Source organism: Emys orbicularis, chromosome 18 (assembly GCF_028017835.1).
Source record: "Emys orbicularis isolate rEmyOrb1 chromosome 18, rEmyOrb1.hap1, whole genome shotgun sequence".
Lineage (NCBI taxonomy): Eukaryota > Metazoa > Chordata > Testudines > Emydidae > Emys > Emys orbicularis.
In genome coordinates this window covers 22,510,233-22,654,411 of record NC_088700.1, presented here as the reverse complement: position 1 = coordinate 22,654,411, position 144,179 = coordinate 22,510,233, and the positions used below count along the sequence as shown (strand labels likewise).

Below are 144,179 nucleotides of genomic sequence, written 5' to 3'. Positions count from 1 at the left end.
TTTTATTTCCAATAGATCTAATTATTATGCTAATCACAGGGATGATCTGTTAGTTAGCCGTGGGTTAGAGGGAGGACTGTGAGTGGATAGCAGCGTGAGTTTATTTCTACACAGTAGTTTTCCATTAGGAGGTGCTATAGATTTCCTTACCTCCACGCCTGAAATTGTGATGGCCCAATTCTGCCGTTGGATGGGGTTTCATGGCTTCTGTTTTTCCCTAATATTTTTCTGATGTGTACCTTCGCCATCATTGCCAAGTGTTCATTCCTCCCTTGTTCTGAAAGCTTGTCCCTGGATTAGAATGGGGCTCTGCCCCCTTCCTTGGCAGAGATGAGATTCGGGTCTTCTTTTTTCAGTCCCTTTTATTTTCATCATGGTGGGTTATTTTTTAATGTAGAGTTTTTCTCATTGCCTCAGAAAGCAGCAGCGATCTCACTGCCTGAAACATTCTCTGTTTGTTTCAGTGGCAAGAGAACAAGTTTAGTAGAGAGGACGGATTCCCCATATATTCACATTGACTTTGTAATTAATATTTGAAAGGCTGCCCACTAGAATCCTCCAACTGCCTCTTGTCAATGTGCCCCCATAAGGGAGAGGTCATCACTAACTTATCTTAATGGCAGAATGATCACAAGCAAGGATTGTAATAACATTATGAGCAGTTACTGCATGATTAGTGGACTGGCATGTATACTGAGGGGAATTTTAAAGGAGCCCTTGTGAGTGTAAAATGAAAAGGGATGACACTGGTTCCAGAGGCTGCTTGGCTGTCCTGAGGGTCACACAGGAGCTGGAATCTCTCAGGGAATATCTAAGGCAGTGGTCTCACGTTTTAGATTTCCCTTTTCTATGGTATTTTTTTGACCCTAAGGTGGGGGAAGAATTGCAGACCTCGTATGAAAGATATTTATACTTATATCAAGGGAAATCCATGTGAGGTGTTCACAGGCTTGTTGAGGCTGCAGTTCACAGCTGAAGTTCTGGTATAAGGTTTAAGGGAAGGAGAATGAAGAGACTCAGCTGTGATCATTTATCTTATGTACATTGTGCACTTGGCCCATCGGAGCTGGATGACACTGGCATACTGAATGACGCTGATGGCCAATACATCACTGGAGCTCCATTGAAGCCTGTGGAGCTGTATGGGTTTAAACCAGCTCAAGACCCACACAGAACATTCCTGTAATTTCCTTCTCTAGTGAGTGATGGATAGGGGGGCTGGGATAACAATACGGCAGTTGCATTTGCACAGGTGATTTAGGCGATGCTTGTGACATGCAGCGTTTGAGAGAGTTGGGAGTGTTCTCCTTGATAGGTGTTCTGTCTCCATGGCTGACAGAAGGGGAACGAGGGCCGAAAGAGGGGCATGGGTGCAGATATGAATTCTTACGTTCTGGAGATGCTTTTTAATGCTGGGGGTTGTTTGGATGTGGTTTTGTTTTTTAGTGAAAATGAATTGGGAAACTGTCAGTGTCTTTAAACAAGAGTACTTTCTGCAATTTCTTGTTGCCCTGAAGTTATTAATTACAAGTGGCTCAGGTAGGAATGATTATAGTTCAGGTTGCTTGACATTTTCCATTTAAGACCCTGTTTTCAGTTGCTGTGGAAAAATAGTATGTGATTGTGTAATTACAGACTGTACCATAATGCCTATGGATGGGGGCAAATAAAGTCTGCCTGAGCAAGCTTGAGTCTAGTATTTCTAACTTTTGAGTGCTTGACTTTGCAACCGTAACATTCTTTAATGTAGTTTTTTTTTTTTAGATGTAATAGATAAATAGTTTCCAGCCTCCTGTTAGCCTCTGCATAGCTTCACCCCAATGAGGCATTCATGGTGGGACCCAGTGTCCCTGACACCTAGTGCTGGAGTTGTAATAGAACGCATGGGAGTGAATCTGACACCCCTATAGGAGTTCTGCCATCAGCTTTCATTCTGTCCAGTAATGGTTCATCTTTGGTTACAGCTTCCCATCCCTGGTTCTCTACCTTGCCCATCCTCTGACTGTGGCGGGAGGCATGGGATGCCTTAGCATGAGAGATGGAACTCTGACACCTGCTGTCTGTCCTGGGCCCGCTCCCTCTCTGTGTGAGCCTCATCTTCTGTGAGTCTCCTCAGACACGCTCAGAGGAACAGAAGAAGGACCCTCAGTAATAAATAGGTCACTGGGGGGAAAAGGCTGAAGGAAAAGGACAGGCAGCTCCAGAGAACAGGAGAGGACAGTCCCCTGTCCCCAGTAGTTAGGCCAATGTGGGGCAGCAGAGAGCCACTCAGTAGTAGACTGACTCCTCTTAACAACCTTCGGCCTCACAACAGTCAGTCATAGGTTTATTTCCTTTCTACCGCTGCTGACGCCCTGATTTGGTCATCTGGATGAAGGAATAAAACCCACAGCAAGATGCAGAGGCAGCCCCTTTAGAGAGATTAGTAATAAATTAAAGTGAAAAGGTGGCACAAAATGCCCTGGGGAGTGCTGGATGATGTCAACCCCCCGCCCCCACTTCATAATGTTGAAAACTGTTAGACCTGGCCCGTTACTTCAGAGTCTCTTGTTGGGGGTTCTGATGGGGAATTGTGTTTTTTAAAAACTTCTCCTGATATTTTTCAGAATAATAGAGCAATGTTTGTAGATGCAGGTTGATGTGCAGTGAGACACTGATACATTGAGGGTGTACATTGCGTATGTGATGTTCAGAATTGTTCTTTTCTGTCTAATGGGGCATGAATGAAACACAAGTGGCTCTCGCTTTAGTCCTTTCCCCATGTGTTGTGTAGCAGGCCCCGTTTGTACTAACTAGAGCCATGAGATAAGATGTTCAGTGCCAAATTTCACGGGTGGTTTTTAGTGAGACTAAGGGTATGTCGACACTGCAAAGAAAAACTCGCGGTGCTGAGTCTCAGAGCCTGGGTCAACTGGCTTGGGCGACAGGGCTAAAAATGCCAGTGTAGACATTCCAGCTCAGGCTGGAGCCCCCACTCTGAACCCAGCAAGGGGGCGGGAAGGGACCTTGTCATCCAGGCTCCAGCCTGCGCCTGAGTGTCTATGCTGCTATTTTTGTCCCCGCAGACCAAGCCCCATGAGCCCGAGTCAGTTGTCCCAGACTCTGAGACTCAGTGCTGCGGGTTTTTCTTTGCAGTGTGGACGTACCCGTAGAGTCCTAGTGCCTAAGTCACTTCTGAAAATGGAACTTCGGTTCTGATGTCATTTAGGGCCAGATTTTCAAAGGTATTTAGATGCCCAACTGCCACTGATTTCAATGGGAGTTAGGTGCCTAAATGCCTTTAAAATCTGGCCCTTAGTTACTTCTGAAAATTTTACCCCAGATTGCAAAAGATACCTGCTATTTCCTCCTGTGTTTATTATTTGTATTACCATTGTGCTTAGAAGCCATAGTCCTTGACCCAGGCCCCAAGCAAAAGATGGCCCTACTAGAGCCCTGCAAATCTGCGGATATCCATGGACCACGTTTGGATCATGGATGGATGCAGATCCAAATTTTATATCTAGAGCCCTGCAGATCTGAGGATATCTGCTTTATATCTGCATCCGTGGACCATGTTTGCAGATAGTGGATTGGATGCGGATACAAATTTTGTATCCGCTCAGGGCTCTAGCCCCCTACCCAGGAAGGGTGCAAGGATGTTTCACGCCCTAGGCGAAACTTCCACCTTGTGCCTCCCCCCCCACCCCCAAGCCCTGTGACAGCTCTCCGCCCTAAGGCGCCCCCCCGCCTGGCAGCTCCCCCCCTGCCCTGAGGCACCCCCCCACCCGCGGCAGCTCCCCCCTCCGCCCTGAGGCGCCCCCCCCCCCCCGCGACAGCTCCCCCCGGCCCGGGGAGCCATGCGGCAGCTCCCCGCCCCAGCTCACCTCTGCTCCACCTCCTCGCCGAGCACGCCGTCGCTGCTCCACTTCTCCCGTCTCCCAGGCTTGTGGCGCCAATCAGCTGTTTGGCGCCGCAAGCCTGGGAGGGAGAGAAGCAGAGCGGGGCAGCGTGCTCAGGGGAGGAGGCAGAGCAGAGGTGAGCTGGGGTGGGGAGCGGTTCCCCTGCGTGCCGCCCCCCCCTTACTTGCTGCAGGCGGCCCTCCCCGCGCCCCCCTGCCCCAGCTCCCTCTGCCTAAATGCCGACGACGACCGGGGCGGCCGAAGATCCGGCTGCCGCCGAAGGACCCGAAATGCTGCCTCCCAAATGCTAGCGCCCTAGGCAACCGCCTAGGTCGCCTAATGGTTGCACCGGCCCTGCCCCACCCCAAAGAATTTACAATCTAAGTAAAGCCAAGCTGTGGAAAACTTTTGTCCAATAATTACAAGTGTTTGAAAATGTATCACCAGGCATACTGAGTTGAAGATTTCTGATTTATTGTTGTAAAGCAAGATACCTTTCATGATAAAGTGCTAATTTAAACTGTCATAAATTTAAAACTCCAAGATTGATATTCTTCAGACTTGGCTTAGTGTTTAGGTCAGAATGGAATCTCAGTAAAGAAGTCCAGTTGGGGGGTTTTCATCAGCAGCAGCTTGTCAGTGAGTTGTAATATGCCATTAGGGCAATTTTCTCCATATTAAACAAAGTGGATCACCTGAGAGACACTGTCTTAAGTAGGAACTCATCTCCAGGTAGCATCTTTGTTTGAGAAGAACCAGTAAACTTTCTAGATTAAAGCCCTTGCTTTCTGGTTTTGCTTTTTTGAAAAATCCATTTTAGTTCATCAGTTGTGTTTCTTTTTTTAAAAAAAGAGAAGCGATTCTAAAATTCCATAGAAACCCTTGAGAACATTAGAGCCCCACTAGCGCAGGGGTGGGCTACTGTGCCCATAGTGGGGCCCCATTGACGTTAGTGGGACTCTGTGCGGGTACACAGTCTGCTTGCAGGCTACACAACGAAGGATTGGGGTGTAAGGCTCTGCAGTGAGGCCCTCAAAAGACAGGAAATGCTAAAGTTAAGGTTGCATGGTACAGTAGAACCTCAGAGGTATGAACACCAGAGTTACGAACTGACCAGTCAATCACACGCCTCATTTGGAACTGGAAATACACAATCAGGCAGCAGCAGAGACCAAAAAAAAAAAGCAAGTAGAGTACAGTACTGTGCTAAACGTAAACTACTAAAAAAATTGAGGGAAAGAAGCAATTTTCTTCTGCATAGTAAAGTTTCAAAGCTGCATTAAGTCAATGTTCAGTTGTAAACTTTTGAAAGAACAACTATTTTGTTCAGAGTTACGAATAACCTCCATTCCCGAGGTGTTCGTAATTCTCAGGTTCTACTCTACATATGTGATTATGATAGACTTTGAGTGCATGGTCGTGTACTATTTCTCAGATTACACAGAGATCTTTCTATAACCTTAGATATCTGTCTTGTGTTTTGTTAGTGTGCACCAGTGAGGTCAGGGAAGAAAGGAGAGTCCATGAATATTAGTCATGAAAAGGACACAAAAAGTAAAACAGTTAGGATTAAAAAAAGCCTCTGTAAGGGTTAAAGTACAAAATACACGAGTAGGCAAGGTTTAAACCACACAAACAGAAAAGGAATATAAATAAAATTAAATGAATAAATAATTAATACAATTGTATTGTGCAACAGTCCTTCCTCCTTTTTCTCTCTTGTCTGTATGCGATATAGGCCCAAGCACTTATGAATGTGTTTAACTTTAGGTATACAAGTAGTTCCACTGAAATATCTGTGAAGATTGAATTTTAAATTTGCACGCAAGCATATTCTGGCCAGAAGTGCCTCTGCGTTCTTGCAGCACCAGAAACAGAAAGGTTAAAGTAATCAAGTAATGTATTTATTGTGAATTATTCACTCAGTTCTAAATACAAATATAAAAAGGATTGTAAATGAATTACATGCATGATTCTTTGCAAAGTAATGTCTGCATTAAGTTTGAAGATGAGAGAGAAAGTAACACATGGGCACAACAAAAAAAACCATGAAATATTAGATTATCCACATTCCTAGTACAACTCTATAAGGGTATTTCCCTTAGCAACAGCTTCTTGAAAGGTGTATTGGTGTCCAAAGGGGGTAAATACCTGCTTATGTGTAGTGGCAAAATAATTATAATGCATACTGTTTAACGGGAAAATCTATTTTTTATAAAAGAAGTATATCACTAAAGCTATATTATGGCATTATGATGATGAGCTCTCTAGTGTAAGTGTTTAAGAAAAACAATAGATATTACTATACATGTACCTATTTTCTTACATACTATATATATACATAGGGCACCAGTCCTGAAGAGATTTGTGCATGTACTTGACATTACACATTAATCCCTTCATTTCAGTGAGAGAACTTGCAGTGCATAAACTGAAGCATATGTGTACAGTTTTGCAGATTTGGGGCCTAAAATAATGATTTTGTTTTTTAATCCTTTGTTGGGCCCCAAACCTGCAAACGCTTATGCCCACTTTATACACGTGACCAGTCACAGTGAGTGCAGTGGGACTTCGGTTTGCTTAAAGTTACTGATAGAATCATAGGGTTAGAAGGAACCGCAAAGGTCACCTAGTCTAACCCCCTACCAAGAGGCAGGATTTGTTGTGTTTAAACCACTAAAGGCAGATGGCTCTCCAGCCTCCTTTTGAAAACCTCCTGTGAAGGAGCTTCCATAACCTTGCCAGTGTGTTCCATTGTCCTACTGTTCTTACAGCTAGAAAGTTTTTCCTGAGATTTCATCTACATCTGCTGTGCTGTAGTTTGAACCCACTGCCTCTTGTTCTGCCCTCTGTGGCAAGAGAGAACAACTTTTCTCCATCTTTTTTTATGGCAGCCTTTCAAGTATTTGAAGACTGCTCTCATGTCCCCCCTTATGTGTAAGTGTTTCCAGGATCAGTGCCTTTTAATTTTTTAACAGTAGTTACATTGGTACAAGTAGGTACTGTAATACATATGCCCAAGGGGGCAGAGTTAAGGTTGTGTGGTCAGCTATAGCTTTTGCATTTCTTGACTTTTGAGTGCTTGTCCAGGCAAACTTTACCTTCAGTAAACAGTTTTTAATATGGACTTTTAATTAAAGGTACGCCTGACACCTCTCTTTGATCCAGGACTGGAGAGTATAGTGTCCTTTGTGAGGACATGTTTTAAATTAAGCTTTTCAGACAAATGGAAATATGTATTGTCCCCTCTCTATTGGGTGCTTTAGATGGCTGCAATGCCCTAGCACCTCACACAGTTCCCTGCTGCATATTAAGACTCCTTTTTAGGCATGGATGTAATCTTCTAGAAAATGCCCTGAAGGTTTGAGCAATCTACCAGTTGCAAGCTCCCATGCAGCCTTTTTTTCCATTGTGTAAGCATGACAAATCATTAATTTTTGATTGATTGCTTTGAATTATGGGAGCTCTGACAGCCTTTCTGTAGCTGAACAGCTGTATAACAAATGAACATATCAGTGTTCACAAAAGATTGGAGATCTAACAGAAGCAATAACATTGTCAACTCCTCCCTTCTGGCTTTTCCCAGGCAATGGAGGGAGGAAATTTTTTACCAGAAATTCCTCAAGTGACTTAAAAAAAAAGCTGGTTTATAATTGAATTAAATCTTTATCACTTCATTTCTAGTAGACTGCTCCAGCCATCAGAACCCCAGAAATGCCTCTGCTTTTAATAACTGAGATAAATCTCCACTAACAAAATTTCACATTAAGAATTTAAAAATAAATAAAATTGCAATTTTTGTTTGCTATTCCTTTAAGAGTTCAGAATTGCACCAGTGCACTAAATGTGACCTCTTCAACTTTTAAATGAAGAATTTATGCTGGGTTGAAATTTATGAAATATTTCAGCATTAAAGAAAGCCCTTTTCCCTCAGGAAAATTGAGCAATAAATCACAGCACTTCGATTTACAGCCCTACAGCCGGCCACGGATAGGATTTTTTCCACCCTTCGTTCTGGAAAGAAAAAAAAAAATGTAATCATATGAGACAGCTTAGCTGCTATCCTCCCACTCTCTAGAATTTTTAATTTCAGCTGTTTCTGCTTGGATTTATTTCCAATATTCCTGCTCGGCTTTTCAATTTCCTCAGTTATTAAATTTTAATTCAGTGCATTAGCATTTAAATTAAAAAAGGGTTTATTTTATCAAAATCCTTGGCTAGCCCCCATCTTGCTGCACATGAATTGCCTGTTTCTGCCATTTGCACAAAATGTGAAATGCAGTTAATGTCTTATAACTTATATTTGCACAAATTCAGAAATAAAATTTCTGAGATTGGAATAATATTGTCTTTCCAAGGAAACCTCTCATCAGCGGAGGGGGGAAAAGGCACCGTGCCTAGCAGCTTTAAGAGTTAAAAAGAGTAGCGGCTTCCTGAGAACACAGTTCTAGCAATGAAAAGGTCACGCATTAGACAATTCAGAAATGAGTGAGGGGAGGGAGCTTGACCCTTTCCAATTACCGAGTGAGCCAGGTTTGTTTAGAAAACAACAAAACCAGTCTTCTAACTGAATCTGGGGATCCAGAGGTCACACTTTCTACAGACTAACTGGTAGAGGATGGTTTGTCCGGGGGCGGGGGGCTCGAGTGGTCTAAGCACAGGACCGAGACTCATGTCTCCCAGGTTCTAACTCAGCTCTGGCGCTGTGACTGCCTCTGTGGCTTTGGCCAGGTCACTTATACTCGTGGTCTCAGCGTCCTCATCTGTGAATGGGGCTCATAGAGTGCCTGATGCACAGGAGAGTTGTGCAGATTGATTGACAGGGAGACAGGAGAGTTGGCTCTGCCACAGACATCTTGTGTGTCTTGGACAAGTCACAATCTCTCTGTGACTGTTAGTTCCTCATCTGTACAAGAGGGATACTACTACTTCTCACCTGTGCAGTGGTAGGGTGAGGATGAGACTCATTAGTGTCTTCAAGTGCTCAGATGCTATATAATAAATAAATGACACAAAATGTCCCTAGTCAAACGCTACAGTGAGTGCTGTTTTCAGAGCCCATGGCTGTGCCGTCCCGTGGGAGCTTTGACCAATGTGTACGTCTTCAGGTCTCTCCCATAGTGTGTTAAAGGGACATGGTCCTGCTGAGGCCCAAATTTTCACCTACTTGGACAGTTGCAATGTAGAAACGTGCTGTACCACCCTCCATCTGGAGGATCTCTTGTCCCCCTTCACACAGAAGGCCACTGAATTATGTGCTGCCAGGCAAATCCCACCGGTGCAAAGGCTATGGTGGTGCTGGTCTTGGGACCCTGCATCACCCCCACACTGGGCAATCGCCCACCTGCCAGCGGCTGCAGTTCTCAGTGCAGGGAGAGCACAGGAAAGACCGAACGAGTCACCAAACCAAAGGATCTGCTGAAGTGATCCTCTCGCTCTGTTTGGGAACTCTGGCATTCTCATCGCCCCGACAACGAAGCTTTATTTTCTTGGGCAGAACCTTCAGCTGGTCCCAGTTACAGGAAAGGAAACCAGCCTTTACCTTTGCTCCACTCTGAGAAATGGGCTTTGCAGGAGAGATGAACACAGCTTTAAAATGATCCAAAGAAGCTCTGGTGCTGATAACTGGGAGGGGGCTGATCTCCTCACTGCTTATCACCATAGGGTTCGATGCTCAGCTCATGACTTACCGCAGTTTAGGGCCCAAACCTCCTTTTCATGTGTTATCCTGTTTGGCCGTTCCTCCAACGACCACCTCTGCACTTCCTCCATGCTGACCCTCACACATGGAGTGCCTCCCTGAACTGATCCCACAAAACTGCTTCCCTCTCCTCCCCATCCCTTCTTGGAAGCCACCTCTGCTGTGATGGGCTGCAAGAAATCAGCCAACTCGTGAGAGCTGGCTTGGGGAGCAGTTGGAGATAACGTTTTTTTAAAGCCCCCTCCCCAACACTTTTCAGCGGTTAGGAATCAGTGAGTTGTATGCAGAGCTCGCCCACGTTACTGCACGGCCTTATTGCCATAACCCTCGGCTTCACCACCATCTTATCTCACTTGTTGAGCTCTGCCATAAATTAGGCCTTGATCTGACAAAGACTTACGCACACGGTTAGCTTTAAGCTCACAAGCAGTCCCACCAAATTCAAAAGTTAAGCATGTACATACGTTTTTGCAGGATTGGGGCCTAAAACTATAGACATTTCAGTGGCCAGGACTGTGGTGTCCTAATGACAATGGTTATTATTTATCATCATCCTAGCACTTATGAGCCAAGTCATGGGCCAGGACCCCAGTGTGCTAGGTTCTGTACGAATGCCGGATAGAGAGACGGTCCCTGCCCCAGTGAACTGGCAATCTAATGTGTCTACACAGCACCCAGCAGGAGGGGGAACTGCTTTCTGATTGTGGCCGTTGGCATTTCCAAAGTACAAATAATAATTTCTATCATCCATTGCCCCTCACTCAACTCCCGTTTTCATCCAGAAGAAAGGGGACTGAAAAGTTGGGGGTGGGAGTGCGGCCTGCAGGATGGACAAAGCGAGAGACTATCAGTGCAAAATATTATCTTGTTATTATTGGGAAAAGTTACAAAGTGTGAATCTCTGCTCAGTCTGACCCTAACCAGCTCTTCTTTGTCTCTTGTTCTCTAGGCTGATGAGAGCAGCAGTACTGGGAAGAGAAGCTCTTCAAGCAGGTATGTGGCCGTATTTCTCTCACCTCTGGCTGTGATGTGAATAGTCTTGGCAATTCTGTCTTTGTGCAGTGCCAATCTCTGGAGTAGGAGCCAGAGATGATAGCCACAGAGCAAGGTATGGGGCAGGAGCCTGATTAAGGCATAGGAACCATAGGCCTGTTTCTAGGGCCCTGGCTCCTAGAGTCACACAAAGTTTCTAGTCTTCATGTCTGTAAAGAAAAGCTTGCCCTGAGTGTAACCAGTGCAGGGGCGTCTGCCTGAGTCTGCAGGCAGTCTCCTGCAGAGGTAGTAAGTTGGTGGCCCCATGTCTGCTATGAGAGGAGACTAGGCCCTTTCTTGTTTTGGGCAGGGGAGGGCTCCCACTGCCATGACTCTGGGCTGCAAGCCACCCTGCTGCTACTCAGGAAGAGAGTGGCCACCACCACAGGGTCCTGTGCTAGGTGTCCCTTCCAAAAGTGAGGCAACCCAGCTGCTGGCTCCAGTGCATCCCAGGTGGCAGGAGACAAGGAGGTGACTGCCACTGCAGCCTCTCAGTGGTCAGGACAAGGGGAAGCCCAGCCTCTGCAGCTCCTGGCACACACAAACAATCCTCTGCTCAGGTGGGTGGGGGCTGAGTACTTTCTCCTGTGCAGACAGAAGCAGTGTTAGGCCCCCCACGGCAAGGCTCTTGTGTTGGCGATCGCTGCTGCTCCAAGCAGAGTTGGAATTGTGGCATTGTGGGTTTGTGCCTAGAGCCAGTACTGCCCTCTATGGTTCAAGGACTAAATTCTGCCTCTGTGGTGAGAGCCAGGGGTGGGGGCAGTGGGGGTAGCAGTGAGAGCCAGGGGTGGGGGCAATGGGGGTAGCAGTGAGAGCCAGGGGTGGGGGCAGTGGAGGTAGCAGTGAGAGCCAGGGGTGGGGGCAGTGGAGGTAGCAGTGAGAGCCAGGGGTGGGGGCAGTGGGAACAGGAAAATGTATCACTTTCTTTTCTAATCTATAAAGTGTCTATGTGAAAACTGGGAGTTCCTGACTCAGCCCCATTCCAAGCAGAGAAACCCCCTAGGAAGCAGAAGGAGCAGTGTGTGTGTGTGTGTGTGTTGGTGAGGTGGGGAGAGGCTGTACAGAATAAATGAGGGACATGATTGGGGCGAGGGACAGACTAAAGGAATCTGACATGAAGGGGTGGGCTCCATCTTCTGTCTAGTTTGTGCTTTTGGGGAGTCTCGTGTTCACTGGTGTTTCTGAGGCCCCATTAGGACCAGTGATGCACCGTGTGGCTAGGATCATGGGGTGATTTGCCCCATGGTGTGTCTGTATCAGGATTTTTTTATTTTTATTGATGAACATTTCTATAAAGTGAGAACGATAAGTCTTGGAATTGAATAGTGTGACGGGGTTCGACTCACCATGCTGGCCATCTTGGGGATTAGCTCTGCAGGTTAGTACACCCCCTCCTGATGGTGCCTCGCCCGCCATCACATCTGCTCTCTGACCTGCGTCACTCCAGGGACCACAGCATCTGCTTCATGACACGGCCCTCCGGGTGTGTCACCATCTGTGCTTCCCCCCTTTCAGGGATGAGTATTGCAGTCCAAGTGTCCAGCCACTTCTCTAGTGGTGAGTAGGGAGAGGGACCCAGGCCCACCCACTACTCCGGGTACCGACCCAGGGACTCTGTAGATGGTAGCCACATGCTTTGTCCCCTCCTACTTCTCAATACATTTCCCTGAACCACTTCCCCCCCTTCTTCACCCTTACCTCAGGGCTTCAGCAGGTCAGTCCTAGCAGCCACCCAGGAGCTCCCTCTCACTCTCCCGCTCCCTTCCAGCACTGCTCTGTCCAGGGTGCTAGCTTCCATCCATCTGCTAGGAACCCAGTTCTCCCTCCTTGAGCTCCAGGCAGCGACTGACCCTGCGGCTCTTCTTATATGGGCGTGCTGGGCCCCGATTGGCTGCTCCTCGCAGTCTCTCTCCTATTGGCTGTTTCCTATGCAGCCTTCCTTACGGCTCTAATAGCCCCTTACATGCCAGTGTGGGGCAGATGCCCCAGCACAATAGCAATTGCTTCCCCCCACAGTTGCCAGCCCTTGACATTTTTCTCAAGGGACAGTTTTTCAAACATGCAGAAGGGGAGCTGTTCAGTCTCCAGCCACCAGAGAAGTTGGGTAAATTCTGGTCAATTTTAAGGTATCTGCTTCTATGATGAGTAGTAGGAAAAGGCAGGGGAAATCATCAGAATGTTGCCAGAATGTGACCTACCCTGCTGGGGGCTTGACCCCACGCTTGCTTCAGAAATTTTCCCTCGTCCATCCCATCCCTGCCCTTAAGCTCCAGATCTGACTTCACCCATCCTTCCTTCCTTTCCAATTGTCTCATCTCAGGAGCTGCAGCTGAGACATTCAGCCATCAGGGAGTGAGAGTGGGGGAGATGAGCCCTGGAATCTGTGCTCTTAAGCTGTAGGAGTGCACAGCAGTGCTGCAGCTGCCTCTTGCTTCCCCAAAGTCCTGGGAAACAGGCCAGGGCAGAAATGACCTAGAACGGATTTACAGAACCTGAGGCAGTCCCATGAGCGTGCAATTTACCCTAGAGTTGACTGCATTTCACTGTTGGGTGAACTGATACTTATCTACCCAGAGAGTAGTTCTTAAAGAGCTGTGGGAACCTGCAGGGTGAACGGCAATCTGGAAATATATGCTGTCACTGGCGGAGTGGTCAGCCACAAAGCCTTGGCAGTGTGGAAGAATGGCAAGTTTGCTGTCTTTGTTGATCAGACACAAACGTGCCATAACCAGCCTCCCATTCCACAGTTTAGCTGCACGTGCCAAAGAGCTCTGGGTGAGATGGTGTGAGCATGGAGCAGGAAGTGGCTTTTTCATAGAATTAACTTTGCTCAATAATAATCAAATTATTTAGCCGGTCCTGAATGTACTGTAAGAGGCAGCCTCCCGCCTGTTCCTTATTGAAATGCTGACATTCAGCCAGCTCGTAAAGGAGCAAGCAAGATCAGGACAAAGCCAGCTACTAGCAAAGTGACAAACTCAGGGGTTCTCAAACTTCATTGCACCGTAACCTCCTTCTGACAACAAAAATTATTGCACAACCCTAGGAATGGAGACCAAAGCCCGAGCCCGCCTGAGCTCTGCCGCCCTGAACAGGGATCCAAAGCCAAAGCCTGAGCCACACCACTCTGGGTGGGGAGGCCAAAGCAAAGCCCAAGGGCTTTAGCCTGTAATCTGAGCCCTGCTACTTTGGCTTCAGCCCCGGGCAGTGGGGCTCGGGCTTCTGCTTCGTCCCCGGGTGGTGGGGCTCGGGCTTCGGCTTTGCATCTGGCCGCAGCAAGTCTAACACCAGCCGTGGCAACCCCATTAAAACAGGGTCGTGACCCACTTTGGGGTCCCAACCCACAGTTTGAGAACCGCTGAACTCATCTACCAGGAGAAAACATTCCATGGGAAAAACGAGAGAGAGAGAGAGAGGAGGAATGTTGGAGTGGAGAGGGGGCCGCTTGGTACCAGTGGGAGGTGGAGGAGCACAGATCAAAATGCAGAGGGAGTTCTGTGTCATATGCAAGACAATGGGGCAGAGCAAAAAGGGGGCTTCATGGTTCGTGCAGGGGTGGCCATGGCGGGGAAAAGAGAGACATGACACGCAGGGAATACATCGGCACAGAGGGGGCCATATGGCACATATGGAGGGGGAAGTGCCGTGCAGAGGAGGGATATGGCACACCTGTGAGTGGGTGGTGCATTTAAATGGGATGGGGGGATGGGGAGAGGGAGTGGGCTGGGGCACATCAGAGTAGAGAGAGGGGTATGTGACTGGTATTATAAGAAGGAAACTAATGTGTGGAATGAAACCATTTCCACTGCAGTGATTACTGAGATGTAGGCCACTGTTAGCAAATACAGATTCATGTAATGGAATGTCTTTCAACTACCACAGCCTGCGACTGACCGCCAAAGCCATTGCCACCTGGCGGCGAGATCTCAAAGAACTCTCCACCAGCATCTGTGTATTGGCGGTTGTCAGCACCTCGGCCTGGAACACTGCTCCATCCGTGATCGCAGACAGAAGAGTGTTGGTTGTAGGGAATGGCGCGAGCTCACTCACAAGAGATGAATCACAGGAGGCAGGAGAGGAATCACAGAAGTTGTTGAGTTTGATCCCAAAACCCACAGGTCCACGAGCTTCTAGCTAACTTCCCCTATGTATCTCACAATACACAATGAGAGAACTCCCAGAATTCATAGAGTCCAGCCGTGAAGCAAAGCATCATGAGATACCCATCTAGAATGCCATGCACGAAATCTTCCCAAAGTCCCTGCGGTGTATACACACCAATCCGTACTGGGGTAGAAACCATTTTATAGAGTGTACGCAGTTATTGCGGACTGCCTAATACGCACCAGTTAGTGCACAGAAATTCAGTGTTCATAGAATCATAGAATATCAGGGTTGGAAGGAACCTCAGGAGGGCATCTAGTCCAACCCCCTGCTCAAAGCAGGACCAATTCCCAACTAAATCATCGCAGCCAGGGCTTTGCCAAGCCTGACCTTAAAAACCTCTAAGGAAGGAGATTCCACCACCTCCCTAGGTAATCCATTCCAGTGCAATCTTAGAATCATGTTCGTTAATACCCTCTCTCCTGCCCCCCATGTAGATAAGGCCTGAGTCTGTTGTCAGTGTGGCTTTCTCATCTGGCTTCAGGGGGTGCACAGAAGCACTGCAGTATAATGGATCTTCTCTGGACATGATGCTTTTATCCTGGCACCTGAAGCTCCTTGACGCTGGGCACCTAAAATCACTCCCCAGCATCACTGCTCAGTCCCTCTTTTAAAGCTTTATATTGTGCTTTTGTTTTCCCCCCATTTGCTCGGACGTGCAATTCTGTCTGTCTGCTAATAAACGATCTGCTGAAGTTTAATCCATCAGGTGGGGCACATCCTACCATGGCACAACCAAGCTCTTGTCTCCCAGCTGCTCTCTCATATCTTTCAGCCGCCACTATTAAAGCAGTATCGTTTGGTTATCCAAAGAGTGCCATCTTCCTTTCCCTGTATTCACTTCCCACACATCCCAATTGCCTATTACTTTGTTGCTCTCACTTGCTGAGGACTTCTGGATGCTTAAAAATGATAAATAATGGCAATATTTACTTCTGGACTATGCCACATTGCATGTCCAGATGGTCTTCAGGAATGCTAGGTGGCCGGCACAGCTTAGGAAGCCTCCTGGGCATCCGGTAGACCATATGTTAAGCAGGCCTTTTATTATACCCCCAAAATGTCCCTACTGAAGTGTCACTAGTACGAGACTTACATATTGTTAGGCTCAGCAGAGTTCAATTTTATTTTTTTATAATTTTGACGGATAATATCGATGTTTATTTTTAAACATTTTTTTCCACTTTGTATCAATTTAAATTTTCTCAAGCTGCGAAAGTATGGGGAAAGGGTTCAGACAATTATTTAATAACAGTAGACATTGAGATTCCAAAAGTTAAAGCTTTATAACCATTAAAACACAAATTGTCAACAGCACTTGTCAAAATAGACAAAGTAAATATCCTTAAATCAAACTCTAATAAAAGGTCTCAAGCAGCCATCATTCTTTCTCTGCCTATTTGTAAATTTCGATTATTATCAATGGAAATATTTTTTCATTGGTTTGTGTGTGTACAGTGAAATCGTTTACTAACGTTTACTGATAACAATGTAATCCTTCCAAGCCCACATCCTGTACATGCAGAAGATATTTGATGTGGTGCAGAGAAAAAACAAAATAATACAGGGTTTGGAAAGCCTGATGGGCCAGAGACAATGGAAGTAGCAGAGTCTTTGAAAGCTAGCCTGGACAAAGCACTGGAGGGAACAGCTTTGTATTGGCCACCAGAAGGTGGATGGATACAGTGACTGAGTAATTCTTTCCCTTTTCTAATGTCTCTAGTCCTGCCAACATCTAGTTCAATTTCCTTAGTTTTCAATACGATTTTTTTAGCATAGGAATTACTGGGTGTATCGCGGTGTAGCGGGTGCCTCTAATGGTGGCACAATTGTGTCCTTCAGTTTTTCTGTAGTCACCTCCCTTCTGAATGTGCAAAAGTTGCACCTGTGTTGTTTTGTGCCTGCAATTCCTTGTTGGCATAAACCGTACCACTTAAACAGGCGAGTACCCAGTTTGTGCCCACAAAGAGACACTTAGCTGTCTAAGTGCCAGAATTTATTCCCATAAACTTGTGTGCACAAAGAATGAGGGTTGAAGCTTCCCAGGTGTGATTTTTTCACAATCTTTACTTTTTTTGGAAAACGTGAGCAAAGTCTTTTTAGCCATTTTATTTTATTTATGTGAAGGTGAAAAAAACCTTTACTAATTAAAAAAAAAATCTAGGCATGCTTTTAGATAAGCTGCAAAAATGGCTGAAGTTTGACTTTTGTCTTTGACAGAGTCCTCAACGAGGCCTTTGTTTTGTTGGAGATATTTGTTATTGCTTTTATAAAGTTATGACCATTTGAAACTGTCCCTTGTTAGTTGTAAGCCATAATTTAAGCTCTTCACTATTATTGGATATCATAAAATATACAGGCAGGTTAGGGTTGCCAGAGCAACCTTATCTTTTTAGAGTTTCTGAATTTGGTGTGCTTGATCTCACAACCTTCTTGTAGCAGTCCTCCTTTATAGTCATTTATTCATTGCATTTAATTGATTTTATACAATTTAAAAGTCTTGGCTTCTGCTGTTTCAACCTGAAGTGTCTAGCGCTTGCTGCCTTTGAAATAGCTACAGTTCACTCTGCAGATGTTTTAAACTGAGAATTAGTGATGTTAGACGGGAAACCCCAACTCCTTCCTAACCTCTTCACTTGCCTGTGATCCCCACATATCAGTGCATGTTCATTAATGTCAAATTTCGATAACTTGACAATAGTGATTAAGGGCATGGAAAAAACTTTGTTATGAAGGGTGACTGAAAAAAGAGGACTGTTCACCTTAGAGAGGAGACAAATGAGAAGGGGGTGTTGGGGTGACAATGTAATGAATGGTCTAGAGAAGGTAGATTAGAATCTTCTATTTTCCCTGTCTTAGAATGCAAGAAAAAGCGGATATTCAATGAAATTAAAAGGTAGCAAATTCAAAATCAATAAAAGGAAATACATTTTTACTTAAAACCCTCTTAGCAGTTAGAACTCATTGCCACAAGATATTGTTGAGGCCAAGAGCTTAGCAGGATTCAGAAAGAGATTAGACATTTATATGGATATTGAGACCATCCAGAGCTATAAGAATGAATATTAAAAGAAGAAACACGTGTTTTGGAAGAGTTGTGAACCGTTCCATTTCAGGGCAAAGCCCCGCCTGAATTCAGGTTAAGAGGGAAAATCCCCAAGGGCAAGTTATCCCACAACTGCCTGCTGCAGCGTTTCATGCACATCCCTCTGAAATATCTGGTACTGGACTAAATACACCACTGGTCTGATCCAGCGTGACAATCCGTGTGTTCCCTATGCACCTATGGTAGAAATCCTTTTGAGGGGGTGGGAATTGTTCAGAAATACACTGTTTTCACTTGTTAAGTGTTGGGGACCTCACTAATACTGTGGTGAAGCTAATTACTTCCAAACAGTAAATGTCAGCATTCAAATGGTGGGCTTTGGATCTTACAACACAGAACAAAAACAAATATGCAATTATGTCTGACAAACCACTTAGCTCTTGTACTTTCTTGTGTCACTAGGGTCCCATGCAGCCTCATGCAAGATGCGGTTTTGTATAATTATTGTTATTACCTGGTGTGTGGCTGAGGAAGGAAGGATAATTCCTCTGTTGGCTGTTTATTTTAAAGAATTGTTAGAGTTGTTTTCATCCTTAACTATACTTTAAAAGATGTGAGGCTCCTGGTGAATAGATCAGCCCTGACCTAGGAACTGGCTCGGCTTGGGGGCGGGAATGGAGCTGGACGGAAGCTTGGACCTAGCTATGATATGACCTAGCTATGATACGGCTGTCACTACAGCCCAGTTAGATGTTGTGCAGAAGTGACTTAATCGCTTTCCCTTAACTGAGCTAAACCCTGGACCTCCCCGGGTTAGAACCTAGGTGTGAGGACGCAGCTGGATCCGTATTACAATGTTTAACTATGTTGTAACCAAGGTCCCTAAAGCAGCCTAGCCCTGCCGGAATGCAGGTGGCCAGTTTGCAGCTGGGTTCCTGAGTAGCTTGAGCTGTAGCTTAGAGAGGATGTGGCTTTAATGGCTGTGGGTGGAGAGGATGAGGAAGCAGTAGCCCCTCCTCTGGCTCTCTCCTGGTCAGCCTCAGCAGCAGCTCCCTCCCTTGCCCCCTGGCAGCCATTCCCTGCTCCGATTTGGGACCCTCCCGCTAAGGTCCATACGTCATAGAAAGGGGGTCCGAGCACTGCCAGGGGACTTCCTCCTGGTCACTGTGGGAAAATCTCACAGCACCTCTGCTGCCATCATGAGGGGCAGCGCTAAACTGCTGACTCCCTCTTTCGCCTCCATGCAGTTCTGGCTTCTCTGTCAGGGATCTGCCATCAAGCAGTGATGTCCCTGGTGGCAAAAATGCATAAAGAGGTACACCTCTCCCCGGATAGAACGCAACCCGATATAACACGAATTCGGATATAACGCAGCAAAGCAGTGCTCCGGGGGGGCGGGGGGGCGCACTCCGGCGGATCAAAGCAAGTTCGATATAACGCGGTTTCACCTATAACGCGGTAAGATTTTTTGGCTCCCAAGGACAGCGTTATATCGGGGTAGAGGTGTATAAAAACCCAAATGACGATTTTAGTTACGAGAAGCCTCTCAAACTGTATAAGCCAACCTCCTGAACCCCCCCATCTTGGAACAGGATCCCACAGCCTGAGGGGAGGAGACACAGTTTGGGAATTCTGTGTGTTGAGTTGTTCAAAGAAACAGAACTGCAGGTAAGTAATTTTCTCCTCTGGAAAGAAGTTATATGCAAAGGATTCCCAGCCCTGGAGAGTAAAAAATCTCGAGATTCATCACACATCAGAACCAGTTGGGCAAGAAATTACAGAAGTTCTTCTGTCATAATGAAACTTGATGCAGTCTTACAAGGTCTCACAAGCCATGCCCCAAAACACCAACCAACTTAAGAGGGGGAGGAAAAGATTGGGTCTCCCCAGGTGAAATACTGGGACTGAAGCTAAAGGAACGCCAAACAGTGAGTCTTTCCTTAAGGCTAAAACAAAGCAATAATGCCAGAAATGTGTATGCAGGAGAAATGATGACAACTCACGGAGACATCCAGTTTCCAGTGGTGTGATCAGCATGTGATCTTAGGCAGCAGACCATCCTTCCCAAATGTCAGTGCTTCAGAGGGTTAAAAATTCCATGTGTTAGAGGAATTTGAACCTATCTCACCCTAAGAAGCTCACACCCAATGGTAATAACATTATGAAAGAGGAATTCCAAGTCAATAATTTTTCCTTGGATCATCTAATTCCACTCTAAAGTCTGGCCATTGTGGGGGTTGTTCCCATATTGGTGTATTCTCTACTGCTTTGTATAGTTCAACTGTAAATGTCACCAGTGAAGGGGCTGCCAACCCTTTATTTGCACCGGTCCTCAGCCCAACAGCTCTTGCTATCATGCAATTTTGTTTACTATTCTGTCCACATTTCCCTTTGCTTATTTTCGTCCCACTCATCCTGCAGTTCTCATCTCCTGGATCAGCACAGTATCTGTCTAATCTAATCCATTTTAAGCATTTATACCATGTTTGTCTCTGTAGTGTCTGAGGACCTACAAATATCTGTGGGCAGTTATCATATCGTCCCCACCAGTCATCTCTTAGACAAGCAATATAGACTGGATTTTTCATTTTTTCCTTATATGTAAATCCTTAATCATTTCTGTGTTTAAAAATTTAAAGATGCCGGCAACCATTTTATTATAGACTTAAATTTAGTTTTTAACCTCAGTTGTTTGCAAGAATTACATTTTTCCCCTCACTGGTTACATTCTTTCCCATTTGGCAAACACTGAGCTTTTCCTATTTCTTACGATGGATAAGGCAATAAGTGCTTTGTTAAACTTTCTTCTTTGAACCATCCTCAAGGTGTCCTTAATAAGAACAGCATAGTTCTTGGGATTAATTTTGTGAATACCATATGAATTCACCGTGGCTCTCAATTTCTGTTCTGTTTTGAATTTTAACTTTTGTTTGCTAGAATTCGGTCAACCTGATAAAGTTATATACTTTACCTATTTTAAAAAGAGCTGAAACAATGCAGCTTCCCTGGAGGATGGGCACACAATTAAAATACTATATTTAGATTGCCAAGAAGATTTTTCAGCAGGTATGACAATTGAAGTCCAGTTTGGAGTGTCTGCTTCTTAATTTCATATAATGATCCCATTCTCATACTGCCATTGGTTTATATAACATAGTTAGTTAATTTATAGCATTTCTTTCACTAACCAAAGTTTAGGATGTAAAGGCTCTAACAGGCAGCGTTATGTGACCCGGATATGTAGCCAGTCATGAATGTGGTGGAGTGAACTATATTTGGCTTTTCTTTGAGATGTTGCTGTTGTGTATTTCAGGACTCTAAAGCCCCAGTGAATATTACACCATGTATAATTGTGTCCACTTCCTGCCCTGTGGTGTTGCGTAACATTGCTCTGGGCTCTCCAACAGCTGTTGCATTTTGCTCCAGAGTTGGCAGCATCTCAGTGGTGGGTGAAATGGTTCTGTACACTGTGTAATTTCTAAAGCACTTTTAGATTCTTCTGACTTAAAGCACTATATCATGACACTTTGCATTTATTTAGCACCTTTCATCCAGGGAACCCTAAATCTTGGTCTTTGTGCCTACATAATGGTGTCTTGCCAAGCTACTTTTCAGCCCATGTTTTGGGGGAAGTGTTCTGCTTTGGAGGCAAGAGCAAGGAAGGGTGCTGTGGGCTCATTCTTCCTTCAGAAGGGCAGTACGCCAATTTACTTCACATTTCTTCCTCCTTCCCTCGAGAGCACAAGGCACTTGCCAGAATCAGTCCATGCGCTTGCATGTGGCTTGTGGCCCAGCAGCTGGTTGGTGGGATGCCTTTGCCTCCTCTGTGGCAGTGGGGATGGAGGAGTTTTAGTTTCATCATCCACTGAGCCGCAGTCTTGCCAGCGTGTGCCTGTTTCTAGAGTGCCAGGAGGGGGTTGAGGCTAATCAAACCGACCCTGAATTGGCTACAAGTTGCTGAGGTTGATTTAAATCAAAGCACAGGGTGTTGTAAATATCCATTGTTGACTTGATCTACGAACGGAATGGCAGAGAAACCCCAGCTCCCTGAACATGCTGACCTACAGAGCATGGGACATAAACTGTTTCCCACTTTAAATATAACACACAGCAGTCACTTCTGCCATCCAAAATGCGGACCAGGCATTGCCTTTCACCCCAAATAATCAACCAAAGGTGAGAAAAATAATCATACCGCAAACTGCAAATGCCAGCGAATGCTGAGTGAAAATGGGAGTGACTTGTTCTGCATAAGCAGGCTCCTTCTCCAGCACTGGCCATATCCGTCTCAGGCATGCTGGGATATCTCATCACCAACAAGAATTCAGCAGTTGTGGTTCAGCAACAGGGCCTAACGCAATGGGATCATGCTGCTACAATACAAATAAATTGTAGTTGTTGGGTTTTAAGATTAAAAGAGTACATCTCTACTGGACGAATGACCCATTACTAATTGAGCCATTAATCATTAACTCATCTGACCAGATCCCTATAACTGGTGTTGGAATATGACTTTTATCTGCTAGTGTAGATGAAACAAAACTGTTTTAAAATTCTTACAGAAAGCATGATAGAGACCTGGTTGAGCGTGGTATCCATCACACTTCTATAACAATGTTGAAAATGACTGGATCTTTCCATGTACGTTAGCTGCTAAGTCACTCTCAACATGACTTGACGGTTAGTCCAGAGAAGACCTACTGTAGAGAACATTGTCAGCTGGGGTCATCTTCCGTGTGTAGGTGGACATGAAATGAAAGAGCTAAACTACTTTAGAATTATTTTGCTCAGCTGTCTCTAATGGCGTGTGTTGGACAAGTAGAAGTGTAGAGAACAGCTGGAAAATTCTGTTCATCTTTGAAGTTAAGACATTAAAAAAATTCTAAACAATAATCTACCTCCACCAAATGTCATGGGAAGAGCTGCAGTTTATAAACGGACTTTTTCAGTACAGCTGTATCAGAATAAAATGCTAGGTCACCTGATAAAATTCCATCTTCATTACTCTCTTGATTTCCCACACCCACCCACTCACTATTATTTCTGCAGCTGTAATGGGTTTTTATCACTTATGGAGAAGTCCAGCTTTGAGTTGTGCAACTTCTAAGAATTTGAGAAATAGTAAAGATGCATTTATATGTATCTTACACTGAGACCAAATTAGTGTGAGTTCTGGGTCTCCACTTTCTCAAAGCACCAAAATCCTATACACTTTTATTTTCTGGGGACATATCAAGCTAGCTTGCTTCCAAGAGCCTGCCAGGAGAAGTGCAGTGCAGCTCTTCTGGACAATTGTGGGGCAGATAAAGTGATCAGAAATCTGGCAGTGGCAGTACCAGTCTCTTCTGAATTTCTCCTGCATGGCATGATGACTTTTCTGTCCCTTGTTTTAACATACACTGTTCAGGCCTGTGTTGGAATATGTTTGTAGCAAAGCCTGTTTCCAGAGTATGTGCATTTCATTTTTTCTTCATTGTCTCTTGTCAAAGATTCCCTTCTCATATCCTCATTCCAGTTATGGCATTTCCTCCTCGTTGATTATTAGCTTGTCAAAACTATTTTGCTGCCGTGTTTAACACTTGAAGCATATTTTTAAGGTACAGTCCTCCAAATGAGCGCTACTGAGGCCCGGCCACTGGAGAGTTGCATGTGTGTCCTGGTTAATTTTAGGTTATTGTAATTAGTATATTAATGATAAGGATCTTTATTAAATTTCTGTATAACAAAGAGCTAGCACACCAGCATTGTAACAAACATGTATATAAGACCATACACAAAACCAGCACTGACATTGCAAATAACACACAAAAATTGACAATGGGAGAACCTCTAAAGGATTAGGGTTCTAGCAGGGTCCTGCAGAGATCGGTTCTTGGCATTACACTATTTAAAATTTTTATTAGTGACCTGGAAGAAAATATAAAATCATCACTGATAACGTTTGTAGGTAACACAAAAATTGGGGGAGTGGTAAGTAATGAACAGGACAAGTCACTGACACTGAGTGATCTGAATTTCTAGGTAAACTTGGGCACAAGCAGTATGGCTAAATGTAATCATTTACATCTAGGAACGAAGAATGTAGGCCAGGGGTCTCAAACTCAAATGACCACGAGGGCCACATGAGGACTAGTGCATTGGCCCGAGGGCCGCATCACTGACATCCCCCCTCACTGCCCCCGGCCCCGCCCCCACTCCACACCTTCCATGAGGCCCTGCCCCTGCCCCGTCTCTTCTCCACCTCCTCCTCCAAGCGGTTTTAATAAAATATATACACTCAGTAAAGCCCCACCACTGCACTGGGCTGCACCACTACTCCACCCCTGCTCTGCCTCTTCCAGGGGTGGCAGGTTTGTAGAAATTTTGGTGGTGCCCAGAACCTGCCCCCCCCCAAACTCCGCCCCCACCTGCCTAAGGCTCTGGGAGGGAGTTTGGATGGGGGAGGGGGTCTGAGGTGCAGACTCTGGGATGGAGTTTGGGTGCTGGGTGCAGGCTCCGGGCTGGGGCAGGGGGTGGGAGTGCAGGCTCTGGGATGGAGTTTGGGGATAGGAGGGGGTGCAGGGGTGAGGGCTGTGGGGCTGGGGATGAGGGGTTTGGGGCATTGGAGAGGCTCGGGGCATTGGAGAGGCTCAGGACTAGGGCGGAAGGGCAGCCTGCCCTGGCCCTAGTGGAGCGGGGCACTAGGACCCTGCGGCAGCAGGTGATGCTGGAAGCCGGCAGAGCCGAGCGGAGTCAGCATGAGCTGCAGGCTCCGGGCGGTGAGGGGGCAGCAAGTGATGCTGGGGGACACTCGGGGGAGGTGCGTGGGGGCGGCAGGCAGGGCCGGCGGAGAGACCCGGCCCCAAACATTGGGGAGCAGCGCCTGGGGAGCTTAGCTGTCACATAAAATAACTCGGGGGGGGGGGGCGGGGGTGAGGGGAGTTTGGCGGCGACAGGAAGTAACTGGAGCGGGGGCGCGGGGAGCTTGGCGGGCCACAAGGAAGAGCTCCGCGGGCCGTGTGTTTGAGACCCCTGATGTAGGCCATACTTATAGGATGGGAATTCTATTCTGGGAAGCAGTGACTGAAAAATCAGACTTTGGACGTCATGGTGGATAATCAACTGAACATGAGTTCAAATTGCAGCGCTGTGGCCAAAGGAGCTACTGCGATCGATCCCTGGATGAATAAACAGGGGAATCTCGAGTAGGAGTAGAGGGTTTATTGATGGTGATAAATTGGAGAGTGTTCAGAGTAGAGCCATGAGAATGATAAGAGGAATGGAAAACATGACTCAAGAAGCCCAGTCTCTTTAGCTTAACAACGAGAAGGTTAAGGGATGACTTATAGACTAGAGTACCCACATAGGGAACAAATATTTGATAATGAGCTCTTCAATCTAGCAGACAAAGGTACAGGACATAAAAATGGCCATACTGGGTCGGACCAATAATCCGTTTACCCATCTTCTGACGGTGGCTAATGCTCGGTGCTTCAGAGGGAATGAACAGAACAGGGCAATCATTGAGTGACCCATCCCCTGTTGTCCACTCCCAGCTTCTGCAGTCAGACGTTAGGGACACCCAGAGCGTGGGTTTGCATCCAAGACCAATAGCCAGTGATAGACCTATCCTCCATGAACTTACCGAATTCTTTTTTGAAACCAGTTATAGTTTCAGCCTTCACAACATCCCTTAGCAGTGAGTTCCACAGGTTGACTGTATGCTGTGTGAAGAAGTACTTCATTTTGTTAGTTTTAAACCTGCTGCCTATTAATTTCATTGGGTGACCTCTGGTTCTTGTGTTATGTGAAGAAGTATTTCCTTATTCACTTTCTCTACACCATTCATGATTTTATAGACCTTTATCGTATCCCTCATTAGTTGTCTTTTCCAAGCTGAAAAGTCACAGTCTTTTTAAGCTCTTCTCATATGGAAACTGTTCCATACCCCTATTCATTTTTCTTGTCCATCTCTGTACCAATTCTAGTTTTTGTTTGTTTGTTTTGAGATGAGTCAACCAGAACTACATGCAGTATTCAAGGTGGGCCTACCATGGATTTATATAGTGGTATTATGATATTTACTGTCTTTTTATCTATCCCTTTCCTAATAGTTCCTAACATTCTGTTATCTTTGTTGACTGCCGCTGCATATTGAGCAGATGTTTTGAGAGAACTATCCATGATGACTCCGAGATCTCTTTCTTGAGTAGTAACAGCTAATTTAGACGCCATCATTTTGTGGGTATAGTTGGGATTATGTTTTCCAATGTGCATTACTTTGCATTTATCAACAATGAATTTCACCTGCCATTTTCCTGCCCAGTCACCCAGTTTTGTGAGATCCCTTTATGACTCTCTGCAGTGTACTTTGGACTTAACTATCTGGAATAATTTTGTATCATCTGAAAATTTTGCCATCTCGCTGTTTATCCCTTTTTCCAGATCATTTGTGAATATGTTGAAGAGCGCTGGTCCCAGTAAAGATCCCTGGAGGGCACCACTATTTACCTTGCTCCATTCTGAAAGCTGACCATTTATTCCTACCCTTTGTTTCCTGGCTTTTAATGAGTTACTGATCCATGAGAAGACCTTCCCTTTTATCCCATGACTGCTTAGAACTATCAGGATGTTGAAATTAGACAAATTCAGACTGAAAATAAGGTGCAAATTTTTAACAGGGAGAGTAATTAATCATTGAACATTTTATCAAGGGCTGTGGTGCATTCTGTGTCACTGTTAATTTTTAAGTTAAGATTGACTGTTTTTCTAAAAGGTCTGCTCTAGTTCAAAGAGGAATTATTTTGTAGAAGTTCTGTGGCTTGTGTTAGACAGGTCAGATTAGATGATCGTGATGGCCTCTTCTGGCCTTAAAATGTATACATCTTTGAGATCAAATGTCTGGAAGCTGAAGCTAGATAAACTAAAACTAGAAATAAAGTGCTAACTTTCCCTGGACTCCTACATTTCTCACCCCTTTGAGGTCTGAGAGAGAGCGTGTCCTGAGGGACTACATGAGGAAAGGTGGGCACCACGCTTCCAAATCATATTCAAGCTCTCTCCTCTGCAGCATTAAGCAGTGCCTGTGTGAAGTAATGTTGTTCCATGGGCAACACAAAGTGGCTGTGGAGGCCACAGTGGCCAGCCCTAATCATACACACAAGAAGCCTCTTTAATGGTTTACTTCTTTGTGATTTTATATATAATTGTATTTTAGTATTTCATTTAATTCTAGATCCAGGCGTCTTTTATACCCTCACCTCTGTTCTGTCCATTCAGTTTCCTTAGCTGGAGCTTGAGAAGTTGTTTTGCCCCTTTTAAAATTGTGACTAATATATCTAAGTTCCGTCCATCTCAAGGAGTGCATAGCCCTGTCCTCCGATGCCATCTACAGCAGTGGGTCTCAACCGGGGGTATGCAGAGGTCTAACAGGGGGTACATCAACTCATCTAGATGTGTGCCTAGTTTTACAACAGGCTGCATAAACAGCACTAGCAAAGTCAGTACAAACTAAAATTTCATACGGACAATGACTTGTTTATACTTTTCTATATACTACACATTGAAATGTAAGTACAATATTGATATTCCAATGGATTTATTTTATAATTAAAATATAATTATGGTAAAAATGAGAAAGTAAGTAATTTTTCAGTAACAGTGTGCTGTGACACTTATGTATTTTAGGTCTGATTTTGTAAGCAAGTAGTTTTAAGTGAGGTGAACCTTGGGGGTACACAACAAATCAGACTCCTGAAAGGGGGACAGTAGTCTGGAAAGGTTGAGAGCCACTGATCTACAGTGTCCTAGTAACAACCTCTCGCTATCAGCAGCATCTCTTGCTTCCTTTCCATACAGTCGCTGTCCAAGTTGGCAGGCCTGGCATTTCTGATGGATGGTGCCAGTGTTAGGGAGGCATGTATGCCTGCTGTGGCCTCCATTCCACCTGCTCCTCGAATCTTATGTTCCGTTATCATATAGAAGAAGCTACTATCTTTGCGTTCTACAAACCTCTACCTCATTAGTGACCTTGTTTGAGCTGGGCGTTGACCTTGCAGCCCTTTAGCCCAGCGAAACACTCTGCCCGTGCAGGGTCAGGCTTGCCTTTCTGACTGCAGTGCAATGGTTTTCTGCCATTTGGTGTTCGGGCACAGCACATGATCTGCCGTGGAGGACTTGGTGGTATGTCTGTTCCTGCACTGAAGACTAAAGGCCTCACATGGGTGTTAGGTATGTATTCTTCGGTACCCTCACCACCATCAGTCATTTCAGGGAAAGAAACCAGGATGCGCCACATCCAATGTCAGTGAAAAGCTGAAATATCAGTAGTCAGTTAAGGGTCATGCCCCCTCTTCGCACCCACACCCACACCCACTGTCTTCCCAGCTCCTCTTGAGAAGAACGTGAGAGAAACTGACAGTTGAAGGCTGGGTCTCAGCTGATCTCTCTCTCTCTATCCCCTGAGATGCTCAGCAGGATGTGTGCTGTAAAAATCCCTCATTAGATGCCTCTGAATACATATGCAATCACAAATCACTCAGAAGGGAGCGTAGTGCACGTATGCTGCTGTTGCTGTCTTCAGAGAATTACATGACAAATTATTCCTAGCTGGAAGAAATGTCCTTTTATAATTGGGGTTTTTTCTCATTCTTTCATAAGGGAGGAGTGTGTGTATTTTCAAGTAGCTTTTAGTTACTTTCATTATTTATGAGCATGATGCTCCAGATCAGAAAAAGCAAACTGAAAATCCTAGTTTCTTCTGGCTGCAGCAGCTGATGTATCTTATTTGCTTTAAGTCATTGCTGGTTTCAGTTGTCACAGCCAGAAGGATTGCTCTCCAAAGATGCAGTCTGCTGTAGATGGGGCCATGCTTGGGTCTGTGCCCCTTGTGGGAGACCAGGTGGGGAATGAACCATTAGCTTCATCAGGGGTGTAAGCTTTGCAGTGGAGTCTGTGCCCTGTCGTGAGGCCAACGGTCAGCCACTTCCTGCCTGTCCTCCAGTTTGGAGGAGCCCCTTGCGCTGCTGGGGCTGGTCTGCATTGGCTGTGTGGTAATTCCCAGTTTATGCAGCAACTGCAAACTAAAACTTAATTCCTTAAATATTCTGTGGGCCAGGTTCTCTGCTGTGTCCAGTTTGTATGGTTCACAGATTCTCTCCCCAGCCTGGCCCCAGGCCCAGAGCAGCTTGGGGGAGCTCTAGGGACCACCTACCAGCCGGAATGTATTGTGCTTGAACCACTCCCCTCTACCTGCCCCAACACATCCCTTGCATCGGGGACCTCTGCCACCTCTGTGCCTGCTATGGACTCCCCCACACGGGGCATATCTCCAGCAGGGGAGTCGAAGGATGTTTCTGCTCCATTTTTGCAACCCAGGTAGAGCACACCGGGCCAGAATGGGCCAAGAATTGGACCCACAGTCTTTATCTAGTGCCTCTTGACTAGGAAATTAGCCTGTGGAATTGATTGCCATGGGATGATGTGAAGGCCAAAAGTCTAACAGTTAAAAAGAGAACTAGATAAATTCCTAGAGGATAGGTCCATCAATGGCTATTAGCCAAGATGGTCAGGAACAGAATCCCATGCTCCAGATGTCCCTAATCCTCCAAAAGCTGGGACTGGATGACAGAGGACGGATCACTTGAAATTGCCCTATTCTGTTCTCTGAAGCATCTGGCACTAGCCACTGTCAGAGACAGGATACTGGGCTAGATGGACCGTTGATCTGACCTAGTATGGCCTTTCTTATGTTCTTATGAGTAAAGTAATATTAACATGCATTTTTAGAGAAAAATATATTTTATATGCAGTTGCTTTTTATGTAGTTATTGGATTTCTAAATAAAGTAATTAAATAATGGTACATAGTATTAATTACAGAGGAATAAAGGAGAGGTATTAAGACATATGTAATCATTCATTCTTAGAAAAAATAATTTTATGCAATTAGTACAATTCTAAATAAAGTTGATTAAACAAATGCACAAAGGTCATATAATATTAGTGATAGAGACTGAGAATAGTACCATAGAGTTAGTTATATTGTACAGGGTACAGTTATTCTACAACCACTTTTCAAAATGACCAAGAAAGTTTTAATAAAGCAAGAAAGGAAAAAAGGCAGAGAGGAGAAAAGCATCTCACACCACAGACTGTTACTTGCTAAATGCAGAAACCCCTGTCTAGGAGCTTGCCACTAATCACACCTCACTGGCTGAGTCAGTCAGAAGGAACTCTTTAACAATGGTACCTTTTGCAGAATCGCACATCATAGAATATTAAATTGCATCACATTTTCCTGAGTCACTTTGCAGGTTTTTCTAAACCCATGGCTTTGTATAGAAGCATTCACTGTATCATATTAAAATAGAAATTAGGGCTAAAATACCAGCCAAAAGGGGCATGCATGTGAATATTTTTATTAAACTTTTTACAAAACCTGTGTAAATATAGCAATCAGCCTTACTTGGAAATTAGCACCTATTGGCATTAGCTGTAAGGAGGCCTCTTAATCTTAGTAAAGCTTTATCTAAGTGAATAGCCCAGCCAAACAAAACCTGTAAAGAGAGTTTACATGTGTATACCGTTATAAAGTCTGAAGAAAGTTTTCAATTCCATGGGACAGTATACAATCCCCTGTCATTTACAAGGGGCTTTACAATAAAAACCTACATTTTAAAAGAGAAGCCAAGGCTTTATAATTTTTGAAAGCACAGAGATAAGATTGCTGGCATGTGCCGCCCTCTCATCCCCCCACATGCATACTTTTTTGTGTTTTAGCTTTTATGCAAAGTAACACGACCCACCCTTCAACAGAGCATGCATGCAGATTTCATTATCAGACGTTTCACAAAACCTATGTAAATTTAGCAGCTTAGCTTATATCTGTTGAATTCTGAACCAGGAATAAAATCCCCTCTTTCTATATAATTCCTTTACCATTTGTCTTTAAAAAATGGTAGGCAGACCCTAATGAAAAACATATCTAACCTTTATGCCCATTTCCTTTATTCCATTTATACAAAGGAATGTGTTTCTTCATAGGCCTGGTCTACACTACCCCCCAAATTCGAACTAAGGTACGCAACTTCAGCTACGTGAATCGCCGGCAGCGTGCAGGGATCTTTTCCGAGCCCAGCCATGTGGTGGGGGCGGGGAGGCGAACCGTTCCTGCATCCGGGAAGCTTTGAAAGCTAGGTTCCAGAGTGAGCAGGGTAATCTGTGTCTATTCAAGTGACATCATCATAGGATCTAATCACATCAGCCATACCATCAGGGGCTCGTTCACCTGCACATCTACCAATATGATATATGCCATCATGTGCCAGCAATGCCCCTCTGCCATGTACATTGGCCAAACCGGACAGTCTCTACGCAAAAGAATTAATGGACACAAATCTGACATCAGGAATCATAATACTCAAAAACCAGTGGGAGAACACTTTAACCTGTCTGGCCATTCAATGACAGACCTGCGGGTGGCTATCTTACAACAGAAAAACTTCAAAAACAGACTCCAACGAGAGACTGCTGAGCTGGAATTGATATGCAAACTAGATACGATCAATTTAGGATTGAATAAGGACTGAGCCATTACAAACATTGAATCTATCTCCCCTTGTAAGTATTCTCACACTTCTTATCAAACTGTCTGTACTGGGCTATCTTGATTATCACTTCAAACGTTTTTTTTCACTTACTTAATTGGCCTCTCAGAGTTGGTAAGACAACTCCCACCTGTTCATGCTCTCTGTATGTGTGTATATTTATCTCCTCAATATATGTTCCATCCTATATGCATCCGAAGAAGTGGGCTGTAGCCCACGAAAGCTTATGCTCTAATAAATTTGTTAGTCTCTAAGGTGCCACAAGTACTCCTGTTCTTTTTGCGGATACAGACTAACACGGCTGCTACTCTGAAACCTGTGACTATTACGTTTGTTTAAACAGGAGCTGAACCTGCCCCCGTTTCTTTACCCAGTTAATGTTGACTATCCTCTCCAGTTACCAACCACCTTCCCCCCCTTCCAACACACCTTTAAAAATAAAATAAATGAAACTTTGTTCATTAGCACCGTTTTCTTTATTACGGATTTCACGGTAAAATGTTGAAACTGGGACACAGACTGTGGTTGGGAGCGGGTGTAGTGATGGAAAGGACGCTTCTAAACTTGAGGAATGACAGGTTCCTGCTCCTAGAGCGGTCCGCAGTGGTGGACTGGTTGTTTCAACGGAGCCTGCCACCCCTCCTTTTCGGGACTCTGTGTGTGGTGGCTATGTGACTTTGTGGCATCATATAATATATAATAGGCATCATAGAAACTCAGTGGAATGATGACAATCAGTGGGACAGGGTATGACCTGGGTACAAAATATACAGGAGTGACAGAGTAGGTCGTGCTGATGGGGGAGTGATATTATATGTGAAAAAAGCATATAGTCAAATATATTAAAAATCTTAAATGAATCAAACTGTACCATAGAATCTCTATGGATAGAAATTCCTTGCTTGAATAATAAGAATATAGGAGTAGGAATATTTTACCGACCACCTGACCAGGATGGTGATGGTGACTGTGAAATATGCAGGGAGATTAGAGAGGCTATAAAAATAGAAAACAGTAATAATGGGGGATTTCAATTATTCCCATATTCCCATATTGACTGGGAACATGTCACCTCAGGATGGGATACAAAGATAAAGATTGTAGACACTATTAAGACTACTTCTTGGAGCAGCTAGTCCTGGAACCCCTCCTCCCCCCAAGAGGAGAGAGAATTCTTGATTTAGTCCTAAGTGGAGTACAGGATCTGGTCAAAGAGGTAGTATAGCTGAACCGCTTGCTAATAGCAAACATTATATAATTAAATGTAATATCTTTGTGGCGGGTGAAATACCAATGAAGCCCACCACAGTAGCATTTAACTGCAGAAAGGGGAACTACACAAATATAAGAAAGCTAGTTAAATGAAAATTAAAAGGATGGAAAGGTTTTAAAACATGATAATAGAAGCTCAAATGGAATAGTAAGATGATCCAAAAAATGCCATCATGGCCAAAAAACAGAGTAGAAGAGGTAGTTAGAAGCAAAAAATCAACCTTTAAAAATTAGAAGTCAAATCCTACTGAGGAAAGTTAAAAGGAGCATAAACTCTGGCAAGTCAAGTGTAAAAGTATAATCAGGCAGCCCCCCGAAAAATTTGAAGAGCAACTGACAAAAGACTCAAAAACTAACAGCATTTTTTTTTTTAAAGTACGTTAGAAGCAGGGAGCCTGTGAAATAGTCAGCAGGGCCACTGGACGATCAAGGTGCTATAGGAGCACTCAAGAAAAACAAGGCCATTGTGGAGAAGATAAATGAATTCTTTGTATGACTATTCACTGTAGAGGATGTGAGGGAGATTCCCACATCTAAGCTATTCTTTTTAGGTGACAAATCTGAGGAGCTGTCCCAGATTGAGGTGTCAATAGAGGATGTTTTGGAACAAATTGATAAACAGTAATACATCACCAGGACCCAAAGGTATTCACCCAAGAGTTCTGAAGGAACTAAAATATGAAATTGCAGAACTGTGGTATGTAAGCTATTGCTTAAATCAGCCTCTGTACCAGATGACTAGAGTATAGCTAATGTGATGCCAATTTTTTTAAAAGGCTCCAGGAGCGATCCTGGCAATTACAGCCCAGTAAGGGTAATGCGGCATACAACAGAAGACATGCCAAGATCATAGAATCATAGAATATCAGGGTTGGAAGGGACCTCAGGAGGTCATCTAGTCCAACCCCCTGCTCAAAGCAGGACCAATTCCCAACTAAATCATCCCAGCCAGGGCTTTGTCAAGCCGGGCCTTAAAAACCTCCAAGGAAGGAGACTCCACCACCTCCCTAGGTAACGCATTCCAGTGCTTCACCACCCTCCTAGTGAAATAGTGTTTCCTAATATCCAACCTAGACCTCCCCCGCTGCAACTTGAGACCATTGCTCCTTGTTCTGTCAGATGCTTTAAATGGATACTCTTCTCATCCCTTCAAGACCTGGACTTCGCAGATGATCTCACTCTCCTATCACATACCCAACACCATATACAAGAAAAAACAACTTGACTCAATGCATTCAGCCAGCAAAATGGACTGAAAATCAACCGCAATAAGACAGATATCATGAACTTTAATATTGCCTCACCATCACCAGTATGGATAGAGGATCATGTTCTCACCAGTGTAGAAACATTCTCATACTTGGGCAGCACCATCAGCCAGGACGGTGGAACAAGCCAGGACATCCGGAACAAAATCGGTAAAGCCAGGAACACCTTCAGTAGCTTAAATACAGTCTGGAAATCATCAAAATACAACACCAAAACCAAACTCAAGATTTATCAGAGCTGCGTACTTTCAACACTACTTTATAGTGCAGGATGCTGGGGAATGAGAAAGTCTGACATGACCAAACTGTCTTCATTCCATAAAACCTGCCTCAGAAAAATCCTCCGTATCTTTTGGCCCAGGACAATCTCAAACCAAGATCTGTTGACACAGTACAGCCAAGAGGATCTGAGCACCATCATTGCCAGGAGGTGTTGGAGATGGATCGGTCATGTGCTTCGGATGGAAACTGATTCCATCACCAGAGTAGCAATAAGATGAAAACCTGAAGGCAAGCGAAAACAAGGCTGCCCGAAAACAACATGGCGAAGAGCTGTGGAAGCTGAGCTGAAAAACCTGGGGCACAGCTGGGGAACCATTGAAAGACTTGCCAGAAACAGACAGGAGTGGAGGAGCTTCGTCACTGCCCTAGAAGCCAGAGGCGTAATAGAAACATGATGATGATGATGATGATGAAGGCTAACTTCAGTACTAGTCAGATTGTTTCCAACTACAGTAAAGAAGAGAATTATCAGATACATAGATGAACACAGTTTGTTGGGGAAGAGTCAACATGGTTTTTGTAAATGGAAATCATGCCTCACCAATCTATTAGAATTCTTGGAAGGGGTCAACAAGCATGTGGGCAAGGGTGATCCAGTGAACACAGTGTACTTGGACTTTCCGAAAGCGTTTGACAAGGTCCCTCACCAAAGGCTCCTAAGCAAAGTAAGCAGTCATGGGATAAGAGAGAAGGTCCTCTCCTGGATCAGTAACTCGTTCAAAGACAGGAAACAAAGGGTAGGAGTAAATGGTTCGTTTTCAGAATGGAGAGAGGTAAATAGTGGTGTCCCCCAGGATCTGTAATGGGACCAGTGCTCTTCAACATATTCATAAATGATCTGGAAAAAGGGGGAACAGTAAGGTGGCAAAGTTTGCAGATGATACACAATTATTCAAGATAGTTAAGTCCAAGAAGACTGCAAAGAGTTGCAAAGGGATCTCACAAAACTGGGTGACTGGGCAAGAAAAGTGCAGATGAAATGCAATGTTGGTAAGTGCAAAATAATGCATAGTGGAAAACATGATCCCAACTATACATACAAAATGATGGGGTCTAAATTAGCTGTTACTACTCAAGAAAGAGATCTTAGAGTCTTCATGGATAGTTCTCTGAAAACATCCTCTCAATGTGCAGTGTCAGTCAACAAAGCTAACAGAATCTTAGTAACCATTAGGAAAGGGATAAATAATAAGACAGTAAATATCATAATGCCACTGTATAAATCCGTGGTATGCCCACATCTTGAATACTGCGTGCGGTTCTGGTTGCCCATCTCAAAAAAGATCTATTAGAATTCGAAAAGGTATGGAGAAGGGCCACAAAAATTATTAAAGGTGTGGAATAGCTTCTGTATGAGGAGAAATTAATAAGACAGGGACTTTTCAGGTTGGAAAAGAGACAGCTAAGGGGTGGATATGATACAGGTCTATAGAATCATCAATGGCGCAAAGAAAGTGAAGAAGGAAGTATTATTTACCCCTTTGCATAACACAAGAACTAGGGGTCACCTAATAAAATTAATAGGCAGCAGGCTTAAAACAACCAAAATGAAGTACCTCTTCACACAATGAGCCATCAACCAATGGAACTCATTGCCAGGGGATGTTGTTTCAAAATTATAATGGGTTTCAAAAAAGAATTAGATAAATTCATGGATAATAGGCCCCTCCCTCAATGGCTATTAGGCAAAATGGTCAGGAATGCAACTCCATGCTCTTGGTTTCCCCTAACCTCTAACTGCCATAAACTGGGAGTGGATGACGGGATGGATCACTCAATGATTACCTGTCCGGTTGATTCCCTCTGAAGCACCTGGCAATGGTAACTGTCAGAAGACAGGGATCCTGATCTAGCTGGACCATTGGTCTGACCCATTATGGCTGTTTTTATGTATGTTCTTATGTAATGATGGGGGGGGGGGGGCAAAGCCATTGACTACTTACTCTGTGCTGACACACCAGTAAAAAACTTCAATCCCAAGTTTCTTTTCTTTTTGACTGATAAAAAAGCCGTGTCTCATAATCAAAATGTGTCAACGTCTTTACTTTTAGCCATACGATATGGCCTCATCTGCAGAACAATTACTTTTTTTGCATGTAATTTACCATCACATTGACACAACCCCAAAGAATTAATTTTCCTGCACTTCTTTAAAACTGTACATTGTGTAGTGCCTTTAAAATGGTAACCTCTGGCACAATCCTCTGTCCTGGCCCCACCTCTCATAAACATTTTGGTTTTGTCATAGCCAAAGAGGAAGAGGTCTAATGAAATAAAAATTACATTACAATGTTTAAAATATATACTGTCCCAACCTTTAACTAGTAATGTTAGCTTGTTTTTCACGTTTTGCCTAAATGAATTGTCCAATTATACTAAAAAACCCAACCAAACAACAACTTTTCTAAAGGCAGCATTTAGAGATGGGACATAGGCCTCTTAATAGGCTTATCACTTGTAAATTGCAAAGAAAGTTTTAGATTTCAGGTTGCAATACAGGTTGAGGTTTTTTTTACAATACAAATACAATTTTAAAAGGCATGAACGTCAGAGACAATGAGGTAGCCTCTGACACTGTTATCTGAAGAAACAGCCCCCAGCTTAGACACTGTCCTCTTCCTTTCCTGACATTATTTTTAATCTAAAGCTCACTCCTTCTCCATATTCTTCTCCTAAACATTCTGCTTTTAATCACATCCAATGAAGTTTTAAAAAAGAACTATCCAAAACTTTGAAAAGTTTAATATGAATACCAGGGCCTGGGGATTAGAGAGCTTGCCTGGATTTTAGGGGAGCATTGATAACTGACTGAAATCTTTATTTAGTTAAACAGTTTTGTGTCAATTCTTGGTTAGTTGTCATGCTTTAGCATGGGCAAGCATTTGTCATACAGAAATTCTAGCCGACGTCATGAGGCATTATTTACCCCACCATTTTGCCAGTCTTCCTAATTGCTTTTACAATGGACTATCAGAAAAAGTAAATAAATAACATTAACAAAATGTGGATTATATACTTGGTGATATTTTGTAGCAGCACCTGCAAAGCAACAATTAAATGTTTTGGTTTTGTTTCTCATCTATTCAGGGGTCCCTAAAGAATTATTGTTTCTGTTTTTGTAACAGTTTACATTTTATTTTTACACAAGCTGTAACCCTTGATACTTCACAGCGTTAACTACTACAGGGTTAGTAGAGGAGAGACCGGAGAAATTACTGAAAACAGTGAAGGTTAAGGGGTGACTTGATTACAGTCTGTAAGTACCTACATGGGGAACATATCTTTAATAATGAGCTTTCTAGTAGAGAAAGGTTTAACACAAGCCAGTGGCTGGAAGTTAAAACTAGACAAATTCAGACTGGAAATAAAGTGTAAATTTTCAACAGTGAGAGTAATTAACCACTGGAACACTTTATCAAGGATTGTGGTGGATTCTCCCATCACTGACAATTTTTAAATCAAGGCTTGATGTTTTTCTAACAGATCTGCTCTAGGGATGATTGTGGGGCAGGTCTCTGTCCTATGTGATACAGGAGATCAGGCTAGATGATCACAAGATCCCTTCTGGCCTTGGAATCTATGCACAGAGTTCCTTGCATTCATCCTCAAATTCCAGTCTAAAGTGATTTCTAAATCACACAGGCATTTTTGACTGTGTGTGTGTGTGTGAGTGAGAGAGACAGAGAGAGAGAGAGAGAAATATGTACTTCTTTCACCATAGAAATCCGGCCACATTGTGGTTGGTCTTTAATGCTTAACAGTGTAAGCACCAACCATACCTCAGCCTAGAGTTTCCTGCCCTGGGGGGAGCCACCCCAGAGAGTGTGAGGGTAATTTGTTTGTCATGGTCAACCGGTCTCTCAGATGTAGTTCACATCAAGAGTGCTAAATATTATTAGAAATTGGACTGAGTCTGTCAACTCATGTAATAGGTGCTATCATAATAGACAATAGTTGAGGCAAACATATGACTATCAGATGGTAATTACTTTATCACTACGAAGAAGGCAGAGTTGAACCGGAGACCTTCAAGGAAAGTCCGTGTCTCGCATTTCCCAAATCATCCAGTATCTGTGTATTATATTCTTAAGATAAATGTGTCATGTAGACATGGAAGCCTTTCTTTCTAAACATGTATTGATTGGAAATGAAGATGGTGACACTATGTGTGTGTGTGTGAGAGAGAGAGAGAGAGAGAGAGGGGATTGAATTGAAATAGATATGTGTAACTGTGGCTTAGTGAGGTGTGGATTCGGCCCGAGTAACATACAAGGACAGCTTGCCTCAGGCTATTTCTACATTTATGGCCCTGTGTAGAGTGCAAACGCTGCACGCTGCCCTGCCATGTGTATAAATAGCAGCGCAGGTTGTGCGGCACTGCTTAGGTGAGTAAAGTAAAGACACGCCAGAACCTCCCACATCTACACTGTTGTTTTTCGCAGTGCAATGCTGTGAAGAGCTGCTGTGACAGGCTCCGGCAGTGGGGAAAGGTTCTGGCAGTGGGGAAGCAGTGGAAAAAGGCTATGGCAGCTCCCTGCTGCTGGAGCCTTTCTCTACTGCCTCTCCCTTGCCAGAGCCTTTCACTGCCATGTGGACGTAGCCTGCTTTTTGCTGTGGTATGTGACTACACCGCAAGTGTGGACAAGGCCTACCATGTGAAATTGACTGATGGCTGGAAAGTCACTTTAAGTGAGATATTAAATTATAGGAATATTGTAGGAAGTGAATTTTTAAAAGAACTCAAAAAGCAGTTATGAAAAAGTAGTTGCTGTAAAACTTCTTGACTGAATTCTCTGTGTATATGAAATCGTATGTGGTAATAATATGTGACTGCTGTAGATTCACAATAGAATGGAAACAAAACACACGGTTTCTCCAACTTAAAATGTTTGTGCATCGGTGAGTGTTGTTTCTTGCATTTAGGAGTCCTGTAGTCTGGTTGAATGGGCTTTTTTACTGCAAAAATAAACTCTGACCTGTGCAGTACAGAATTGAGACTTGTCAACTTTTTAAAGCTGTGAAAGTCAAGAGTGCAGAAGCAGGAAGTGTGGTCAGGAGAAAAAAATCTAACTAGTCAGTCCCCAGGATGCTGCCACAGATTAAGTAGTTGTTGTTTTATGTAATGAGTAATGCATGCTAATCTTAAAAACAAAAACAAAAAAACCCCAGTGAAAACAGTGTATTGGTTGTGGCCAAAAGAGAACTCATTTGCTATTGCTTTATTTTCATCTAAATGCATCCCATGGTTTTTGCCCAGTTGTTGAGATACTAGAACAAATCCAATAAAAGTAGAAATGCTAAGGCCTGCTCCTCTTTTCTATCTGAGATACCGAGGGATACATCCTGTGACCTGTGTTGTACCTGCAGCGTCGTCCTTTCACTCACAACAAGAATTTGTTGAGTGTCTAGGAGATGAAATGGAATGAGTTGTGTGGCTTGAATATCAAATAGGGCCATGTGGCCAGTCACCAGACTATCGTTCTGAGTTTGATGCAGATCTGAAATAAGGTTTTGCAGGCCCAGGGCAGGATAATTTCTTGTGTGAGCATCAAGAGATATATAGGAAGGGGGTTAGCTGTTTATTAAATCTATGGGAGGCTGATCTTTCTGTTAAACTGGAGCCCCTTGGTAGTTACAGAACTGATGCTTTAAATAAGTATGTGTTAGTGTTTGGGGGATTAGGGGCAGGTAGTGGAATAATGTTGATTTTAGTTGATGGTTGTAGGTTGGTCTTTCCCAAGCAAGGTCAGGCAAGAGCCAGTCTGCCTGTTCTCTGGAAATTATCCTCTTAGTAGGGGTGGATAAAAAATGGCTATGAGCATGAAGAGATAAGGTACTGGGGGCCTGAACAAGTGTTTCTGATTCAGGCATTCATAGATCAAGAGACTTTAAGGCCGGAAGGGACCAGTAGATCATCTTGGTCTCACCTTCTGTATATCACAGCCTGTTACATTTCACCCAGTTATCTGTGTATTGAGCCCAATAACTTGTATTAGACTAAAGCATCTTCCAGAAAGGCAGCAAGAGATGGAAAATCTGCCCCTTCCCTTGGGAGTTTGTTCCAATGGTAAATCCCCTTCACTGTTAAAACTTTGTGTCTAATTTGAATTTGTCTGGTTTCAGCTCCCAGCCATAGATTCTTGTTCTGCCTTTCTCTGCTAGTTTAAAGAGTCCTTTGGACCCCATGAAGGCACTCACATACTTGTAAGCAAGGCACCTCTCAGTCTTCGTTTTGATTAACTAAATGGATTGAGCTCTTCTTAAGCCTCTTACTGGAAGGTATTTTCTCCTGCCATCAAATCATTTATGTGGCTCTTCTCTGTACCCTCCAGTTTTTCAACATCCTCTTTAAAATGTGGACAGCTGGACTGGACAGTGTATTCCAGTGTCAGTCTCACCAATGCCATATACAGAGGTAAAATCACCTCCCTAATTTTCCTCACTACTCTCCTGTTCATACATCCAAGGATCGCATTAACCCTTTTTGCCACAGCATCACACTGGGAGCAGATGTTGTCCACTATGACCCCTAAATCCTTTTTGGAGTTACTGTTCTCCAGGACAGTCCCCCATTCTGTAGGTGTCATGGGGACCACTCACTGCTCCAGTGCCTCCTCCTGGCAGCTCTGGGGATTAGCTCCTTCCAGGTGCTGAGCCCTCCTCTGGTAGTCTCTCCACCCGTTATCCTTTCTCACCCTGTGGCCCCTCTCGTTCCAGGAACTTCAGCTTCCTCTTCATGACTTGGCCCTCAAGCCAGGTGACTGTAGTCCTCCCTCTCCAAGGTATCAAATTCTTTCAGGGCCTACTGTTCTAGGCAGTCCACTCTCCACTGCGTGGTCTGTGGCACTTCCCCAGTGGCTGGTAAGGGAACCCAGTTCTGCTCTCTATTCCAACTTCCGGCTCTCCCCCTCTCTGGGTTTGCCAGCCCCCAACTCCCTCCTCCCAGGGAATAACTATAGGCTCCTTGCTTCCAACACGCCTCCCTTTTCCCAGGGAGTGACTGCAGCCTACTTCCCTGCAGCCTCCAGCTGCTCTCAGCTCCTGGGCTTTATATGGGCCCCTCCTGTTCCCATCCAACTGAGCCTCATTTAATCAATCCCTGCTCCCTGGCTCCTCCTCCAAGTGCAGCCTGGGCAGTCAATTCGCCCAGCTAGCCACCTTAACCCCTTCAGCCCTTGGGTGGGGTGGACACCCCATCATAGCAGGTATGGCCTATATTCCTTGTTCCTAGAAGGTATGGCCTTTCATTTGGCTGTATTAAGATGCATTTTTAATGGGCTCAGTTTACCAAGTGATCCAGACTGATCTATATGACTTAGCACTCCAGTAATCTTTGTGTCATTCAAAAACTTTATCAGCAGTGCTTTTATATTTACTTCAAGATCAGTGATGAAAAACTGAATAGCGTCAGGCCAAGAATCATTCCCTGTGGAACCCCACTAGAAACATCCCCATTCGATGATAATTCCCATTGGCATCTGCTTTTGGGGATCTGTGAGTTAGTCAAGTTCTTAATCCATCTAACATGTGCTTTATTGATAGTTTTCAGAGTAGCAGCCGTGTTAGTCTGTATCCGCAAAAAGAACAGGAGTACTTGTGGCACCTTAGAGACTAACAAATTTGGCTGTATTATGTATTATTATGTATTATGCTCTAATAAATTTGTTAGTCTCTAAGGTGCCACAAGTACTCCTGTTATTTTATTGATAGTGTGTAAGTTTTTGAATCATGGTGTTGTGTGGTACTAGCTCATGGCTTACGGAGGTCCAAGCTGCACAGTTGCCTTTATCAACCATGTAATCTCATCAAATAATGAAATTAATTTTGTTTGACAACATCTATTTTCCATAAAACCATGTTGTCTGGTACTAATTATATTTCTATCTGTTAATTCTTTATCAATTGAATCCCATATCAGCGTTGCCATTATTTTGCCTGGGATTGATGTCAGGTAACCAACCTACAGTTATCCAGGTCATCCAGCTTTCCTTTTTTGAACATTGGCACAGCATTAGCACTCTTCAGTCTTCTGGAATTTCCCTGGTAGTAAAAAAAATTATTAAAAATGAGCATCAGTGGGCCAGAGGTCTTTTTACCAATTCTTTTAGGACTCCTGAGTGCCTGTTATCCAGATCTGCTGATTTTAAAACATTTATCCCTTGTAAATTATATTTAACATTCTCCGTGGTTAATAATGGACTGGAAAGCACTTCATTATCCTCATGTGATATAAGTACATCATCCTGCTTCTTCCCAAATACACAACAGAAATATTTATTGAGTACTTCTGCTTCTTCTGTATTATTGTTAACAATTATCCCATCTCCATCTAGAAATGCACCTATACTATTGCTAGGATTTCTTTTGTTCCTAATATAGTTAAAACAGACAAACAAAAAATCAAAAAGACTCCTTCACATTGTCCTTAGCCCTTCCAGCATGGAATTTTCCCTGATGTCCTTAGCTTCCCTTATTAGTTTTCCATATTTTATAACTTTTAATTTAGATTAATTGCTACCTATTTCCCCTGTTTCCCATTTGTTATATGTTACTTTTTTATTTCTAATTGCTGCCTTCACTTTGCCACTGAACCAGGATAGGCTTTTAGCCAAAGTTGTCCTCTTTCCCGAGTGTGAAATCAGGGCTTTTGGGACGTCTAATAAATTCTTCTGAAAGAACTCCTTATTTTCATTGAAATTTTTCTGTGTAAATTCATCTTTTATCAGTTATAAAAGCTCTGAATGATTTTCAAGAAAACTTGGGTAGATGGGGGGCCTCTATTGGGGGTCTCAGGAATAATTTTCCTTTCTGTTTGGAGGCTACTAATTATACATTTCATTTTTTAATGACAATGAGGGGGTGAGAATGTCTGATGTCTGGCAGCCCCGCTGTGACTGACCCATTTGAAAGAGCAACTCCATATCTGTGTAGGAGGACGTTCAGTAATTGTTACAGAAGATTGTTCTCATTGTTCATTTACTCCTCTCCTTTTCATCCCCTCACTACTGTCCCCTGTGCAATTTTTCTTTCAATTATAGCAGTGATATCCTGATCAGTTGCCTCCTTTGGGTTGCACCACATACTATCTTTTCACCTGATATTATAAAATAGTATATGATTAGTTTTACAGTATATTTATTAGTACTTTGGTGATATCTTCATTTAAATATCCAAAGCAATCAGGTTTCCTCCTCTTCCACTATTTCAGGTCTAATAGATCTCTGCAGTAGCATATCTTAACCTGATATTCATCCTAAGTTTTCTATTACTTAATTTCATCCATTACTCCTAGTTATAATAGCACGTTAAACTGTTTGGCAATTTTTCTGTCTCCTTGGTGTTTCCATTGTCTAAATACTTTACAGACTTTTAGCATGTCTGCTACTCCATAGCCTTTGGTCAGCTAAGCTACTGTATATATATTTAGCTCTTTTAGTCTGTCCTTGTACATTGATCCTGCAATCTTCCACATTATATGTGTTCATCTTTGAATTTCCTCCAGTTTGTTTATACCCAGTGCTGGTGACAAGGTGCCCAAGACTGGACATATGAGTGGATTCAGGAGAGTCAAATAAAGGGACTGCATTCTGATGATTCCTCTGTCTGTGAAACCCCAAACTGCTCATTTTCTTTTGCTGCCATATCACATTACCAGAGTAGAATGAATTTGCTGCCCATTATCAGCTGTAGATCTCGGTCAGATTTTTGTTTTCCAGGTTTCTCCCTTCTGGTAAGTATCTGTGCTTTTAAAAAGACTGTTTTCCTGCAAGATAGTATTAGCTTTGTTTTTCCAAAGTGGAATCTCATTTTCTCTCATGAGTCAGTTTGTTGATGCTATTTAAGGTTGTTTTCATTACTAATAAATAGTTTTATTACTTTTGTAAGTACTTAAAATTTTATCACTCATTTATCACAGACACATACAAACATACACAGTAATCTTAAATAAACCATAGTAAACAGAAGTATCTTTATTTTGGTGTCAGTAACTAAAAGTTGAGCTAGAAAATAAGAATTCTTATTTTTTCCTCTTCCCCGCACCCAGGGAGCACTTGAAGAGGAGCCCGAAGAGCCCGAAAGCAGAGGGCTCTGATTCTGTGACATCTCAGTCCTCGCCGAGTGAAGAGCCTGGAACAATGACGGAGGTGAAGGTGAAAACAGAGATACCAGATGACTATATTCAAGAGGTGATCTGGCAGGATGACACCAAAGATTCCAAGAAAAACATAAAGGATGGGCCAGGAGATGTGCCAGCAGAAATCTGTGTGGTGATTGGAGGGGTCCGCAACCAGCAGACACTTGGTAAGCTACTGGCTAACCGGTCTGTTGGTGATTGGTTCCTGGTTTCCCAGTATGAGTCTTGTCAAGTGTGGGGAGAGCAGAGAACCTCTGGAAAGGAAGTTGCTGAATGCTCAGCTCTACCCAGTAGCACTAAGCTGAACTTTTAAAGCTGAATCTACATCCAGGCAGAAGATTATTCAATCCCTCTCTCTTTATTATTAGTGTTTATTTGTATTACAGTCATGCCTAAAGACCCAAGCAAGATCAGGGTCTCTCTGAGTTAGGTGCCATATACACACCCCCACACGCTCCCTCTTTCTGTCTCTCTCTCTGCCCTGAAGGATTTACAATCTAAATAGACAAAAGAAAGGAAGGAAGAATTATTATCCTCGCTTTACAGATGGGGCCCTGAGGTTCAGAGAGATTAAATGACTTGTGCAGCAGCACACAAGACATCGGTGGCAAAGTCAGGAGTTGAACCCAAATCTCTGGAATGGAGCTGGTCAAAAAATAGGGGGCGGGATCCCCAGAGAAAATTTTATCAAAAACCCCAAACTCTTTGGCTGGAAACTGAAAACTTGGGATTTCAGCTGAAATGTTTTGTTTTCAGCAGTTGTGGGCTGACAACATTGGCCAAAAAGTGCCAAACGCTGAAATATTTTTGGTTTTCTGACCAAAAAAAATTGAATTTTTTGAGGGAAGCAGACACTTTCCATGAAAAGTTTAATTGAGATAAAAACCAAATTTTCAGTTAGAAAAGTTTTGGAAAATTTTTAACCACCTCCTAAGGCAAGTGCCTTGAACCACAAGACCATCCTTCATCTTTCTCCTTATAAGTATTCCAGAGAGAGGGCATTTTTGCAAGCTACTGAAAGAGGGAGACAGCTGCTTTCAACAGTGACTCCTCCACCAACTCTAAATGGAAGGGCTTCTACCAGCAGCTTAACAAGGCTGAGCTCCAAGAACAGTTGCTGAAACAAGAATAAGTCTCATGTGACAGGAAGAGGAAGGAGTTAGACCATGGGGAAAGCAATTTATTAGCTTTAGGGACTGGGAAGGAAACTAGTATGAGTTGCCTGGAGTTACCATAGTTTATTTGTGGTTAGTATTAATGTTTCGTCTGCCCCAGTGGTTTTAGGCTCATGATCATAACCCCAGCTGCTGCAGAGAGAACCCCTAGAACTTGTCATTAGCCAGGGGCTGGTCCAGGGTGTTGGATTTTTCTGATCCTCTGACACCGTGTTTGCCATTCACTCCCCAGCTAGAACAGCTATTACAAAAGGCACTTCTCTTCTCTCCTTTCAGGTTGGAAGTACCAGCAGCCCATGGGACCTAACTGGCGCCTGGCTGCTGACCCTCCACAGCCTAAAAAGGGAAAACTGCTGTTTAAATAGGGGAAAGAAAGGGTGAAGAGAGACACAGCAGGCCTGTTTGATCCCATAATTAGATCTACCTTAATATTGATGTAATTTGGTGGAAAATATATTCAGAATTGTAAGGGGCAGAGAGACCCCACAATTCCCTGCTCCCTGCTGGTGAAGAGGAGCACCAAGTGGGGTGCACCACTGACAGGGCCAGAGCTCCACAGGCCTGTCCTGGAAGGAGAGCTGGTGATCAGGTGTCCCAAGGGTCCTCTGTCACAGCAGGTACCAGTGCTTTGGCAGTGCCCCCCCGCCCTGCCCCAAAGGGGCTATGACTCCAGAAGCCAGAGGTCTGTAGAGTATCCTCCAAAGAACTGTGCATGAGCTCCCCCTGCTGGCTCCGTGTCCGCAGGCAGCTCACAAATACTGTTCCCGCAGAGCTGTGGTTCCTAGGTAACCCTGACAAATACTAGTGTCGAAACTGAGAACTCGACGGAAGGCAGCCATGTTGGCATCTACTGAATTTGGAAATGCATCAGAATGCCATGTCGGCCGAGGGCAGGATAACCCTCGGGGATGATGCGTGTTACCGGTAGGGGGAGGTTATGTTGTGGGAGGGGAAAGAGGTGCTAATATCAGGTTTGAAGCCATAAGGCATGAACTAAAAAATGAATGGGGAAAATTCTCCTAGCCAGCAGTGCCCCTTTAAATCAATTGTGCATCATATTTTTTTATTTTATACCCTAGTTGCTAGTTTTCTTTAAAGCCAACTGGATCCTCAGGCTGGTTCCATTGTGCAGAGCCCTGCGAGTGTATCCATGCATTGGGCCCCTGTTCGTTTGGGAGGTGGCACACGGACTGGCGCTGAATAACTTTTCTGTTTGGCCCCCAAGTACTGCACTCTGAGTGAACTGACGTGCCCCAATAACTGTTTCTTGTGGTTTTTCAAACTGGTTCCCACTCAGTGCTTGTGCCCCCACTCACCTTCACTGCCCTACAAAAAACACAAACCGGCCATAGTGCAAACATCATCTCTGCAACGTGGGCAATTGTTGCCTTGCAGGCGGCATTTTGCGCTGTTCTTTGTTTGGGGTTAGCAAAGCTTGGACAGCTCTGTAAGGACAGGCTGCTTGTTGTCTGCAGCTGCATGAGTTCTCCATGAGATTTGCCTTCTGAAAACTTTACTGTGAATTGACCCAGTTGCCCATTGTTTCAATTGCTTCAGCAGTGAAGGCAAACGGGGGCGGGGTTTTACTTCTCTTCATCAGAGGAATTGAGACGCGAGGTGTTTAAAGTGGTAATTTTATATGGGGTACAATAGTAAAGGAAGAATTGATGAGAGGGAAGGTAACAGATCCCCTCCACATTCTATAATGTGCCATTACCAGCCCCACAGAGTATCACTTTTCATATTGTGCGAGTGTTGTTGTCAGGTAAATAGGAACTGGATTGTCCACATCAGGTCTGCTCTACGTCCCTCGGCAACAGTGACCCTGAGGGTTGCAAAGCATATGAAGGTTCCACAGTGACAAGGAGCTTTCTTCACCAGACAGAGCTATGACTCCAGGGGTCAGTTTGAAATCTGGACCAGGCGGCTTTACTCCTTGTCTGAGATAGATGTTGCCCCTCAGCTTGCCCTGTTGCTTGCCCTCAGCCAGGATGTACTCTTGCTGTTACGGTTAGGCCTGCATTGTTTCAGATCAGTCATTCCCAATCCTCTTATTCAGCTACCTGTCTCCAGAAATCTGGACTGCTCCAAACTCTCTTCTCACTGGCTTTGGAGCAGCCCAGACTCCATGTTAGAGTGAATACAACTAAATAGGGTTCAAGCAGTGGTGGTGCCCGGAGTATTAGTCCCTCAAGCTTGATGTACAAGCGCTGGTCCATCTCTGATTAATGACCACTGGGTTAGAGCACTTGCTCATCTGCTCTTGGGCATTGTGTCACAGCTCAGGCATCACAAGCAAGTAGAGTTTACAGAACAATTGGCAGTAACTTTGGGACCTGATCAATGGCTGAATGACAAAATTCTGACAACCCAAATCCCTCTGTTCTCTAAATCTTGACAGACCAGCCTAAGGAATATCCGGATGGCCCCACCTGTTAGTAGTTTCTAACAATGCGCAGCTCAGAAATGTAATTTTACTGGCGACCTCACCTGCTGCCTTTGGGCCCCAGGCTGTCTGAATAGCTCCAGCACTGATGTTTCTTGGAGAGGCACAGCTTGGCAGGCAGACAGACAGACAGACATGCTCCCACAAAAATCTATCTGGGAGCCAAGAGGCAATGAGTGGGACATGGCCCTTTCTACTGGGAAGGTGAGAGAAAGAGGAGCTGAGACTGGATGGGATTTTGTGAATGGCCTAATGTCTGTCCTGTAACGTTGCGAATTTGATCATTTCAGTGTTTGGATTTGGGGGGATTATATCATCTGGGATTTGATCAGGAGGAATTTTGTGTTAGACTCCATTTAAACCCTCACATGTGGGCAGTGATGCACCGTCAGAAACGTACTGAGGAGGACTTTCCAAGTGGAGGGGTGGGGCCCTAAATGTTCGAGAGAGGAGATGAGGAGTGAGACAGTGGTTCTGTGGGAATCCTTTTGTTCTAAAGCCATCCAGCTAAGTTGTACCTACTTGATTCAAGCCAGGGTGCCGATGCCTCATCTACTAAGCAGCTTTGGGACTTCCAATATTTATGCTGAATTAGACCATGAGGCGCAAAACCTTAGAAAATTCTGCGTAGCCTTTGACATCTTGGTACAAGCACAGGACATTACTCAAGTGTTTGACATTTTTACTAGGTTTCAACCCTCGTTATCTTTTGGAAATTCATCCACTTTAAGGGCTCTTGTCTGATTTTTTTGTGCAATTTAGATGGAAAAGCAGAGGAACACAGCTCTCCTGTTGGATATACACGAAATCGATACTCAGGCACCTGGATTTTTGACCATGCATTGAGATACACATCCGGTATGTGATGGAAGGGTGTGAAAGTTTAACCAGGGATCACAGAGCAAGGGGAAGCTCTAGATGCAACTGGCATGTTGCACAAATTCCAAACACAAGACTCAGGAAAAAATCTGGCAAAGTCTAATACACCAATTAACCGCGCACACCCCGCCCCCATCTCTTTTCATACCTCAGGCAGTGTTAACCTGCATGACTGGTCCCAACATGGCCAAGAGCCCAGGGTGGCTCTGTGACCATAGCAGCAGTGCCCAAGGCCACGCAAGCATGTTCTTTGTAAGCCGCTAGCGTGCAGGGTGTCTTTTTTCACCTTGTCTTTCCTCCCCCTAAAATAACACACACATTGTGGCAAATCATCACCACCTTCTCTCATTTTGGGGGTGAGTGTGGATGTTTCTACTCCCTCCCCTCCCCGAAAAGCACTGCAGTGCAGGATCTTCTAAACACAGGCCTCTATTTTTAGGGTTTCTCTGTTACAACCTGAGGACTCCAGGACTTGCTTAGGTCCCATGACAACCTCCACAAGTTGTCCTGTCTTCAGGGCATGGAGCTTTAACTGTTCTAACCTTACCACTTGAGGGCTCAGAGGAGTTGGCTAGATGTACCCTCATCTGAGGATGTGGAGCAAACACCCTCTGGGAAATTAGCCCAGAGCCCAGGAGAACATCAGCACAAAGAGCGTCTAGGTTGAGTCAGCCCTCCTGCTTCTTTTATATTATGGCACAAGCCGTCCTGTATACCAGGCTTTTGTGGAAGCTGTGATTTTAGTGTTCAGTACTGTGAAAGGTCAGGGACGTGGCCTGTGTATACATGGGGAGAAAGTAAAATGGAAACCCGCAGGGTCTCAGTGACAGTGGATATAGAGCACTGGCCTTTCAGCCTTGGAGATCTGGGGTTCAAATGCTGGCTTAAGTCACAGGTGACAAGGAGTTTGGTGGGTCTTTCATCTTGGCCCTATGTGTCCACATCTCACCCTCCCATATTTTAGATCACTAGCAGGATCTGCCCAGGAGAAGCCAAAGGGCAGACTAGCAGAGGATCAACAGCCTTGGCAAATCCATTGGCCCATAGCCAGCACTAACAGCCTCTCACCTCTTCTGGCATCAGATTCATGGACACTTGTTTTCAGATGAGAAATCTCCTGTGTTCATGTTGGAAATGCAAGTTCAGCTTCAGGTTTTTGCTAGAAGGCAACACGTGGTCACATATGTGGGCTATTTTTTTTTCTTTGTGGAATGCTGCTCAACTAAATGTACTTACATGCGACAGAGACCATTTCCAGGGAAGTGGGGAGAAATACAAAAGAAAGACGCACAGGCTAAAAAAGATCAGAATAGAGCCCCTCATTCTTTTTGTTTTCTCCATGATCTTCACGTATGCAAAGCTGTCCCTGGGTATTTGGCTGGTATTGCTGTTGGTTATGTTGTTTTCCTCTTGGCGTGACAGATCCTTAACAATCAAATGGAATTGTTATCCTTTGTAACCCAAGTGGTGAAGAGTATTTTCATTGACTGATTATATTTGGTTTTGAGTACTCCTATAAAAAGAGGATTTGGGTTTGGGGAGAAGTATAATGATTCATTTAATATGTAAAGTGATGTCAGAGGGATGATATCAACCTGTTGAGGCCCAAACTTTGGCCTACTTTGAATTTGTTAAAATCTGCTACAGACTGGCCCCGGGATTATGACTCTCTTTTCATATTCAAAAAATAAATCTCTTGCTAAGAAACGGAAGTGGATTTGGTTTGCTCCCCTCCCTGAGTGTGATTCCCCTTCCGAGAACGAATACAGCATTTTAAATATTGTTTCAAAAGACATCTTACTCTGTACTGTAGTGTGTTCTTGTGAGCGCCCCCTGCAGTTTCAGCACCAGTGGCGAGGAAGAAATACCCTTCGCAACTCGAAGGGCATTCCCATAGCAATGTTGTTTATTCAGAGACAAAGAAGACTTCTGCTCTGTTAGAAACAAAAGGGACACAGTCCAATCAGCTTCCCCCAGACCAAAAGGGACAGGTCATTGCATGAGAAGGAAAGGACATAAATAACAGTATACAGATAACGGGTTGACATTTTCCCTTGAAAGACATCACTCAGCCGAGCAAGTATGACCAAGAAACAAAAGAAGCAGGTGAATATTTGCTTGAATTTGTATGTGTGTGTGCTTTGGCCACACTCTTGCTCCTTTGGTGTTTACTCACGTCCATGAGTTTTACTGGCTCTGCATGGTCAGGAAAAGTAAATTTAAAAGATACATTATCAAATAGCTGTGGACATTACATTTTAAATTCACACAAAGTAATGTTCTCTCTTCCCCCCTCCCTCCCCGGGTCCCCCTTAAAAGGGAGCAGGAACAGCGCTCCATGACTATTCATAGCTAACAGCACAATTAACAAATTGTGTGTCACTGCAAAGAGTGATTTACAACCAATCCATAGAGGGTTTTTTTTTTTAAAGTATAAGAATTTTAAATAGCAAATATATTTGAGGAAGTCTCTAACTGCTTATGAATGTTCCGTGAGCAGGAAAGGCTACATTAATTGACAAATAATTTTGTCGTTGCAAATTATTCTCCCAGCTCAACTTTTGTGTCTCTGTTACTGCTGACTGCTTGTAGATACATATCTTCTGAGATCAGATAAGCAAACTGAGAGGCGGAAATACAGCGATCAGAAGAGTTTTACCTATAAAGGTCTAAAGTTTGTTTTAATCTATCTGGTATCCTCCTGGATACGTACCAAATCTCTTTGTGTGGTAATTACATTGCTTGAGAAATTTTGAAGATAAAAAAAACAGAAATACTAGTTCAAGGTTTATTCTGACTACTAGAAAATTATTATTTATTATTATTATTAATATTATTATTATTAAATCATAATTCAGGCTACATTGAGAGTGGTTCTTCCAAATTAATAAAATTATAAAGATATACTGTAAATGTAAATGCAGCAAAATATGTCAAGTACTCTTACTCAGCAAGAAAGGATCTAGAGGTGGACAGTGGAGTACAAATTCCCTGCACTTAACTCCACAAGCCTTCCAAACCCTCTCTTGCTGACAGCTGCACTGTCCTCTCATCAGTTTGTGGTTGTCTCTGTATCATGGGGCTGTCTGCTTGTTACTGATTTAATATGGTAATCTGTACTTTTCTGTCCTGTTTTTCAGGGTCTTATGAGTGTGGAATATGTGGGAAGAAATACAAGTATTACAACTGTTTCCAGACCCATGTGCGGGCGCATAGAGGTATCTCTCTCCTGCTCAAACCTTTGAGAATCCTAGGTTAACATTCATGCTTTTGAGATTCCTCTGCTGCTACTGCCTGTCATTATAATGAGCCTACCAAGTGCCACTGTTAGGATGAACTCTTCTGCAGTCAGAAGGAAGGGGGATCCATGCTCCAGCAGTATTCTTTCTGGACATCACTATGAGCTACTACATTCAATTAATTTAAATAAGATATCAGTGAAATTTTCTACAGGGGTCTCTTACTCTCTTCCTGTGAGGGGCTGTGATTTGGGGTGCACTGCTGAATGTGGGCGCATTCCTCTCTGATGCAGCATTCCAAACGAATCAGCAATCCAGTTCCTGTAGTAATGGAAGGCATCTGTCCATGGCTCCCCAAATTCCTGCCAATCCTGTATATTTTAATCCATTTCTGTTTTGTTGGAAATCAGGCCAAAAAAAATAGTTCAGTATCTCTAAGGATATTGGTGCGTTGTAAATAGATTATCCAAAGCACTTGTGTGTCTTCAAGGAAAGGAATTTTATGCAAGTAAAACATGTATGATGATCATGTTTGTCATTACTTAAATACTTACTGAGATTCTTAACATTGGCTGCTAAATTCTTTATCATATTTTTCTATAGTGTACTGTAGTGTCTCCATACCATCTTTATATTAAAGGTTGAAATGGCACTTCCAGTCAAAATCCCTTTTTTCAGTTGATTGTAACTTTCAAAATGTACTTCTGGTATAAAAACCACAAGGAGTCCGATGGCACCTTAAAGAGTAACAAATTTATTTGGGCATAAGCTTTCATGGGTAAAAAACCCACCCACGAAAGCTTATGCCTAAAATTTGTTAGTCTTTAAGGTGCCACTGGACTCCTTATTGTTTTTGTGGATACAGACTAACACGGCTACCCCCTGATACTTCTGGTATGAAATTTCTCATGCTTGGTCTAGGGAATATTGTGTGAAACTTTTCTAGAAGTCTGGCCATTTTTAAGTAATCTGAGCATTGAGGAAAGCATTGCTCGGTTGTAAAACTTTTCTGTTGTCATTAAGAAATGGCTTTATTGAAAAACTGCACACTTGGCATGGTCAAAACACTGCTTTGACTTTTTTGAAGCAATACGATTACAAAATAACCGATTGTGCAATAACAGAATTATGGACTTTTGAAACTGGGACATCAAGCATACAGGTGCATTTATTTTATTTCACTTCAGAGACTAGCACTGAGGTGTGTCTCTCTGAATATTTTAGGGGTATCTTTTTAAAGTGCCCGCATTGTGATAACCCCTGCATGTTTTGGGATATATTTTCTTTACATAATGATTATGGCTGGAATTGTCAAAGGAGCCTATGGGAGTGAGGTGCCCAATTCCCAATGGCTGTTTTTGAAAATCCCAGCATAAACCATTATAATCTATATTAAAGATGAAGATTACAAATGTAAAGTCTCAGAAGTCAGCAAATATGAGAGTTAAGAGTGAGTTAACTCTTCCCGTTTCTGAATGTATACTATAATACATCCTTTAATCACATGGTCACATACTATTTCTCAAATAATGCAGTATAATATTATACAATTTCTTCTACAACCTTACATACATATTGGTAGCATGTTCTAATATTTTGTGAATGCCAGCAAAGTCCCTGACCGTCACTTATATAAGCAATACTACAAATTAGTAGCATACCATAGATGAAGCAAAACATAAAGCAATAGTGAACTGCGTTATCTGTTGGCATATAAAAGGTTTGCAACTGTAACGTTAATTGTTTCAGTAACTACAGTAATTAGATTGTAAATTAGTTGGGGCAAAGACTATTCCTTGCTATGTTTCTATACAGCACCTAACACAATGGGACCCTAATCTCAGCTGGCGTCCAGAGACATCACTGTAGCATCGCTGATTAAGTATAGTATGTCACATTTTATTGTAAAGACATGATTATTTTTAATTCAATTGAATACTTAGGGTGAAATCTTCTCTCTCTCTCTCTTTCTTTCTCAAGTGTTAATAGGAATGTTTCCTTTAGTGGAAACAGGATCTTATACTTAGCTTCTGAAAACATACATTTTTATATCTGTTTTTGGAGAAAATTAGTTTCCAAATTATTTCTACTTGTGAATTTAGAAATATCTTAATAATTTGCAAATCAGAGGTGAACAAGCACAGTTTACATGTGCAACAAATTCTTAGCTGAAATTAAATTAACTTTCACGCCATTTTTAAGAGCATGCACCCGGTACTTGGTGAAAATAATACTTGAATTTTATTAAGGCCGTTTGAGGCTAGGTCACATTAATGATATAAATTAGCTATTTCTTCATGTACACAATCAAATAAGAAATCAAAAATGAATATTTACTATTACCAGAGCTCTATAAATGTCATTCATTGATAAATAGATTGTGAGATGATACAGTAATAAATTACTGTTCAGAGGTATATCTGCCTGTACAGGGAAAATATCCTGTTGAACGTATATAGTACATGTTCGGTGAAAAAATATTAAATAGCATAATACCATGTAGAGAGAATGTTTTCCATTAAGCACAATATAGTGGACCATTCCAATAATGAGGATGAAATCAGTGAAACCATACAAGAATGAAAGAAGTGTATTGCAAGATGCTTCACATGTGTATATAAAGTTGTAGAAAAAAAAGCGTCTATTATATTGTAATGAGTAACCGTACGAGATGACCATGTCGTTAGCACATGGGCCGATTGAACGTTGTAGATGCAACCATAACTTTGGCATTTCCTCACTGCTGAGTTTTTAAATTCAAAATCTTATGTCCACGTAATTGGATTTTAAGTCCAAAGCCACTGGTGACACTGCTCCCCCAGCTCTGTTTGACCCTCTAAGGCACTGGTACTTGAGACTCTCCCACTAGAGCTGGGCACATAACTGATTTTTTGCTTTTTTGGCAGTTTCAGAAGCGTGATGAAAAATTTGTTTTAGGTTGAACTGAACACAAACATTTTGGAAACTTTCAACAAGTCGAAAAGTTTAGTTTCAAGTGAGACAAAACATTTCATTTTGATTTTGAGCATTTTAAGCACTTGAATTTTTAATAAAATCACAGAAAGGTTCTAAATGAAAAGTCATTTCAAATCAAAACATTTCATTTAAAAATGTTGAAATTTTGAATTTCTTGGAATCTTTTGTTTGTTTCTAAACAAACAGTTTATCAAAACTGCATGAATTTGTGAAAGATTTCAGTGTTGCCAAACTTGCATTTTTTAACAAAAAAAATTTTGATTGAAAAATTTCATCCAATTCTATCCCTCCCTCCTTTGTGCATACTCCATCTGCCAGTAACTCACCCCTGGAATCTTGTAGTCACTTCCTCTTCACAGCGGTCAGGAAGGGAACCTTCTTTCAGCACCTGGATCTTCTGACTTTGTATGCTACTGCTTGGATGTCCAGTGCCCTTCCTCTGAGCTTCCTGAGCTAACAGTCAGTCCACAGCATTTTTTTCCTGTCTGTTTCTGTAGTTTTTGATCATTCTCGGCAAGCTGACCTTAGCACACCAGCTCTTTTTCAAGGCCAAACAGCTCATTTGCGCCAAGCACCTTCACCACGTCTTTGGGGTTCTTTCTTCCATTGCTTTTTAGTGCTTTTTGGTGGAGAAGTGTCCAGTTCTCTTCTTCACTAAAAGGGTTTTGTTTTGTTTTTTTCCCTGGAGAAGACTAATGTCTTTAAAGGTTTGTATTTCTTTTGACACCAAGTCAGTAGGTTCTGCTGTCATTAAAATGACCCTGTCTGACCTCATGTCTTTCCATTATGACCTGGCTGGCCTACAGCTAGAAGGTCTTGTACCATCAGAGACAGGACACTTCAATTGACAGCCTCAGACCTGTTTCAATTCAGATTACATAGAAAGCACCCATATGGTCCACCCCACTTTACAAAGGGTTATTATTGCCAGGATTGGCTTGTAGGAGGAATGTCATCATTCAGTGCTGCAGATCCTGTCCCCAAGATGTGTGGGGATCACAGACTCTCCAGCTCCTTTGAGTTTGGTTTCTTTTTGGAATGTTTCTTACAGGAGTTGGCTTTTGTTTTATGGAGGACACATCCATTTCAGGCTTCCTATCTGTTGTTCTTGGCAAGTATCTTCTCCCCACTTTCATTGCAGTTTGGGCCTATCTTTTTACTAGTCATGCTGCCTGATGCTTCACTTATTGTTTCTTTTCTTGTTTGGAAAACACCCCTTTGAGCTGTTCAGCTCCGTAAGTCAGAATCCTGTGCTGACGACATCTCTAAAGAATGGAAAAATACTTTTCTGTAATTCTGACTTTCAGAAGAACTTTCATAGAATTTTATGTCTTCATCCACCTCCACTGCCCTCCCAGTTTGTGGGGTCAAGGGTTCTATTTTGTGGGTGGCATGTTATCTCTTAGGCAAGATTATTTGTTCATCCTTGGGAATGGTTTGTTTCCTGTTTGAGAATTTGGCATTTACCTACACAGAAGAGCCTTCCCCGCGTAATTCTGAACTGGTTGGACATTTCTAGGGAATGAGGTCCTGGCAGTTTGAGAGTTCAAAGTGTTGCGGGAGCTTTTGTTCAAGTACTAGTGCCTGAGAGCAAAGCATCGTAAACTTCCTGTCCTGAGTGCAAATACATCTTCACAGGAGCAGAAGGGCAGATAAGAAATTTCTCTTCCACACTTTTTCAAGAGGGAAAAATAACAGGGCGGTGGGGGAGAAATGATGAAGTTAGAGTAGCTGAAAGAATCCTTTGCAGTGAGCTTAGAAGCCCTGCAAAAGCAAGATGACTTCCTCTTCCTGTGGAGCATCTAAACTGTGCTGGAGCACAAAGATTTCAAACTATAATGCATTTCTGCAGGGAAATGTCCACCATACTAACTAGCTGTGACAATAGATAGTATCATAGATGCCAGCATTAGCAAATGCTACTGCACGTGCATGAAATCAAGTTCTTAAGTACTTGTAACTCACTGTATTTTTTGTTTGCTTATAGCTTTTTAAACCATGAAAGGGCCTAATCATCAGTAGGAAGGAACCATCCTGAATGTTTTAAATTGTATAGTTCAGCTATATTTGAGTGAGGTGAGCAGAAAAGCATTTAAACATTTAAGTGGGACAATTGCCTTTTCTTTCACCTTTCCATAACTCAAAAACGATTGAATTTATTTTACTAGACTTTCAAAAAATAAACTAAAAGAAAAAACCTGGGCTGAGACCAAGAACAGAAAACATTTGCCCTAAAGAGTATTTTTCAGATAGTTATGAACAAGTGAAAAGAGGATTATAAAACAAATCTCAATTTAACTTTAATTCTAGCAAGTGCTACCAGTTCTGCTATAATAATTTGAGGATACTTTGGTTTTTTTGAGGTAATAACTGTATCCTGGACTGAATGACCACCGTTTTTATACAGCATCCCCCTGGGGGAGGGATAGCTCAGTGGTTTGAGTATTGGTCTGCTAAACCCCAGGTTGTGAGTTCAATCCTGCAGGGGGCCATTTAGGGATCTGGGGCAAAAATCTGTCTGGGGATTGGTCCTGCTTTGAGCAGGGGGTTGGACTAGATGACCTCCTGAGGTCCCTTCCAACCCTGATATTCTATGATTCTATGCTTTAAATTATTTAGTAACTGTACTATCAGACTCACTGACAATTCTTTCAGTCTGGGTACACCAGCTGGATCCTCAGCTTGTTGTAAATCAGTACAGCTCAATAGAAGTCAATGTAGCTATGTTTATTTACACCAACTCAGGATCTGGTTCATTATTATGATTATAGCAGGAGCAGAATTGACATCTTTAGTTCAGATTTCTATTTTAATCCTGTTTTCATTCTCTGATAACTTTGCAAAGGTTTCAGATTGAAATTTTGCAGTATTGGTCTCTGCCCAAAGTTGATTTAAAAATATTAATTGGGCGAGAACCAGTTCGGCTGTTTGAGAATGGAAATAATACACTTTTCCTATCGTATATATTTTTAACAAGTTATTTTAGAACAGCTCTACTGCTGAAATGACTGGTTGTGGAAAACTGAAATTTGACAGTATCATAATTCCTCCTTGAAGAGAAACGGTGTTTCTGGTATTGGAGGAAATTGGTTTTGATTTGACCAAATTATCTGGCTTTGAAAATCACGTACCAAGCGCATGCAGTAGATTTTTTTAGCTGAGTGAAATGCATTGATACAGATTTGGTGAAGTCAGAAACTTTACAGATTAGATCTCAGCCCAAAGATGATTTGGGGGTGGGTATTGTTTTGGCTTTCATTCATTAAACTGTTTTGACTTACACAAACAGGGAAAGTATATTTTTCCTGTTTAAAATAATTATAACTTTTCTGCACATGTATAACTCAGAAACGGCTGAACTTTAAAATTTCATAGGTGGCTTGTTTCTTGCTAAGTTTGAAATTACAGTAACAAATTATTAAAAATTGCTTTTGCGCATGCATAGTTCTCAGTTTTCATTAGGTTTATGTATGTTGTTAACTGTGGACTCCAGAATGATGTGTTGCAGAATTCCACTGTGTCACAGCTAGTGACGGAATGGTGTCATGTCAAATCTATACAATTTGTGAAGAAATATAGTTGTAGGACTTTGTAGTTCCATAGATGACTTTGTGTATTTCTAATCAGGTGCTTCAGTTTACTGCAGTGTGCAAACTTTATTACATATTTTATTATTTTTAAAATAATTACAAATATGTATAAATATCTTCTTTCCTATCAGTCAGAAAGACTTTGACAAAGTCCCATACCAAAGGCTCTTGAGTGAAGTAAGCAGTTATGGGAGAAGAGGGAAGGTCCTCTCATGGATCAGTAACTGGTTAAAAGACAGGAAACAAAGGATAGGAATAAATAGTCAGTTTTCACAGTGGAGAGAGGTAAATAGCTTGGTCCCCCAAGGATCTGTACTGGGACCAGTGCTGTTCAACATATTCATAAAGGATCTGGAAAAGAGGGTAAACAGTGAGGTGGCAAAGTTTGCAGACGAGACAAAATTACTCTAGATAGTTAAGTCCAAAGATGACTTGCTAAGAGCTACAAAGGGATTTCACTAAACTGGATGACTGGGCAACAAAATAGCAGATGAAATTCAGTGTTGGTAAATGCAAAGTAATGCAAATTGGGAAACATAATCCAAACTATACATACAAAATGATGGGATCTAAATTAGCTGTTACCTCTCAAGAAAGAGATCTTGGAGTCATCGTGGATAGTTCTCTGAAGACATCTGCTCAGTGTGAAACAGCAGTCAAAAAGCTAACAATGTTAGGAGCCATTTAAAAAGGGATAGGTAAATAAGACAGAAAATATCCTTATGCCACTATACAAATCCATAGTATGCCCACATCTTGAATATTGCATGCAGCTCTGGTTGCCCCATCTCAAAAACAAACAAACAACCTACTAGAATTTGAAAAGGTACAGAGAATGGCAAAAAAATGATTAGGGGTATGAAACAGCTTCCATAAGGGAACAATTAAAAAGACTGGGAGTGTTCAGCTTAGAAAAGAGACAACTAAGAGGGGATATGATAGAGGCTATAAAATCATGACTGGTGTGGAGAAAATGAATAGGGAAGTGTTATTTACCACTTCATATAACACAAGAACTATGGGTCACCAAATGAAATTAATAGGCAGCAGGTTTAAAACAAACACAAGGAAGTATTTCTTATCACAATGCACAGTCAACCTGTGGAATTTGTTGCCAGGGGATTTGTGATGGCCAAAACTATAACTGGATTAAAAAAAGAATTAGTTAAGTTCATGGAGGATAGGTCCATCAGTGGCTATTAGCCAAATGTCAGGGACACAACCCCATGCTCCGGGTGTCCCTAAACCTCTGACTGCCAGAAGCTGGGACTGGACCACAGGGGATGGATCACTCAATAATTGCCCTGTTCTGTTCATTCCCTCTGAAGTATCTGGCACTGGCCACTGTCGGAAGACAGGACACTGAGCTAGATGGACCATTGGTCTGACCCGGCATGGCCATTCTTATGTTCTTACGTTAATCAATCACAATAAATAATAAAACAGAATTGGACAAATACAGGATTCACAGCCCTATATTTTTATTTATTTTTAAGAAAAAACCCCAAAGAAATTAAATGCAAAAAATGGTATTAACGAATTAGGGTTACCACTTTAAATATCAAAAAAGCTATGAAATGCCACTGTTAAGGTTCGCATAGTAACAAACTTGCTTTCATGGAACATGCAGAATATTTTGGATTGTAATTGAAAATATAGGTTATGAAATATGGGACAATTCAATGTAGCTTTGTAAACCTAAGCATTTGCATTTCTTGAGTTTTAACAATTTTTTCAGCTTGCAGCCTTACCCGTTGCATTCATGCAGGCCTTTGAATACAATCATGGTTTGTGCTGTTTCTGGTCAGTGCTTTCTTTCCATGTGCGACATTAGTGACACTGGAACTGAAGGCTGCAGTGTAATGCTAACCAGTCGGAGCGGGAAATCCGAAGGCGTTTGTCCCATCTTTTGTACACCAGTGTCTTTCCCTCACTGGTCTCCTCCTCCATATTGCAGATAGCTGTGCTCTCTCTGTGAATTTGGAGGCATAAAGAGCTGGATTCACAAAAGAATGTAGATGCCTAACTGCCGCCTTAGGCACCTAAATCCCAGTGGTGTTCACAAAAGCCCTGTAGGCAGGGGGGCTGGAACAATTTGTATAGTGGGGGAGCTGAGAGCCATTGAACCAAACTGTAAACCCTGCATATGATGGAAACCACTTCAAGCCAGGGGATGCAGGAGCACCCCCAGCCCCCCTAGTTCCAGCACCTATGCCTGTAGGTCCCCAAGCTCACTCACTGCCTAAATTTTTGCAGTCAAAGTTCCCTAGGCACCTATGTTTCTGCCTCTGCACATACGTACTGCAGCCCCACACCAGGCACCCAGACACCTAAGCCCCAGAGCGATTCACAACAAAATTGGCATCCTTCTACCTAACTCTACACAGAGACTTGTTGGAGCAGGGGGACTGGATCCTGGGTGAATGCTTTAACCACCAGGCTATAGAGCCATGCCTGTGTTTGCACTCTGTCTGGCCCAGTGACTCTTTCTGTATCCACAGGGGAACAGCTTCAGCAGGAGAGACTGAGGGATCATCCCACCTCGGTGCTTAGCGCATGCATGTGCGAGGTGGGAAACCCCAGTTTAAATCCCTTTTCAGCAGGCTGGCAGGGGAGGGGAGGGTTTGAATGTGGGGGGTCTCCCACATCCCAAGTGAGCGTTGTAACCACAGGGACGTTCTCTTCCTCCTCCTCTGGCTTCTGGCAAAAAACACCTTAGGCTCCTAACTCGATGAGATGGTTCACAGCTGAGCTAGAGGGGGCCTCCTCCAGCCTGGACATAACACAAACTTCCTAGAGGAGTGGGCCTTAGGACATACACCGCTCTTTGGCAGCTCCCATTGGCTAGCTTGGGCAGCTCAATGCGCTGGTTCCTATGAATCCCATTCCTAGGGGCCTGACTCCATTCATTCATTGTACAGGGAGCCTGAGTGCCAAACGCAGGTTGGGTTTAGTGTGCGGGTGCCGGGTGGTCTGTCATACCCAGGAAGTCAGACTAGATCTGGTGGTCCCCTCTGACCTTAAACGCTATGACTCTAACTCAGGCTTCGGGAATCCCAGTGATTTTCTGGGCACCTAAAAGTCTGGCGTTGCAACATTGAGCGTCGCAGTGCCTAAATCCCCTTGTGAATCTAGACCAGAGTATCCAGAAAAGTGACAGCATGGTATGGAGTTCTGCATCCCTTAGGGGGGCAGCATTAGCGCTACATTTTGTGTTCGTATTTCTGTGTTTACAGCACTTGTCCAGACTCTAGGCACATCAGTGATTTCAACAAACATTCAATAGAAAATGTTGGATTTACATTTACAAATTCAGTTAATAACACTTGGGCTGTTGAGCAAACCTCACTCAGCCTTCTTGACCATCCCAGCCACAGATCCACTGGGACCGTCTGCTCTCTCACCAACAGCTTGGCTGTCTCAGAAGCTTGCATTTTTTTTTAAAAAGGGAGGGGGGCTTGCACTTTCCATTAGAGCAGGGATTCTCAAACTGGGGGTCGGGACCCCTCAGGGGATCGTGAGGGTATTATGTTGGGGGTCGCGAGCTGTCAGCCTCCACTCCAAACCCCGCTTTGCCTCCAGCATTTACAATGGTGTTAAATATTTTAAAACATGTTTTTAATGTATAGGAGGGGCCACACTCAGAGGCTTGCTGTGTGAAAGGGGTCACCAGCACAAACGTTTGAGAATCGCTGCATTAGAGAACAGAGGTCCAGAGAGCCAAGGGGCCCTCGCAGAGAATGCCCTGCAAGCAGCTCATTCCTGTTGAAGGCAAGAGTGCTCCAGCTGGAGCACCTCTGCTGATCACTTCAGTGGTAACACCTGAGAGAGAAGAATAGCTTGAGCTGCAGCCAGCCCAAGGCTTGAAATCTGAGAGCTCTCTCCCACCTAGCGCACCAGGTAGCCACTCTTGACTCAGGGTTGTCTAGACCAGTGTTTTTCAACCACTGTTCCGCGGCACACTAGTGTGCCGCGAGATGTTGCCTGGTGTGCCGTGGGAAAAAAATATTAAACCATGCTTGAATGTCGGAACTGGTTACTAAAATTTTTGAATCCCACCACTGATGTTAAGGACTATAAATAGCTCAGAATATCAGCTTTGTGTTCAGCCAAACAGGCCCAGGTTGCGCACTGAATAAAGTATTTTATAATTTTTCATATTTCTGTTTACTTACTATTTCATAATAAAGTAATTATAAAATACTTTCTTTGTGTTTATTTGATTCCTATTCAAGAGAATTACTTTATATATAGTCAATATAGGCACAGAGTTAAATTTTTTAACATTTTCTAATGGTGGTGTGCCTCGTGATTTTTTTCATGAAACAAGTGTGCCTTTGCCCCAAAAAAGGTTGAAAAACACTGGTCTAGACGTACAGTGCTGCACGCAGCTGTGCCCTTGTAGTACTTAGTGAAGATGCTACCTATGCAGACGGGAGAACTTCTCCTATCGGCGTAAGTACTCCACCTCCCCGCGATAGCGCTGTCTACACCAGGAGTTCGGTCAGTTCAACTGCATCACTCAGGGGTGTGGATTTACCCCTCCGCGATGTGGTTATACTAACAGAAGTCTGTAGTGTAGACCAGGGCTCACTGACAAAGGGACTTGTTGGGTTGTTTGGAGCTGGTTTCTAAGCCGCTGCCTTTCTGTGCTGGGCAGGAGGAAGTGACGGGTTGTAACATTTCCATTGAAAAAGCAGCCCCTTGTAACGGGTCGGAAGAGAAATGCCCTTGTTCGGAAAAGTGCAAATGAAAGCAAATCTCGTGTTTCTGGACGGGAGGCCTTTCACGACCGAACGCCCCAAAACAGCTGCACTTGGAGAGAAAGACCTGGTCAAGCCTCAGTCCCCTTCCCCACCTCCTGAAGCTCAGCCTTTCACGGCCTGCTTAATCTGGAGAGAGCCTTCAGACTGAGGCCTGCAAATGCTAAGGTGCCCAGTGTGCTCCTCCCTCAGTGGGACCCCACTACCACCGGGCCTGCTCTGCTGAGTTCAGAGCCGCAGATATCCCTGCAGTCGAGAGTTGGCATCCCCAGGGCCTGCTCTCTGCTGAATCTGCTGCGTGGCGTGTGTGTTATAGAAAAAGGAGGAATCTGACTGGAGGATAGAGAACGAGGAGCCAGGAATTACAAAACTCCAGCCCCCCAGGGAAACAGTTGAAGACGCTGTGTGCTGTCAAACGTTTGACAGAATGTGCTGGCAAGTCTAAGTGCAGCTCTTTCTCTTTGCAGACACTGAAGCTGCCTCAGGTGAAGGAGCCTCACAAGGCAGTAAGTACGAACTTCGCTGTGTGTGTGTGAGGGGGGATTGGTGCACGGCGTGTGTGAGCGCATGGTGCGATGGCTGTGGGCATGTTCCGGGGCAGGCGGTTTACCTCGCAGCAGGTGAACATCTCTTTCCATTCTGTTGAGTGATACATCTAGGCTCGCTTGCGATGTGTTCCAGCTCTCACTGCAGTACTGGCATTGTGGAGTTTACATCTAGCTTGTCACTCTCCTCCCGTTGCCCTGAGTTTGTGTGTCCGAGATCTTTTATGTGATGTCGGCTACTTATGCAGATCAGAATCGAGACATGGAGGGGCTGTGTTCAGCATTGCAGTCAGTCATGTGACCATTCTCTAACTTTAAAAAAGCCGCAGGTGAGTTGGATTGGAAAGTGACAGTCGGGGATGACATCATCCCCTTTGTGAGAGGCCTGTAGTCCCCTATGAATTAAAATGGTACCCATTAATGACAACAATCAATTGTCCAGACAGCCCCTGGGTCTTTGTTTCAATCATGCCGATCCCTGTATCTGTCCTGATCTCTTGTGCCAGTGTGGGAGATCCACTTTGCTGAGCTGCATTCACTGCACTTTTCCACAGCGTACCACGAGAGGGCAGCTTCCACTGTGCTAATGAGAAGCTGCGTTGGATGAGAGTTCTAAGAGCAGCGCAGGAAAGGTGCTTTCCTGTTTGTGGTAGATGCATAAAGCCAACCGAGCATCCCCTTTGTTCCCCTCGTGTTCTTATTTCTCTCGCTCGCTCCCCACATAGATAGGGTATAACTTAGTTCTGTGAATGCAAATTTAACTCTATTGATTTACCCCAGTGCTTTGCTGCTGTGTGACCTCTCGGACAGTTCTGACATTTGGGGCGGTTTTGTCATGCACCCTTTTAAGCCCCTTGAGTGGTGCCGAGCTTGTAGGGGGGCAAGGCCACAAGGAAATGGTGACATCTCAGTGTATCCTGAATTCCTCCTTCCTTCCATGCCCTCCCCAGTGCTCGGGCATGGTGTCATACAGGGATTGGATGACGATCACATTGCACGGTCATTCGTGACCAGAGCAGTGAGCAGTATAAATTGACTCCCAGTTTGTAAAACGCTCTTCCTGACTGGGAACATACTCGGTGTTTTCAACTCTTAAGAATTTGTCAAGAGTTTTGAATTATTTAGTGTTTTTCTTAAAGCCACAGCTTATGGAGGCTTGTCATTCGGTGAGACTCTCAGCTTTCATTTAAAAAGAGAAGCAAGTTTCCAGCCATAGTAGTTGTAGAAAATCTCGTGTTTTTTTGAGGCCTCACTCGTGGTACTTGAACGCTTGAGGCTGCCGACACGGCGCACTCCAGGGACCGGTATGGGTTCCTCAGACTTACTCTTCCCCTTTTGCTCCACTGAGTGACTCAGTGGTGTTATTTACCAGGTGTCTCCCGCTCCCATTCACAGTGGGCTCTTAGCTCAGTAATTCTTCTTTCATTCTTCAGTAGCTTCTCTGCAGCCCTCTGGTGCTTCCCTTTGTCCTGGGTGATCCCCCAGTGTCTTTCCAGCCTCTTATCCTTGTGCTGAATTCTGGCATGGAGAACAGCAGGCCCTGCTGCATTTTGGCAACTCTCTCTTTTGTTTTGTTTTTTTAAATGTCACTGGTTTAGTTATTCAGCCACGTGACTTGGCCATCAGACCCTTCTGTGTTTCCTGCAGTGCTTCGGAAATTCCCGTTGCATGTTATGTGGGGAGGCTTTTGTATGCCTCACTTATTGTGAATTAAAATCCCACATTTTTGATCTGTGAAGTCAGAGGACACAGGGTATAGGAAGGCAGGACACCTGATGACAGCGAGGGAAGGAAAACCAGAAACGAAGGAGAAACTGGAGGGGTTTAGTTGTATTAAATTATTTTGTGCTCCACATACAGTTTCCATTTGTCATGGAAACTTATCTTCTCAGCTGACTATTCAGCTGTTCAGCTGGGGCGGCTCTTGGTCAATTCACAGGGTTCTAATTTCCGATAAAACTTTCCTTCCTCTTCCTCCTTGTTGCTATGATAAAGCTCCTCAGCTTTGTCATTTTCTCCCTTGTGGATGAATTGAAGCCCTGAGCAATACTGGTCTTCCCTGGATTTTCTCCGTTTCCCTCTCAATGGCCTTCTTGTTTCCTTGTCAGTCTGTTTGCTTCTTATTTATTTTAAGAACGTCTTATTTATCTTTCCTTCCTTGCTATTTTTGCTTTGCTTGCTGCTCCAGTCCCATCGCCCGTGACCCAATTTGGATCTTTACTTCCTTTATATTAACAGGCTTCCTTATTGTTTAAATCTTCCTTTGCTATTTTTACCCCATTGGCTACTCTAGCCTTTTGGGTTTCCTTATTCGTTGATTCTCTAGACACGGCTCATCCTCTTCCTTCCCAGTGCCTCAAGATTTCAGGGGGCAGGAAGCTGTTGTTTTCTCTCCCCTTGTGAGAGCTTCCTGCTTTTCCCACAAGTACCCAACCTGCAGGAGTCTAGGGGTGCAATTCACACCCTTAAACTGTTCATGGGAACCCTCCTTTATGCAGCCAGAGGGCTTGCAATACCAGCTCAAATAACCACGGAGAAGCACCTCAACCACATGGGGTGTCCCTTCCCTCCTGCTGTAAAGATTTTATTTGTGCTGATTATTTTTTGTGGTGACTCTCTGGAGCCAGTTGTCATTCATGCCAGCGAATTCCATGTGAAGTGTTCTCAGGAAGGGGACTTGAGTGAAATGCTCACTCTCAGCAGAGGACCCTGACGTGAACAGCCCACCCACCTAGGATCTGGTTTTGAGCTGTAGTTTGTCTGCTTGCTTTGTTGTGTTATCAGTATGGTAAATGAAGCTGTGAAGCAGTGTACCGCCCCTTGGTGTGCTGGGGGGGGGGGGGGGGGGAGAGATCGGAAGAACACTGGAGGAGGGAGTTCTGGCAGTTCTTCATGGGAAGGCAAGGGATGGGATACAGCTGAAACCAGTTAGCCTGCCTGCAGTCAACCGTAGGAAGAGAAGTACGTGTTTAGAACTCCCGCCTGGAAAGAGCTCTGAAGACTCCCTTGTGGGTGAAGTGGCTGGACTCTTTGGAGGACTACACCTCGCTCTGGGGTTCTAAGATCGACTAGTAATCTCTGGGACTTGCATGTCAACTGCCTGTTTTGACTCGGGTTCTCCTCTTAAAGGGACAAAGTCCAAGGTTTTGAGGTAGAAGTGGTCTTGGGAAGGTCCTCCCTCCCAGGCTTCTGAGCAGAGTTCCCGGGGCAGAGAGGACAGTGTTGTTGGTGGATCTCAGACCCAACAGGGTTAGAGTGTTAATAAAACCCTTGTTCAACTATTATAACATTCAATAATTATGTTCTAGGAAAAAAAGTTTAAAAAAATTCTGTGTTTCACAGTTCTTCATCACAGGTGGCACTGGTAGTGACCCCGGTATTTAGGTTACCTCATACTTTCCATTATACACATTCAGCAGAGAGACAGCCTTTGGGCTAGAGGAGTGCCTCCTCTTTGTCTATGAAATTCCATTCCTGTTCAGCTGAGTTGTAAACTGTTCATGATCCCCACTTCCCCTCTGCCGCTTTGCATTCCACAGGGAAACACTGGCACCCTGCAAGAGACCTGCAAATAAATGTCCCAAGAGCTGGGGTGTCACAAATGCTGACCAGGAGCCCCACGCACTGTTCTGAGAACTGCTGGGAGCTGCTGAAGTAGCTGTAGCTGCAGGGATGGGGGAGAGGGCTGGGATAGGCTCCTTGCTCAGTGCCAGCCAAACCCATTACCTGGAACATGGCCCAGGGTCCTTTCCCCACCTTAGTGAGAAGGGAGTTGGACTGGGAAGTTGGGCTGGGCCAGGGCCTCTTCCATCAACCACACCCTGGACCCAGCACATGGTGCCATTGACTCTTCCTCATCTGAGAGAATAGCTTTCTGCTGCTAACAGCTAGTGTAGTTAAGTCCTGTAGCTTAGGTAGCAGCAGTCTGTACGCTGATGCTGCAAGCTGCCTGGTTCAGCTAATGGTGCATGATGTGACGGTTGGTAAAGTTTTATGTTATATTTTTGTTTTTACCTTTTTTTCCTTCCAGAAAAAGCATAGGAGGAAATTACATACAAAACAACAATATTAGAAGGAAGTATATTTAGGTTGAAAAGTCAAGCACTTGAAAGTTAGCCAATGCCAGTTTTATGGTTGCCCGGGCAATCTTAATTCAATCCCCATGTATGTCTGAATTATGGAACAGTCTTTAATTACATGCCCACATACTGTTTTTTCCAAACCCTGCCTCATTTGGTGCACAAGATGGACACACAAGAGGGCAGAATTAAGGTTGCCCATGCAATCAAACGTAGCGTTTGCTTACTTTCAGCTGCTTATCTTTGCAAACTAAATAACAGTCATTGAAAGTAGATTTTTAAAATGTAATATGGGATTAAATATGGCATTGCCTGTCCTTGTTAGAGAAAAAGAAAGTCAGTTATAGAGGGTCTTCAGTTGCTGAAGTCCTCTTCTGTTCCCTTTCATACAAAACAAGACATACAAATCTCTCTCCTGCCTAACTAAGGTAACTCCAAAGAGCACTAGCCTATGCGGGAGAGGCGGGGGGAATATTAAAGATCGAAAATACAATTTCTGTCTGTGCCTTCTTGATTGCAACCTAGCTGCTGGGAAATTAATCTCAGTACATGATCTTATTAGCCACTTTGAGACCTGGAAAGCTTTTACCAGTCTTGGACTAAAAGCATTGACTTCAATAGAGCAAGGAGCTACACCAATTTATGCTACGTGAAAAACTGTCCCCTTTTTTCAGCTTGCCTTTTATTAATCACAGTTACATTAGGTGGATTTTCCTTGGTGGCTGTGCCAGGCTCTTACTAGACAGAAGGCAAAAAGAACGTAGGAAAGAGAAGAAATGAGGTGTTGTTTAGGATTCAGCCAAACCTGATGGAGCTGGTGTTGCCACATGGTTTCTGTTCCTTACCTCAGTGGGTTAGAACATTTTGAGGATCAGGAAAGCGATGACCCGGCCGCACAATGGTAGATGTGCTCAGGGAGTAGTGTCAGCCATTAGAGCGAAGTTCACTTCCTTGAGGTGTTACAAATCCACCAGCCAGCTGTTCTGTGGTGTCCAGAAAAACTATCAAAAAGAGGGGCAACTCATCCCGCTCAAATGACCTGAACATTCCACTTCCTTCCATTGCTAACACCGTACTGATCTGTTACTACAGCAGTTTTGTAACTGCTACAGGAGGCTCGAAGGCTCTCCTGTTCTCCAGCTCTGGTTCTGTTTATGAGCAGCTACCTGAATTGGGCTGCGCTATCACCGGTGGGCAGCTCTGCTCCCAGGGTGTCCCTTTCTGCCCAGCTCCTCCCCATGGGGGAACGGCCTGGAGGCTTTCTCTACCCTCCCAAGCATGGAGGGACAGCTACCCGAGGGGACTGCACTGCTATTACCTTCACTGCGTCTTTCTTTTTTTCCCTAGTCCATCTGCTCTTCCCCCTTGGCTCTCACCACAGCCCTCTTCTGTGTCCATCCTCTTGCCCCTTCCCACACTGGCTCCATTTCCTCAGCCACAGTTCCCACCCACTCTACCTGCTCCTTTCCTCCTCTCCATCCTGATCTTTCCCAACCCCCATCAGCACAAATCCAAATCCCACACCCTCCTCTGCCCCAGCTTTGGCCTTCCCTCCAGCCTCATCCTCTCCCACACCTGTCTCCCCCACCCCCTCCACCTCTCTGGTGTCACCGTTCCTAACCACACCCACCATCTTCCTTTTTCCCTCCCTCCTCCCCTTCCCTTTCTGTCTCCCGGACACTCACTGCATCTCTAAAAAGATCATAGCCATCCACAACCACTTCATGTTTCGGTCAGATCATGGTTGGGTGTTGGGCTTCTCCTCTCCTCTCCTGCTGCTTCCATCCCCTCCCGCCTCCCTCTTCCCACTCTTTCTTCTCTTTTGAACAGCACTGCATCAGCCACTCCGCTTTTCTCCCCCTCCATGTTGCTGTCATCTGCTGTTCACCTAGCTCCTCCCCACCAGCCTTCCTCTGTGATTTCAACTCCTCGTTCTCTCTCCCTCTCCTCACAGTCATCCTCTGTGACCCACCCGGTCGAGCACTTAGTTGCACGTTTCCTCGTCTTCATCTCTTCACTCATCCTGCAGCGCTAACCAAAAGGACCATTCACTTGTCTCAGTCGTTACCACGCGCTGCTTTTTCCTGTTGCTGGTCTCTTTCCGCATTGCCCATCAGCCGCACCCCACACCCTGTTACTCCTCTGCCTTTTCGTGACTTCCAGTCCATCAGCACTGATGGTTTCTCATCGCCTTTCAGCCCTCTCCAACCTGGCCTCTCAACCCTCCCACCCACTGATATTGTTACTGATTCTCTCCAGGCTTCTCTCTACCCTCAACCCTGGACTCTTTCGCCCCTCTCTTCCATCTCAAGGTCAGTCCTGGCTCCTCCTTCTCTCCCCCCCCCCCCCCCCCCGGCACGACATCTGCTTTCTGTGTTCCTGCTCTCACTCTGCAGTGACGCTGGCAGAAATCCTGTGAGCAGCTGACTTCCTCCGCTACAAATTCAGTCTCTCCTTCAGTTCTGCCATCTTCCTTGCTAAATACCTCCACTTCTCCCACTTAATTAAACCTCACGCCCACAATCCCAGCCTCCTCCTTGTTGCCACATTTGGCTCCTCCAGAAACCCTTTCCTCTTCCTGTCTACACTTCTCTCTCAGCACAGGCCCTCGCCAACTTCTTCCAAGAGAAAACTGACAAAATATGACATGATCTTCCCCTTGCCTCTCCTTCTCCCTTCACCAACTCTCGCCTCCTTCTCTCATCACAGATGCAGAAGTTCTCATCTGCTCACCTTGTCCACTTGCCCCAATGAACCCCCCCCCCCCATCTCCTGAGCTCCCCTCCCTTACTCTTCTCTTTGACTACTTACTTGCTCTTCTGTGGCTCGTTCCCCTCACAATACAAATATGTTTTTAGTCTCTCCCATCTTAAAATACCCTCTCTTGACCCACTTGCCTCTCCAATTGCTGCCCCTTCTCCCATTCATCTCTAAACTCATTGAAAGCGCTGTTACAATCACTGTCTGAAGTTCCTCTCCTCCAGTTCCAGCCTAGACTCTCTCCAGTCCAGTGTCCTCCTCTTGCACACTAGTGAAACAGCTGTCACCAGTCTCCTCTGAGCCCTTCTTAGCCAAAGCTCAGAACCAGTACTCCATCCTCATCCACCTTGACAGCTTGACCTTCAGCAGTCGACCTTGCTCTTCTTTGTGAAATCTTGCTCTCCTTTGGCTTCCCATGATACCATCCTCTCCTGGTTCTCCTAGCTTTTTAATCCCTCCTTCAGAGGATCCTCCTTATTTGCTCTCCAGCTTTCTGTGGGGGTTCCACAGGGCTCTGTCCTTGGTTCCGTTCTCTTCTCCCTCTATCCCTTATCTCTGGGTAATCTCATCTGCAAACACCAGTTCAGCCACCATGTATATGCTGACAACTCATAGATCTGCCTCTCTGCTCCAGACCTGTCTCCTTCTGTGCAAACTAAAATCTCAACCTGTCTTTCTGACGTCTCCTTCTGGTTGTCTAGCCAGCTAGATGGAGCTCCACATGGCTACAACTGAGCCCCGAATCTTTCCCCCACCAACAAGCCCTCTGTGCTACCGCCTTTCTTAATCAACACCACCATCCTGCCTGTCACTCTGGCTCATAAGCTGAACGTCATCTTCAGCCTCTCAGTAGGTCCTCACATTCGGGCTCTGTCTAAATCTTGCTGATGCTTTCTGCATAACATATCTAAGATACGGCTTTTCTTATCCATCTACATGTCTAAAATTCTCATTCAGGCTCTCATCATCTCGGGTCTTGATTACTGCAACATCCTTCTCTCTAGCACTTGACAAATACATGCAGTCCTGCCCAACTCATATCCATTCAAAATGCTGCTACAAAGACTATTTTCCTAACCTGTTGCTTTACCCATGTCACCCCTCTTTTTGCATCCCTCCAATGGCTCCCCCTCCTGTATCACATCAAACATAAACTGCTTGTTTTCACTTTCATGGCCCTTCCTGGTCTACCATTCAGAATCATTCGGATTGTATTCTGTTCTACCTATCGTCTCTCATCTGCTGTCAAGATTTCAACTCCTGCCTCCGATTGGCTCATAACGGCAACCTCCATTTCCCCATTGTTAAATTTTCAAACAGCACCTTTGTGCTTTCTCCTGTGCTGCCCTCCATGCTTGGGAGGAGCTCCCCATAAGCTTCCTCAAAACTAACTCATTGTCCTCCTCCAAAATGCTCCTCAAAACTTTCCTTTGCTGTCATACTTATGAAAAAAAACACACACAAAAAACACCTTAGGCTGTTGCTTTGCTGAAACCACACTTGCCATCATGCTGAGCAATATTGTCTGTTTTCACTTGTACTTCACCATCTGTCTGTATCCATCTGTTTTCTCTTGTCCTATATTTTGTGGAGGAAAGAGACGATGTACTGTAGTCTCATCATATGTTGATGATGATAACTCTCTTTCCATTCCACTCACTCATTCTGTTCCACTGGTAACTCAGGAGGATGTTAAACAGCAGCTACGAAAGTAAGACATTTTAAAATCAGCAAGTCCAGATAATTTGCATTCAGGCATTTTAAAAGAGCTGGCCGAGGAGCTCACTCGACCATTAATGTTGATTTTCAATAAATTTTGGAACTCTGGGGGTGTTCCAGAAGACTGGAAGAAAGCCAACGTTGTGGCAATATTTTAAAAGGGTAAATGGGATGACCTGGGTAATTATAGGCCTGTCAGCCTGACATCAATCCTGGGAAAGACAGTGGAGTTGCTGACATGGGATTCGATTAATAAAAAATTAAAGGAGGATAATATAACTAATGCTAATCAATAGGGATTTATGGGAAACAGGTTCTGTCAAACTAACGTGGTATTTTTTTATGAGATTACAAGTTTGGTTGATAAAGATAATAGTGTTGATGTTATAAACTTAGACTTCTGTAACGTATTTGACTTGGTACCACACAAAATTTCAGTTTAAAAAGCTAGAGCGATATAAAATCAATCTGACACACATTAAATGGCTTGTAACCTGGATAACTGACAGGTCTCAAAATGTAACTGTAAATGGGGAATCACCATCAAGTGGGTGTGTTTCTAGTGGGGTCCTGCAGAGATAAGTTCTTGGCCCGATGTTCCTTATCATTTTTATCAATGACCCGGAAGAAAACAAAATCATCACGAGTAAAATTTGCAGGTTACATAAAAACTGGGGGAGTGATAAATAATGAAGAGGAGAGGTCACTAATACAGAGTGATCTGGATCTCTTGGCAAACTGGGTGCAAGCAAACAGTTTAATATACCTAAACGTAACTGTATGTATCTAGGAACAGAGAATGTAGGCTATAATTGCAGGAGGGAGAACTCTGACCTGGGAAGCAGTGATTCTGAAACAGATTTTGGGGGTCAGGGTGAATAATCAGCTGAACACGAGTGCCAGTGCAACGCTGTGGCCAGAAGGGCTAATGCCATCCTGGGATGCATCAACAGAAGAATCCAAGTGGGAGCAGAGAGGTTATTTTACCCTGTTTTGGCACTGGTGTGACCGCTGCTGGAATCCTGTGTCCAGTTCTGGTGTCTACAATTCCAAAAGGATGTTGATAATTGGAGAGGGGTCAGAGAAGACCATGAAAATGATAAAAGGATTGGAAAACCTGCCGTATTGAGAGACTCAAACAGCTCAATCTATTCAGTGTAACAAAGAGAAGGTTAAGTGGTGACTTAATTACAGTCTGTATGTATCCAGATGTGGAACAAATATTTAATAATGGGCTCTTCCATCTAGCTGACAGAGGTATAACACAATCCAATGGCTGGAAGTTGAAGCTAGACAAATTTTGACTGGAAATAAGTCATAATTTTTTAACAGTGAGAATAGTTAACCATTGGAACAACTTACCAAGGGTCGTGGTGGATTGTCTAACACTGACCATTTTTAAATCAAGTTTGGCTGTTTTTTTTAAAGTTCTGCTCTAGGAATTATTTTGGGGCAGTTCTCTGGCCTCTGCTATTTGGGTGGTCAGACTAGCTGATCCCAGTGGTCTCTTCAGGCCTTGGAATCTATAGATTCATATGAATCTACGAAAATCTATACAGAGATTGCTGCCTGTCTGTGGCAGGGACCATCTTTTTATTGTGTTTGTACAGCACCTAGCACGATGGATCCTGATCCATGACTGGGGCTCCTAGGTGCTGCGGTCATACAAATAATAAACCATTTGAAATAAGAGGTGAGCCTGGATTTTGTTACCTGCCACCCATAACAAATCCCTCTGCTTGTGGCACCACCAGTGGCCAGCTCTTGGACAAACCCTTCACTGCAGCCACCACACGGTAAATGCCAAGAAGCCCGGCACACAGAGCCCAGCTTACCCAGTAGCCTTTCTTTAAACCCAAACCAATGCATGGGCACTGGCTGCCTCCCCCAGTTACAATAGCAAGTAACATCATTACTTAAATTCTAAGGCAAACAACAAGGAAGAACTTGCCTAAAACAGCTACGTTAGGTATAAGGTTGGCTCAGTCTGGCCAACCTCAGAAGTTCAAAAATCCTGACTCAGACCCCCAAAATCATGAAATTGGCCCAGAAATCACACGCCTTTAATTAAAAAAAAAAAAGAATAACTTGTGTTTTTTAGTCTTTCTTCTGATTTTTGAACTCCGTCTGCCCACTTCCACAGTGTGACACCTACAGTGTTCCCAAATTGCAAATTTTGTATTGAGTGAAGCAAATTTGGTCTCCACTGCAGAAGCTCTCACTAAAGAACACAACCAGGATTGGAGCCCCCTGGTGCTAGGCACTGTATAAACACATAGCAGGAGACAGTGCCTGCCCTGCATTTGCTGATCATCAAGTGCAAAGCTAGTGGTCAATTGATGACATAGGATCTGGAACTCATGAAATGCATGTCATATATAGAGGCCACCAAACAGCTATTTGTTGGGAATAGGGCTGTCAGGCGATCAAAAAAATTAATTGCACAATTAATTGCGCTATTAAACAATGATAGACTACCATTCATTTAAATATTTTGGGTGTTTTCTACATTTTCAAATATATTGATTTCCATTCCAACATAGAATGCAAAGTGTACAGTGCTCAGTTTGTATTTATTTTTGATTTCAGTAACTCCTCACTTAAAGTCGTCCCGGTTAACGTTGTTTCATTGTTAGGTTGCTGATCAATTAGGGAACATGCTCGTTTAAAGTTACACAAAGCCGCCTGCTTTGTCCACTGCTTGCAGGAAGAGCAGCCCATTGCAGCTAGCTGGTGGGGGCTTCGAATCAGGGTGGACCGGCAGCCCCCCTATCAGCTCCCCTAAGTTCTCTGTGCGGCAGCCGCCCAGCAGGCTATCAATTGTTGGCAGTTCAGCTGTCCCTCCCCCCACTGCCATGTGCTGCTCCTGCCCTCTGCCTTGGAGCTGCTCCCAAGAGACTCCTGCTTGCTGTGGGGGGGGGGGGGGAGGAGGCAGGGGGGCTAATGTCAGGGTGTCCCCCTCCCCCGGCTTACCCATTCTCTATATAGAGCAGGGGGGGGACACGACAGGGCTCAGGACGGAGGGAGCTTGCTGGCCGCAACTTCCTGATATACTTAAAAAGGCAATGTACTTAGAGTGGGGTCAGCGTACTTAAAGGGACAATGCGTGTCTCTCTCTCACACACTGTGTGTCTCTCTGTCTGTCTACCATGCTGTCTCCCCTCCCTCCATTCGTGCTGCCTTGTAGAGTGTGAGGCTACATTAACAACAACGTTTTAACCCTTGAGGGCTCAGCCGAGTGCTAGTTCATCATTTAGCAGTAAGGCATTCCCTGGGAAATATCCCACCCTCTGACTCCACCACCTCAACCAAGCTTCACAATCATCATTGCTGTGTACAGTATTAAATTGTGTTTAAAACTTATACTGTGTGTGTGTGTGTGTATATATATATGTATAATATAGTTTTTTGTCTGGTGAAAAAAATTTCCCTGGAACCTAACCCCCCCATTTACATTTATTCTTATGGGGAAATTGGATTCGCTTAACATCGTTTCGCTTAAAGTCGCATTTTTCAGGAACAGAACTACAACGTTAAGCGAGGAGTTATTGTATAAATATTTGCACTGTAAAAAACAAAAGAAATAGTATTTTTCAGTTCCCCCATTGCAAGTACTGTAGTGCAATTTCTTTATCATGAAAGTTGAATTTACAAATGTAGAATTATGTTTAAAAAAACTGCATTCAAAAATAAAACAATGTAAAACTTAGAGCCTACAAGTCCACTCAGTCCTACTTCTTGTTCAGCCAGTCACTCAGACAAACAAGTTTGTTTGCATTTTGCAGGCGATAATGCTGCCCGCTTCTTGTTTGCAGTGTCACCTGAAAGTGAGAACAGGTGTTCACATGGCACTGTTGTAGCCAGCGTCACAAGATATTTACGTGCCAAATGCCCTAAAGATTCATATGTCCCTTTATGCTTCAACCACCATTCCAGAGGACATGCTGCTGACAAGTTCTGCTCGATAACGATCCAAAGCAGTACAATCTGTCACATGTTCATTTTCATCATCTGAGTCAGATGCCACCATTTTCTTTTTTGGAGGTTCAGGTTCTGTAGTTTCCACATCAGAGTGTTGCTCTTTTAAGACTTCTGAAAGCATTCTCCACACCTCGTCCCTCTTGGATTTTGGAAGGCACTTCAGATTCTTAAATCTTGGGTTGAATGCTGTAGCTATCTTTAGAAATCTCACATTGGTACTTTCTTTGCGTTTTGTCAAATCTGCAGTGAAAGTGTTCTTCAAATGAACAACATGTGCTGGGTCATCATCTGAGACTACCATAACATGAAATATATGGCAGAATGCGGGTAAAACAGAACAGGAGACATACAATTCTCCCCCAAGGAGTTCAGTCCCAAATTTAATTAACGCATTGTTTTTTTAACAAGCGTCATCAGCATGGAAGCGTGTCCTCTGGAACAGTGGCCGAAGCATGAAGGGGCATACTAATGTTTAGCGTATCTGGCATGTAAATACCTTGCAGTGCCGGCTACAAACGTGCCATGTGAACACCTGTTCTCACTTTCAGGTGACGTTGTAAGTAATAAGCAAGCAGCATTATGTCCTGTAAATGTAAATAAGCTTATTTGTCTTCGCGATTGGCTGAACAAGAAATAGGACTATGTGGACATGTAGGCTCTAAAGTTTTACATTGTTTTGTTTTTGAGTGCAGTTACATAACAAAAAATTTCTACATTTGTAAGTTGCACTTTCAGACTGATATTGCACTTCAGTACTTGTATGAGGTGAATTGAAAAATACAAAAAGTATTTTTTATCATTTTTACAGTGCAAATATTAGTAATCAAAAATAATATAAAGTGAGCACTGTACACTTTGTATTCTGTGTTGTAATTGAAATCAACATACTTAAAAATTTAGAAAAACTTCCAAAAATATTTAATAAATTTCACTTGGTATTTCTATTGCTTAACAGTACGATTAAAACTGCAATTAATCACGATTAATTTTTTTGAGTTAATCGTGTGAGTTAACTGCGATTAATCGACAGCCCTAGTTGGGAACAATTTTTAGTCACTGCTGAGACTTGAACTCATGTCTTGAGGTTTGTAACTTAGTGCACTTTCCCCTAGGTGGCAAGAGATTCTATGGGGACTTCTAGCTCAGTTTTGTTTCCCAAAATCATGTGGCAGATGGAGCTTTTCACATCATCTTGAGACTGCCTGCAGCAGTGGCCAAAATAACATTATTCATGGTAAATGTGCGAGAGTTGGCTATGCTGCCCCTGAATAAGTTTGAAGGATGAAAGAAGCGTTACATACGGCTGTGGTGGCAAGGGATAGCACAAGGTGAAACAAGGTGTCATGTCTCAAAGTCAGAATGGAGGCCTTAATTTCTTTGGCTGGTTTTGAACATGGATATCCAGCTTCCGGTCTTATCCACATTGGTGTAAATCTAGCTGGAGCTATTCCAGATTTCTACAAAGAGCAGAATCTAGCCCTGTTTATTTACTGATGGGACATGGCAGAGCAGACAAGAAACCTTGGACCCCTGTACTTTTTTGGAATACAATCCAAACGATTCTGAATGCCATCACCATCCCTTGTTTACAGACTGACTCCAAATTGAGGATTTGCCACATCCCTGACAAAGACACAAAAATCTGCTTGATCGGGGCTTGAAGTGGGAACTTCAGGAATTGCTTCACTACAGTTCTGTTAAACTGACTCATGTGAAAGCTGCTGGATATCAGTAATTTGTCTATGGCCCTTTTTTTTTTTTAAAGAGTGCCATCATCTCCTGATGAGCGATTCTCCCTCCCTATTGCCAAGTGCCCTAAATTACACTAGTACATATGTTTCATTGTGAGACACGATCACAAATTGAAATACATTTCCATATGTTAGGGCAATTGGCCTATGGAAAAGGTGGAGGCTGGAAGAGGATTGTCACTGGCATGGTGCTGGCTGAAGAGATGCTCCTGTGTGTTTCATCACTGCACTGGCTGGTGTGCGTTTGATAAAGTGTGCACATCTTCCCCGCTTCATGTATGCGCGACCTTGCTCTAGTGACTGTCAGAGGATGGTAGTTAAATACAGGGCTTGAATTATACCCCATACGGCACCGTAGGGTCCACTCTCTATGAATGTGAACTGTAAGAGAGTTGCAGAATTCAAGAGAGATTTTTGGTTTTTAGTCATGCATGTTCAAACATGTCATCTACATCTTCCCTGGTGCAGGACTTCATCCATAAGGAGCATGAGCTCTTCATTGCATGCCGTAATTGAGTTATGAGAGGTCAAAAGAAAATTGGGACTTTTAAAAAGGCAATAAATTGTAAATATTTCACAGCCCCATAAATCAAAAATGATTGGCCTTATCTTTTAAAAATATATTTCCCTTTGGGCTGAGACTAAGCATGAGAAAATTCAGCCTGAAAGGGAATTTCTTGGAGAAAGCAATAAATGGCTGGAAATAAGGCTGTGGGCTGGAATGTCTCCTGCAAACTTAATGATGAAGTCACAGGACTAATACCCTGCACGTGCAAAGAGAACGTTAGGATTGTGAGTTTAAACCAGGGGTGTCCTTAGGGCCAGTGCAAGTCGTCAAATCCTCCCAGCCCGGGGGCGGCAGGTGGGGCCAAGCGAGAGACCGGCCCCAAAACTGCTGGAGCCCCGCAGGCCACATTGGGGAAGCGCGCGGGCCGCAGATGGCCCGTGGGCCAGGAGTTTGAGACCCCTGGTTTAAACCATCAAATTAATAAGTGCAAAAGTTAAGGTTTTCTTGCCTGGGTTATACACACTCAGGCTATGGTGAATGTAACCGTCTAACGACTAATTGAAACAACTGTGCAAAGTGGGACAGTTAATATTAACTGAAGATTAAGAAAGAACCTTTAATGTGTTTCCTGACGTTTTTCTATATATATATTTCAAATTTGCAACTTGATGTTTCATTAGAATAGATTTTGGCTTTTAATTTCCTCTGTAAAAAAGTAAGATAACAGAAGGTAGAATGGCCGACTATGGAGTTATGCAGTTGCGATTGGTGTAACTCAGTAGTGCGACACACATTATACAGTTCAAACTCTAACAGAAATTTCGTACTGTGCATGTGGAAAAGTGAATGTTTACGTACTTATAACTTCTTGATTTAGATTTTAAAATCTTCAGACTTAATACCGCTCCTATTCCCTAGTGAGAACTAGCCAAGTGGGTTTTATTTTTCTTAAGGGAGCAGGTTTTTTTAAGTAGGTAATTGCCACGGAAGAGTGACCTTACCAACTGCAATAATCATAGAGGAATCACATTACTCTCAGTGCCTGGGAAACATCAGGTCCAACATTATCATGGAATGTATCAAGAAACAAGCAAACCTTCACCTTAGAGTGGAGCAAACAGATTTTAGGCCATTGATAGACTATATTGTTGTTCTCAGACATATTACAGAACAAAGCAAGCATCTCTTGTGATAAATTTTATAGATTTCCAGATGGCTTTTGACAGCATACACAGCGCAGCAAAAATAATTAGAATAATCAAGGATCTATATGATATTGCTGAGTGTGCAATCAGAGATGGTGACATCAGCTAATGATTTGCAGTGGCAACTGGAGGAAGGCAATGTTGTAGTATGTTCCCCTAATGTTTGCACCAGTCATTGATTATATCATAAGGAAAGTAACCGCAGAAATCAACCAAGGAATGTTATGAACAAATGACGAAGCACAATTGGATGACCTCATTTTTGCTGATGACATTGTCCTGTTTAGGCCAACGCTTTGCTTAATGGAAGAAAAGACCCAGTTTTGGCAGATACATCAAAACAAGTTGGTTTGTTCATCAACAAGCGAAGGACAAAATAGATGGTTATCAGTGGCCGGAAGGTAACCATTAGAGTGGACGAAAAAACACTAGAAGTGTCATTTTACGTATCTAGGGAGTGGGATGTGTCATGATGGTGACACCATGCTAAGTGTCAAGCAACAAATATCAAAAATAAAAACTTGAAAAGTGATTGGCACTGACAAAAAATATGCATTTTTAAGATCAGCATCATGTCTGTCCTCCTTCATGGAGCAGTCATGGAAATTGACAACTGAAATTGATAAGATCAATTCATTTCAAAGCAAACGCCCATGGTAGATCTTCAGACTCCATTGGAAAGAGTTTCTTGTAACATCAGAAATTCTAAGTAGAGCAAACCAATCTAAAGCATCAAATATGGTAAGAAGATGACATATTTAGTACATTCTTTAAGGATGACATCAACATAACTTTCACTGCAAGTGATAATATGGGCACCACCTGGAAAGAGAAAAACAAGAGTGAAACCTAGAGAAATGTTACCCAGAACTACAGAGAAAGAAACAAAATCCATCTGCATGATAGTCAGTGTGCTCTATGCACACCCCATCTGTGGCCCCACGAAGTCACAAGACCTCCTCCTCAAGCTCCTCCTGGCACTGGCAAAGGTGTCCATCCATCAACCAGGAGGAGAATGTTGGACAGGGAAGTGCTCTGCTACTGTGGGGCCTATTTCCGCTCCTCCCTTAGGTCACATATCTGTAGTAGGAAGAGAGCCTGAGATATAAGTCCTTGTATTAGAGGCCTGGTATGAGGCAGACCTGCTCACAGAATCTGGCAAGAACAGGGCTGATATTGCAGAAATACACATTCCTAAGAAGTTCTAGTCACAGAGTACTCATGCAAACACATCCCGATATCAAGTGGTACCAGAACATCCCGATATTAAGGATGGTACAAAAACATTCCCCAAGGATAACAGTAACATACTGACCCCTCCTAAAAGATAAGATCAGGATGACAATACGTAATAGAGATATTTTAATTTAACCAACATGTATAAGATGATGGGTGATAACTAGTCACGTCAGGGGGCAATAACTACAGTAACTATGTCAGAGGGGCAGTACTAACTTGTTTGTATTGGGGTATAAAGCTATATTTCAGAGGGAGTATCTTTGTCTGGCCTAGGGAGGAACAGAAAGTCCTGCCATTCACTGAGCTGGTCCATTGTTACCAGCATACATGTATTAGTGGTCCGATAGAGTTAGCGAGATACTAGTACCATGCTTTGTTGACAATAAACCTGTCTGGTGGTGCCTTTGTCCCTTAACGGATCTTGTGGTCATTGGGCAGTTCGCTCGATGTCTGCCGTGCCAGCTGTCTGCGCAGGGCTGGGGCGTCACACAGAGGAAACACACACATGCAGTCAAACATCTATCAACATCTAACCACAGTATCGAGGCAGAGTTCCTCTGGGCCGCATCCACTGGCTCCCTGAATGCCTTTTAGGAGCAATGGGTGCTGTTCAGGGTTCTCTGCTTGGTGTCCCCCTCTGGCTTTCTGCTTTTGATCCTCACTCCCGTCCCTGTTTTCTCATTTGTTTTCCCCTGAATTTATTTGAGCCCTGGATTCAGTAGCTCCTCCCCTTAGTGGGTACACAAGTGGGTGGGCTTGTGTCCATCTGCCCCCAGGAACTCAATTGGTGCCCCTCCAACAGAGCTGCAGAGTCACCAGTCAGTCAGGCATGCCGCAACAACTCAGCAGCAGCCTATCCTGGAGTAGCGCCTGGGTCAGATGACCCTCAGGCGCAGGTGTTTTCCCAACCTCGCCAGGACTGCAGATCAGTCTTTGCAACAGCCCTAATACCTGGCCAGGAACCCTCCTGCTGCCTCTCAACTTCCAGTCTGCTCTTGATCCCGATCCTGTTCCTGCCCCAGCCTTGCCCAAGCCATGTTCCAGTCTTATCTTTGTCCTATTCTGACCTTGCTCCAACCTACTACTGACCCACTCCGGCCTTGCCTGTGCTTCCTGATCCTCCCTGGACCCTCAGACTCTGATCACCTAGCTTCGACTTTTGGCCTGTATCTGGACTCGCCTCCGATATGGAGTTGGCTTGTCCCTGGACTCTGACCACCTGGCTTCAACCCCTGGCTTGTGCTTGGACTCTAGCACCACCTTTGGCCCAGTCCTGACCCTACATCAGCTCCAACCACTAGAGCTGACTGCTGGGAGGCAGTGCCGGACAACTTGCACAGACTCCACTGTACTGGGCCTCAGAGCCTTGATGGAGCACCTGAGTGCTGCAGCCCCGGAGATGGCATCCATGTTCCAGAGCCTCCCAAACCAAATTGCCCAGCTGCAGTTAGAGAACACCTCCTTCTGAGCACAGGTCTGACACCTCCAGAACCCTCGGGCCCACCCAAGACAGCAGCCCCAGAGTGTGGTCTGAAAAATCCTCTTGCTGGAATGGTTTGCTGGTGACTGCCACAAGCTCTGAGGGTTTATTAAATAGTGCTGCTTGCTGTTCCTGATGCAGCCATCCTTCTACCCAGACTACCAGGTGAAAGTGGAGCTGGTTATCAGTCTGCTGTCTGGAGAAGCCACACCAATACAGCCTGGAATGAGGAGGCTTAAGTCTTCCATTTTTGTCTTGGATTGAACGGCGCCTTAAAAGATGAGCTGGCTCAAGTCAACCCCTCCTATGGAGTTGCTACCCTACATTGAGCTCTGCATTAGAATCGAGAACCATCGCCTGGAAAGGAAACAGGCTGTCACCCATTTCTAGCTTAGCGTCAAGGGTCCCCAGGCACACCCTTTGCCTAGTTCCAGACCTGAGCCCATGCAGATTGACAGCACAAGGAAGCACCTCATGGCCCAAGAGAAGGTGCTGAAATGGCGTTTGTGGAAAAGTTGGACACTTCGCCTCAGGGTGCCCCCACAAATCCAGACCCACTATGGTGCTGGGAAACCACCCCATTCAGCCCCAGTAGGTCCACCCCATTTTGCAATTCTCTGACTATGCCATGACTTACCTCTGGCCAGCCATTTTGGACATTGGAAGACTATGAAACTGATCACATGAGGTTTCTGGTGGCCCCAATTGCACATCTCCATGAGGTCGTACATTGACTCATGCAAAGTATGTTGCCCCCATACTAAGGCCCTGGGCATGCTGATCCCCTTACCTACTCCTTCCTGACCCTGGAACTCTATATCAGTGGATTTTATTGTAGAACTCCCTAACTCCTCGAACCACACAGCTATATTAGTTATCATAGACCTCCTCTCCAAGATGTCCTACTTTGTGCCCTGATGCCAGGTCCCCACCGCAGAGGCGACAGCCCATCTGTTTTTTGACCACGTTTTCAAGCTTCATGCGGTACCTTCCAATATCATGTCATGCCGGGACCACAGTTCATCTCCCATTTTTGGCAGGAACTCTTCCTCCTCTTAGATGTTGACCTATGTCTCTCCACCGCCTATCATCCCCAAACAGACGGGCAGTCAGAATGTGTAAAACTAGTTGTAGAACAGTACATGTGGTGTTTAATCAACTTCCACCAGAACGACTGGGTCCAACTTCTACCCTTTGCCGAGTTTGCCTACAAGAAGTCTGAACATAAGTCCACCCAGCAGAGCCCCTTTTTTCCCAACTATGGTTTCCATCCCTGGTTCCACCTGTCCCTCCCCTTGACTTCCCTTGTCCCTGCCGACTTTAACCTGGTCGAACATCTCCACCATATCCAGGAGGAGCTAAGACCCAGCTGGACACTGCCAAGGCAGGCTTCAAGCTGTTCACTGACCGCCACCGCCAGGCTAACCCTCCCTTTACCCTCAGGCATGGTATGGCTCTCCACAAAACACTTGGACACCTCCCATCCCTCCCACACATTTGACTGCTGAGCCCTTCCTCTCACCCAGCTTATTAACCCAGTCACTTTCTGCTTCCAGCTACCCCCCATGATGTGAATACACCCTATGTTCCATGTCTCCCTATTGAAACCCCGTCTCCCCCCCCCCCCCCCCCAGGTTCCAAAGAAGATGGAGCTTGGCTGTTCTCAGTGGTGGCAGATGACAGAACAAGGAGCAATAGTCTCAAGTTGCAGTGGGGGAGGTTTAGGTTGGATATTAGGAAACACTATTTCACTAGGAGGGTGGTGAAGCACTGGAATGGGTTACCTGAGGGGGGTGGGGGTGGAATCTCTATCCTTAGAGGTTTTTAAGGCCCAGCTAGACAAAGCCCTGGCTGGGATGATTTAGTTGGTGTTGGTCCTGCTTTGAGCAGGGGGTTGGACTAGATGACCTCCTGAGGTCCCTTCCAACCCTGAGATTCTATGATTCTATGATCCTAGAACTCACAACGCCCTGCTGTGTTTCACCCACCCTAAATGTGATGTTGCAAAGATCCTGGGGTTGAGAAGAAAAGTGCTAGCATTATGGGTTTAAAGAAAATGTTTATAATCACTAGGCTTTCAGTTGGGTTGTTTAAATACTTATGACCACTTCATTAGTCCATCCTTACTTTTACGTGACATAGAATACCAGGGTTGGAAGGGACCTCAGGCGGTCATCTAGTCCAACCCCCTACTCAAAGCAGGACCAATCCCCAGATAGATTTTTGTCCCAGATCCCTAAATGGCCCCCTCAAGGATTGAACTCACAACCTTGGGTTTAGCAGGCCAATGCTCAAACCACTGAGCTATCCCTCCCCCAGATGATGTACTATAGTCTGCGACAGAATTGGTAATATGCACTTACAAATAAAGAGAACCCCTGAAATCCCTACCACACAGACTGCATTGAATAGCCCTGAATTACTATTCATAAACGGACAGATATTAACTTTTGGCAAATTTCATATAAAGTCCCTAGACTGTAAAATCTATTTATTCCAACATAAGGAGATAGAGTTTTAGTAAATTCTAACTCTTACTCTAATTCATCGGTTTGTCCCAGCAATGCCAGTAAAACTTGTTTTGAAGCTAAAAAATTTCTCTCCTCTTATAGTTAGTAAAAAAGAGAGCCATCATCTTCCCAAGATGCTTGGAATTTAGCAGGGGGGAAAATGTATAGGTACTAGCCCAGTTTTTTGCAAGTTCTTCTTTACTCCTGAATCTTTGCCAACTGAATTGCACTGTGACCATTTCAGGAAACATTAAAATTTGGTGACCCTAAAAAACCCTTTTTTAAATCTATTGCAAAATTTCATCGCTGTTACTTACAAACTGAAAAACCATTAAAAGAATTCAGCAGCTCATACTGTCTACTGATTCCTCTTCTCTTGAAGAATTTCAGAATGTTTTCACATTTCAAATCTCTTATAATAAACAAAGCAGAACAAGGGGATTATCTTCTTCAGATGTCTCCTTTAAACCTAATACATCAGTGTTAGAGGACTTGGGTTATTTTATGTAAATACAGATGATGGATTCTCTCTGGTGCCACAAGAATATGGTGAATCCTTTTCTCCATCCCCACGTGTCACGTACTTTTGTCCCCAGAAAGATTGCCAGCCCTGGCAAGAAGATACTTTCCTCAGCTACTTTGGGATAATTACTACTCGAGTCTAGCCCTCTGTAATTATCACCAGTGGGACTTTTGGTCACTTCCATGAACCATTTGCCAAAAAAAGCACCAGAAGTGATTGTAACTGAGCATGAGGGGGTTTCCTGACGTTCCCGTAGGACAATTTATGTTCCATCGGCCCGGACTGTAGTGATGGCACTGACATTTTATTGTCTTGTGAGGAACAAATCTTCAACTCTGTGTCCCTTTGATTTGAGGATACTCAGCATGTTGCAAGCCCTTGGGGCCAGGATCATGTCGGAGCCCTGGGTGCCTGGGACCCCTGCAACGAGCGTGTGCTGCGGACCTGCGGGATCGGTCAACACTACGCACAGCTCATGCGGCGCCTCATGGTCTCAGACGCCATCCGATGGTCCAGGGACATCTACATCGAGCACATCACCCGCCACCGACAGTACCAGGAGGCGTGAGCCAGAGTGACATCGTTCTCCCACTACGAGAAAGGGACCAAGTGACCTTCTCCGTTGGATCATATGAACTGGAACCATAAACTCCCTGAACATTAAATCTCACCAAATGAGGGTCAATCCATCCTCATCATCATATCCACTCATTATTATCCACACCCGAACATAGCCACCCTATGAACTTCATACCCTCATATCTCAATGCCTGTACTTTGACCCATCAACCTTTTACCCCCAATCGGGGATATTGCAGATTATGTATTCCTTATGCCACCTGATCTTAAACCAAACTTTGCACCCTCGATAATCTGTACGTTATTCCCTGATAACCAGAAACTTCTATGCTCAAACTCTGTTCACTTTTTTTTTTAAACATCATCTTAATAAAATTTTTAAATCTGTGATTGTACAGCACCCTGTACAACGGGGCCCTAGTTCTGTTTCAGTATAAATAAAATAAATCTTAGATCTGTAACCTTTTAAAAGAAACTGGGTGTTCTTCTTCTTCTTCTAGCAGTACCCGTAGGCGAGCGTCTCTAGTGGCACCTCCATGGCACGGTATAAGGGGCGCTGCGCACTCCCCCACCCTCAGTTCCTTCTTGCTGCCAGTGAAGGTGCTTCGGAACTGCTCCGCTCCAGCTCGTCTGCAGCTTTCCCCAGAACTCTTGTTCATTCAGTGTAGTAGTACCTGTAGTTGAAGGAGTTAGTGTAACTTAGTTTAGTTTAGTGTGCCCGGGCCGGGGCATGCCCCGTGCCCCGGGTTTTAAGTCGCGCAACACTTGTAGGCGACGGATGCCAGTGAGTGACTGTTTACACTGTCTGGGCGAAACCCATCTCAGCAATCGCTGCAAAATTTGCAGGTCGTTCAAGCCTCAGACCAAGAGAGAAAGAGGCATTCGGTTCCAGGTTATCCTTATGGAGTCGGCGTTGACCCCAACTCCGGCGCGCCGCTCCGAGTCGGCACCAGCTAGTGCAGTGTCGGTGCGCAGCGACTCCTCGGTGCCATCTACCAGTTGGCGCTGCTCCCCGTCCATAGATGCGTGTTGGGCAGTCCTTGGTCCCCATTAGCCTCCAGGCCTCCGACTCAGGTCGAGCGGAGTAGCCCAGCCCATTCAGAGCAGGCTTCCCCGGATGCCCTCCACGCCGGAGGCCCTGCAAGCGGCCCAGGGCGTTATGTCCATGCTGGTACGAGGGGCACCACCAACCCTGGCTCCATGGTCCAGAGGCAAGGCACCGCTTGGATCTCCGCAGTCGCCCCTGGCTCGGTACCGTTCGTGGTCGAGGGAATGTTCCCGCCGCCGTTTGCCGCTTAATGACCGTCCCATGCATAGTCCATGCCAGTTACCATCGACCCCCACTGTGTTCCGATTGACAGGGGCTCCAGGCACCGCTCTGCCTCGGGGAGCGGGCCCCATCGAGACCGAGACAGACGGCACCGAAGGTCTTCATCTCCGAGGAGCTACCGTAGCCAGTCGCGACACAAATGTCGACGCCGTTCCTGTTCATCGTCTCACTCCAGGACCCCGCCACGGCACCGCTCCCACAGTCCCGGGCATCCCCACCGGCGCGGATCTGCCCACCGGAGCCGATCGCAGAGCAGCTGCTACCAGCGGTACCGTTCCTCCACGTCAGGGTCGCAGTCTCGTGGTCGGCACCGTTCCCGACGACGCTCCTCCCGGCCTCCATTCATAGTCGTCGATCAATGGGACAGGCCAGTCAGGCTGAACAGCCTGCTCCGCCGGTGCCACAGCAGTGCAGTGGCACCGGGCTCCGTGGCCAGTACAGTGGTACCAATGGGCCCCAGCTCCCGGTGGGGGCTTGCTCTGTGGCCGGAGCCTCGGAATGGCCGTCGGCCTCCCTGTCCCAACCTCCGAGAATGGAGTCAGTGGGACGTGCATCTTCAGTGCCGGGCCCGGAGGGTGACCAAGTGGTGGGTCCTCCGGTACTGGCGGAAATGCAAAGTACCAGCCTGCCTCCTAACCCTCCCCTGATGAGGTGATTACAGCCTCTCCTCCCTCCGTTCCGCAGGAGGACTCTAAATCCCACCAGGAACTATTGAAAAGGGTGGCATCAAGCCTCAACATTCAGGCCGAGGAGATGGAGGAGCCCTCTGACTCCCTCTTCAATGTCCTATCCGCCTCGGTACCAGGCAGCGTGGCTCTCCCACTCCAAAAAGGGGTGGCAAAAAATTCAAACGCTTTGTGGCAAACCCCGGCTTCCTTGCCCCCCATCTCTAAGAGGGCTGAACGGAAGTACTTTGTGCCCGCCAAGAGGCATGAATACTTGTACACCCACCCTGCCCCCCAACTCCCTGGTGGTCGAGTCAGTCAACCACAGGGAGCGAGAAGGCCAAGCAGCCCCTATTCCGAAAAATAAAGACTCAAGGAGGACTCGTTTGGGAAAAAGGTTTATTCGTCCTCAAGTTTCCAGTTAAGGGTGGTGAACCATCAGGCTCTCCTGGGTCGGTATGAGTTCAATCTGTGGGGCTCTCTGCTCAAATTCGAGGACTCCCTCCAGGATGTGACAGGAAGGAGTTCAAAGCTGTGGTGGAGGAGGGTACAGTGGCTGTCAGGGCAACCCTGCAGGCAGCGTCGGATGCAGCAGATACGGCTGCACAGTCCCTGGCCTCCGCGGTGTCCATGAGGAGGGCGTCGTGGATCCTTCTGTCTGGGACATCCAGTGTGGCGCAGAGCTCCTTGCAGGACCTCCCGTTTGATGGCAAGGCCCTGTTTGCGGAAAAGACAGATGTGAAGCTGCATGGCCTGAAAGATTCCCGCGCTACGCATAAGACACTTGGCCTCTATGTTCTGGCTCCGGCTAGACCGAAGTTGAAGCCGCAGCAGGCTCCCACCCAGGCCACCCACTCTAAATACAAGCCCCCTTATAAAAAGTCGTGGGACTATAAGAAACGTCTGCAGAGGCAGTCCCGGTCTGCCCCCCAGCCTGGGTCCTCCAAGGGCAAACAGGAGGGGAAACGACAGTTTTGACGGGACGCCCGGGGGCGACCTACCAGTTCACATCAGGGATCCACCGGCAATAAAGCTTCCCTTCTCCAACCAGTTGTGTGCTTTTCTCCCGGAGTGGTGGCGGCTGACCTCGACCCGATAGGTCCTCAACACCATCTCCCGGGGCTACATCCTCCAGTTTACTTCCACCCCACCCAACCACCCTCCGCCCCTCCTCGGGGACCCCTCACACGAGGCTCTGCTTGAGCAGGAGGTGGGGTGGCTCCTGGGCCTAGGAGTGGTGGAAGCGGTGCCGGGGGAGTTCAAAGGCAAGGGGTACTACTCCCGCTATTTCCTTATCCTGAAGGCCAAAGGGGGGCTCAGGCCCATCTTGGACCTGCGAGGTCTGAACCAGTACATGGTAAAGCTTAAGTTCCGCATGGTCTCCCTGGCCTCCATCATCCCCTCCCTGGATCCCGGGGACTGGTACGCTACCCTCGATCTGCAGGATGCGTACTTCCACATTCATATATTCGAGGGGCACAGGCGCTTCCTCTGTTTCATGGTTGGGCAGGAAAACTACCAATTTACCGTCCTCCCGTTTGGCCTCTCCACAGCTCCCAGGGTATTCACAAAGTGCATGTCTGTTGTGGCAGCCTACCTCAGACTTTGTGGGGTCCAGCTCTTCCCCTATCTGGACGACTGGCTGGTCAAGGGAGCTCCCGATTGCAGGTGTGGGATCACATGGTGCTCCTCCTGTCCTCGTGCGCCACCCTGGACCTGATGATGAACGACACTCAAGTCCACATTAGTCCCGGTACAGCGCATAGTGTTTATCGGGGCAGTCCTGGACGCCACGTCGGCCAGGGCCTCCCTCCCACCGGACAGATTCGAGACCCTGAAAGGGCTCATCAACACAGTCACAAGGTTTCCCATGACGACAGTCAGAGCGTGTCTCCAGCTCCTGGGTCACATGTCGGCGTGCACGTATGTGGTCTGTCACGCTAGACTCAGGACGAGGCCCCTCCAGCTCTGGTTGGCCTCGGTGTTCTCCCAGCCCAGAGACAGGATGGACACGGTCCTCCCTGTGTCTGAGCCGGTGATCGCTGCCTTACAATGGGGAACATGCTCCGCGGGGTCCTGTTCAGAGGCAGGCCCCCGTTGGTGGAACTGGTGTCCGACGCTTCGGACCTGGGGTGGGGAGCCCATGTGGGGGATGTTCAGACCCAAGGTCTGTGGTCTGCGCAGGACCTTGCCCTGCATATAAATGTCAAGGAGCTCAGGGCGGTCTGGCTGGCATGTGTGGCCTTCCACTCGCACCTGGAGGGCAGATTGGTCAGGGTTCTCACGGACAACACGGCCTTGATGTTCTACATCAAGAGGCAAGGCGGGGCCCACTCCTCTGCCCTCTGCCAGGAAGCCCTCAGGCTGTGGGACTTCTGTATAGCCCACGACATTTGCCTACAGGCCTACCGCCTACTGGGTGCCTGGAATTCGTGCGTGGATTGCCTCAGCCGAGACTTCTCCTCTCAGCACAAGTGGTCTCTACACCCAGAGGTGGTGCACAGACTTTTCCAAGAGTGGGGAACTCCCCAGGTGGACTTGTTTGCGACTCGGCAGAACAGCCGGTCTCCACGGTTCTGTTCCGGGGGCGGGCCTGGGAATGGGCGCTATCTCCGATGCCTTCCTCTTATTCTGGTCAGGCCAGTTTCTCTATGCCTTTCCCCCAATCCCACTGATCAGCAAAGTCCTGGAAAAGATAAAGACAGACAGGGCCCGGGTCCTCCTGATTGCCCCGGCGAGGCCCAGGCAACATTGGTACGGGACCCTCACAAGCCTGGTGGTCACGCCACCATGGCCATTGCCGTCCCGCCCGGACCTGCTCTCCCAGGACCAGGGCCGCCTCCTCCACCCCACCCTAGCGGCACTCCACCTCACGGCGTGGCTGCTCAATGGTTAGGCCGGGAGGAAAGGACGTGCTCGGAAGGAGTTCAGCGCATCCTCTTGGAAAGCAGGCGACCCTCCACACGCCGAGCCTACTTGGCAAAGTGGTCTCAGTTTTCCTGCTGGGTGGCTGAGCAGGGCATTTCCCCCATGGCTGCCCTGATCCAGCTCATTTTAGACTATCTCCTTCACCTTAGGGCCCAGGGCCTGGCGCCCTCGTCCATCAAGGTGCACTTGGCGGCCATATCAGCCTTCCACCCGCCGGTGCAGGGGCACACGATATTGTCCCATGCTATGACTGGCCGATTCCTTAGGGGGTTGGATCGTCTCTTTCCATATGTGAGGCCCCCAGACCCACAGTGGGACCTGAACTTGGTGCTGGCCCGATTGACTGGTCCCCTCTTCGAACTACAGCTACATGCTCCTGGTCACACTTCTCGTGGAAGGTAGCCTTCCTGGTTGCGATCATGTCGGCTAGACGGGTCTCGGAACTCAGGGCCATGACCTCCGAGCCCTCGTACATGTGCCATAAGGATAAGATCCAGCTCCGCCCACATCCTTCGTTCCTCCCGAAGGTGGTCTCCGCCTACCACATGGGTCAGGAAATTTTCCTGCCGGTCCTCTGCCCCAAGCCCCAGGTGTCCAGTGAGGAGCGCCGCCTCCACACACTGGATGTTAGACGGGTTCTGGCCTTTTACCTGGAACGGACTAAGCCGTTCAGGAAGCCTTCGCAGCTGTTCATCGCCTCGGCCGAACGCATGAGGGGTCGGCCGATCTCCACTCAGCGGCTCTCCAACGGGATCACCTCGTGCATACGTACCTGTTACGACTTGGCGGGAATCCCCCCGCCGTCGATTGTGAGGGCACACTTGACTAGGGCACAGGCCTCGTCAGCTGCCTTTTTAGCCCATGTCCCCATTCAGGACATTTGTAGGGCTGCCACCTGGTCTGCAGTTCACGCGTTCACCTCGCATTATGCGATCGTCTCCCAGATCAGGGAAGACACCGGGTTCGGCAGGGCTGTGCTCCATCCCAAGAGTTTGTGAACTCCTACCCACCTCCAACAGATATAGCTCGGAATCACCTATTGTGAAATATACACGAGCAATCACTTGCGGAAAAGGTAACTGTCTTTTCTTCTTCAACTGGTGTTCTTCGAGATGAGTTGCTCATGTCTATTCCACATCCTGCCCTCCTTCCCCTCTGTTGGAGTTGTCTGGCAAGAAGGAACTGAGGGTGGGGAGAGCGCGCAGCGCCCCTTATACCGCGCCATGGAGGCGCCACTCCAAGGGTCGCTAGGGACGCTCCCCTACGGGTACTGCTAAGGGGAAAAACTTCCAGCACCGGTGCACGTGGCGAGCACATGCACCTACTGTGGAATAGACACGAGCAACACATCTCGAAGAATTCCAGTTACGGAAAAGGTAACTGTCTTTTCAGATGGCCTTTGAGAACCTTATTCTGTCTGTACCTCACTCGCTTAGGGACTGCAGTTGCCAGGATATCCATGGTTATGCCCACTGCTGAGGGTTTCTGTGAGGATCTGGAACTGTTGAAGGTTGATTCAGGACATTGTGATGAACTTACAGGGCTGCTCATGATTAAACTCATCCAGCACCTGGAGTCTGGTTTTGATTCCTGCCTTTCTCCACTTCTGTAATCTGCCCATTCTTAAAATATTCACACAGAAAACTCTGAAGCTACAGTATTTGAGACAGGGTCAGTCTGCACATACAGCCCGTGCTGCTGTGTGTGGCTTTCCTAGACCAGGAGAAGACCAGGCAGGACAGTGGCAGAAATCCTGTCCGCTCTCTGGGAATTGCCTCTGTGAGTAGCTAAACATCAGCATCTACACCTCTGGGACACTTCAACAGCAAACCGTCCTTATTTCAAGTCTCTTTCACCCAGCAAATGATTGTTCCGTATCACCCCAGTTGCTTTTACTGCATTTATTGGCTCCACTAATAAGTGTTAGAAAGAGTCGCTGTGTAAATGTCATGGAAATACACTTATCTGAATTATTTAAATACACTTATGGGATGACTTGGTACGTAAAACCATCTTGGAGGGGCACACTGTAAGCCACTGCTTCCCAGAAATGCAGCTTCCTCACTGATCATGGATCCCTGCCCTAGTTGGGTTAAATGATCAGAATGAAGGATGAGTGGTGTTTGCTGGAGTTTGACTTTAGCCCTGGATTTCTTTACCTGTGTGTGTATCAGTCTCTAACATTGCAGTAACAGTAGCTCCATGGTCTGGTCTAGAGCAGGGATTCTACTGCTTACCCTGCTGTTGTGAATACCAATGAGGTGTGGGACTGAGTCCCTGCATGCTTCAAACAACTAATCTCTTTCCCCAAGTGTTCGGTTAAGGTGTAAGAATGGCTGTTAGTGTAACGTGCACTCTGTATTCCCAGACATCCTTAGTTAATAAACAAAGTTCTTGATGAAAATAATTTCCCTGGTATAATTGTCAGCCTTCCGCATGCTTAGGTGGGGTTTTCCCCCCTGCCTGGTGCCACTGAAAGGGCAAGATTGCAGTACAGCAGATAATTTTTGCATGATACATATCCTAGGTCTAGCCCTGGTGCAGCTCTTCTGATGCTGGCAGGGTGGTAGCGTATAGACCATCGTCCGGTATTTTTACTAGCGTATGGTCTAATCCTGCTCAGAGCAAATCTAAGTGACGGTGCTAAAATGCTGTCAGTCTACGCCAGGGGTAGGCAACCTATGGCACGCGTGCCGAAGGCGGCACGCGAGCTGATTTTCAGGGGCACTCACACTGCACCGGTCCGGGGGGCTCTGGATTTTAATTTAATTTTAAATGAAGCTTCTTAAACATTTTAAAAACCTTATTTGCTTTATATACAACAATAGTTTAGTTATATATTATAGACTTATAGAAAGAGACCTTCTAAAAACGTTAAAATGTATTACTGGCATGCGAAACCTTAAATTAGAGTGAATGAATGAAGACTCGGCACACCACTTCTGAAAGGTTGCTGACCCCGGTCTACGCTATCTGCTCCATTGCTGCTAGTGCGGGTGAAGCTGCATCAGTGCGGGGTTCCCTACAATTGTCACTGTCGCCAAGGCTGCCCGATGCCTTCACCTCCAGGCTAGGGCAGTAGCCATGTCGTCCCCCTTGGAGTGCTGTTCCCAGCCAGTTCAAACACTTGGGCTTGCTGTGCCAGCAGCACAAATCCCCACTGCGCCCAGTGAGCGCATGGAGGTTTCTCAGTGAGGTCGTCATCTTCCTCTTTCGTATGGCTGGTGTAGAGCAGCATCTACAATTTCACCTGAAGTTGATTGAGCCAAATGGCTACATCAGGTGTAGCAGAATTTATTTCAGTGATGCCTCCTTCATATTTATCAATTGGCAGTAGTGATATGTTCGATGGTCTGTCGTGGGGGGAACCACACTCGCACACCGGGGAGTCCTTGATTTTCCATTTGTGCATTAAATGTCCACATCTACCATGCTTGGTTTGGATTCGATTCAGAGTTGACCAAGATGACTGTGGAAGGTCAAACCCAGGAGCCTTCTGCATGGGATCCGTATTATCTGTCTTCTGTTACAGCAGGGGATCTCCAAGATGGAGGGGAGGGTTATTCCTGATAAAGTGGCACTCTGATGGAGCCTGGGAAACGTGACCAGGGGTCAACCTAACCACCAAAGTGTCAGTAGTCTACGGGACCTGCTGTTCTTTGAATGCCCTGGGCCCTCTTCACCTCCAAGACTCCGCATGCCTTGCTAGGAGTCATTTCCCTTAGACTTCAGACAGAGAGAGGTATTCATCAATTATATCCCCCTTGGGACGCGCTCTTATTCCTCCTCATTGTGTCACACACCACTTTTGTCTTCTGTGAAGCTCATGCTTTCTAAGCTGAAACAGTCCTGTCACTAATGGGAGAAACTCTGTTCTCCTGGGATACAGCACACACTACATGCTGTCTGTCCTCCTGTAACGCACAGTATCCCGGGATGTGTGCAGTACACTCAGCAGGTTCTGGGAAGTGTCTGAGATTACCGCTGCCTGGGCTTCAAGGACTGGTCCTCCAACAGCGCAACCCAAGCTGCCTCCTTTATTTTGCTGACGGCAGTTGCAGATTACATAGTGGTTTGTAGATAGTTTGCATATAGTGTTTCTGCCTTGCCCTGCTATGTCCCCATCAAGCTCTTTGTGATTACAGTCTTTCTGCTCCAGTGCTTGAGTGAGCTGAATCTCCTGTATCTGACTGCACATTTCTCCGTAGGGCTTTTCCTGTGTCTTAGGCTAGTAGATTCATAGTTCCAAAGCCACAAGGGACCACTCTGATCATCTAGTCTGACCAGCTGTATAGCACAGGCCCTAAAACCTCCCCAAATAATTCCCAGAGCAGAGCTATTAGAAAAACATCCCATCTTAATTTAAAAATGGTCAGTTATGGAAAATCCACCACAACCTTTGGTACATTGTTCCAATGGTTAATTACTCTCTCTGTCAAAAATTAACACCTTATTACCAGTGTGAATTTGTCTAGCTTCAACTTCCAGCACTTGGATCATGTCATACCTTTCTCTGCTGGATTGAAGAGCTCATTATTAAATATTTGTTCCCTATCTAGGTTCATATAAACTGTAATTAAGTCACCCCTTAACCTTCTCTTTGTTAAGCTAAATAGATTGAGCTGTTTGAGTCTCTCACTATACAGCAGGTTTTCCAATCCTTTTATCATTCTCATGGCTCTTCTCTGACCCCTCTCCAATTTATCACCGTCCTTCTGGAATTGTGGGCACCAGAACTGGACACGGGATTCCAGCAGACAGTTGCACCAGTGCCAAATACAGAAGAAAAATAACCTCTCTACTCTTACTTGAGATTCCCGTCTTCATGCATCCAGGGATCGCATTAGCCCTTTTGGCCACAGTGTTAGACTGGGAGCTGACATTCAGCTGATCAGCCATTATGACCCCCAAATCTTTTTCTGAGTCATTGATTCCCAGGATAGAGTCCCCCATCCTGTAAGTATGGCCTACATTCTTTGTTCCTATATATATATTCCTGAGGTCCCTTCCAACCCTGATATTCTATGATTCTATGATTTAACCGTATTAAAATGCATAGTGTTTGCTTGCCCCCAGTTTACCAAAAGGTCCAGATCACTCTGAATCTGTGGCCTATCCTGTTCGTCATATACCACTCTCCTAATTTTTGTGTCATCTGCAAACTTTATCAGTGATGATTTTATGGTTTCTTCGAGGTCATTGATAAAAACGTTAAATAGGGTAAGGCCAAGAACCGATACCTGCGGGATCCCACTGGAAACACATTGCTTGATGACAAGTCTCCATTTTCAATTACATTTTGAGACCTCTTGGTTAGCCAGTTTTAATCCATTTAACGAATTCCATGTTAATTTTATATCATTCTAGTTTTTTAATCAAAATGTTGTGTAGTACCAAGTCAAACACCTTACAGAAGTCTAAATATATTACTTTTATCAACCAAACTTTGTAATCTCATCAAAAAAAGATCCTGTGAGTTTGACAGGATCTATTTTCCATAAACCCATGTTGATTTGCATTAATTACATTGCCCCCCTTTAATTCTTTATTAATCAAGTCCTGTTATCAGCCGCTCCATTATCTTGCCTGGGATTGATGTCAGACTGACAGGCCTGCAATTACCCGGGTCATCCTGTTTACCCTTTTTAAAAATTGGCACAACATTAGCTTTTGTCCAGTCTTCTGGAACTTCCCCTGTGCGTTGCCTGCAGGCTAAGTCGTCATCTGTGCATTTCAGTTTCCTGCCTAGGCTGAGAGGCTTCATGTTATAACCTGCCTTTCATTCCCTCTCCCTTTAGTCCCTTTGCAGCATACTAGTTTCTCCTCCTCTTCTGGAATTATGCACTTATCAATTAAACATATCCAAGCCAATGTATTCTCCTCATGGAGCAGATTCTGCTCAGTCCTTTCTCAGATTAATTCCTCAGTGCTAGGAAGGAGTTGAAGTTGCATCACTGTAGCACTTCAGTGTAGATACTACCTACACTCATGAGGGAGGGGTTCTCCCATCGTTGTAGGTAATCCACCTTCCTGAGAGGCAGTAGCTAGGTTAGGTCGACAGCAGAATTGTTCCATTGACCAACCACTGTCTACACCGGGGGTTAGGCTGGTATAGCTACATCTCTTGCCGATATAAATTCCTAGTGTAGACCAGCTGTCACTGCCAGGTTGTGGGTGGTCAGACCTAGTACTCAGAGCCAGAGTCCACAGTCACAAGACAGAAATCATGAGTCAGCTGGTTCAGAATATCGGGAGATTAGGCAAAGTGGAGATCAGAACCAGGAGTCAGGAACCAGAGACAGGCTGGATCAGGATACGAGGGGTTCGGAGGCAGGAGACAAACTGGAAATCAGACCTACAAATCAGATGCCAGGAGTCACACCGGGTCAAGATGTGGGAGTGGAAGCAGGAAGCACACAGTCCAGAACAGGGTGGAATTCAGACAGCTTCCTGTTCCTGCTGCAGGCTTAAGTAGGGCCAGTGGGCCAATCAGCTGCTCCAGGATTCCTCCAATACAACCCTAGGGAGCTCTGCAGGGTTTCTGGAGAGGGATCTTGGTGCAGGCACACACCTGGCAGGAAGCTACAAAGGTCTTTATTGTGGGACACATTCGTAGCCACCAGAAGAAACATGATGTTAATCGTTGGGTTTTATATTGCCCTAAGAGTCCTGCCAAGGTGGAGTCGTGGCACAATGGATGGACCACCACCTTTGCAGGTCCTAGGGGAGCATAGAGGCTGTCTCTCACAAATGTGATCCCCTCCCAGGTGTCATGTAGTTCTCAGTTAACAATGGCCAACTTGTCAGGTGGAATTACGGAGACGGAGACAGAGCGGATGAGCGCAAGCAGGTCCTGGCGGCGAGTCACATTACGAAAGTTATGGGACTTGAGAATGTGGGCTGGTTCCAGACTGGGGCCTTGTGGCTCGGAGCCATATCTTTGGGACAAGGCATTGTCCTTGCTGTTCCTGGTTCCAGGGTGGTAGGTCAAGGTAAAGTTGAACTGGGAAAAGAATAGGGCCTATTGGAGCTGTGGTTGGTTCAGGGCCTTGGCCCTGCACAGGTACTCCAGATTCTTGTGGTCTGTAAACACTTGGACCGGATGACAGGTCCCTTCCAAGTAGTGTCATGACTCTTTGAAGGCGGTCTTAATTGCCAGGAGCTCCTTGCCCAAGATCTCCTAGTTTCACTCAGCAGGTATAAGCTTCCTTGAGTAGTAGGCGATGGGGTGCAGCATTTGCTTGGGTCCATGCCTTTGGGAGAGCACTGCTCTGATCACCGTACTAGAGGTATCAACTTCCATAACAAAAGCTTGTGCCATGTTGGGGTGGGCCAATACTGGAGCAGTGGTGAAAGCAAGATTCAATTCAGAGCTTCATGCTGGGCCTTGGGTGACCAATGAAACTTGGCATTTTTTCAGAGTAGGGCAGTGAGGGGCTCGGCTTGTTTTGAAAAATTCTAAATGAACCTGCGGTAGAAGTTTGGGAAGCCTAAAAAACATTGAAGGTCACACACATTGTGGGAGGCTGCCCAGTTGCGGACTGCCTGGACCTTGTGCAGATCCATCTTGATTCCTTCCGGGGACAGGATGAATCCCAGGAACTCAGCTGAAGTCTGATCAAATGAGCACTTCTCCAAGTTACTGTAGAGACTGTGTTGTCGTCGTCTCCCCAGAACTGTATGGCCATGTGTGATGTGTTGGTCCAGTTCGTCTGAGAAGATCAGTGTGTTGTCTAAGTGCCACAAACCGGTCCAGTAGGTCTCGGAGCATGTTGCTGATAAAGTGCTGGAACGTTGCTGGTGCGTCAGTCTGAGTGGCATAACTAAATATTCAAAGGGGCCATAGCCAGTCCGAAAGGCCGTCTTCCATTCATCCACCTATCGAATCCAGAGGTGATTGTAAGCGCCCTGGAGATCCAGTTGCATGAATATGCAGGCAGCCCCCACAAGGTCCAATAACTCAGGGATCGGGGTAGTGGGTAACGGTTCCAGATTATTATCTGCTTTAGGGCTCGGTAATTAACACAGAGGCGGTGGCTTCCATCCTTCCTTTTTATGAAAAGGACCGGGGTGCTGGCTGGTGAAGTTGATTTGCAGATGAGCCCCCGGGCCAGGTTCCCTTGGAGATATTCTCACAATGCCGTCAGTTCAGGCTTTAACATTGTGTATATCCATCCAAGTGATATCATCGCCCGGCTGAAGTTCTACGGGGCAGTCCTAGTCCCAGTGCAGGGGGAGGTTTTCTGCATTCTTCTTCTCAAAGACATCAGCATAGTTATGGCGCTTGGGGGGGAGTTCCATAGTTCCTCCCATGGGTGCTTCACTGTGGGCAGCTACACCTACTTGAGCCTTCTTGGGTCTGGGTGCAATGTCTGCGGTCCCGGCCCTGCTGTCAGCAGAGCTCTGATGGGACGGTGACTTTCTGTTCTCGTCAGTGAATGAGGGGATTATGAAGGTTCAGCCAGGAGATGTCAAGGGTCAGGGGACAATGTGGGGAATGTATCATAACAAACTGTGTTATTTCTCTGTCCCTGAATAATGGCCTGCAGGGGACAGTCTCCTGTCAGCAGGCAGATTACCAGGGCCGCCTTAGCCTGGTCAGAGGGATGGATTTGGGGACATGTCAGAAGCTGGCATGGTTCATGAAGCACCGGAACTGCTGGGGCAATAGTATTGCAAGGCACTCTGCACTGTGTGCGCAGCACGGTATTCTCAGTGCTGAGCTGCCTCGCTTGCTCCTGCAGCCGCTGATTATCCGAGGTCAGCTAGGCAACTTGGGCCTTCAGGGCTTGATTATCTGCCTGGAGGCGGAGGGCACATCCGGGCGAGTCTGATGCTTCTAGTGGCTGCAGTGGTGCTGCTGGGTCCATCCTCGCACCAAGCTCGCTCCCTCAAGGTAATTGTGGTCCAAACAAGCTGTCACGGCCGGGTCACGGGCAGACAGACCCAGAGTCCAGGGTCACAAGACAGGAGGCAGCTGGGTCAGGATACCGGGGTGAGAAGCATGGATCAGATGCTAGGAGTCACCCCGGATCAGGATGCCAGGAACTCAAGCCGCGGGAGCCGCAAGGCGCACAGTTTAGAACAGAGTGGAACCCAGTTCAGACAGCTCCCTGTTCCTGCCGCTGGCTTGAGTAGGGCTAGCGAGCCAATCAGCTGCTCTGGGACTCCACCAATTGGACCGCCAGGGCAGAGCCTCCAACTGGGACCTGGCTTCATGGGGCCCAGGTAAACAAGCGCCAGCAGGCTCATGATACCAGCCCTCAGCTGTGCTGGCTCTGCAGAACTAACAAGAGGTGTAAACAGCAGAAAAAGGTCTTTGTTGCTACAGCCAGTAGATCTGACAGATGCCCCAGGAACAGATCTGTGGAGTATGACTGCGCCCTTGTTGCAGTCACTGTAACAGAGGAACTACACTTTACAGGGTGGGGGTGGTCCTCCCTGCCTCCCCCCAATATTAATGTGCATGGTGCTCGTGAAATTACCCCATATGCACATTGACACCATGCCTAGCTTAGTCAATGTATTGTCAATGTTCTCCAACAACTCTTCAGTATTCAAGTATTGGGTCCTTGCACAGCTCTGCCAGTGCACCTCAGTCATGACCTACAACTGCCCTGAGGAGACCCCAGAACAGCCTTCTTGGGCCAGTTTCAGCTGTAGTGGTAGCTGTGGACCTGCATGCTTGTTCTGGCCCCTCTCCAGTGCTGCGTGGGTCCTATACAGGTTTTATTGGACAGCTGAACTGTCCGGCTTTTCCTATGACTGAAACTCATGAGATATGTCTGAAGCTAGAGTGTATGATGCACACCTGGGTAGGTGTGAAGCAGTGATTGCTACAGTGGGTAAGCCATTTGAGAGAGAGTCTGGGGGAAATGGGGGTGAATGGATGGATCCTGTGATTCAGAAATGTCCACTGGAGCTCTTGCCTTTCACCCCAATGTTTCTAAAAGGAATTTGTTCCTTCTTCCTACAGACAATTTTAGGTACACATGTGACATTTGTGGGAAAAAATATAAATACTACAGCTGTTTCCAAGAGCACAGAGACCTGCATGCTGTGGATGGTGAGTACTGCTTCAGCACCTTGTCAAATTGGGCTGGGAAATAGTGATTGTTTTATGTGGGGTTAGACAAAGTGTGATTCATTGGCAAAATGCTGCCATGGGGTCTTACAATGGCACGCAACCTTAACACGAAGCTCAAATAAATCAGGTCCTAACCTGCTCTGCTTCAACCTGTTTGGATGGTGATAGCACCCTCACACTGGGACCTGCAGTCTCAGCAAGCCATGTCTTCATAGTAAAGTTGAGGATCACTACAGATTTGTTATAGCTCTGGGCCTCAAGATAAATTGCCAGTCTAGTCCTTGGCTAGGCAAAGTCGTATTGTGTCTGGTTTCTGACCTCAGAGGACCCAATTTTAGCATGGCTCTCTGTGGGATCATTACAGAGCTCCAAATGCAGGTAGACTTGCCAGCCAATGCAGTTCTGAACTGATGTGCCTATGTCTGAGCCAGTGGACTTCAAAGGAAATCTCGGCAAAACTTTTTTCACTGAAAAAATGCAGATTTGGGTCCAAAAACATACTTTGAGAATTTGTGTCAATTTTGGCAAATTGGTTTGGTTGAAAAAAAAACTTTTTTGGAAATGTCAGAACGGTTGGTTTTGACATTTCTGAAAGGAAACAACTTTATTTTCCTGGTGAAATTCATAAAGGGACTGAGGGAAGGTCTACTTCAGCCTAACGCCTGGTGGCTAGGGCACTCGCGTGGGATGTGGGGGACGCGAGTTCAAGTCCTTGCTGCAGAACTGGGATTATTTATACAAAGACCCGGCCCCAGAGCAGTGATTTCAATCTGGGTCTCCCCCATCACAAATGAGTGTCCACACTACTGGGCTGTTCGCCTCACTTTTGTGAATGGTGCCTAAAACCAAAATGTTCTGTGTTTTAATTGACATGATTTTTTGATTTGCTGAAAATTCCATCCTGGTTCCTTTCAGTCCCAGAATATTTTTTTTCCAGAACTGCCAGTGAGTCGAAAAAATCAGTTCTTCCCACAGCTCTGCTTTAAAGGACTGTTTTCCGGTGTAAACGTTGAATTGTTTCAGTGTGAATGCAGGCAGCCTAGAACAACTGGCGGCGGTTTCACTTTAACGATATTAAGGATTTTTTACATTATTTGTATGTGTTTGCTGCCCTATTTACCCTAGCCAAGCTCCTCCTCATGGCAGATCGAGCTGTCAATGCTGCACTTTACTCAGCCAGGAAGTGCAGCAGGCAATGTCTGTGCCATAGGCTGCTCCAATGAAGCAGATTACTCGTGGCCAGTACCCGTGACCAGTACTGCCCCAATGTTTTTCACAAGAAATTTTGTCAAAAAAACATTTTCTGTTTTTGATTGAAATTTTGGAACTCCGAGACTAGCATTAAGGTCGGTTGGCATTCCCCAGCACCCTGTAATGGTGCTGGATTCTCCGTCCTTCATGTGAGGTCATAGACATTAAGTCACTGGGATTGAAAGATAGGCTACACATAGAATCATAGAAGATTGGGGTTGGAAGAGACCTCAGGAGGTCATCTAGTCCAACCTATCTGCTTCTACTTGAAATGTGTCGTCATCACTCTAGTTCAAAGCTAATAAGGAAGCTGAAGCTATTAAAATGGCTGCCACTTGTGTTTCTCTAAGACACCGCTTGCTTGGATGCCTCTGAGTGATTGGTTGTGTTTCAGTAGACATGGGTGCGAGGCAGCTGTGCATTTATGTTAGTGTGTTCTAACAAAGGCCTTGAGGATCTATGTACACTAGGGCTGGGCATGCTCAAGTATTTCCCTGTGTGACTGCTGCCTGGGAGATGAGGGATGGGAGAAGGGAGCCTGGCTTATTCTGTGGTGCTGAACTGCATTGACCCTGTGGATGAAATACAGGAGTAAAACAAGGCCATTTAAGAGGATTTAATTTCTGTTTTGTTTCCCCCCCCCCACCCCTTCTTCTATTCTGTGTTAGTTTTTAGTGTGGAAGGGGCCCCAGAAAACCGGGCAGGTAAGCAGAGATCCTTTGTGTGCTTTATTTCACAGACCTTTACAAGCATTCAGTAGTTCCCCGGCACAATAAACCCAGTTCTGCACTCACGGAAGCCAGTGGCATTTTGTCCTTGACTTCAGTGGGCGCCAGCTCGGTCTCTCAGTGTGTAGCAATGTTACGTACAGCCAGTAGCATGATGCCCAGCCCTATTAGATACCAGGCTTTTGTTGCATATGCATTTGATCTAGACTTGTGAAAATCAGAGAAACAAACGATAAGTGCTTTAGTCATTTTGAAATTGCTTGTGGCATAAATGAAATTACTTCATAAGATGGGTTGGGTTCTGATTGGCTACAAGCTGTGCCATTAGATGGCACAGCTTAACCTCATTGGTCAGTGAACATAAGAACGGCCATACTGGGTTAGACCAAAGGTCCATCTAGCCCAGTGTTTGCTGAATGTATACTGCATTACTATGCCCAGTTTCAAACAGGGTAAAACATTTAGTTTCGGGGGAGGGGTGCAGTGGAAGACAAAAAATATAAATCAAGCTTTGAAATTTGTGCAATCTTTCTCTGATTTTTGATTTATCTTCAAATCATATTATTGTGCTAGAAGGGGTTAATATCTGGGTGGGCATGAGGGATGGTAAGTGAGAGGGACTGAAAGAGGGAAATTTGAACATTGTGCTTTGGAATCCTGTGTCAGATAGAAATGTAACTGCACGTGCCAGTGCATTCAGTGCTTGTAACTGTGTACAGAAAGCCTTGGGGTGTTGTCAGCTCTCTGCTGGTTTTGTTCTTTTGCAGACCCTTATGACCAGACAGTCATAGCAGCAGATGAAGTGAAAGAGGAGGAGCCAGAACCATTTCAGAAGATTGGTCCAAGTATGATTTATAATACAGTTTTGGAAGTCATAAAACATAGCATAAGGTTTCAAACCTGGCTCTTGCTAAGGTTCCTCCTGGATAACAGTGGGAGATCAATACACTTACGTGAAGATGCTGAAACTTGAAAGTTGTTGCGGGATGCATCTCATTTCTAATAAACAGGAAACCCAGCAGCCACGTAAACTGAGAAATGTATTTTAAACATCTACAGAAGTTCCCTTCTTTACATGTTTGTTAAGTGTCCAGGAAATTGAGTTTGTTCTTAATGCAAATCCCCTTCTTGTATGCGTTTTAATAAAGTATGGTATGGTGTTCCGTGGTGAGGGGGTTGGCATGGATGAGTGCACTCACCTTTCACCTTGGCAGTGTGTGCTCAAATCCAGGATTAGGTCACAGCTGAAAGGAAGTTTGGTAGAGTTTATCCCAGCTGCAGGTTAGGGGTTGAGGTACCTTGGCAGAGCTGACTGGAGGACAGGTGCAGTTTGCACACTGCCTGCTTGTCAGATGGGCAAACCAATGCAGATAAAATAAAGAAATGACCAGACTTTGACCAAACTTCATGCTGAACCTGTTAAATTTGAAAATGTTGGGTTAACATGTTTATTATTTTCCTGTGTTTGCGGTTCTGCCCTGGTCTGATCTCTCTGGCTCTGGCTGGAAGGGATGGTGCTAAAATACCGAGACATTTCTGTGCTATTTGCAGCACCAACAGACACAGCAAGTACCACAGGTCTTGCAAGAAAGCCCTTTCTCCTGAGATTTCCAGCCCAGTTTTACAATCCCAATAAGTTCTGGAAATATGAATCAAAATTTGCACTTCTGGGTGCTTATTTGAACATTCAGTGGTTCATCCATCACTGGCTGTATATAGCCATTGTCGCGGCATAGGGAGAGACAGCATGGACCACTGGTTCCTGCCTGCGACAGGGAATCAGGAGACTGGGATTCTTGCCCTTGTCTTGCATCTGATTCGTTGTCTGATTTTTGGCAGCTCACTTAACCTGTGAGTACCTTCTGTGCTGTTCAGATCTATTGGGATGGTTGTACCGAGTCCACCACTGTAGCATCTGGGGTTTAATTTTCCCATCGGTAGGAGAAAAAGGTTGCAGGTTGTGGGTGCAGATCACAGTGCTTCACCTCCCTTTGTGAAAGTGGTTCTCAATGCTTGCTTGAAACGCTCCCTGTCAGAATGAAGGACTATGAATCACGCTATTTCTTTTTATCAAGCACCACGTTCACACATAAAAAGTAAGAAAGAAAGTAATTATGCGAGGTGATGCTGGGTTCCTTTCTTACAGACTCTTTGTTTCATCTTCACAGAAACTGGCAATTATACATGTGAATTCTGTGGCAAGCAGTACAAATATTACACTCCCTACCAGGAACATGTGGCGCTGCATGCACCTATTAGTGAGTATCCTGCTGGAGATCTGTTTCATTACAGAGTATGATTTACAATGGTTGGTAATTGACTTTAGGGGCATAGTGGAAAGAAGCCGGTCTGATGGATTCTTCCATTACACCCAGTGTGCATATGGCTCTTAGGCAGCTGAAGGTGTGCTGACCAGAACGTTGTAAAGCAGAGATGAAACCATTTCTTAAAGAGATGCTGTTAAAGTTAGGAAGATCCATAATTTGACTGACCTTTTTACCATCTGTCTGCAAAATCAGTGCCATTTTTGGTGTCCATTTTTTTAAATAACAAGCTCCAGTACTCTGTCTTTATATACACAAGCACACTCCTGTACAAATTACCGCCTGCTCTCCCAAGCAACCATACAGTAACAAACCAGTGTCCACAGCCAAGCTCTCCTAAGCTGCGCTAAATAACAAATGAGCATGCATGCTGTGGGGAAACAGATTTTCTTACAAGCTCCCAAGAAACTGTTACAGACAGTGAGTTCAAAATGGTTTTTGAAATTATGAAAATTACTTGGGCAGTTTGCTGCTAAATCACAGGGCCGATAAAATGTTTGTGCCAGGGAGCTGCTGCAGCGCCGCTTGAAAGCCTACTAGAGACACTGAAATCTGGATTCTGAAGGGCAGAGCTATCAGATGAAGGAGAGGTCATGAACAGCAGTTATATGTAGCTCATATGTAAACTTCTAGTGAAATAGTCCTGGGAAATTCTAATTACATTCGTTCTGGCAGAGTTTGGGGGCTGGTTCGGACACTTCCACTTTCATCCATATGTTCCTTTCCCAGTTTTTCCCCTGCACTGTATTTTTATTTTAATGGCTAGAAGCCAATGTGGGTGCTGTTTTGCTCTCATCTCTGTCCATAATGACTATGAGTGGAGGATGGGTGTGCATGGCTCTGGAATTAGCTTTTGATTAACTACTCATCTGTAGCCAGCAGGGGGAGCTAACACCTTGTTTCTTCAATAGCTCACCAAAATTGCGGTTGTTGTAATTAGGTTTTGAATTATTATGATTATTATTTTATTAATGGAGTGGATGTAATTTTTATCCACAATAAACTGGAGACACTGTCCACCGGGCTTCTGAACTTTTAAGGAAGGTCAAAAGTAGTTGGCTCTTAACAGCTTGCCAGTTTCATTACAAATTTTCTGGAGTATTGAGATAATTTCGAGGACAGTGGTGCAAGGTATGGAAGCAAAGGTCATCTCTGTCACCCACTTTCACAGAATTAATGTTCTAAGGCCCCATCTACACTAGGAAACTGGCCCACTGTTCACAGATGTCCTCAGTAATTGGTCTCTCCTGACACCCCTCAGCTGGAGTAGGAAATGATCTTAACTACAGGTGTAGATGGCATCAGAGGAGACCCATCACTGGTGATTGTCAGCACTAGGTCAGTTTTACAGCATAGATGGATCCTCGGTTAACCAAGGCTCTGGGATCCCCAGTCAGATGCTCTACACAGTAACCAAGGAAACCCAGTCCTTGTTTAAATAAGGAACATTGTGCTGTGGATTTAGCATGGAATCTCTGTTCACCTAGAATAGACTCTCACCTTCCCAGGATGTGCCAGTATAAAGGTAATCTCTCCATTCTTCTTGGTAATAACATAAAACAGCTGCTGGTTATAGCCCCAATAGCCCACGGAGTAGAGAAAGACAAGTTTATACTTCTCATGGAAGTATCTATATGAAAAGACCCCTGGGTTCTGATTCCAGCTGCTGGATGACCCACCAGAAATCTTCCCCTTCCTGCCTATGCAGAACATTTAGGATTTTCAGTCCATCATATGATAGAAATTCACAAGACAAGTAAGAAGGCTGCATTATGATCAATGGGAATCTTAGATTCTGGGTCTCTCGTGGCTTTAAAAAACCTCATGCTTTAGGACAATCTGTGGGGGAGAATTGGGGGGGAGAGAAGGTGGAGTTGAATCCATTTCACTGAGAGCCAGGAGAACTGCTGAGTTAAAACCTGGGCTGCAGGGAGGCTGAGGGATTAGGTGCTCTCATCATTAGGGATATAGTTGTATCATAGGAGAGGCCATGGATTCCATCGTGGTCTCTGGTTTTTGGAGGAAGAGGCACAGAGTTTCCAGAGTTGGTGTGAGAAGTATCCTTGCAGCATGGCTTCTGCTGCTGCCTTGGCCAAGGGGAAGGCAGGGAAGCAGTGCAGGCAGAGAGGTGACTGCCCCTGCTCCTCGCCTCTTGTTGGGTGGGAGAATGGCTGTGTAAATGGTTTCAAACTATTTTCTGTAAATGGTCTTAATTAGTTTTAAAACACACTTTAGAATAATGTCACCTGCAACTTTAAGGGTTTTTTTAAACTCTGCATTCTTGATTTTCCCCATCCTGTTTTTCCATGCCCAGAGACTTTTCAGATCATTTACTGTGACAAACCACTGGCCCTAGTGATTATTCAGAGAGATGGGTTGGTTACTAAAACAGGCCGGCCGTTGGTGTTCTCCCTTGCCTTGCACGGCTCCAAAGCCCCGTGAGGTGAGCTGGAACACTTCAGTTTTGGTGCAGTGAGAGACACTTATCAATCCACTGGCAACCTGGGGAGTTAAAGGCGACTTTGTCTTTATCCTGGCCTGTGGCATTGGGGTCTGCAAATAGTGAGTCATCCCACCAACCCTGCAAGACCAGCCAGAGTGGGGCCAGGCAAGGAAAGCTCCAGCCATAACGCTCAGATTTTCTGTGTCTCTTTGCTTGAGCTCAGTTTCCCTGCTGAAGTTTCTCTCTTTTTCTTCTCTGATGCTATTTGAAAACGAGACCAAAAGGAGGATGAGATGAGGGCTCCCATCCTGAGGGGTCTGCAGCAGCTTTCAGTGTGATTGTGGGTCCGTACAACCCTGTGAGCTGTCACCGATTTCTGTACAGATTGGAGACACGTTCCCGAGCAGGAGGGAGCAGTTGCAGTGAGTGGGGATGATCGCCAGGAGTTCTTAATGCCAAGTGCCTCAGTAAGATACACGGCTTGGGAGGAGGGCATGATTTCATCCTATTAGAGTTGGGGGGAGGTCACTTTTAAAAAATACATGTTCCTGTATCACCGAAAGGTCCATCTATGCTATATAAAAACCTGTGTTGGGGGGACCCATGTATAATACAGTTCAGACCAGAGAACATGGCTCTCTCCTGGATTGTAAGTAGGTTTTAAACATTTCCCCAGCTGTTGCTGCACGGCTGTTCATGGCTGGGGAAGATTTAGGGACATTTTGAAAACATGCATAAGGTCTCACCTATGGCACAAGATGGACCTGTGTGTTATCCATGGTAGGGGATGGCTGTGTTGTGATTGGGGCCCCTAACACTATGGTTTACAGTGTAGATAGAACCAGCACAGCTGAGATTCTGACCAAACAAAAAAGCCTCCAGTTTCTTGGCTTGTGAAATGCAGGCTGTGGAATCTCACGAGGGAGGAACCAGAGCACTACAGATGTGGTAGCAAACTTCATAGTTACTGGTGCAGAGTGGTAGGGTCGGATAAAACCTGCATGAGCATTGGCATCCATCACTCCCATGATGAAAACCAGACGTGAAAGGATCATGGAAACCACTGACTGTTTCTTTAAGGCCATGGCCATTGTGCCCTTCAAAAGGGCAGCATTAACCATCCTTGTCAATAGTGGGCCTAGTTCCTGCCCACAGGCTCATACCAGCTAAGAGGGCAAAGGTCTAGTTCTCATGAGGTTGGATACACCTCTGTTTGTGCTTCTTCCATCTCAGTGAGCAGTACTGGGTGAGATCCCATCACCTGCTCTTTCACTGCCCTGGCATCAGATAGGATGTTCCAGAGGAGAATAGGGGCTTTTTCTTGGCAGACAGAAAACTTGATAGCTATGAGCTCAGATTTTTTTAAGTGGACGGTCACTTTCCCAGCGGCAGTGATGTCAGCTTGGTGTATCAAGTTCCAGGCCCTTGGAAGCAATCGCCTTCTACCACGTTCTTCAAAGTTAAGGTAGTTTTGAAGAGGCATCCCAGATTCCTTCCGGAGGTGATGGTGAGGTTCCATCTCAATCAGTCAATCACCTCTCCAGCCTTTCTTCAGAAACTTGATGTGGAAATGTGTGTAGTCTTTTATCTGGAGTGGACTAAAGTAGTTAGAAAGCCAGCCCCTCCCTCCCCCGTCCCCTCTTTTTATTTCATTTGACACTAAGTAGGTTCAGCAGACTGTTAAAATGGCTGCCTGGCTGCATCTTTTACTGCCGCCATCTGGCAGGCGTAGAACTTGAAGTTCATGTCAAGGTCCCTCTGTACAAGATAACTCTGCTGTAGTGGAACATAGAAATTGCCAGACTGGATCCAGCACATGGTCTGTCTAGCCCCTTCTCCTGGCTGTGACTGTGGCCAGCACCAGATGCATAAAAGGAAGGTGCAAGAAATCCCACAGTGGGCAATTACGGGATAACCTGCCCCCGACATTAGGTCTGACCCTGGTCTCTAATATTTAGAGATTAGCTTAGGCCTTCCAGCACTCTTTTTGTAGCATTGACTATTATAACTCAATTGTCTTGTTATCCATATAAATGTCCAATCTGTCTTTGAATCTTGGCCTCCATGACATCTTGTGGCAATGAGTTCCGTGGATTCCAGTTCTGTGTGTGTTCAGGAGATGTGCAAAGGATCCACAGGATCCTATCTGCATATATTCGTTGGGTATTATTGCTTAGATTTGGACTTCAGAGAGAATTTGCAATTTGGTGTCTCTAAGACTAAAATGATCCTTTTGTAACAAATTTGAAGCATCCTTCAGGCCACTGGAAATAATGCTCTGTGACCCTGACAGGCTGTTGCCTGTCCCGTAGGATTCTGGCTGCCCATCCATTTTCAGATGCGGTAGCTTCTGCTGCCCTAGCCCTCACTGGCTGAATCTGAAGCACCACCTCTGAGCAGCTTGCGAGGAAGGGGAGTAAAGTAAGCCCCACTCTTACATTGATACTCTGAGGCCAAAAAGTAGATCTGTGTGTCCTCAAGAGATGCGTGATGAGACATCGTATCCATTTACACTGGCCAGTGTCAATACAGGGAAGGGAAATCTGCTTTGGAGTTGTCAGATTGCCCAGGCGTCACCATTCAGGTTTCACAAAGAGGGCAGTCCCTGGACTGCAGGGGGGCCTGGGATGGCCCTGCATGTTCCTGACACTGAACATTCAGCGGGTTTTCATTGCTTTCACTTGGTAGAGATTGGGAACAAAGCAACCGTTGACAAGAACAGCCCCTGGTGATGCTCATAGACCCTAAGCCCAGGAGGGACCATCATGATCATCTAGTCTGACCCCCTGCACATTGCAGGCCGCAGAGCCTCGCCCACCCCTGCTTGGTGAGACATAGGCAGGAAACCATCCCTACTGCCGCTTCCGCAGCAGCTGCAGCAGGATTATCCCGGGGGGCTGAGCTGAAGCCTGGAAAGCAAAATCGAGTCCCCACCTACTCAGCTGGCCACAGCCCAAGCAGAGCAGAACTGTCTGTGCCAAAGCCGCAGTAGAGCCACCAGTGAACTCCTCTGCAGAAGCCCATGCCCCTTTCAGAGAAATGCCCCCCTGGATTTGTGCAAACCACGACGATGGGTTGGAGGTATTCGTGCACAGGGTGCTTTGTGTGAGATGCGCCTTGTTTATAACTTTCAGATGCTGGCAAAGAGTAAATTAGCGAAGGGAGAGGGCAGCTCCGTATGGGGTCTGTAGCATCCACCAGCTCAGGTCTGTGCAAATGAGCCTATATCCCAGGTCTGGATGGAGTCACTGGTTTGCGGGGAGTTTCTCCTCACTCTGCTTTTGTAATGTTAGCTCACAGATGAGGAGTCCCTTACCTTGGAGAATTGTTTCCGCTTTAAGCTGTTGAGATGTAGAAAGCAGCTTGTAATAGGGTGATTTGTCCAGTCTGCAGAGCCTAGCGCTAGGCTGGCCCTGATTATGTGATGAGCTCCTCTGAGGGGAATCAGGCAGTTCCCTCTAAAGAGCAGAAGGCAGCTGCAATAAGAGGGGGAAGCTATGCTCTGGCAGTCCTGCAGGGCCATGTCACCACAGAGCTTGGATGGTAAAGCCCAGTGAGCAGGGGACAGGAAACCCTGACTACATTTGGGACTGGACATCAGAGCCCCAGCGAGGGAGTGCTGGAGGGACTGGCTGAGAAATCAGAATGGAACGGAAGAAGAGTCCTGGGGGTGGGAGAAAATGCCCGAGCTAAGTATGGACTTTTCCTTTGTGTTGTTGGAATGGACTTTGGTTTGGGACTCTAGGCTGTTGTAACTGGCTCTGGTATTAAATTAGTCCAAGGCAGGGGTATTGCTAACCAAAGAAAGCCTTTGGGAGTTCTTAAAGGGCCCTGAGGTGAGGAAAGCAGGGAGCCTGCAGTGACACCCTAAGCAGTAATCCTGTTACACAGTTGTTGGCGTCAGCCCTACAGTCTTGAGGCAATGCACTGGGTCCCTCATACTCTTGGCGAATAGAAAGTAATAACGAGTCTGGTCGAGGGGCAGGGAGAGAACCTTCTTATTTAATGACCCTCTCTGGCTGATGCTTGGCACAGTGATGTTTGGCTACAGGAGCCATGTCCAGACCTCAATTGAAAAGAGATGCTGAGAAATTGGGGTGATTATCAAGTTGCCCCATGCTTCAGTATTTAAAAAAAAAAAAAAACTTTTGTGTCTGGATAGGGACTCCTGTGCCAAAGGACTTTCCCAAGGCTTTAGGCATTAAGAATGACTGGTGATCCTCCCCACTCACTGCAGATACCAAAGAGGTTCCCTGTACATCAGGTAACACTCTAAGAACGTAGCCCCAATAATGCACAGAACTCGGCTACATCTCGCCAGCTCTTTTGACGTGAGATGGCATCCAAAGGACCCCTCCTGACTCATAGAATGGAAAATCTGACTCATGGCTCACCTCCCTCCCCACTCCCATACCTTTTAAAAAAAAAAAAGTCAGCCGAATTGGAGGGAAAAATGAGGCAGACACAGATCTCCAAAATCTTGGGGGCGTTTAAGGCTCAGGGAGCAAGAATGTAAATTCCTCTAGATTTCATGATCAAAGAAGCAAATTAGAAGCCAGCTTTGCCCAGAAACTGTTTAACTCAGATGTGAAGCATAAACGTGCAGCTACACCCCATCCCTGTTCACAGCGTGTCCCTGTTCAAACAAATAGACCCTCTGGATATCCTGGGTGTGTCTGGCGGTGCGGGAGGGGAAGTAGTGGGATTCCTGGCCATTTTGGATTGGTCAAACAGCAGCTAAAGGTATACAGTAAAATCAATACGCTTGAAGAATCTGTCCCTTTGGGTGAGTGGGGAAATCCGTTTATGTTGTATGGGATTCAGTGGATCCACAATTGCTGCAGGTCCCCTTATAAGGGAATCACAAGCATGACTATTGGAAAGCTATCCTCCCAGATGGCACAGATTCTGGGAGCTGACTGACTATCCTGGCACTAGTTCTGAGTCTTCATATCCAGAGTTCTCTCGATCTCCACTCTTCGTGGCAGTGAAGACACAGGCGAGCCAATCCGGCAAAAAAACACCGGCCTCCATAATCCGATGTTCCACCCTCCTGCACCGCTCCCCGTCCGGTATCCCACCGGCATCCCAATCCCAGATGTTCCGCGCTCCAAATTCTGGATCCCCAGGAAGCAAGGCCACGACAGGTACCAATTGCCTTTACACCATTGACTTTCTTCCCTGCTTAGCGCCCACTCCTGCCCTGGGTTGCCTTTTGCCCTTCACTGGACTCAAAATCCACTGCCATCAAGGCTGTCCCAGAGAAGCAAACACAGGAAGGAGCGAAGATGTTGGCACTATACAAATGATCATTAAAATCAGCAATCACCTAGCTCCTCCCATCCCCAATTGTGCCAGATTTATCATTTAAATTAAACCTTATTAAAAAGCATCAAACTAGACCCTGGTTCAAATCCTGGTGTCACAAACTGAGGAGAGCTTCCTGAGTGAGGTTTGCTTCGTGGGTTGTCAGGTTTTTTTAGCCTCAAGATGTTGCTTTCGGGGCTTGCAGCTTAGTTGAGTGGGAAGCCGTACACACGTTCTAACGGTGCTTCATTCACCAAGGGAACCAAGGGGCTCCAGCAGCGAGATTAGCAGTGCAATTACATCGCAGGCACGTAAGAAGAATCAAGTTTGAATATCTGTCTCCTTCTTTCCTGCCCCCCTGTTCTAAATAAGATGGGAAATAAGAAACGTTGTGATTAGAATTTAAAAAAGAAAGATCTGAGATGTAGGGTTCACATTTCCATAGGATAGTGAAGCATTCTCTTAAATCTCGGGAACTGGCAGATGTCTGGATAACTGGCCTTCTACATTGTAATACTGGAGTATGGCTAGTTAACCAGCCTCTTATATCTGGGTCAGGCAGATGTCTGTTTAAATCATCCCTGAAATGTCTGGCATGGGCAGATGCCTAGGATGAGCTGTGTTGAGAGAGACCTCTGCTTTCCAGCATTTTAAACAAGAACAATGCTTAGGTTATTTTTGTTAGTGACACACACATCTGCCCCTACCTCAGAATTGCAAGGAGTGACCTGTCTTCTGACAACAACAGTCGCTTATGGGTCCTGACATTCCTTATTGTTATGGCAGTCCGTATACGTTTCATTGATTTTGTTACTAACTGAGGTCTGTCCGTTTCATATATTTTAGGAGTCTGAGTGGAGGAGACTTTTTGTTCTTTATCTAAACTTGTGACAACTTCGTCCAGTTTTCATGTTTATTACAAAAGCAAAAGGAACCTAATTAGGGGCCTTAATCGTCAGAGGCCAGACTCATCAGGGCAAAAACTGGGAGATTTTTTTGGAAAGAGATTTTTCCCTTTTCTATTAAAAAAATGTGTCAATGAATTGGGTAAACAGGACAAGTCCTTTTCTCCCTTTTTGGGGGGAGATATTACATGAAGCCTGAGCCTTGCAAATTGAACCTGGAGAAAATCATTTAAAACCCAGGGTTTACCTTGTCCATTTGGTTGCTTCAGTGGAATGGTGCATGGTGTATTTCCAGCCAGTGTCTTGTCCTAAGAGAATTTTAGTGGCTGCTGGGACTCCTAGCACAAGTACCTTGGCCGAAAACTCTGTCCAGGTAGACTCTTCTCCTGAAGCAACACCTTTCTAATGCCCCAGTTAGTCAAAGACCTTCCCAAATGGGTCAGGGTGGGACCCAGAGCATAGTGGAAACCCTCTATGATCCTTGCAGAGCCTCCAGAAGGGTGGGGTTTTCCACAGACACCGACCCATGGGACCTGTGTAGTTTCCTGATGTTGTCTCCGGGTTCAAGATTTGGTTGACGTTTTGCTTTGGATACAAAGGTTTGCTAAAGTGGGAATACCCCAAAGAGTCCAAGGAGAAATATTGGACCAGCTTGTTTCTCTTGTTGTCAGTCTGAAAAAACAAAAGAGAGAGAGCGGAAACCCAAACCACGGGAACTATATTTTTTTCATACATCTCCAGAGGCCTCCAGCTCATTTTCATTTGTGACATAAGCCAGGATTTGAACCTGGGTCTCTACAGGTAAAGGTTACCCCATTGTATCATACAGTCTCTTCGTCCCACTGCGCCACCTGACAAAGCTCTGGCATTCCTAACACTTCTTTATTGATCGTTGGAGTTTAACAACTAGTCCTAGTAATAATTACTTAACTACTGAATTAGTTAGAAAACAACATTGTCCTGCTCTCCTTTATTTTAAAAAATCAGGAGCAGAGCAGATTGAGAGCATCAGGGGCTTAACACCAATTCAACATTGTAACAGCATAGCCAGTCAATAGCTGTCTGACCCCAGGCTAGGGAATTGAGTGGCCCATATTCGTGGATCAGCAGCCACATGCAATCCAGGTGTGGCTGGAATCAAAGAGCGGGTCCTTAGCCACAGCCACAGTTCAGCAAAAGAATGTGATGAAGCGTCTGCTAGCCAGAGTCTGTTTATGAAAATCTCAGGGGTTAATTCTGATGCCTCAACTTTCTAAGGATCTAATATCATTATTAAAGGGAATTTTCTGACCCTGTCACCCCTGAATTTCAGGTCTCTTTCCTCACTTCACCCTGCAACTTCTCTGCCCACAAAATCCATTCCACCCCCTGAAGAAAATACAGCAGAGCCTCATTAGTTCACACTGAAAATAGACCCGTTGAGAGCTGCGAATTCTGTGCATTAGGACATAAACTAAATAAAAAGCAAGAATAATGCATCCAGGCAGTGACGGTGCTCATTGATTTGGCAAGTGTAGTTTAGCTTTAAATATTTATGATTGATCCTTCATATCTAGGGCAGTGTATTTACTGCGACACTATTGTAAAAGCAAAGACGTATGCATGAGATGAGACCTCACTGTTCAATCTGTGCTCAGAGACTGCAGGTTATGGGATGTGTGAATTAGCAAGGTTCTGCTGTACATTAAGGCTCCAGGATACTGCAGGGTTCATGGCCGTTGCTGCAGGATATCGTCACGTGCTGTTAGAGCTAGTTCTCTCCAAGATCAAAGTGTTGTGCTGAGCTCCTTTGGGGATTGCCGCAAGAGCTGGCACGGCATTGCAGGGAATCAGAGCCTGGGTCCCTGGGGGGTGGTCTCCTTGTGCAGTGAATGTGCTCACTTTATGGGTACAGAGGGAAGGGACACCTTGCATTGTTTCTAGTTACCCCCTAAGGTGGTCTCATGAATCATTACTGATGGGCTTCCAAATAATCCTTCACTCCTCCACTGGGGAGACTGCTGTGCAGATTGTTGGGGAGAATCTTAAAACGGGAATGCCAGTTATTCATTGCAATGCAAAAAGAGACCAGGCATAGCGGCTTAATGGTGGATTCTCTATACTGCCATGGTGAGAGCCTCGGTTCATCCCCAGGCCTGGTCACCTGTACCATAGGCTGTGAGAGCTGCTCATTCCCTTGGGAGGGGAAAGATAAAAGGGAAGGCTTCACATCACTCTACTACAGTCCCTTTGGTCCAGTCAGGAATGGTGTTCACGGGCTCCGTAGGAGTTCCATCCAGGCCTCCTCTGCCAGAAGGCAATGTGAAAAATATCTGCCTGTTACCCCTTCAGTGAATCTGGCCCTTTGCCTCAGAGATGGGGGATTAGACCTTTCTGCTCTGTTCAGGGTCTAAGATTACATGGCACAGGAGCATGACATCTGCCTCCCCGCTGAGCAATCCTGGGTCCAGTACTGATCACTCATCATCACCCTTTGTTCTCCACCCAGCAGAAAGCGCATTCAGTAGGAGAGTGGAAGGCAAAGTGCAAAACAACTTTGAAGAAACAAACAGCAGCTCCCAAAACTCTAGTGGTAAGTGTGCTCACTCCCTCCTGCTGGTATTTACGATCCCCAGGGCAGGGCAGAAGTTGAATTAACTTGTGATTAAAGTAATTATCTATTTAGCAGGCTCAGTCTGTAAAGTATTCAATTACTCAGTGTTTTCCTCAGCATCACCCCAAGGTTTGTGCCATCCTACAGTCTGTTTGAATTGTGATAAGTGGGTCTACGACTCAAATGCCTTTAAAATTGGAGACAAAGATCCAGACATAGGGGATCTGACTAATGTTGCTGGGGGGAGCCTGAGGTAAAGTAGGCCTAGTTGTTTGTGGGTATACAAGTCAAGTCTCGCTGAAGCCAAGCCATTTTTCACAGAGCAGCTCTATTTGGAGGTTTCAGAGGATTATAAATATAATGGCACTTTGCACATTACACATCTCAGTGATACTGAATGTGGTAACTTTGTTGTACCTGGAGGCTGTCTCAGAGCTCATTATAAGCTGTCCCACTGGATCAGGGCATCAACTGACAAATGGGGGAGCATGTCGTTATCCCACCTTGCTCTGACCAAATTCTATACACACTTGGGAGGACTCAATTGTATCCTCTTCCTGGAGCTTCCTTCTGTCAGTAACTTAAAACAGCAGCAACAAAGCATAACCCTCAGCCTAGACAGTCGCCCCTAGTTTGACTGTTTGTAGAGCTTTTCCTGCAGGAATTTCTTTCTCCCCCACCCGGTAGTTCCCTCAGAGTGGTATACAGCCCCTCTTATTCTCCGAGATCGGAGCTAAAGGTACACACCTGGAGAGACTCATCATAAATATCTCAGCATCTCTATGTAAGGTTCAATAACCTGACAGCATGATAGTCGAAGAAGAGCCCTACATGTTGTGCCAGATCTGAGAATCTGCCATGCTGCTTCAGAATAATAGAAACATCCTTCACAGTTACACTAACTAGAATTGAACAGCTAAAGGATAGAAACCCTCCTGCTTCGGAGATAAGCCAACCACTACCTGCCAGGGGTAAGGAGAAACTTCCTCTTTGGGCATGTTGCAAATTATCCATCACAGGGGTTTAACCTTCCCCTGAAGCAGCCGGTACAGCTCTCTGGACCAGTGTATGAAAAGGGAATGGAATGATGTGGGAAATCCCACACACTCCTATGCAGAGGGCTATAGTGAATTGGAGAGAGAGCTAGTTGTTACTGATCTACTGGGTATAATACTATGGGGAACAAACCTGAACAAATGAGGTATTCACTTTATTCTGGGACAGACAAACAAAGGAGTCTGAACTTGTCTCTGTGTCTCAGGCCCTTGTGCTCTCTAGTCCTCCTCCAACAGCTGGGCAGCAGCTCCCACGGGTGCCAAGAAATTGGCAGAGTCCTGGCCCCTCTTCACGTCACTGGTGTCCAGTCTCCTTGACCAGCAAAGCCTGGCAGCTAGAAATGACTGTAAAGTCTTTCAGTTCATATAAAGTGCTGGACTCATCGGCGTGACATGTAGCACTTCTCTGAAGTGGCCCCTTCCTACCTGACAGATCCACTCCCTGAGTCAGATCTCCTGCCTTTAGCACAAAAATATGTAGCTGGGGTTTCAAACAGGTTTACGCCAGTTAGGTGCGCAGCTTTGAAAGCCAATAGGATTTGGGTGCCTAATTCCTCTAGGCACCTGTGGAACCTCCAGCCAGTGTGTATTACTTCGTCATTCTTGTGTGCCCTGCAGAACCCGCTCAGCTATGGGAGCAGGAGCTGAATTATCTTCCTTCCTGTGCACCATCAACAGAACTGTTTTCAAAGTCAACTAAAGACGAATGAGTTATACCTGCGCAAACTCACTGACAGGTGTGCACAGGGGGCTTAATCTGTAGACAGTTGTCACTGAGAGCATGCAGGCTGCAGAAACTTTTAATGCTGGTGAATACACAAGAAAAGGACTCTCAGATTGGGGGGAGGGGCTGCAGGACTGGCAGTTAGGGGAAAAAATTATTTGTAAAATGAGCATATTTGATGTGCAGCCTTAGATAAGCTTGCAGCCCTCTCATGCCTGTTTTATAGCACAGTTACCAACTTTCACGCGGTAAATAAGCACCCCCACTTTCACAATAAGCTAAAAACCAAGCTAATCCCATTTCAAAACAAGGCCAAAACAAGCCAATCCCTAAGAACCCCAACACCCTATGTGACTAGATCCCCCGGCGTGCAGTCTGGGACTATGGTGGGCTCGCTGTGCACCCCTGACTCTCACCCCTCTTGCCCCTGCTTGCTGAGAGCCGATCAAAAAAAAGAAGCAACAAGCTACAAGCCAAACAAGCAACAAGCCAAAAACTAGCCAACAAGCAACACACAAGCCAATTAAACCAAAAACAAGCCCAATTTCTGCATTTTTTTTCGTGGGTTTGGCACATCTGTTTTATAGTCACTTTTCAGGTAGAACTCTGAACACCTTGTGACCAGCTGTAGGAGAGTTGTGTTGTAAAGCTCCCAGGCTACAAACCTGTTCTCTTGGTTTAGAATCATAGAAGATTAGGGTTGGAAGAGACCTCAGGAGGTCATCTAGTCCAACCTCCTGCTCAAAGCAGGACCAACCCCTACTAAATCAGCCCAGCCAGGGCTTTGTAAAGCCAGGCCTTAAAAACCTCTAAGGATGGAGATTCCACCACCTCCCTAGGGAACCCATTCCAGTGCTTCACCACCCTCCTAGTGAAATAGTTTTTCATAATATCCAACCTAGACCTCCCCCACTGCAACTTGAGACTATTGCTCCTTGTTCTGTCATCTGCCGCCACTGAGAACAGCCGAGCTCCATCCTCTTTGGAACCCCCCTTCAGGTAGTTGAAGGATGCTATCAAATCCCCCCTCATTCTTCTCTTCTGCAGACTAAACAATCGCAGTTCCCTCAGCCTCTCCTCGTAAGTCATGTGCCCCAGCCCCCTAATCATTTTCGTTGCCCTCTGCTGGACTCTCTCCAATTTGTCCACATCCTTTCTGTAGTGGGGGCCCCAAAACTGGACGCAATACTCCAGATGTGGCCTCACCAGTGCCGAATAGAGGGGAATAATCACTTCCCTCGATCAATGGCAATGCTCTTACTAATGCAGCCCAATAAGCCGTTGGCCTTCTTGGCAACAAGGGCACACTGTTGACTCATATCCAACTTCACGTCCACTGTAATCCCCAGGTCCTTTTCTGCAGAACTGTTACTTAGCCAGTCAGTCCCCAGCCTGTAGCACTGCATGGGATTCTTCCTTCCTAAGTGCAGGACTCTGCACTTGTCCTTGTTGAACCTCATCAGATTTCGTTTGGCCTAATCCTCCAATTTGTCTAGGTCACTCTGGACTTTATCCCTACCCTCCAGCATATCTACCTCTCCCCGCAGCTTAGTGTCATCCACGAACTTGCAGAGGGTGCAATTCATCCCATCATCCAGATCATTAATGAAAACGTTGAACAAAACCGACTCCAGGACCGACCCCGGGGGCACGCCGCTTGATACTGGCTGCCAACTAGACATCAAGCCGTTGATCACTACCCGTTGAGCCAGACGATCTAGCCAGCTTTCTATCCACCTTACAGTCCATTCATCCAGTCCATACTTTTTTAACTTGCTGGCAAGAATACTGTGGGAGACCGTATCAAAAGCTATGCTAAATTCAAGGTATATCACGTCCACTGCTTTCCCCATATCCACAGAGCCAGTTATCTCATTATAGAAGTCAATCAGGTTGGTCAGGCATGACTTGCCCTTGGTGAATCCATGCTGACTGTTCCTGATCACTTTCCTCTCCTCCAAGTGCTTCAAAATGGATTCCTTGAGGAGCTGCTCTGTGATTTTTCCGGGGACTGAGGTGAGGCTGACTGGTCTGTAGTTCCCCGGATTATCCTCCTACTCTTTTTTAAAGATGGGCACTATATTTGCCTTTTTCCAATTGTCCGGGACCTCCCCCGATCATAAGGTGACCAGATGTCTCGATTTTATAGGGACAGTCCCGATTTTGGGGTCTTTTTCTTATATAGGTTCCTATTACCCCCAACCCCATCCCGATTTTTCACACTTGCTATCTGGTCACCCTACCTGATTGCCACGAGTTTTCAAAGATATTGGCCAGCGGCCATTAGTTGATGTCAGGAGGGGAAATTAATGTGGAGAACAGAAATCAGCGCAGCAGACAATGCAAAAGAAACACAAAACATGGAAAAAGGGGAAGCTGTTCTGGGTAGCATTAGGAAAGTCTGTACTATTGAAAGTGCTTTAAATACTGATGCATTGTTACCCCCTCTTCCAGCCCCTTTAAACAAATCAAATCACTCTCAGGGTTCTGTTGAGTCAGCTTGTATCTGCATTGCAACTTTAGGAACACCTAAAATGAACTAAGAAAGCCCTTCACAAAAATCTTTTCTCTCTGCTTAAACTGGAGTTTTCTCTGGTCTGCTTATCTCTTTACATCATGACAAGCATTGCTGTTGTGTCTCTTTTATTTTATTAGCTTATGTCTGGCAGGCTGCAGGGAGAGTGTCAGCGGGCTAGCCCAAACCAGTGCTTGGACCACGAGAACTGAATGACACCAGTAAGCCTTTCAGGGCCAGCTCTCAGTGTGTTGGTGCCTTAGGTGGAGAAGAAAAGAGAGGATGTTCCTTCTGGGTCAAGAGAGCAAAAAATCCCAGTAGTGTGTGAATTTCAGAAGCCAACTACTGCACCATAAACACCATCTGTGGTGAACTCTGGAACACGAGCTGTCATGCAGGCCATGGAGTGAAAGCAATGAAATGTCACCTTGTGACTGTGTCTTTCTTGTTTCATCCCCCCCTTCCTTCTCTGTATTCTCTCTACCTCTTTTGTCTCCCCCAGTTTCATTCTTTTTCTCTGACCTCCACTCATTGCGTCCTTATGTGCTGTTTCCCATTCTGCCCTCCTCTTTGGCTCTTCCAGCCAGCCACCTTTTTCTTTCATTCCTTTGTACTCCCAGGAATGAGTCCAAACACATATTCTCATTCCTGGTGACTGTCGGCTGTGCAGAATTGCATTAGTGACTCTGAGTGCCAGACAATGCTCTGGTGCCATCTGGATGCCTAGCTGTAGGTGGAGACCTGGTTTGTTAGCAGTTAGTCTCTTACCTTCCTTCTGTTCCTTCTTCCCATACGTGTGGTGGGGGAAATGTGGGACAAGCGACAGTGTCGTTGGTATGCTGTGCGCGTCACGTGAGCCGCCGATACAAAGCTCTGGAGAGGTAACTGGCACCTTCTCTGGGTAGAGCTCCTGATGCAGCTTTTCCAAGAGGCACTGAAAATTAAAGGCACAGCCCCGGCTGCCAGGGAACGGCTGTGGGAGGGAGGGAGGGAGAGAAGTGGTGCCCAGAGATGTGCCCCTGGAAGTGAGGAAGAGTCAGGTGTGACATGGGGGCAGCGGGAATGGTGTGTCAGGAATTGAGCTTCGCAGGCTAAGGCAGCACGCTATTCTCTGTTTGTAATGTAAAAATCTTTCGGGGGACTCGAGGCTGTCAGCTTGAAACTAGCCCAACATTGCGATTTTTGTACCCTGAGAGTGACTGAAAGGTTTCCATGGCACTTTTAAAGTATTGTCCAGTGGAAACAGCAAAACTCTTCCCTCTGCAGCCCAAACAGCCTGCCCTGAGAGCCTGGAAGTGACCTGGACCTTGCTGGCTTTCACCATCTGAGATGAGAGAGGGGCCGAAACGAATCAAACCGCCTGAGGAGTGAGAAGGGAATTGGCTTGTTGGGATTCACTCACCGTTAACCATTTACAGGCCAGTTTGGAGCTAGGGCTCGGCCACGCCTGAGAAGGAGCCTGATGTGTGTTGTTCATTCATTTCAAACTGGTTTTTACATCCTTAAAACCTTCCTTTTGAGAATTCTCAGGGCCCAAAAATCGTTTGTGATCAACCTCCTGTAACTGGAACAGTGCGCTGTGTTCGGTCATTTGGACCTGTGAGGGGAAGAGAGGGAGGAAGAGAGCGACCATCAGGCAAACACAGTGCATTTACCATGTGTTTGATAGCACAGACGCACACACCAAAGGGGGGGCACTGGACTGGGACTCAGGAGACCTAGGTTCCCAGGTCCACTGCTGACCTGTTGGGTGACCTTGGACAAGTCATTCCCCCTCTTTGGCTCTCCTGTTTCTTTTCCCGTCCTTTGTGTTGTCTAGTTAGACAAGCTCCTTGGGGAAGTGCCCAATCAAATGCAGGCCTTGATCTTGCTTGGGGCTGGTAGGCTCCTACATAATACCAATAATAACACCATCACCCAGCAGCGCAGGTGGGCATGGAAGCCGTCCAGGATGTATGAACGCTGTGCCACTTCTGTAGAGGAAACCAAGGCTCTGTACTTGGTCCTGGCCCCAAAGATCCTCTACCCCACCCCAGCATGGCAGCATCAGCAGCTCTCTGATTTTCCAGGCGAATAGAAGCAGCTGGTTGCTTTGGGGCTGCTCTCAGCATGACCAGGCTACAGGGGACCCCGAGTGGATGGATGCTCTGACTGTTCAGCCTTCCCATGCAGCAGGCTGTGCTGGGAATGGCTGTGCTTGGTGGGGATGACATGGGGGAGGTGTGATGCTGAGACACAGGAGCATTGTAAAGTTTACACCGTATAAGTGTATAAACAGTGAGGGGGTTTAGTCATTGGAACACACTCCCAAGGGACGTGGTGGCTTCTCCCTCTCTTCCTGTCTTCGAGACCAGGTGCCTTTCTGTTCTGGAAGGTGCTTTAGTCAGACCCAAGTTATTGGGCTCAATACAGGGGTAACTGGGTGAAATGTAAAGGCTTGTGTTACACAGGGCTCAGACGAGAGGATCTAATTGTCCCTTGTGACCTTACACTCAGTGAATCCATGAACAGGGAGGGGTGTCTAAAGAGTGGCCCATAGTATGTTGCAGACAGTGGTGTTTTCTGCAAGATCCAGCCCGTATATCCAGAGGCGATACCGTGCTGCTAGGGTGTGGGAAGGAATGGTTGGAAAGCAGAGGAGCTCGGAGTTGAGTTTGGCCCTGGGAGCGTGACAGGGTGAGGCCACGTAGAATGATGTTGGATCCAACTCCTTTGGCTCTGCTACCCTCCTGGGCCAGATTAGCTGCTGGGTGGAGTGCAAAGTTTTCATTTTGACCTACAAAAGCCTTACTGACCCTTAGGGCAGTGTTTCCCAAAGGTGGGGCCTGACAAGGGTCTAGATGGGTTGTCTGTCATTTCCCGGGCCCCTACGTGTGCCCCAGAAGCTCTCCCACCTCCCTCCCTGTTCTCACTTCTCTGGGCTGGGGCAGCAGACAGCAGTGTGGGGAGCAGCATTCAGGCAGGCACAGCATGAAGGAAGTGGCTGGAGCCAGTGAGTGGGCAGTCAGCTTCCTGGAAGCAGGAGGGTGCAGGACTGGGAGAGCCAAGCAGGGGGCTTGGGATGGAGCTGGGGAGGGGAGGGAAAGGGAGAGGGGTCAGGGAGGTGGAGTTAATATTGCTGTTGCACAGTTACAGGATTTTTTAAAAAGTAACCGTTTCTGTCTGTGTGTGTGTACATACAGTGTGTGCGTAATGTCTGTCCTTCTCAAAAGCTCTGTAGGACCAGTCTAGAAGCCAGTGGAGAGTCTTCTCCATTGACTGCAATGGACAGCCTTTGTGCATCATCAAGTAATAGAAATGCTTTAAACAGTCAGCAGTACTCTGTACCGTATGCTGCACTGTGTATTGCATCCATCCATACCCTCCCCATAGTGCTACCAATCCATCCATCCATTGTCAACTGACCTTAGCCCCCTGCAGATCAAAGCCCTCTTTGGCATGGCATGTCTTTATCATGTTAAAATATTTAGCAGGAAACCTGCCGTGCTTGGCCAGTGAGGTTTGACAAGAAAGGCCCCGTTACTCACGTCTAGCTCCCCAAGGCTGCACCCCTCAGGGATTGCACCCCTGAGAGCGTCACGCACTGATGCAGCGATTTACAGTTTTCTGAACATGGGACAGAGGCCAGTTCACAAACTCTTTTGAATGACTGAATTAACACTGAAATGGATTCTTCTCCCTCCACAGAGGCTCAACACGCAGAGGTTCCCCACTAGTGGCAGTACTGCCAAGCCTGCAGCTGTAGCAGGCTGCCACAGATAGCTTGAAATGTCCAATGCTCATGCACCGGGATGCGGAGTACAAGCTGCTTTAGGTCGACTGAGAGCTAGTTGGGAATTCGGGATGTCTGCTCCTTTTTATCACAGCCAGGTCTTGAGCGGAGGGGAAAGCATGCAAGATGCCCCGTGTCATAGGGAACTTCCACCCAGTATTCCCATGAGCCCCCACAAACATACACTAGTTTTGGATACAAGTCTTGTTACCTACCCAAGTGCTTCCTCCAAGTGTAATTTAACTCTGCTCCCGCTTCCCTGAGCCCGAGAGTCCTAGGCGTTTGGAGAAAGAGTTGGAGGAAGATGCACACTGAATCTTGGGGTTTGCAGCCAGGGTCTCCCAGTCAAAAGGACTTGTAAGGGGCCCCAGGTTTTCTTGTGCTGGCACTGACCACTGTTGTCTAGCCCCATTACTGTATAGCTAGCATTACAGTGTATCTTCAAAAACTGTGAACATTTCAAAATAGAAATTCCTCAGACTTTGAAAGAACCAGATCCTCAGTCCAGGGAAGCTTGCTGAGACAAAATACAGTGCTGTACATGTAATAATTTCCTGACTCTGGAGGTATGGTATAGGAGTAAGGATAAATGAACTGAAGAGGATGCAACAAGGTCTCTGCCAGTCTCAATGTTTAAATCTCTTTCTTTTTTGCAGAAACCGCAAGTCCCCTGATTTCAAATCCTTTCCCGCTTTTACAAAGTAAGTGTGATGGATGTTTGTGGTGCTGTCTCCACCCAGCCTTGGTGGTTGTCCTGTCCTGTTAGCATTTTTCATGAATAATTGTTTTTTATTACTGGTCTGTGTGCCAAAATATAAAAAGCATCACTTCTGTCTGTGGCTCTTAAGGGTTTACATGAGATAGACACGAACCAGGGTTGTGAGGGGACAGTCAGTGCTGTATGTGGCTGCTGTGTCATTTTGGATCACTTCCAAACTTTGAGTGTCAGGTTTTATCAAACACGGCAAAAACACATGTTCTAATAGACCAAGGCTTGAAGTTTAAAAATGAACCCATTTTTGAGTTACATGTATATACAGGAAAATGTCTCTTAATGGCTCGGCACATTGAGCTCTTAGTGATGTAAGAATGGGCATTGTGCCACTGGCCGACTCTTTGGTAATGGGTCAGTATTTAATATACAGGGATTTGGGTTGCTCAGTTTTTAACCTTGACTCTTAGGAGTGGTGAAGCCGTATATTCCCGAATAGACAGCAGCATTTCATCCACATGCGTGATTAAGGTACATTCAGTCATTCCTGCACCCCATGTGCACACACACAATCTTTTCCGTAGATTTTAGCATGCACTTGACCAAGCATGCCTGAATTTTAAGGTGTTGGTTGATAAGGAGCCTGCCTGGTCTCTCTGCTTGTCTGGAATGCTCTGGTTCAGTTGCAGATAAGTAAAACGAAAGACCTGGCATTTTTACATGGCCAGAATTTAGACCTACAGTCCTTCAAAACACAATTTGTCTCATTGTTTCCACTTGATCTGAACTCTGCAACCAGAGAGAGAACGAAATAGAGGGTTGACCCTTGAGAGGATTGTGTTGTCCTATGGCGATCCATAATCCATATCTCGTTGGGATTATGTAGAGTAGCAGATAGCAAGCAATTGGGCTACTATTTAGCTGAGCCTGTCTTTGGGACCTCTGATTTTGGAGAGTCTATAAGTAGGCAAAAACTAGTTTTCATTTTAAAAGCTTTAAGCAGCTGAGATATATTTGAATGTGTAGGCAGCTTGCTAGGGCTGGACATTTGTTGTGGTAACATTTCCCTAAGAGCCACAGGACATTCTTTCTGTTTCACTCTCTCTCTCACTCCCAGTCACACAGGTGGAAGATGAGCACTGAGGATTATTTTAGGCTAATGCAGGCTGCTTCCTGGCCATCAGCTGAGGCAGCTCTTGTAGTGAGTAGCCAATGTGAATTCTGGCTGTAAGGCTGGGGAGAGAAGGGCAGTGCATTGAGAGGTGGTGTGGTCTGGTGAACCGATCTCTCAAGCTCATCCTTATTTTATTCTAAATGAGTAAGTAGCACAGGAGTGGGGAAAGGAGAGATTTGAAGGAGAAGACTTTCACACGAGTAGCAGGGCCAGCGAGGTCGTTGCAGGCCTAAGGGGCAATGTGCGAGGCAGTATTTGAAGGACCCAAAGGGAGCATGAAGATGAGTGGGGTTGGTGAGAACATGGCACAGGCGGAGGAATAGCAAGAGGGGAGGAATGATTGGTAGACAGGACAGAGCTGGACCCAGGAAGGTGAGGTGGGGAGTTGGTATTAGAGGTGTATGGAGAAGCAAAGCAGGGGGAGGATTCTGAAGGTCAGCGCAGTGAGAGGTGATTTTGATTCCACAGGGAGCAAAGATGCTAAATTGTTTCCCCCAGTTTAAGGCAGGGTAAGGGGAGAATGTTGATGCCTACCTCACTGCTTTGCAAAGGCTTGTGATCCGTCCCCCTGCAGATTGGCTGTATTTTCTAATCCCTTCGCAGGCCGGGGGAGAGCCATAGAAACCAGCAGCCAAATGGATGGAACAGACTGAGGATTATGAACAATTTCAATCTGAACTGACTCCAGAGGCTGATAGGAAAAGATTTTAAGGGGGTTAAATGATTAAGGGGTTGATTTATATGGAGGTGGTGATGCAGCCAGGAGTTTACCTAGGCAAATGGAGCAAAGCTTGGGGTTTGTAACAGTGTCACAATTTGTGTTCACATTTCCTTAAGATGTGGTTAGTGGATAAGTAGCCAAGAGACCTCCATGCCGCAGGGCAACTGGCTGATGAGTATGTGGGTATCAGGTCTAGTTATCAGAGGAAACACAAGGGGAAATGGCCCATACATGGGACCCCAGAGTGGGTGTTCCCCAGATACGGGGAACAGGTAAAGCCACTCAGGGGAGAGGACTTACTGCAGCAAGGGAAAGGACGCCTGAGAGGGGCCCCCGGGCGAGTGGGAAGAAGTGGTGCCATGTCTGTAACAGACTGGGTCATATGGCCTGGAATTGCCCAGTCTCTAACCACTAGAATAGTTAGTGTAGGTGACAAGTCCTCGTCCGTGCTGATCCACAGAGGAGCTGAGTGGTCACAGACGCCAGCTATGGAGCCTTGGCCCATTAGCTGGTGCTGTAGCAGTTCATGTTTTTTAGCTCTGGAGGGTCCCCGTGTGTCGACCAAGAAAACGGCTGTCTCACACGTCCACTCAGGAGGAGCATGGCTCCAGAGGGGAATCCTGCATCTCAAACCTGTGGAGTTATCTGTACGACTCCCCCTCAGGAGGGAGGGAGTTACACAGCCGATTCCTCTGGAGCATACGATGCAAGTTTAAGCCACAGTCCAGCTCGGCTACATGGTCAAGCTCAGGGGCAGATGGAGACAAACGGCTCAGCTCACTCACAGGAGCTGCAGGCTGCCTTTGTAAATGGAAATGAGTAGTTGGGAGAATGAGGGGCTCTTCCCTCCCTCACCCCCCGCCCCGGCCAGGGAACAGAGATGGAAAGCTTAGAAGCCCTCCCAGGTGTCTGTGAGAATGCACATGGGCTTGGGTTGGTGTGGGGGGGAATTCTGCCCTATTCCCCACACAGTGTGTGAACCAAGCTGGCTTCGGTGCAAGGACTCTGAGGCCAGTTGGAATGGCTAGGAAAGCAAGTCCGCTGCCGCCCCTTATCGTGGAAACTGGGGTGTCTCCACAGTAGAGCCTGACGCGCAACCATCCTGGAGATGGGGTAGGGTGAGGAACTGGTCTCTGGAGAGAGAACGAAGGATTGTCACTCAAAAGGGAAATGGTTTCCTCATACCCACGTAGCCTAGCATGGGGGACCGACACCCTGAGAAGGCATGCCAGAGCTGGGGGGCCCCACCTGACAATGGGGAACCAGAGCCCAGGAGTTACTGCTTGGTTAACACCAGCTTTGCAGGGGGCCAGGCCTGTCTTGATCACAGGGGTGCTGCCTAGAAACCCTAGAGTAAAGCCATGGTGGCTGGCACCATAGGGGATGAGGGCTCACTGCCTGCCTGATGCCCCAGCAGACAATCAGAGGAGAAAGTGGTAGGGTCAGGTCCCAGCTTCAACCCAGAAGTTCTGTGGTAATGGGGGCATGTGAGGGCGTGTGAAATCTTCCCATATGTACTGTGACAAAGTTCCTCCTCTATCTTGGTGGGTCCTGCGCTTATTGGCGGATTTTCTTGCCTCAGAGATTCACCATGTGGGTTGGGGAACAGCCCAGAGACCTTCCCCTCTGGAAGAACCCACAGTCCAGGTCAATTGGGAGGTTTGGGGGGAACCCGGGCCCGCCCTCTACTCCAGGTTCCAGCCCAGGGCCCTGTGGACTGCAGCTGTCTATAGTGCCTCCTGTAACAGCTGCATGACAGCTACAACTCCCTGGGCTACTTCCCCATGGCCTCCTCCAAACACCTTCCTTATTCTCACCACAGGACCTTCCTCCTGGTGTCTGATAACGCTTGTGCTCCTCAGTCCTCCAGCAGCACACACTCTCCCTCTCAGCTCCTTGCGCCTCTTGCTCCCAGCTCCTCACACTTGCACCACAAACTGAAGTGAGCTCCTTTTTGAAACCCAGGTGCCCTGATTAGCCTGCCTTAATTGATTCTAGCAGCTTCTTCTTAATTGGCTCCAGGTGTCCTAATTAGCCTGCCTGCCTTAACTGGTTCTAGCAGGTTCCTGATTACTCTGGTCACTCAAGGAACAGAAAACTACTCATCCAGTGACCAGTATATTTGCCCTCTACCAGACTCCTGTACCCCACTGGTCTGGGTCTGTCACAGTACCCATCCAGTTTGGTCAAAGGGGGTGATAGCAGATGCTGGCACCATTCAGCTTCGATGCGGGGAGATGTGTGACATATTTGGAGCTGCTCTGTAATAACTTCTGAGTATTGTATTCTGACCTGGTTATGAGTGGGTGAATATGCTGGTATAGTTTAATAGGGGGCTGTTCAGAAAAACAAAGAGGAAGGAAAAGAATGACTCAGCGTAAGGCTCGAGAACACAGGAGATCACAAGAACTGTGGCAAGTTGAAAAAAGAACATCCTCGAGAGGGGTGTATTATTCAGGGGAACAAAATTGAGATTCAGGGACCAAGTAGGCGTGTCTGAAGAAGTGGACATTACGCCTATAGGCAAGATAGAAACGTGTGCAGACTGCTGACTGTTTTCAAATCCTTCTTTTCTAATTGCTTTGTTCCAAGTGCAAAATAAGGAATCCTCTGGTTTAAGAAGGCTGTCAACACTGCTCTCAGACTCCGGAAGGGAATACGCCCAGGCACTCAAACAGATCTGCTGGGAAAAGAACGGTTGCTATACAGGGTATTGTAGCCCAGGGCCCAGTCTAGGAGTGGGAGAATCACAGAATTCCAGCCCAGGAGAGGTAAAGGCACAAAGCCTGGTACTTGAGGGGGTGCATTCGGAGGGGACAGAGAGGAGGGAACAAGAGGTTCACCTAGCACTGTGACCATGACGGGGGTATTTTGGGTAGTCTGGAGGGGTGTAAGGCAAGTGCCAGGTAGGTCACAGAGGTTTCACTAGCCTAGGCAAGAGTCCAGGGCATGACATTTCTGTAGCAGGGCAGAAAGGAAAGACTTCAGAGATGTTTGGGAGGAGATCAACGGGAGAGGAGTCAAGAATGATACTCGGGGGTGGGCCATTCCCAGCAGAGATGGTGAAACAATCTCCTCTGATGGGGAGGTGAGGAATTGAGAGAGAGCTGGACAGCACTTGGAATCCAAAGGACAGCATGAAGGGTGGGGAGTGGAGAGAGACTAGCAAAGGAACAGAGTCCAAGAGAAATGGGTAGACAACAAAGGGAAGGGATAACTAGGAGAAAGAAGATGCTTTTTAAAAATAGAAAATTTGAGAATTTAAAAAGCGAAATGACAGGGGAAAAAGAAAATAGGTGTGGAGTCCAGTGGGATGAGATGAGTTTGGAAGGAGAGATGAAGAGGATAAAGAACTGAAGGAAATAATCAAGAAGAGAAGCATGCAGCTTTAGGGTACTGGATTTAGTGTAATTGATTTATGCTCTTTTATTTTGCTGTACTTCCCAGAAAGATGTCCTGTATCTCTGAGTTTGGGGTAGAGGAGAGGGATGGGTTTTTTGAGTGTTTATGTTCAGGATCCTGTAGAATTCTGCAGAACTTGCCACAGTATTTACCCCTTGATACAGAATTGAGCAGCAGAATTTCAACTTTTTAAATTTTATAATACTTTTTTAAAAGTGAAGAAAACTTTCAAAATATGAACCAAATAGAAATTAATGCAGTGCTGTCTTCCTGAGTCTGTCGGCAGCCTGAAACAGACTCTGAGCATTGTGAATTGCCCCATTCATGTTAATCATATTGACTCTGAAACCTAGTGATAGTTTACTAGTTGCCGTTGTTAACTATTTCACTGCTGATCATTTTACTAGAAACTTCCAGTCTGTATGTCTGTCCCACATTCCCAAACAGCTTCCCACTCCACCTCAAGTGCCAAAACCCCTAAATGCCTTGTATTCAGTTGCCAAAGCCTCCTGCTTTCCCCTAACAACCATTTTGATTTAGTTATAAGATTTCCAAATTTCCACACCATCATGAGAATGTGGCAGTAGCATAAAGGGAATGATGTCAAATTAAATGAAGTGCTGAGCGGAGCTGGAACAGCCTCAGTGTTCCCCTCATTTCAATTGGACAGATGCTCGTATAGATTCTGTCTGTTGTTTCGCTGAAGTGTGTTTAATCCCTACGGTTGTTTTCCGATGCCTCAGCTTCCTAGGTTTCTGTGCAGGGGGCCTTGTTGGTTTTCCCCCTCCCACCGTATGCAGCTCTGTTCTAGTTTCTGTTCTTCACTATCTGAGAGGGACGACTGCAGGGTTGTAGCCAAGTTAGTTATGCCTGGAAAGTGAGTGTTCTGGACCTTTTGAGATGCTTGCTAATTCCTTTGTGCGTATGTGATTTGCAATGGTATTTCTCAGGAATAGAATGTAAGATCATATTTTTCCCTACATGTGTAGATAAACATTGGTAGTATATTTTAGCACTGAGTATTACTCTGTGTATGCCCGAGAGAGTCCATAAGAGTCATTTATATGCAGAGTATACATTCTGTATCCAAACTACTGTTGTGAAGTGTAACACCACAGACTAATGGTGCAGATGTGCTGGCATAGATGAAGATGCAGAATTAAATTGCCATACTGACAACATTGCTATACATGGTGTCTTGATAGCACATCTTGTGATCAATGCACGACGACTAATACTATTATTAAAACTAAGCAACGGAAAATATACTTGTATGTCAGCTCAGTAAAAAATTAAGTTTTCAATTTACTTCTCCTTGTCAGATTGGAACTAAACTAGCATTCAGCTCATTAGTGGTCCAAGTGTGAGTCTGTACACACATTCCTACTGACTAAAGACTTAGTTTTAACAGCATTTCCATCTCTCTGCTCTGACTGGCAGATTAGCTGTGATGCTCTGCTCAGGCCCCTGGCGCAGCTCCGTTTGCTTTGCTGCACTCCTGCTCAGACCCTCAGTCCACCCTAGCAGCTCAGTGCTGCTGTGCCACTGCCCAGGGCAACCAGCCCACCTTGGTCTGAGCTTGACTGGTGGCCAGAAAGCTGCTTGCCCACACAACACTCCTACTTGTGCCAGCTTCTGGGTAGCAGGATTTCTCACTGCCTGATGCCCTGCTGGGGGTGCCAAGCTCAGAGCTCCACCCCCTCAGAGCTCTGCCTTTCCCTCTGGCCTCGTCTTGCTCAGGAAAGGAGGCAGAGGCTGGAAATGACAGAACTGCTTCTAAAATTAAAGACAAAAAAGACTAGAAAGGAACTAAAAAGAGACCAAGTCTCCAGAAGCGGTGGGTTACGGAACTGGGTATTTTGTCAATGTGTACCCGTACTAAAGCCCCAATCTTGCAGACATTTCGCATATGCTTAACTTCAGTAGTAGTCCCGCTGACTCCTAGGGGACTTCTCACGGGAGTAAAGTTAAGCACAGGCATCAGTGTGTGCAGATTTAGAGCCTAAGACCATAATTCAGGAAGTCACATGCTATCCTGAATCAGGGCCTTTTACCGAACTATGGGCTCAATTCTGCAAACCCTTATTCACATGCCTGTAAAGTGAGCAGCTCTTCTGACTAATGGTTTGCTGGCTTGGGCTCTCAGGCACAATAGAGTTCCATTGTGAAATGTGCATATGTGCTATTTCTTCGCACGCTCCGTGTGACTCTTCTGACCTGATCTCTCCCACACAGAACCTTACACCTGTGGAGCTTGTGGAATCCAGTTTCAGTTTTATAACAATCTGCTGGAGCACATGCAGTCTCATGCAGGTAAGCCAGGCACTTCTGATTTATTTTTAAAGACTTCAGATAAAGCAGAGAATTAAATTCTGCACTGATTCCTCACACTGACCCAGTTGTGTGTCCATAGAGCTTCCTGTGTTTACACTTTCCAGTGTGCCAGTAATTCTACCTCTTATCTGCAGAAAAAACCTAGAGAACAGGGAGCACAAGGCAGTGGCTACAGGAGTGCCGGACTCTCCGATGTCTGGTTGTGTTTGTATCTGAGGTCACTTTTCAAAGGAAGATTGAAAGCATGCATGGCATTTGTGCAGAGCATATCAAATTAAATCGCTCCTGTCTCATTTATCCCTACAATATCCAGGTACTAATCAGTCTCCTCTCCTATTGGGGTCAAAATTCTCTGGGCAGATGAAATCCCTTGTCCACTCGAGGTAGTTATCCTAAAACTGAGAGATGGCTCTTGTCCCACAGATCCTGTCACATGTTTGTATTGACTAGAGCTCTGTGGGGGATGGAAAGTCCATTTCACGAAGGCTTTCACGATTTCCAGGTTTAACTTCATTCCTATAGAAACAAACCGTGAAATTTCTACATTCTCCATGAAAAACAATTCTGGGAAAAAATCCGTTTGGGGTCAATCGAACTGTTTGAAAAAATCAAAAAGGGACATTTTGACATTGTCCAAATTTCCCCCCCCCCCCCCCAAAACTAAACTTGGGTGAAATTGACACGCTTTCGCGAAGTGTTCCACCTTTGAAACTGCATTCTCCCACAGAAAAGCCTTTCTACGTTTTTCGACCAGTTCTAGTATTTACCTTGTGTGTTTGCACTGGGAGAATCTCCATCTCTCCTTGCACTTGGCACACAGTGTAAACACATAGCGATTGCTACGACTCTGGGGAGAATCCCTGACTGATAGATGGGGTGGGAAGGGATAAGGAGAGATGGGGGGCAGGCAGGGACATGTGCAGTGAGGGAGGAATGTCAGTTTGAAGGCCAAAGGTGAGTAAGTGTTTCAGAAAAATGATCATCTGCAGGCTCTTCCTCTTCACTCCATCACATGTTCTGCGCTAATAAACTCACAGGCCTCGTTTCTGTATGTTCTGCGGCGTGTGCGTTATTAGCTTAGGATACAGTTGTGTTAACAGGAAGCTCCCATATGTGATTTTTATTCCTACTGAGCTGTGCCCTCTGTCACCTCACCCAGCTCTCTAGATACTTATAAATCACAGTGATCTGATTGGCCGCAGCCCTCAGAATGTCCCATCCCCATGTCCACAGAAAACATAATACCCTCCCTGCCTATCACCTAACTTAACCCTCGTCTGACGCCTGTCCCTTGCACCTCCTTTCTGCCTATCTTGGATCTTCATGTGGTGCCTATCGCATCATGGTACGTTAGCTCTTCTCCCCCCCCCCCCCCTCCCCCCCGAGGGAGAGTTTGTCTTCCCTCCCATTTCCCACTAAGAGTAATAATGGCTTGGTATTAATTACTTTGTATTTATTATCTGGGTTTAAGTGGGGGGCAAGGCAAGGAGGGTGCCATTGCTAAAGGCAGCTTTATTTATTGGGATGTCAGATTCTGAAGGTGGTAACCAACCAGAGCAATGGTTGAAACAATACAATGACCACAGTTACTGAGAGAGACCCCGTAGTCGCGCATTCAGTGTGGAGCGCTGCATAACTGAGAAATAAAGGCAGTTGCAGATGAGTGTCTGTACTGCACCCCTGCGCTCTCAGTGGCAGGGACTCTCCGGCATACTGTTGAACGAATGAATTGCATAATCAGTGACACACAACACGGCTTGTATCCCTTCCCCAGCTGGACTGAGGAATCTGGCGTAACTGTGGATTGTCAAGTACAGTATAATTGTGCCCCTAGTAGCAGTGTATTGCCCTGAGGCGTGTGGGATCTGGTATAACTGCACATTGAATGCATTTGTAGCCATGCAGAAATCCAGTTTAACTTTCATAACATTTGTAGTAAATGTCTAATCTCTTTCCACTCCAAATGAGGAGTCCATTGGTCCCTCCTCCGTAAGTGACTGAAGTCCAGGAACATGCTGCAAGCCCTGAGGAGTGAGAGCAGGGGCTTGTTGGCACTTCAGTGATTCTGGAGGCTAAAAGGGTAATTAGGGAAGATTATAGCTACACAATGGGAAGAAGTGATTAGAATGTAAATTGGAGGCTGAAAGGGCAGAATACAAGGCAAAGGAATTTGTTCTGTAATTACACAGTACAATATCCAGCTTTCACTCCCTTTAGGGTACTTTGTTCAGGTCGAGTGCTACCATATAATGCCTTTTCTGCAATCTAGTGCTAAAAAATAAAAAGGACAACTAGGCTGAACCTGGATTAAAGGATTGGAGGCATGAAGAGAAATTAAAGAACCATGATCTATATAGTTCACAACCTGACTGATAAGGAGGATGAAACTGAAATGCACAAATCTTATTAACTCCGCATTGAACGCCAACGGATAATTGCACATAATAAATCCCCTACTATTATGAAATAGATAAAGGAAATACAGTTTTTCCCCTGCCAAGACCAGAAGAAAGCTGACATGTGAACGGGCCTTAATGGAACAAAGTTAATAGCAGACATGAGGCATGTCTCATTAACCTACCAGTACATATGCAGAGTTAATGCCATTTCTGATGTTTCCTATGGAGCAGTTAGAATAGACAAACTTTGGGAAGAACCAGTCATTTCTGATTCCTAGTTTATCATGTGGGGACGCCTGCTTCTACTTTCTCCCCAACCCCCTCTAGAGACCCGACATACTAGTAGCCTTTCCTCCAGCTGATTGCTGTCTTGGAGCATGGCACTGGGCCCTCCAAACACTGTACAGTCCATTCTGGACACACCATGTAAAGCTTTGCGTCCCTCAGACATGTCGAGGGACCCATGACATGCCCACACCAAATCCCTACCCTGTTATACTTGATCTTCTGCTGCAGAATAGCAGCTTAGTTAGCCAGGTTGTGTTCTGGTTCCATGTTCAACCATTTTCTGTATCGCCTTTAAATGAGTTCCCGTGGGATGTTGGTCCAGTGTGTTGCCAATGCAGCACCCAAACAAGGTGTCTCTCTCCCAGCTTCCAAACTCAAAACTCTCTTTTTTCTGTCAGGCTGCTCCTTCTCCCATTAGCTCACTGCAGGCTTGTGATTGGTCCAGTGGACTGCTTGTCCAGATCAACCCATGCAGAAGCCTCCCTATTGGCCACAGCAGAGGTTTTTAGTTCCTTCAGTCCCTGACTCCAAGCATACTGCTGTAGGTCATGCCTCCTTGGTATGTCTTCTGTCCCCCTCTCTTGTTGGCTAGCCCACCTAGAGATTGATGAGCCAGCCGGCTACACAGTCACATGAGGCTCTTTTCGCTCATGCAGTAGCCCATGCATTAATATTCAGAGGTCCCAGGTTAGCTCCCCACTGCTGATGACCCACCCAGCGGCATGGTGTTACACTGGGATTGGGGTCAGAGCACCATGGCAGCCATTTTAGCTGTAATCCTTTTGGTAGGGACTCAGACGGGGGCTACAAGAGCTGGGAAACCCAAGTGGAAATTACATGAGGATTGGTTGTTTTCAAGCCTTATGATAATATTGTTCTCTACTGTGGGTAATATATATATTAAATGCAACAGAAAATGTAATAAATTGGTGTCGTACTAATTAAGGAAAACAAAAGTAAATGTTAAGTAGTAAATGGAGATTTTCCCCTTTTCTGTTCAGCTCTCTTTATCCTGCTGTCTTCTGGAGAGTCGGCATTTCTTGTAGCCCCACAATCCATCCTGGCACATGGCCGGCTGTGTGTGTGTGTCTCCCTTAATATCGTGAGGAAACGCTCCTCTTACGCCTCTGATTAACTCCTTCTTGTTTATGCCCCACAGCTGACAATGAGAACAATATTGCCTCTAACCAACCCAGATCACCTCTGACTGTTGTGGAAGAAAAGTGGAAACCACAGCTCCAAAGAAACAATGCCAATAATAGTATGTAGCCATGTTTTCTCATTACATTTCCCTGTAGGCCTTGGATCAATGGCTCTGTACCTGGTGGGGTCACAGCAGTGGTTCAGGCAGGTCGAAGCCCATGTCCCGCACCTGTCGGGAGTACTTTTCTCATGTATTTTTTCTCAGCTAGTCACACCAGATCTCAGGTGCCATTAGCACCCTATAAACTATTGTACTCATTCCCACTAAAGCGCCTTTGAAATCTGGGTAGAGGATATCTGGAAACTCCAGGGGAAGTGATGGAAATGTAGTCATGGTAGGAAAAAAGCTGAGAAGAGAGCTCCTGTCTCCGAACTCATTAACAAGACTAGCCTTGCTGGGAGTCGTAACTTCTGGTCTGAGTCTGGATTTCCTTGCCGTAGGGAAAGAGATCATTGCCCTAGGCATCACCAGAGAGTTACTGGCAGCCAACAAGGTTCTAGCTCAACCACTGATTCACTACCGGACCTTGGGCAAGTCACATGATCTTGTGTTTCAGTCACAAACCGTGTGGGAAATGGGGGTATTTTTTTTTTTAAATAAAAGCAGCAGTGATACAATACCTCAGCCGAGCTTCCCTGTGGAAACAAGATGCATTAAAACCCTAATATTTTGTGTACTGTGGTGTGTCCAAAAATGGCAGAAACAACAATAAAGCCCAGCAGCTGTCACAAAAACTAGACTAGAGCTGGGGAAGGAGAAAGAAAACCTTAATCTACACTGGTGTTCAGGCCTGTACAGTTGACCAAAAAAGCAAGACTTCTTGTACAGACAAAACTGAGGTAGATGCAGCTCTTATTAAAATAATGTGATGCTAATGTGAGTCCTGAATTCTAAATAGAAGAAGAATGGAAAGGCCAACCTAGCACACTAAGTCATACCAGGTGAATCGAAGATCTAACGGCTAACCCTGTAAACCAGGACCATCCTTGATTATAACTTAATTAGACAACTCCTAGATCAGTGCCACAGAGAGGTCTCTGGGGAGGGACAGAGGGCAGCTGCCCAAGGCCATGAGGACAGCTGAATCCTGCATAATCTACTTTTGCTATGCTTCTGTTACCGAATCAGGGAAAACGTACTGATAAGCTCCTCTCTGCTATAAGCAAGAGAAAAAGTCCATCATTGGATCAGCCTGAATCTAGAAGCACTTTGGTATAGAGGCCCACTGGAAATCCTAGGTTCAGGAATAGATCTGTACCTGCCATACTCTGGGCAAGTGCAGAGGAGAAATTCTGGCCTTGTTGTTCCTGTTCCTTGGGTAGAAGGAATGATCCTGACAAGTTTCTTTCTGTTTTTCTGCAGCATCTGCAAGTGGTTCAGTAGCAAACAGTGCAATCCCGGAGAAGGAGCGGCAGAACATTGCTGAAAGGCTGCTGCGGGTGATGTGTACCGACCTCGGAGCTTTGAGTGTGGTGAGCGGGAAGGAATTCATCAAGCTGGCCCAGACCTTGGTGGATAGTGGTGCTCGCTACGGTGCTTTCTCTGTCACAGAAATCCTTGGCAACTTCAACACACTGGCGCTGAAGCATTTGCCTCGGATGTACAACCAAGTGAAAGTGAAAGTCACCTGCGCCCTGGGCAGCAATGCCTGCCTAGGCATAGGAGTCACTTGCCACTCTCAGAGCGTTGGCCCTGATTCCTGCTACATCCTGACAGCTTATCAGGTTGAAGGCAACCACATCAAGAGTTATGTCCTGGGAATTAAGGGTGTGGACACCCGAGATAATGGTGATTTTATCCACCACTGGGTGCAGAACGTGATGTCTGAGTTTGTGATGTCGGAAATCAGGACAGTGTACGTCACCGACTGCAAAGTCAACTCCTCTGCGTTCTCCAAGGCAGGCATGTGCTTGCGTTGTTCGGCCTGTGCCTTGAACTCAGTCGTGCAGAGCGTGTTGAGTAAGCGAACACTACAGGCTCGCAACATGCACGAAGTCATCGAGCTCCTGAATGTCTGTGAAGATTTGGCAGGATCCACGGGCCTCTCAAAGGAGACCTTTGGCTCTCTGGAGGAGACGTCTCCCCCACCCTGCTGGAACTCAGTGACTGACTCCCTCCTGCTTGTCCATGAGCGTTATGAGCAGATATGCGAGTTCTACAGCAGAGCCAAGAAGATGAACCTCATCCAAAACCTGAACAAGCATCTTCTCAGCAACCTGGCGGCCATTTTGGCCCCAGTGAAACAAGCAGTGATTGAACTGAGCAATGAGAGCCGGCCCACCCTGCAGCTGGTACTGCCCACCTACGTGAAACTGGAGAAACTGTTCACTTCCAAAGCCAATGACGCTGGCATAGTCAGCAAGCTTTGCCACCTCTTCCTGGAGGCACTGAAGGAGAACTTCAAAGTTCACTCTGCACACAAAGTAGCCATGATCTTGGACCCTCAGCAGAAGCTGCGGCCAGTCCCACCATACCAGCATGAAGAGATCATTGGCAAGGTCTGTGAATTGATCAATGAAGTGAAAGAGTCCTGGGCAGAAGAACCAGAATTTGAACCTTCTACCAAGAAACCACGGGCAGCAGGGGAGGCCCCGCCAGCTCAGGAAGAAGAGCAGTTTGGGAAAAATGAAGTCTACGATTATTTGCAAGAACCCCTCTTCCAGGCCACCCCTGATCTATTTCAGTACTGGTCATGTGTTACCCAAAAGCATACGAAACTAGCCAAGTTGGCCTTTTGGCTCTTAGCAGTGCCTGCTGTCGGGGCCAGAAGTGAATGTGTAAATATGTGTGAGCAGGCGCTCTTAATCAAAAGGAGGCGGCTGCTCAGTCCAGAAGACATGAACAAACTCATGTTTTTGAAGTCCAACATGCTTTAAAACTGTCTTTTAATTAAAAAAAAAAAATTAAAACACTGTTCCAAACAAAGAAAAGAATTTAAGTTCTAAACACTGTGGACCTCATTATGAAAGCCCCTGGAAACCAAGTGCTTATATATATATGTGTGTATGATTTTATATATATATATATGTGTGTGTGTATACACACACACACACACACATATATATATATATATATATATATATATATAAAATATAATAAAAAATTAAGTTTCAGAGGGAAGCCGAGCACGTGTCAGACACAGCCCTCTGCCAGGAACGTGCTCCTTTCCGTTAGCTAGCATGTGGACTTGACAGACTTTCTAATGTTTTCAAGTGGGCACACCAATGGGAGGCTGACATTCTAAAATCTTCAGGCAGCTGCGATCTAAAGTGACTTGAAGTTTCTTTTATTTCTCCTCCACCCCACCTCTCCTCTTGTCCCCTGGGCCACCTTGCCATGGATAATCAAACAACATTGAATAGACCAGTTCTCCACTGGGCTTTGCACCTATGAATAACTGTACACCTTGAGGGCATTCGTTTGTAGCCTTCTTAACATATGTTGCGTTATGAAGGCAGCTGTGTTTTACAAGCACTAGTATCTCTAGAAATCAGGAAGGGAGACTTTAAGGAAACACATTTTTTTGCATTTTAATATAAGAAAAAAATATATACTCTTCTGTCTCCACTCCCATTTTTGAGTTTAACGTTTTAGCTAGTGATTTTACCTTTGTGAGTTTGATTTAGAACTGAGAGAAATTATTATGGCAAAAAGTGTCTGTTATGTTTTATAGAATTTTTTTACAAGATCAACTTTTTTCTGAAGTCCCACTGTAAACTAGCTCATCTCACCTGTGCATCTTCTATAGCAGTGGTTCTTAAACTTGTTCATAGAGCAGAACAAATCTTCACAGAGGGATTATCATGTCAATACCTCCTGTCCCATTGAGGACCAACACCATCCCTGTGGGAACTGCTGCAATTGCTTAAATGGAGAAGTAACATTAGCAAAGTAATGCATTTTTAGTGTCTTTCAATATACTTTAACAGCTAGCCCGGTATGACTGGGCAGGTCTCTGTGGACCACCAGCAAGTGATCCACAGACCACCAGTGGTCCACAGGCTTCAGTTTGAGAACCTCTGCTATACAACATTTTTGTAAGCCTTCCCTGTACACGTGTCAAAACAATCTTCACATGGTCAAGAACAAACCAAGGTGTATGATCTATCAGGGGAGCAGAGGTCATCAGTTTTCAAAATGTAGGGTTTGAAGGAAGCTAAGATAAGCGTATGGGCTTCTGAATGTATGTGCTCCCACTTGAGTGCAGGGTACCTTCTCGCGTTATTCTGAATGGTTTCCTCTGCTAGCACGAATGTCTTTTAAATACCTATAGTGCATTACACTACTTGCTACATTGCTGAATCATTCTGGCTGGTAAGGTCCTGTGACCTTAAAACTTCATGTTCACTGGCTCTTCAGACGTATAGCCCATTCCCACCTGCAGTATAGGAGATCGTCATAAACCCCAAGTATCATGAGTCATTTCTGCTGGCAGACAAGGCGAGCTCTCTAACGGTACGTCTGTACTGCAAAAAACCACTCTGTGCAATAAGTCTCAGAGCTTGGATCAGCTGACTTGGGCTCACAGAGCTTGCGCTACAGGGCTAAAAATAGCAGTGTAGATGTTCCCCTTTGGGCTGGAGCCCAGACTCTGAGACCACCTCCACTCGCCAAGTCTCCGAGCCCAGGCTCCAGTCCAAGCAGGAACATCTACACTACTATTTTTAGTCCAGAGGTGTGAACCGGAGTCAGTTGACCGGGCTCTGAGACTCACTGTTGCTGGAGCTTTTTTGCAGTGTAGACGAATCCTGAATGTCTGCACACAAAGTTGAGTGGCGTCACACCTGACTTCTTAGATCTAGTGTTCTTGGACAAACTGAATTCTCCACCAAAGGGATTGGGATCCCAATGGCAAAATTAAGTAAATTCCTTCTTGATGCATCCTCTCACACTTCAAGCACTTTGCTCCCTAGTTGGAATCACGGGTCACAAGAGACCGGTCTTTCAGATTGATGTGCCCAGATGAGTCTCTAGAGCAGTTCAGTTGGTAACACTATCAACTCTGAACTGAAAGGCTGTGGGTTGAAGTCCCTGAACAGGATGTGGGTATGTGCTGCATGCTGACAATGTACTACTCGGGACAAAGGAGGCTGCTGCACACTTAGAGGTACCATCCACTGAACAGACATTAAGCCAATATTCCTTCTGCCCATCTCTGGTTGCGGTGACAATTAAAGATCCCAAGACACTTGTTAGAAATGGAAGATAAAGCCCAGAGTCCTGGCCAATAAATCTGTCTCCTAGTGGAACAAGTTCTAACGCCCCATGTGAACACACATCGGTTGCAGTTTGCTTGCAGTCACTTGCACTCCCAGTATCTAACACTTCCCCTTCAGACACCTAGATTATGAAAGGCACTGAATGATGTTCTCTGTGGCCTGTATTGCTCAGAGCTGGGAGAGTTCTCACAGTAGTGACCCCTGCTTGTTTCAGGCACATCTAAGGACAGCCCTGGGTATGCAGATATCTTTCCCAGCAGATCTCTGCCCCTTCCCGGCTAGGAAGCAGCACCTCATGCAGACTGAATAGGCTGAAGATTGTGTTGGCTTCCTGCCCATGACACCAGTGCAAAATCATCCATCTTCTAAATGCAATTGTGAGTGTTGTTGTGGAGGTCTTTATTCTAACAATGTTTCTAGTAAGCACCGCTCCAGTGCTGCAGGAAGAATACCATTTAAAGAGAACACTCAAGAGCAGGAGACACCCCAAAAAATGTATTTTCTTGTGCAATGGACTTTGCAAACAGAGATATTTCTTTGTGGGATTTCTTTCCCCTTCAGAACAAGGGTTTTGCTGTTTATTTCCTTCTATATGAGTGCTACCTGCTCAGCCATTTTGAGCAACCCTACAATAATAAATCTGTTTAAGTTTAATAAACAGAATTGAAATGTCAAGCTACTAAGGAGAAAAAGAAGAGGGAGAGAAACCCTGCCTGTGAAAACTGAGACACCCTTGTGACATGCTTTAGTGACCACTGGGAGAAAATAGGGCTGCTTACACAATAAACCTTCACCGAGTTCAGAACCCAAAGCAGGAGCGGCTTGCCAGGTTTTTGCAAACAGTGTGCATGATGCACCTGAGAGGATTTTAGTTCATTCTCCTGGAGTCAGTACATTACATCTTAGTAAGTCCTTTCAAAGGAGCTGAAGGGAGTTAGATCACACAACTCCCATTGAAATTCAATTCCAGTTCAGTGGGAGATGAGCCATCCAATTCCCCTACCTTTCCTTCAAAATCCCAACCTTCATCAAGACAATGTTTGCTGTTGGACAGGGTTAGTAGTTTTGTGGGACAGGTGAGAAGAGTTGTCCTAGCCTGGGGACAGTGTGATTGTTCTGCTTTCTTGTATATCTGGAATGTATATCAAAGTCCTGCCATAGTGAATGAGACAGAATTGAAACCATTTGGGCATCTACTTAATATGCAGACTGGTGTTAACATCGGATTTGAGAATCAGTCTTGGAGCTTTCTTGGCAGAAGGATCAGAGAGAGAAGCCCTATCCAAATTGGGAATGCCTCCAACACAGTTACAGCCCTACTGCTGTGGATGTCAAACCTGTGACTGCAGTGGAGTCTGATAGGTGAGAACCTCACCAGTATTTATAAACTCAGCCTGGCATCTGGAAAAACCTAGCAGTCTAGACAATCTATGAGCTTACATGAAATTAGCAACTACCTGTTCCCTACCAAGAGAATGGAAGAGTCCACAGCTTCTAATAAGGAGGATAAACATGTTACAGGCGCCAGGCACTTCACTTGCGAGCACCCATTAGTGCTTTGTGCTGCCCACAGGATGATACTAGCCTATGATGAGCTGCCCCTCGACTGTCCCTATCCACTTCTTATTTACTTTTGTCAGTTATAAGGAGAGAATGGTGTCAGCAGCACACAGATTTCCTTTATTTGCAAAGGGTTTTCTGATGATTCTCCTTCTTCCCGGCCCCAGTTGCTCAGGTAGTAGCTCATTCCAGGCAGTGCAGATAATTTACAAAGGTTTTGAATTTA

General features: G+C 45.6%; 1 protein-coding gene across 1 annotated transcript; it reads left to right on the top strand.

The window, feature by feature from the left end:
- Nucleotides 1–44,308: 44,308 nt before the first annotated feature.
- ZNF618 (zinc finger protein 618) lies at nucleotides 44,309–140,050 on the top strand. The gene is made up of 11 exons (XM_065418847.1): nucleotides 44,309–44,533; nucleotides 52,007–52,084; nucleotides 63,902–63,940; nucleotides 101,213–101,302; nucleotides 104,070–104,147; nucleotides 105,471–105,560; nucleotides 116,773–116,853; nucleotides 125,597–125,641; nucleotides 133,185–133,262; nucleotides 137,130–137,231; nucleotides 138,537–140,050. Exons 1-11 carry the CDS (start codon nucleotides 44,368–44,370, stop codon nucleotides 140,048–140,050), a joined length of 2,361 nt encoding a protein of 786 aa, XP_065274919.1. The 5' UTR covers nucleotides 44,309–44,367.
- The last annotated feature ends 4,129 nt before the right edge of the window (nucleotides 140,051–144,179 follow it).

Excerpts from the sequence above, each read along its gene's own strand:
- ZNF618 (XM_065418847.1), top strand. The coding sequence starts at position 44,368 with ATGACGGAGGTGAAGGTGAAAACAGAGATACCAGATGACTATATTCAA. Across the intron at positions 63,941-101,212 it reads TGAAGGAGCCTCACAAGGCA|ACAATTTTAGGTACACATGT; the intron begins GTAAGTACGAAC and ends TTCTTCCTACAG. Across the intron at positions 104,148-105,470 it reads ATTTCAGAAGATTGGTCCAA|AAACTGGCAATTATACATGT; the intron begins GTATGATTTATA and ends TCATCTTCACAG.